Source organism: Pteronotus mesoamericanus, unplaced genomic scaffold, assembly GCF_021234165.1.
Source record: "Pteronotus mesoamericanus isolate MK-2021 breed Mesoamerican mustached bat unplaced genomic scaffold, CSHL_Meso_final scaffold_1135, whole genome shotgun sequence".
Taxonomy (NCBI): Eukaryota; Metazoa; Chordata; class Mammalia; order Chiroptera; family Mormoopidae; genus Pteronotus; species Pteronotus mesoamericanus.
Window position 1 is genome coordinate 669,237 of NW_026555300.1, and position 144,179 is coordinate 813,415.

General features: G+C 42.3%; 7 protein-coding genes and 1 pseudogene across 7 annotated transcripts; 1 reads left to right on the forward strand and 7 right to left on the reverse strand.

The window, feature by feature from the left end:
- Positions 1–9,751: 9,751 nt before the first annotated feature.
- Positions 9,752–10,617, reverse strand: LOC129081607 (zinc finger protein ZFP2-like; the record flags this gene model as incomplete). Its single annotated transcript, XM_054587274.1, is given in 2 exon segments — positions 9,752–10,401; positions 10,404–10,617. Coding segments are annotated over 2 exon segments (837 nt in total), but the record flags the coding sequence as incomplete, so codon positions are not given.
- A 384-nt stretch (positions 10,618–11,001) lies between these two features.
- On the reverse strand, positions 11,002–13,106 carry LOC129081608 (zinc finger protein 345-like). Its single transcript, XM_054587275.1, has one exon. The coding sequence runs from the start codon at positions 13,104–13,106 to the stop codon at positions 11,040–11,042; it is 2,067 nt and encodes a 688-aa protein (XP_054443250.1). The 3' UTR covers positions 11,002–11,039.
- Positions 13,107–19,723: 6,617 nt separating this feature from the next.
- LOC129081609 (KRAB domain-containing protein 5-like) lies at positions 19,724–23,307 on the reverse strand. Its single transcript, XM_054587276.1, has 3 exons — positions 23,016–23,307; positions 20,195–20,321; positions 19,724–19,845 (listed from the first exon to the last, which is right to left on the reverse strand). The coding sequence occupies exons 1-3, from the start codon at positions 23,028–23,030 to the stop codon at positions 19,724–19,726; spliced, it is 264 nt and encodes an 87-aa protein (XP_054443251.1). The 5' UTR covers positions 23,031–23,307.
- Positions 23,308–35,411: 12,104 nt separating this feature from the next.
- LOC129081610 (zinc finger protein 254-like) lies at positions 35,412–51,127 on the reverse strand. Its single transcript, XM_054587277.1, has 7 exons — positions 50,999–51,127; positions 47,617–47,837; positions 45,673–45,799; positions 45,190–45,285; positions 44,337–44,378; positions 37,694–37,767; positions 35,412–37,084 (listed from the first exon to the last, which is right to left on the reverse strand). Exons 2-7 carry the CDS (start codon positions 47,629–47,631, stop codon positions 35,681–35,683), a joined length of 1,758 nt encoding a protein of 585 aa, XP_054443252.1. The 5' UTR covers positions 47,632–47,837; positions 50,999–51,127; the 3' UTR covers positions 35,412–35,680.
- A 7,646-nt stretch (positions 51,128–58,773) lies between these two features.
- LOC129081571 (small nuclear ribonucleoprotein E-like) lies at positions 58,774–59,007 on the forward strand. Its single transcript, XM_054587235.1, has one exon. The coding sequence runs from the start codon at positions 58,774–58,776 to the stop codon at positions 59,005–59,007; it is 234 nt and encodes a 77-aa protein (XP_054443210.1).
- Positions 59,008–67,244: 8,237 nt separating this feature from the next.
- LOC129081547 (zinc finger protein 85-like) lies at positions 67,245–85,749 on the reverse strand. Its single transcript, XM_054587218.1, has 6 exons — positions 85,595–85,749; positions 75,785–75,951; positions 72,769–72,895; positions 72,229–72,321; positions 70,334–70,407; positions 67,245–69,715 (listed from the first exon to the last, which is right to left on the reverse strand). The coding sequence occupies exons 2-6, from the start codon at positions 75,797–75,799 to the stop codon at positions 68,075–68,077; spliced, it is 1,950 nt and encodes a 649-aa protein (XP_054443193.1). The 5' UTR covers positions 75,800–75,951; positions 85,595–85,749; the 3' UTR covers positions 67,245–68,074.
- Positions 85,750–97,856: 12,107 nt separating this feature from the next.
- On the reverse strand, positions 97,857–125,485 carry PPP2R1A (protein phosphatase 2 scaffold subunit Aalpha). The gene is made up of 15 exons (XM_054587222.1): positions 125,318–125,485; positions 119,730–119,820; positions 115,973–116,073; positions 111,852–112,084; positions 110,728–110,875; positions 110,459–110,614; positions 108,174–108,288; positions 107,995–108,065; positions 107,423–107,557; positions 105,176–105,349; positions 104,829–104,889; positions 103,977–104,131; positions 102,168–102,310; positions 99,810–99,901; positions 97,857–99,657 (listed from the first exon to the last, which is right to left on the reverse strand). The coding sequence occupies exons 1-15, from the start codon at positions 125,393–125,395 to the stop codon at positions 99,641–99,643; spliced, it is 1,770 nt and encodes a 589-aa protein (XP_054443197.1). The 5' UTR covers positions 125,396–125,485; the 3' UTR covers positions 97,857–99,640.
- Positions 125,486–135,147: 9,662 nt separating this feature from the next.
- LOC129081560 (vomeronasal type-1 receptor 4-like) lies at positions 135,148–136,174 on the reverse strand (annotated as a pseudogene).
- Positions 136,175–144,179: the final 8,005 nt, after the last annotated feature.

Below are 144,179 nucleotides of genomic sequence, written 5' to 3' on the forward strand. Positions count from 1 at the left end.
TTACCTACACCCACCATTTTTAGCAATACGTGTCTGGCTTTTTGGGTTCCTTCCAGGGTCCTTGTGCTTCTCAGTCTTCCCTAGAAGAACAAGGATAGTTTCTGTGCACTAATACACGGTGTGCATAAGAAGGGATTTCACCGGAGCCATGTCAGTCAACTGGACTCCTACTTCAAAGGGCCTGAGGGCCATGTCCTTCATTTAGACGGTGCCAGGGTTTTCAGTTTTAACTTCAAGTGGACCCTCAGGTTATCTCCTAATGTTACATTTTAGGACTCAGGGATGAGTCACAGGTAACACTCTTTAAGTCCTGCCTGCAAATCAGCTCCTTCACTTTCAAAGTCAGGACTGTTAAAATATGGTGTTACATGCAGAGGAAAATTTGAAGTCACCTATAGAAGAAACACAGTTATTATTTTGGGATGGGAACAAATTCTAGGTGGAGGACATAGGGTGTCAGTCGCCACGGTAACAGAACTGCAAACCTCACTTTCCCTGCTAAATGTGCTGGCTCTGAATATGAATACCAGTCAGGAAGAAATGGCCCAAGAGCCTGCAGGCATCTGGCGAGGGAGACTGTCTCCTTGTTTAAAAACACACCGTCAATCTTGGGATCTCTTTTCTTCAGCACTCTATTTACCTTTACCTTTCTGTGTGCTGCTTGACCTCCACACACTTGATTCCCGAGCACACGGCCCAAGCCAACTCACACACCAAGTGTCTTCTGTGCACACCTGTGCCACTCCAGTTCTTTTCACTGACCCAAAGGTCTACGGCAACTCTTTTACTTCGTATTCATAGAGCACTTGCTTTGTCCCTGTCTTTGTTCTATGTACATTTTCATGTCAAAAGAAGTGCTAAGAAAAATACATTAAATAAAAAAGAAATTTTGCTACACTTCTACATGAACCATGGCACACATTGCTTCCTAGCTAAATTGGAAATCAACATTTTCATATCCTTTGGACATTTGCTCATTGAGTAAAATTGTTTCTTAACGGTTCGTACATAGCAAACATGATAAAGCACTGATTTTGATTAAACTGGTGTAAAATTATCCTGTGCAATGTATACAAATAGTAGTTTACAAGCATTTTCAACAACGTTCTCCTACAAAGGGATTCATGTGGGTGTTCCCCCCCCTAAAAAGAGACTGTAATAAATAATCTGAAGGAAGAAAATCAGCCTCTGCTGGTGTGGCCTGCGAACCAAATGGTTGCTGGATCGGCACCCAGTTAGGAGGACACCCAGTTATGACGACACCCAGTTAGGACACGTGCCTCGGTTGCAGGCCAGGTTCCCCAATGAGGGGCACATGAGAGGCACCCACACATTGATGTGTTTCTCCCTCTCTTTCTTCCCCTTTCCTAAAATACATACATACATACATAAAATCATTTAAAAAAATCAACTTTCCAACCAATAAATCCACAGTTTCAAGAGGAAACATTCAGTCTTAAAAAATCTGAATCCATTTGTAAATGCTTGACCAGTCACATGGGTCAAGTCTTGCTACGTCTTCTCCCTCTTCTGCCAGTCTGGAAAAACCAGAAATGCAGCTCACAAACAGGGTTTCCCTGTTTGATACCAGCTGAAGATCCTTACCATCAGCTGGTAACCACACCCCAGGCCTGCCTTGGACACACGCTAACACCTCAAAACTCTCATCATTCTTATTCTCTGAAGTCATTTATTTGTCCATGTGGATGTCCATCCTGTTGTCCCGAGAGCGCTTTTTTACCTTTCAGGAACTGTCTGAACACTTTAGTGTATGGGCTCATCAGTTGCAATACAAAAACCAAACACTGGATAGTTTCCCATTTCTTCCACTAGGGTGAGCACAAGTACAAATTAATACTAAAATCTTTTGGGGGTGAATGTATGCAATTTCTAGTTTATCAAGCAGAAAAAAAATAGGTTCCTACCATATATATTGGTAACCACAGTAATTTTCCTCAGTGCTCCAAGCTCAAAACAAATATTTTACTATTTCTAGTATGCTAAGGGAAATAGGCCAGGCAATGACATACAAATACCATATGAGCTCACCTATAAGAGGAACCTAACGAAAAAAACAAACAAATGGGCAAACATAGAACCAGAGGCATGGATACAAGGAACAAGCTGAGAGCACTCAGAGGGAAGAGGGAGACGGATAAGGGTGGAAAGAAGGGGAAGGGACTAGTCAAGGAACATGTACGGGTGACCCAAGAACATGGAAATAGGGTGGGGAGTGATGATAAGAGTTGGGGTGGGGTGGGCAGAGGAAAGCAACGAGGGAGAAATTGGGACAACTGTAAGATAACAATTAAATATTTAGTAAAAAAAGGCAAGTGGAACAAAGAATGATGTTTCCCTTCCTCTGTCTATAAAAAAATCAATCAATAAAAATTAACAGAAGTAAAATAAAAACTGTCTTGGTAAAATAAACATGATCTATGCAGGGTTATAAATCATGGTTAAATTTTATTCATTAAAACATGACACCCAAGATATACTTCAAATAAAGAAGTGGGAAAAATTATGCCCGAACTTCAATGTGAATCATACACTTGCAAATATTATTGCAGGTTTTTCTATTATCCTCTCTGGCAACTGCTATAGCTACAATTTCCAGGAATAAGACATATCTTTCAACAATATTCAAAACATGAGTTATTGTCATTTACTTCAGAACATCACCATTTCTTCTGTGTTGTATATACCATACAATCTCTCAGTAGTAACTTGGCATTCTCTAGCCATGAACAGCCCAGTACTGCTCTCCATGGTCCCTGAGTAGAGGATACTTTCTGTAAACCTGACATGGTCTTTCTAGAGATGGGCACCCTGAATCTGCTAAGGATGAAATCTTAAAAGTTTTATGTAATTCCATGCCTTCCCTGATGCTAATGTACACAGTTGGGAATTTCATATTGAGTGTCCTTCTTTTCCAGGAGCAATGGATATGAATTGAACCATGCTTAATGAAGGAAGCCCATTTATTGTATTGATTGCTTCCCAGAGATCATCATAAAAAGCCTTTAAGGCATTTCTATGATAACTAGATATTGATCTAACTTATGAATAGTAATGCACCATGGCTTGTGTGGCTCAGTGGATTGAGTGCCGGCCTGCGAACCAGTGTCACCGGTTTGATTCCCTGGCTAGGGCACTTGCTGGGTTTGCAGGCCAGGTCCCCATACTGGGCTGACGAGAGGCAACCACACATTGATGTTTCTCGCCCTCTCTTTCTCCCTCCCTCCTTTCCCCTTTCAATAAATAAGTAAATAAATAAATAATTTAAAGCAAGAGAAAAGCAGTTGCCTACAAAAGAACTCGGTTAATTCCGTCTCCTATTTACTCTCCGGAAAGCTTGAAAGACAGAAGGGATTGGGAAGAAATATTCAAATGATGGGAAGCAAGAATTTAAAATTACGATTACTCTTCCCCAGCAAGGCTGTGAGTTAGAATCGAAAACCAGATGAAGAGCTACTTAGACAAGAAGTTAAATTCATCATAAATACATTACTACAAGAAATGCCCAGAGCTTTTCTTTCAGGAGGGAAAGCAATTACCCCACGAGGCAGCCCTGTTGCGTATGACGTTGTCCTGATACACCAAGGTGCGATGTTCCGTCCCCAGTCCGGGCACATGCAAGAATCAACCAACCCATAAATGCATAAATAAGCGAAACAGCACATAGATGTGCCTTTCCCTCTGTATCTCTGTCTATAAATCCATCTCTCTAAAATCAGTAAAAATATTATTCACATGAAAATATGAATAAAATGGCAATAAATACATGTTTGTCGAGGTTGGCTACCTCTCTCATGACATTTTGTTTGTATTTGGGATTTCCTCAGTATTTTTGGACACTGCAAAAACCAATTGTCTTTGGACCTATGAATTTACTCTGCCCTACTGAGATTCCTGACTAGTGGTGATGGCTTGAAATACACTCAAGACACAAGTGGTGACACTGGACACACCTCTGGATGCGTAGTGGACACAGAAAATGAGTTTGCTTCCACAACGTTAAAGAAAAGTTTTCAAGCCAAAATGTGCTATGGTCACCGGTACTCCTTTCGAAAAACGACCAACAGCTGGCTACATTCATATGACTGACAACAAAATGTGTTACCTGTCCTGGTTCAACTTCAGTAAAGGAGAGCGTGATCACACAACACTTGGAGAAGTTCTCCAGTGTTTTAATGAACATCGAGAACATTATTCCATGTACCTAATACACAGATGCCAATGTGTTGCTTTCCAGAAATCAGTATTCACATTGAAATGTAGACTATTCATCATCGAAACATGAGTGGGGGATACCTACTTCATAAAAATATAACGCAAAATATTCACCAAAATCTGATGTGTGTCATTGCATTAGAAAAATTCCACACTACTGATCAGAACTTGCAGGGACTTGAATGCCTAACGTGGCGGGGTGGGGGGTGAGATCAGGGAAGTGCTGACAATAGCACCTGAAGAACTCTGTAGCTGAGAATAACAATGAAAGGAGGAGAATTAAAAAAGAAATAGGAAGTGGAACAAATAGACCTGATTTGCTGAAGTTCAGTGAGTGCACACTGGCAACAGGCGTCCTCACCCCACATGCACAGTTCCTGCCAATTCTGCATCCTGGGTTATTTATCTCTTCCCTAGCACTGCACTGTCACTGTGATTGGAACATGTCTCTTAGTTATAGAGTGTCTGTTTCACACACAACACCGTTCTGTGTTTTTTATATGTAAGTGCCAGAACAAACACATTGAAATGACATCGCCAAGTTTCTAGGCGATCACATTGGTAGAGAAAATAGCTTTAGTGATATCACACACATGAAGTGAAAATAATTTTGAAATGTTGATTTAATGGTGTTTTTCTCTAACAAAAAATAAAACATATGAAACAAACCAAAACCTCATTTGCTCTCTGTAATATCAACCCCATTTTGTGATGGTCCCTGTATATCACTAAATTCTAGGAAAACCATTCTTTAAAATTTTTCATTTACTTTTTAGAGAGAAGGGCAGCGGGGAGGGAAAAACGTGGAAGAAAAATGTCCCTCAGTTGCATCTGGCAGAAGCCCCATTCAGGGATGGAATCCGCAACCGAGGCACATGCCATGACCAGGAATGGAACTGGCTAACTTTCACTCTGTGGGACGACACCAAAAAAACTGAGCCACACCAGTTGGTCTAGAAGCCGTTCAAATCCCTGAACAGGGTATATAAACATTTTGTGATCTATAAAATAAGTGACATGAGGTAAGCTTTCCAGGAAACCCAGAAAGTAAAGAAAAAATTGCAATGTGAGATTCTCAAAACGAGCGCGAGGGTCCTGAAATTTGGACAAAGTATATGTCAACAAATGTAACTTACAGTGAAGGGTTAACCTTAGAAATCTGTAAGATTTATGGTTGACTCGGAACTCACCACATGTTTAAATTATGTACTTCGTCCATTATATCTTTAACCTTCTTAAAGTATGCACGCGCACACACACACATTTCTACCTCAGTCCCCTATGGCTACATTATAAGTTACTGCACGTAAATACTGTATCCGTTGTGTAACAAACTATGTAAACCCACTGAAGCAGGCTCAGGAAAAAGATGTGCAGAAAAATATATAAGCTCAAGTGTTAGTAAGAACTCTGAAATTACACTGGTTTGCACTCTTCAAATTTAGCATTCGTTAAGCAGAGCACCCTAGTACTGAATAGTGAGCAGCAGTTCTACAAAAAGACCATGAGACAAATTGAAACAGAGAACTTGATTACCCTCAGACTCTGGGAGAAATACACAGCAGGCCTGGAGGGGCACCACGTGGAGGACAAGGCAGGATGCTGGCACACAGGAGAAGACCCCGGGACACATGATTTTATTGAGGTTCATGTGCAGAGATCTTTGGGGTTCTCAAGCTAAGCTTAGATTGTTCAAAAGAAACCAAAAACAACAAGATCTTGGTAAGGTGTGCAGAGATATCATCTCATGGCCACACATGGGGAAAGGCCTGAGGTAGGAAGAAGACCGTTGCTCAGGGCAGCTGCCAGTAGGTCATGTCAAGAGGGTACATGAACTGTGGCTCTGGAAGATGTTGTCTACTGTGTGAAATTGCAGAACATAGCAGCAGTTTGAGGCTCCTACTTGCAGAAAATAAATGCCATGACAGCTGATCTCTTAAAAGAAACGCATAGTGCCTACTGTAATTATCGTCATGTTCCAGTAGCTACAACAAAAATATATCAATAGTAGACAATTTTTTACATTATTTAATGTCACCGGGGAAGGAACTGCTAATGCTGTAATTACACTGTATTACCAAACCTGAGTAACATTAATGATGTAAACACCTTCCAGTACATTCACCTTTCTTATTAAACAAATATATATTTGCGCATCACCTACATAAAGCAGCACAATCCAATTGTGTTACCATTTGTAAAAACACACGCATTGCAGTCGTTTAGGAAGTGTCACTGCTCTTGTGATATAATGATCCCATACTGCAGTTCTTTTGCTTTTGTAAATGGAGGCTAATCTTTCAGCAAACATGGATGTACAACAATGTTATGCACTGAGGGATGAACTGTTCACATTTCCTCACGTATCGCTGGTTACTCTTTTATTCCAATCACATCAACTAGTATTCATCACTTCTACCTATGACAACTACGAAGATTCAGCAGGATTTTAATAAGCTGACATTGTCTTGAATGGGTGGTTTAGGAAAGTAGTTAAAATTTATGACATTTTTACGCCTTACTATAATGCCTAATAGGATGCTTTCCGTGGTAACATACAACAAAATTCTGAGTAACCACAAAACAGCAACTTCATTCAGATATTTTCATACGTCGTGCACTATAATGTCCTCAATCTTCCTTGGAAATGTAGTCATGACTGAGGCTCACCTAATGTCCGAGAGTGCATATACTGTTAAGGAACCAACAATCAACCCACTGATTTCACACACACCAGGAATAGAAACATAGCAGCACCAACTGATAAGAGACGAGAATCCATTTATTATTTCCTTCTTAAAATATTTCAAATGCTGAAAATACACAAGAGTTTATATTGAGTAACTATACATAGCCAGACATCCATCGCCGACATCGTGAAGCACACCAAAAAAGTAATGATTGATGTTTTTAAACCTTGGACGATTCTCTATAGTAAATTCTCTGATTTTTCAATACCTGAAAACTATTATTAACTTTCTGCTGTGAATTAGGATAGTTTGAAGCTCTTTTTCAATTACATACTTTCCTAAGTTTACATCTTTGGGAACTGTGCATTTTGACAAGTCATTCATTCTTTATGGCTGCAGAATTCCACCTGTATGTGCAGTCCCTGATATATAATGAGGCTGTAGGTCCACCTTTATGATTTTCTACGATCTCCCTTTTAATTAATGGCTTTTTTATACTGTGATTTCTCACATGTCCAATGAGGTGTGCATGTTGAAAAAAGCCCTTTAAAATGTTGAGCAGTTTTGAACATAGGTTAAAGGCTTTGCCACAACCTCTACATCTGTACAGTTTTTCTACAGATGGATGTCTCTCAGGTTGGGTAAGACAGCTCTAAAGATTAAAAGCCTTGTTATATGCCCTACTTCTACATGGTTTCTCTCCTGCATGAATGACCTGATGTCAAAAAGTTTTGCCACATAGTCCACATTTATAAGCCTTCTCCCCAGCATGAAATCTCTGTAGTAAGGGTTGGAAGTGGCTAAAGGCTTTTCCCATCGTGTACATTTATACTCTCCAGTATAAATATTTTTAGGATAAATAAGCACTGAGGACTGGTTATTTCCTTTACCACATTTGGTACATGTATAAGGCAGCCCTTCAGTATGTTATTTGATTTTGGGTAAGGTTCGATGAATGTCCAAAAGCTTTATCACCTGCTTATCATCTATAAGGCTTCTCTCCTATATGCATTTTCTGATGTCAAGAAGGGTTACAGGAGTGGCTCATTTTTACCACATTGTGTACATCATAAAGGCTTCTCTCCAGTATGAAGTGTCTTATGCTTAGGAAGGTCTGAGGAGGACATAAAGGCTTTGTCACACTGTGGACATTCATAAGGCTTCTCCCCAGTATGAACTTTTTGGTGATGAATAAGGTTTGAGGAGTGCATACAGGCTTTGCAGCATTCTGTACATTTATAGGGTTTCTCTCCAGTATGCACTTCCTGATGTCTGCAAAGGTGAGAGGACTGGGTAAAGGCTTCGGCACATTGTGTACATACATTCAGCTTTATTCCAGGATGAAATCTCTAATTAGTAACGTGTGAGGGGTAGCTAAATGCTTTGCCACAGTATTTTTCTTTTTCTATCTTCTTCCTGAAGTGGTTAGCTTTGTCTCTTACTCTGACTTAGATTCTATGTAACTGCACTCTCCCATTACCCTGCCTTCACTCTTGCTCCATTACTTTTGGTTATGGCAAATTCTGCATTCCATGGCCACAGCTGATGCCACTTTCTTTGGCTTTTCCCTAGTAACTGCTGGCTTTCTGGTTGTGAGAGGTGTGTACAAGCAGAAAGGGGAAGCTTTGTATACAGTGAATGACAGAGGTGGTGAGTCAGGGTGTGCTCAGATGTTTTACTCCAGCACATATCCATTTGCCCAACGAATGTCTAAAATTAAGTACACCCTTTGTTATTAAGTAATGACTTATTTTATGAAGTCCTTTTTTCCCTAAGAGAAGTTTTAACTTTAATTACTAATATTATTTCTTTGAAATGAATAAATTGATGAAAGAGCATTTACCTCTTCCTTCCCTCAATTATGTTACAAAATAAAACAGTAACTAAGAAATAATGGTTCAATGCTACAACTTCTTTCTAACCCCAGGTTCTCTCTGACCAGAGGGAATTTTAGATCTTCCTGTCATACCTGTTCATGTGAATCAGGGACCCTTCAGGAAAGCAAATGAAGTGGGTTAACTGAAAGGCAATAGGGAGGGATAGGAATGCATCCAAAGGAGAGTATATGTTCTGCAGACAAAAACAAAAACATAACAAATAAACAATAGTACCACCCTAAACCCTCTCCTCAACAACAAACTTTTGTGCACACCAAACTGAATTTCTCTCTCTACTATCAGTTAGTGACCAGACTTAGCACTAGAATATAAATCAGGCATGTATTTTTTTTCTCTAGTACTTACACAGTTACATGTTTTTATATTTATATATCTGCTCCATATGGACGTCTTCACAATATATTGTGTAATCCATAAATGCAATAGTTATCTTCTTGCTTGTTACAATACTGTTAAGACTTCTATTTTTTCACCAGTGATGTGAGAGGTCACATTTGTCATATATAAAATTCTGTAGGCACTTCAGTGTATAGCTCTACTTTCTACTCAGTTCCACTGGTAATTAAGACTTCATCATATATTTTATGATAAAACAAACTTTATCATATTTGTACTCTATGAAAGGGTTACCTTTCCCTCTTTCATTTCTATCCATTTTCAAGTCTTTCCCATTCACTTATTTGTCCATATAAAAATCAAAATTAATGTACCTCGTTAGGAAAACCAGTTGACATTAGACATATATAAACTTACCAAGAAATGACGTATTTTGAGGTTGAGTGTGAACCAGTGTGAGAACAGAAAGACTGGGAAATGCTGATACAGGGCAATTTCAACCTACTGACGGGCCCTACTTTACAGACCTCCACCAGGTGCTCACAAGAAAGTTGGGAGCCAGATGGGAAATAGAAGAAAGCCTGTGTTGGGGTAGAGACCTGGAGAAGAGGCTCTGGCACATTATTTACATTCATAAGGCTTCCTTCCAGTATGAATTTTCTGATGATTATAAAGGTTTGAGGACCAGCTAAAGGCTTTGCCGTATTGTTTACATTCATAAGGTTTCTCTCCAGTATGAATTCTCTGATGTTCTGTTAGGAGTGAGGAGCCGATAAAGACTTTGCCACACTGTATACATTCATACGGCTTCTCTCTGGTGTGAATTCTCTGACAGACAGTAAGGGATGAGGGGAGGTGAAATGCTTTGCCACATTGTTTACATTCATAAAGCTTCCCTCCAGTATGAATTCTCTGAAAGACAGTAAAATGTAACGGGTACCTAAAGGATTTGCTGCATTGTGTGCATTCATATGGCTTCTCTCCCCTTTGAACTCTCTGATGTCAAATAAGGTTTGAGGAGCTGGTAAATGCTTTGCCGCATTGTTTACATTCATAAGGCTTCTCTCCAGAATGAATTCTCCGGTGCAACCTAAAGGAAGTGGAGTGGGTAAATGCTTTGCCACATTGTGTATATTTATAGGGTTTTATACCAGTATGAACTCTCTGAAGTCCACTAAGGTTTGAGGAGCAGGTAAATGCTTTGCCACATTGTTTACATTCATAAGGCTTCTCTCCCGTATGATATTCTGGTGCTTCCGAAAGGAAGACGATCGGATAAATGCTTTGCCACATTGAGTACATTTATACGGTTTAACACCAGTATGAACTCTCTGATGTCCACTAAGGTTTGAGGAGCAGGTAAATGCTTTGCCACATTGTTCACATTCATAATGCTTCTCTCCGATATGAATTCTGTGATGGACAGTAAGGTGTGAGGAGCAGCGAAAAAACCTGGTGCATTATGTACATTCATTCATACGGCTTCTTTCGCGAAGAAATTCTCTGATGGACAGTAAGGGATGAGCAGAAGTTAAATGCTTTGCCACACTGCTTACATTAATAATGCTTCTCTCCACTACGAATTCTCTGATGCATCGAAAAGGAATGAGAGGGTAAATGCTTTGCTGCACTGTATACATTTATAAGGGTTCTCTCCTGTATGAATTTTCTGGTGCTTTCAAATGTGTGGGGACCACCTAAAAGCTTTGTCACACTGTGTACATTCTTAAGGCTTCTCTCCAGCATGAGTTGTCTGATGATAAGAGTTGAGGAGCATCGAAAGAATCTGCAGCATTCTGTGTACTTATAGGGCTCCTCTCCAGTGTGAATTTTCTGATGGTGAGAAAGAACTGAGAACTGGCAAAAGGTTTTGTCACATTTTTTACATATACGTCTTTTCACCAGAATGGACCCTCTGATGTTGAGTAAGGACTGAGGAGAGTGTAAATGCTTCTCCACATTGTGTGCATTTATAGGGTTTTGCATGGGTATGAACGCTCTGATGTCGAGTAAGGTGTGAGGAGCGGGTATATGCTTTGCCACATTGGTTACATTCGTAAGACTTCTCTCCAGTATGAATTCTCTTATGGACAGTAAGGCCTGAGGAGCAGCTAAAGGATTTGCTGCATTGTGTACATACGTAAGGCTTCTCTCTGGTATGAATTCTCTCATGTCGAATAAGGTTTGAGGAGCGGGTAAATGCTTTGCCACATTGTTTACATTCAAGAGACACCTCTCCAGAATGAATTCTCTGGTGCATATGAAAGTAAGAGGAGTCAGTAAATGCTTTGTTGCATTGTATACAGTTATAAAGCTCTCCTGTATGAATTTTCTGATGCTTGTTAAGGTGTGAGGACGACCGAAATGCTTTGCCACACTCTGTACATTCATAAGGCTTCTCTCCAGTATGAATTCTCTGATGGATAGAAAGGTGTGAGGGGTAGCTAAAGCATTTGCTGCATTGTCTACATTCATATGGCTTCTCTCCGGTATGAATTTTCCGATGGTTAATAAGGGACGAGGAAAGGCGAAATGCTTTGCCACATTGTTTACATTCATAAGGCTTCTCTCCAGTATGAATTCTCTGATGGACAGTAAGCCGTGAGGCTTCGCTAAAGGATTTGCAGCACTGTCTACATTCATAAGGCTTCTCTCCGGTATGAATTCTCTCATGGACAGTAAGGCGTGAGGATTGGGTAAATGCTTTGCCACACTGTTTACATTCATAAGGCTTCTCTCCAGTATGAATTCTCTGATGTACAGTAAGGTTTGAGGAGCACCTAAAGGATTTGCTGCATTGTCTACATTCATAGGGCTTCTCTCCGGTATGAATTCTCTGATGGACAGTAAGGCATGAGGAGTCACTAAAGGATTTGCAGCACTGTCTACATTCATAAGGCTTCTCTCCGGTATGAATTCTCTGATGAAGAGTAAGGTGTGAGTAGCGGGTAAACGCTTTGCCACATTGTGTACATTTATATGGTTTTACACCGGTATGAGCTCTCTGATGTTGAGTAAGGGTTGAGGACAGTGGAAATGCTTTGCTACATTGTTTACATTTACAAGGATTCTTTCTGGTATGAATTTTCTGATGGTGAGTAAGGGTTGAAGAGCGTCCAGAGGCTTGGTAGCATTCTGTACCTATATTGGGCTTCTTTCCAGCATGAATTTTCTGATGATGATAAAGGACTGAGAACTGGCAAAAGGTTTTATCACATTCCTTACATATACAAGGCTTTTCACCAGCACGGAGTCTCTGATGTCGGGTAAGGGTTGAGGAGTCTGTACATATTTTGCCACATTGTGTACATGTGGAAGGCTTCGTTCTGGTAGGAATTGTCTGATGAGTAGTAATGGTTGAGGACCGCCTAAAGGCCTTATCATATTCTCTACAAATAGAAGTCTTCTCACCAGAATGAATACACTGATGCTCAGCAAGATTATAGGACTCCGTGAAGACACTGCCACATTGTCTACACTGAAAAGGTTTCTCTCCTCTATCAGTTTTCTGATATTCTTTAATATTTGTGGGCGGACTAAAAGCTTCAGCACATTCTCTACCTTTAAAAAGCCTGTCTCCAGTGTGCGTTCTCTGATGTTTACGAAGAGGTGAGGTAATCCAAAATGCTACGCCACATTCTTTACAAATACAGGCCTTCTGTCCAGCATCATGTTTTTCATGTACAGTTACACTTGAAAACCAATTACCTGTTTTATTACCTTCTTCACATTTATGTTCTTCTCCGGTACAGATGTTGATAAGCGCATTTAGATTAAATATTTGAGTGAAGAATTCCCTGCATGGTAAATATTTGTGAGCTTCCTCCCCGAGAGGCATATTTTTTTCTTCAGTACTATTTGAAGACTGCTTCCAACATTTGACGTATTTACTTTGCTTGTCCGTCTTCTCCACAATAGGAAAAACTTGATGTGTACCGTGATTTGACATTTGGTCAAAGACTTTTCCACTTTCATAATGGCTGCCTGGAAGCTGACTCTTTTCATCGATCTTAGGATTTGACTCGTGGGCAAAATTCCTCCAATGTTCACGGCATTGATAACTTCTGTGCTCATTATACGGGCTCTGGTGATCATTGAAGATAGAAAGGCCTTTAGTGACATCCATCATTTCACTAAACATGTACACTTATTCCCAAATGACCACTCTGTGATCCCTACCGAACCATGTTGGCTGTATTACAAATTGCTCTCACGTTCATGACAATGTTATACAGTGGGAGGAAAGGAAACATTATTTCTCAAAATTATAATAATAACCTTAAAAAGGGGGCTGTCATATCAGTAACACTCAAGCTTTCTATGTACATTATAAATCATTAAATTTTACAACCTGCAAATTTGTTCTTACTCCACATTTTAAACAATTCAAATGATCATTCACAGCCCAAGTTAGGAGAGTTCCTAGATTTTCCAGAATGCCTTCAGAAGAATATATACACTTAGAAAAATGTTTTCAGTGTTCGCGTCTGGAAACACATTGACCCGCAAACCTAACTGACTTACGGTGGGTGTTTTCCCAAATTTGCACTATTTTTCACCTCTTTAGGTAACAGGGCTTTTATCAGGAATAACTATCGCAAGATAGTTCTCTGCACTTTGACATCCTGCTTTTCCTGTCACACACTGCCTTCTCAGGATCAAAGGCACACCTCTCATAGCTTACCGGTGTTGCTTTAAAGAACAGATCTTCTATTCCTGGCCTTTGCAAGAAGGCCTGGTTGTCTTCAGATGACACAGCTGAAAGATACAGAATAAAGGTTCACAGGTATGACACGCAGCTTGACGTACATTGAACTTACAAGCAATTTTTAAACACATTACACTGTTGAGTACTTCAAAAGAATTTAAATGTTTGCAGCAAGACCAAGTACAGAACAATGAGAAAAATGTCACATAGAAGAACAACAGTTGCTTACACTGGGCAACCATTGTGCTCAAAGCCCCGGCACGCAACAGCAGTATTATCAGAAAACTCCCCATTCCCAGTTTTTTCCTAGGCAGATAGAGGGTACAGCGTGTTTGGTGATGTTTTCCTGCATCTTCAAAATGCGTGTTTCTCTTACATGACGCAGAGCGTTCATACCGCAACAGCACATGGTGAATGGACTGTAGTGCACACTAGAAAGAAAGGGTAATTGTTCAAACGCCACCGAAACTACTGCACTGAAGACTGGTATCAAGCATAAAAAGATATCATGGGCTTTGGAAAAGCAACAGAAACTATATCAAACTTGAAACTTACACACAAAAACAAATACACATCCCCAACGTTTATGGAAATTAGAATTTAAACTAGGGATGATTGTTATTTTTTTCTTTTAGCCTGTAGAAACAAGTTCATAAAGCCTAGTTGTTTACAATTCTGATCCTCAATAAATCGGCGAAGACAAAGAAACAGAAAGTCAATGTCAAATCAGACAACTAAAATGTATTTACAAAAACCAACACATCAACTGAAATACATTAATTACCTCATAAGGAATTGAAAATAACCACCTTAAAATAGAAACGCAGAAAAACATGGCAAGTACTTAATATCAGCCAAGCTGTGAATGACCAAAATGAAAATGCAGAGAGAGAGAAAACAAAAAATGAGCCAAACAGAAATGGGAAACTGGAAAACACAACACTCAAATTTAAAAATACAGTGAAGGCTTCTAAAAAAGATGAGAGCAAGCTGATGAATGTAAAAATGTATGCAGAATCCATTACAAATGTCAACACAGGAAAGCCAACTAAAATGTGGAGACGTGAAGACAGCTAAAGGAACTCACGGGACCCTAACAAATGGGCCGCTTTCCACAGTAAGTGGGCCCCGGAATAACAAGACAGTGAAAATGGATACATACCTAACACCTAACATGAGGCATTCATAGTTTTAGTTTCTGACACATAAATTCTAGCCGCTCACTAAATTCCAGGTAAGGTAAATGTAAAATACTGAACAAAAAGAAATATGATAATCGAAGTATCATGAATCCCACACAGCAACTATCCTGAAAGATTAAAAGAAAATAACTTGTCACGGAAAAAGACACCTTCTCAAAGACTTCCTCTCAGTGTCTTCCTCAGCAGAAACCATAAAAAGAAGTACATGAAATAAAATACTGAACTAATCAAGCAACAAAAACTATTAACCAAGAATACTATTTCTGACAAAACAGATCAGCAACAGTGGAACAGGCAGACATTTCCAGCTCAAAAACACTGAAGACTTTCTCACCTTTAAACCTGCCCTATGAAAAAGGAATAAGAAAATCATTCCAGGTGTCATAAACAAAATTCTAAACAACAATAAAGCATATAAAGATATAAAAGTTATACATGTAAATGTATACAAATATAAAAATCCTAAGTCGTCTAATGAGCTCACAGAAATCACTTGGATTTCTCCTATAGAACTTCGACAAACACAAGCAATAAAATTTTACATATACCTTATAAGATACACAATACAAAAAATATGTGATATGAATAACAGAAGGAGGTAGACGGATAGGGATGGAAAGCAGTAGTTTTTTTCTATGTAACCGATGCTATCAGATCACAGTATACTGTCAGAACTTTAAAATGTTTTTAGTACTTGCACCAAGGCAACAACAAAGATAAAAAAAAAAAAAAGAAAGAAAAGGATACTGTCAACAGCTGACAACACTGTGCACAGCAAAATCATACAGAACACACGTTTAAAAAAAGAAGACAAATCAAATTTTTCAAAAGCAAGAATATAAAATCAACCCATGAAGTTCTTTCTGCACAGTAACAGAAATTAATACAAAAAAAAAACCCCAACAAGATAAAAAGTAATTACCTAATCAATGGCATAAAGCAAAATAAAATATTTAGGACTCCGTTCATGAAAAACGCACAGGACATTTATGATAAAAGTATAAAATATTGGTGCTTGTATTTTTAAAAATGAGTAAATGAAAAATTTAGTTTTCTTCTCTGGCTGCTCGAAGTCCTGCCAGCATCACCAATGACCCAATAACTATCCTGACCAGAAATTTATCACCAACAGATTACACTGACAGAAAAAATGGCCATTATTGTCCTTCACCCTGACAAAGCATCAGTGCACAAGTCCAAAATTTAAGAAAATCTAGCCAAAACGTGTAAGACCACACAAGATGTCAGTTTTGTATTTGAGTACAGAACCCATGTTGGTGGTAGTGAGACAACTGGCTTTGTCATGAGTTACAATGCCCTCACACACATTACACACATCACACACACACCACACCCCCACACCCCCAAACATAGACTCGCGGGACATGGCTTATATGAGAAGACCAAAAAAAACAGAGATAGAACACAAGAACACAATGAGGAAAGAATGGGGTTTCCCGATGTCAATGTTAGTGCTGCCGAACAAAAAATCAAACCAAAAAAAACTAAACAAAAAACTGGAGAAAAGAACCTTAAGTGACTTTATTATTGGTGGTGGTTATGCAGATTTTTCGCGAGAGGATTAATGAAGTAAGAACTTTCAATATCTCACCTCATGATCCTAAACTGGAATGTTAATTGTGTAAGCCATCAGTAGTACCCAAGGTGATCTAAACATTCAAAGCATCCCTATACGTCTCTGAAAAACACTTTCAGCAAATATAGAACCGTTCACTCTAAAAGAAATATGGGCCCTGTCTGGTATGCCTCAGTTGGCTGGTGATCATCAACCCAAAGCGAAAGGTTGTCAGTTCAGATACGGCTCTGCCAGGAAACAGAGAAGACGTGATCACCTGATACCACAAAGAGAAACGCTGCGCACGTGTTCTAAGTGAAGCACATAAGTCACAGAGACACATGCTATAGGATTCCACTTAGGTGAGTTCTAGTGAAGTGCACCCGAGAGAAAAAGAATGCAGCTACCTGGGCCTTGGCTTTAGGGCAAAGGAGAAAGTGGTTGTTTAACGGATACGGTGATATTTCTGCGAGATGGAAGTTTTCAGAATTCTGATGCACAATTCAGCAAGTATACTTAATATGCTTTCACTGAACAGTTACGGACAGTTCAGATGGTAGATTTTTATTCACATGGTTTTTCATCAAATGTCAAAACCAAAAATACTATCTGAAAGACACAGTTTTAAAACTTTGCAAAAATTTCATTCCATTTAGAGAAGTTTTTATCTGACATAAAGAGAATATAAATTCAGTCATGGACAGATATAAAATTGAGACTATTTCTGTAACTCACAGGACCAAACAACCGTTTACCATTAGCCCAGCACAGAAAAGAAGCAAGGTAAGTCATGAACAGTGTAGGGTAAAAAAACGGACAAAATGTGCGCTTTCGTTTAATGGCAGTTGACTTATGACTGGTTCATATTTGAATTAAGCCCCACAATGTCTTAAGTACTGATCTTAAAACTATCATTTACTTTCGTAATATATAAATAAAAACTAAAAAGTCAATCAACGAAGTTTGGAGAACCTATCATAGAAAAGGAATCACACTGGAAAATCAGTGGGAATTGTAGCTAAGACTGAGGGATGATACAAAGAAATAGTATAGCAAGCCATGAAAGAAACCTAAATTCACAGAAGAGAAAGAATTTAATCTGCCTGACCACCTGCTCGGATATAACAAGGTTGCAGGTTATATACCCCCCCAACAGTATGCCGGAGTGCAAGTCTTTCCCTTAAAGGGCCCGTACACAGACTCACTCGGACTCACCAGCTCTGGCCTCCAGCCTTGGGACAGCAGATTGAAAGGTGCTAGGGACATTCACGGAGGGACTCAACTGTCTGGCTTCAGGGCTGAGGCTGGAGGGGCCGCTTTCTCCCCCACACAAGTCTTGTCTGAGGCCAATATTCCCTTGCTGAGCCCTCCACATCATACAGCGAGAAGGCAGGTGTCACATCTGTCTCTACCGACCTGGCTAATGCTATAGCCCTGTCCTGCTGATTCGCGCACACCTGCCCCGCTCACCTTGAGAATCCGCCCAAGCCACATCCAGTGGCTTTTCCATACAAATGGCCCCTCTTGCCTCATGGTTCAGACTCTCCTCAATCTCTCAAACAAGCTGGATCTGGCCCCTGCGTGCCCCACAGGCCTCGACCCAGTGGCCCAGGCCCCGCACTCCCTGCAGATGCCCTTGGATCACATCTTGGCCTCTCCTGGGGAACGCCAGGCCCGTCACAGGTAGAAGCCACCTGCGTATCGCTCCCTTTTGGTTGCCAAGTGGCCCCGGGCAGTTCGTAGGTGGTGGCTGACCATGCATCTCCAGCCAAAGTCCAGGGCCAGTGTAGCAAGTGAACAGGTCAAGGCCGTGTCAGATTACAACCCCACCACTTCTACAAGCGACACACTCAGGCGGCGGACTCGGTGAGCACCAAAGCCCCACTGAACATTTAACTAAACAGGAAGTGTCTAATACTGCTGTAACTAAATTCTTGCTGAAGGAGAACATTCGAGCATGTCGTCTCAACACTGCTGAATCCAAAAGCAGAGGTGTGACAAAGATCTATCTGAAAGTGAAAACACACAGGACACAATCCTGGGCAGCTTTGGACGGAAGAAGAGAGAGTAACAAAATGACAGCGATGAAGTCAGGTAATAAAAGAGACTTTCCCGTGTCGTGAACAATGTTCTAAGGTCACCTCTAGCAGTGCTGTACTGAACAACTCTATGAGGGCAATAGACAAACTAAACTATTCTAAAACTAAGAAAATGGAGGATATAAAGTGGAAATTTCACCCTGGCTGGTGTGACTCAGTGCATTGAATGCCAGCCAGGGAAACGAAGGGTTGCCGGTTTGATTCTCGGTCAGGGCTCATGCCTGGCTTGCAGGCTTTGTCCTCAGTTGAGGGCACACAAGCAGCAGCCACCGCACACTGATGTTTTTCTCCCTCTCTTCCTCCCTCCCCTTCCTGCTCTCTAAAAATAAATACAAATATTAAAAAAAAAAAATTTAAACTGGAAATTTCTTATGTTACTTTGTACAAAGCACAAGGTCACTTCGAAGTGAGACAGAAAATTAAATTGTCTCATTTTGGAGGTGCCTTGTGCTGTGATAAAATCGCTGAGACTAAAAACCGTGGGGTCGTGCTTGAAGCCTCCAAAGGGTTAGAAATTATAAGCCAGAAAACATGACACCTGTCCCTAGGGTTCCTGGAACTTCTGCCACAAATTCCAGGATCTCAACCACTTTCTTCACAAATTCCGTTCATGGGACAAAAAGAAAACTTTCAAAAAAAGGGGGCGGGGACTTAATGTACAATTTCTCAGCAACACGCAGAGATTCTCCCAAGTCCCCAAAGCAACAGAAGAGGAGCCAGACAAAGGTGGTCCTCAGAGTGCAAGGGGAGGACTTTGGCCCTAACTGCTAGTAAGATGACAGCCGTCACTGGAGTAAAAACCAAGTTCTAAATGCATGTAGGAGCTGGCCCTCTATGACAAACTGCGTGAGACCAGCGGGCCCTGTATGGTAACAACAGAAATAAACCTGGGCTTTTCAAAATCCTTCCATGGAAGCACAGCTTTCCAAACCACACTTTAAGGTCTGGCTTCCTCCATGACCTTGGGGACCCTCGCCTGCATCACCTGCTTCCCAAATCCCACCTACCTGGGCGGGCGGACATTGACTTTTTTCTGTGCACATCCCCAGGCTCCTTCATTTGCTCCAGAAGGCTGATCAGGACCGGGTATGAGACAACAAGACCTGTTCATAAAATAAACTTTATTTTCGTAAGGATTCCACATTTCCAACCCACTTTTTCTGATCTGGTAAGAAGACTGGTAGAAAATTAAAATATGCAAGAAGATGATTTTCCAAAATACTGTTTTCTGATAGCGCTTTAACTAGTCTAACTACGTGTACACTTTTCAGTGAGTTCCTAATGACCATAGTTCTTGAAGCCTTTATCTTCTACGCAAGGTAACCTCCCGATTCTCCCTTGCGAGCAAGAATCTGACAGTCTCCCGTACAAAGTAGACTCCCCAAGAGATGTTAAATAAAGAAAACGAAACCCGGTGGGTGCAGCAGGAACTCTGAAGGCAGTCATCCTCACCCAGGGAGACCAGGTTCCTGTAGTTCTCCACCATCACGTCCAAGTACAATTTCCGCTGAGCTGAGTCCAGGCACTCCCACTCCTCCCCAGAGAAATCTACTGACACGTCCTTGAAGGTCAAGGATGGCTGCAGAGAGACAAGAGACACATTTACCAAGGAGACACCAGCAGAGTTCTTAGTCTGAGGTCTAACATCAAATCTGTTAGAAGTAGTTTTGACTGAAGAGGTATCCTGCATCATTCAGTCACATCATGTTCACACTGTTAACACTAATGTATCATCTAACACTGAGAAAGGAGATTAACACAGGTCCACAAATCCACTGCCCGGACATTCCTTTTCAGGAAAATAAACTTTACCTTTCAAATATCTTTTAAATTGTTGTTCAAGTATAGTTTTGTCCATTTCACCCTCTCCCATCCCTCCCATCCCCACCTCCCACCCCTTGGTCCTTCCCCCTTTGTCTGTCTATATGTCTTTTATACATGTTCCTTGATTACTCTTCCCCCTTTGCCCTCTGACATGCCCTCCCTTCTCTCTTCTGGTTACTGTCAGACATTGAAATAAAGTACAAACAGTAATCAGGAAAATAAACTTTAAAATGAAGGAACAGACAAGGCATATGGATTGTTAAGTGTTGCATTTATATCATTCAGAATCAGTTGTGTATATTTCTCAGCGGCAAAAGGCATGGGGAGTTATAAGTGTACGTAACCTCTTTAGGTTTCATGCAGACAACGAAAAATATGTACTCTTGTAAAAATGCAAGTTCTGATTCAGGAGCTGTGGGTGGGGCCTGTATTTCCACATCTTTAACAAGCTCACCTGTTTTTTTTAGTATACTTTAGTGATTATGCTATTACACTTATCCCCTATTTTTCTCCCCTTTCTCCCCCTCTGCCCCGCAACCCTCCTCCCTCCAGAATTCCCCCAATTAGCTCATGACCACGGGTTGTACAAGTTCTATGACGTCTCCATTTCCTAACTCTTCTTAACGTACCCCCGTCTATTTTGTACCTACCAATCATGCCTCTTATTCCCTGTACCTTTGTCTCTGTTCTCCGCTCACCCCCTCCCCACTGATAACACTCCACATCATCTCCATTTCTGTGATCCTGTCCCTGTTCCTGGTTTGCTCAGTTCGTTTTACTTTTCGCTTTTTTCTTTTCTTCAGTTGTTGATGGTTGTGAGTTTGTGGTCGTTTTACTGTTCATAGTCAAAGATCTTTTTCTTTTTTCTTTTAGTTAAGTCCCTTTAACATTTCATATAATAAGAGCTTGGTCATGATGAACTCCTTTAATTTGACCGTATCTGGAAAGCACTTTATCTGCCCTACCACTCTAAATGATAGCTTTTCTGGGTACAGCATTCTTAGATGTAGGTCCTTGCTTTTCATGACTTTGAATATTTCTCTCCAGCCCCTTCTTGCCTGTAAGGTGTTTTTGGAGAATCAGCTGACCTCATGGATGTTCCCTGCTGTGTTTGTAACTGAGAAGAATGAAAACATCTTAAGAGAGTAAGACGACAAAATAACTCAGCTAGCTGATAAAATGTCATGCACAGAGACGGACATACTTGTACATATGGAAACTAGGTACAAATGAAAAGTGAGAGAACACAGAATTTCCACATCAATATAATCAAGGGTACTTCGTGATTCTGTAAGTCTCCTGACTCTCCTGTGGAAGACACTCTTCATGTTTTACAAACACAATAAAGGGAAATACACACATAACAATAAAAATATTGAGATGAATTAAACATGCGTTTATAATATGATTCTTGTCAAATTTCCTGAAAATACAAAAAGTGACACTGTAGAGTATGTCTGTGACATGAGTGTGCACTATAATAAAAATTTACAGGAACAAGCCCTCACTGATTAAATCCTCCAAGTAAAAAGCCAATGCTCTCTAGGAAATAAACATAGGGCCTTCATTTTCCAAAGAAAACAGAAATGAAAAAGACAACAAAAGTTTCCAGATGCAATGTGGTAGCTTGTTCACATCTCTCAATAACGCCCTGCTAGATCCTTGTTAATGGTAAAGGAAGACTATTAACTCTACACTGAAGAGAACACTTCAGCCAACTGAATATCAGGTGGACTGGAACAACTGACACGTGGTGACTGAGGCACACAGAAGGACATGTCCTTATTGGTGTGACATTACTGGCTGATTACATAAATAAGAAAATCATTATGTGAAAATAATCATACGAGCACACATTAGTTTTTCCCAGTGTCTATCAACATGTACCTCTCATGGTGAGCACACTAATTGTGTATCTCAATAGCAACACTTTCTTACCAATTTAACAAGAAAGTCTCTTCTACTAACTATTCTTTTTCATAACATTCAGAACTATTCCCACCGGTATCATTTGCATTTTCGTACCCCTGATGAACAAGTGACATGCTGCAGCCACATGAACCGAAACCTGTATTTCACTTCTACACAGACATCTCTGAGCCCATCCAAACAGGGATGTCGGACATGGCTGCATGGGTGCATGGGTCCTGGCTGATCTGTTACAGAAGGGATGTGTTCAGTGGTCAAAGGTCAGTAATTTAAGGCAGCAATTCTTCACCCTGGGCGGCCTACGTAAAGCTAATGCGGAGAAGGCTCTGGGACAAAGGAGAAAAGTATTGTATATAAACTGCTGACCTTGACAATCAGAGAGAAAAGGAAAAGAGAAATAAGTAGATAAAAACAACCTTCCTATCCAAGAACATCAAAGAGATAAAGGTTGCTGGATCGTAATCCAATCACACTAGCAGGAAAAGCAAACACAGCCTCCTACCCAGGACACATCGTTTACCTGAGAGGCTGCCATGTCGTCCTGGTTCTGCTCCTCCTCTGGGTTCTTTTCTCAGGGGACGAGATGCTGAGGAATCAAGTCTGCATTTTGAGAAGGTGCCTTCCAAGGCCTTGGCTCAGCCCTTCTATCTAAGCCCACCACAATCGCTGGCAGAAGGACCTGGAAATGAGAAAGGCCCACCCTCTCCTTTCCCGAGTCGCAGGGAATCAGGACAATGACTTCCTACATGGAGGCCACACTGAGGTTTTGCTTTGTCTTCATGTGCTCTCTCCTCCGACAGAGGCCCACAAACTCCTACAGCAATAAGAACGTGCGCTGCTCTCCTGAACCCCAGACCCAACACAGCATTCTCTTATCTCCCCTGAACAAAGCCTGCTCCCCGCTCTCACAGATGCATTCGGGAGCCCTCCCGCTAAACACCGGGCTCACCTGAGCATCACCTGGAGCAAGTCATTAAACAACGATGCCCCACCCAGAGAAGCTGACTAACTGCAGGGGAGCACACAGCTGCTGTCCTTCTCAGATCTGCTCAAATCAGCTAGTAACACCCCGAAGCGGTCCCGTTTAGCTTTAATAAGCACGCAGAACCCTCTGGGAGCAAGGCTCCCTCGGCATTCCTAAATCGCCTTTCTGTCACTACACTCGCTTTCCCAACTCCCCTCCTCCAAACTACTCTCTCTGTGACGTGCGTCTTCACCCCAGCCAGCAGTTTGGGCTCCGTAGGCCGAGTATGGCGACGCCCGCGAACTGCGGGCTCCACCCGAGATGTGACTTTAAAGGGCGCAGGGTAGGCCTGCTGCCCAGGCAACGGCTCTCAGCAGAAAATCCACGCGGCAGGCGGTGTTCCCCAAAAGGAAGGTGGACAAACCTCGGGCCGGGCGGCCGCAGGGTTTCCGCGAAAATGGACCCTCCGCCCGGCAGCGAACCGGTCAGGGTTTGGGGGCGTCTCACCTGCCTTCCGCACTCACCGCTGCGGCAGGGGCCGCAGCGAGAATCTCAACCCCAGTAGCGACCCTCGGGCTTCACGTGCGCAGGGTTCCGAACTGAGAGGATCAGTCTGGAACCGGACTGCCCCAAAGAGATCCGCAGAACGGTCACGGCTCTGTGACTACCTCCGGCAGTCTCCCAGGCGCATGCGCACTTCATCAAAACACACGGGGGTGGGAGACGGAGCGGAGCACTTCCGGCGATGGGCGGCGCCTGAATAATAGGCCTGGTGAAGGCGGAGGCCTGGGGAGGTTCCCGGAGGAGACGACTGGAGGTTGGGGCTGGTATTCCCTTTTACGTATTTCTCACTGGTTATATTTTTTCGTCGATCATTGCGTTTGACTCAGGAACCGTTTTGTACGACTTCAACGTGATTACAAATTTTGTGAAAAATGTGTCAAAAATTCATGTTAGAATGATCGTCCTAAAATTAAATTTTCAGTGAAATCTTTGACACGTTATAGTTCTGAAACTTCTCTTACGTTTACATTTACTGGTCTTTAGTACGGTATAACTCTCAATTAAGTATCACCGAATCTATTAATACCCAGCTAGTGTCCCCAAAATTGCTTGGTTTTCTGTGCATGATGTTGAAGTTTCTCCTTGTAAAGGGATGAAGTGCAGAGTAACTCCTTCGGTTCTGAGGCTTTCTGAGGTGCTGACACCCTGGTGGAAGAGGCCAACATGCATGAGGTCATTTAGAAATATTTCGTCATCATAAACCAGTTAAAAATTTCAAAATGCTGTTAATGAGAAGATATAGTTCATGGAGGACAGTTAGGCAGTGAGATGCAATATATTTCTAAATGAATTAAAAAGAAATTCTGAATAACTAGTTGTTCTGACTAGTTATTCTGAAGCTATGATTGATTAGCTCAGCCGGGTAGAGTCCTCTTGGTACACGAAGGAAGCAGGTTTTATCCCTGGTCATGTAACGGGGTACAGCCAAGACCCCCAAAGGGCATTTGTAACGGGGTCCAGAAATTGGGGCGTCCAAGGAAAATATATTCTCCCCACCCCAAGCCAGGCCCCCATGGGGGATGGGAGATCTGGAGCAAGGCCCTTTTGAGAGTCATTCTGCATGTCAATAACAGGATAGCTTCATTCCTCATATGGAAAGAGGGTTATTTTACATTGCAACAAGGCTAACCAGGAAGGTCTGAAAAACTTATAATGCAGAATGTAACTGGGAGAGGAAGAAGGAGAGACAGGGGCCTACGGGAGGGGCAAAGGGACACAGACTCTGGGGAGCAATGGGAAGACCACGCGGGAAGAAAGAGGTGAGAAAGGACTCTTGTTAGTGGACCATGAGAAGGTGCAACATGGTTTTGATTAAGCACCGGAGATGGCAACGACACAGCGGATGGTGGGGAGCATGGCGAGAGGCCTGCCTGGCTGAGCCCCAGATTTCTGTTCTTTGTCTTCTGAACGCCGGTACCCCTGACTAGCCTGACTGGCCTGACTGGGCAAAGCGGGGAAGGCAAGACACTGCGTGTTGGTGGATGTTTTAAATGGTGGGTGTTTTAAGGGATTTTGAGATTTAAGGGCGACCTTTAGCCATTAATCGAGCCTGCATAGCTTTTGAAGAAACGGTTCCTTTCCTTTTCACCAAACTCTGCCATTGAGAGCCATAATTCCAAGGGTGGCGGGCAAAGGACCTACAACCGCGGGGGCCCCGGGGAAGGGGGGTCGTTGTTTCGGTAATAGCATCTGCGCACCCCCTTCCCCCATGGGTGTATTGTTCGGTAACAGTCGGGGCATACATAAGAATCAACCACTGAATGCATAAATGAGTGGAACGGCAAGTTGATGTTTATCTGTTTCTTAAAATCAGATACAAATCAAGCATAAATAAGTGGGACAACAGAACAATGTTTTTCCCTCTCCCTATCCGCTCTTAAAAAGTTAATAAATAAAATTAAGAAAATAAAAAATGGTATTCAAATGGATAGAAAATTTAAAAGAGAAGAAATAAATGTAATGTAATAAAGAGAGGATTCTTGAAATTGAGACTTCATAGGTGGAACAATTACTGGAGACAAAGTGCTCCCATAGGTGGCCTTGCAATTTGGGAGGTTCAGATGGGTAAGAAGAAAGAGAAAATGTTACTAAAAATGGAAACAAAAAGTACAAAAAAATTTTTCACTGAAAAATTGCCAGTGGTGGTAAAACATGTTCCCAAATTCTCATTGGCTTACCACAACAATACTTCATTTCTCCTCACACAATATATACCTTCAGCCTAAGTCAAGCTTAATATCAATGGGGAGAGATATGCGATCACACAGGACGTTGATAATGTAACCCATACTCAATATATGGTACTGCAGCTTCCATCAGAATGTGGTCCTGCTCCTGTTTACACAAAACACATTTACTCTTTCTTATTCCAATAAAATTAATTCTTTTATTTCATGCCCTACGTTAGGAAGATTCATATTAGACAGACAGGTAAATTATCAGCCACCTAATCCTCATCCTTTAGGAAAAACAGCTTCTTACAAACCGTTGAATATGCAAAAGCAGAAACTCTTCCCATGTGTTTTTTCCCCACCGCTGGGTTGGATGAGAGACCGGACAGGATAGGACTCCCGGGGAGAATGCACCTCCTGCACTCTTCCAACTCGGGAGAGCACGAAGTATTGAGCTGGGCCCTGGAAAATGCCATGTCTGGCAGTGAGGACCTTTTCCTTGTCTGTTTGAAAGAAATGTTATAACACTGTCATGTGCCCATAACAGGTGAAGGAACTAACATCAAAACCAGAGGCCAGCTTTATTCAAAACATCAGTCCACCTGCATCTGTCCCAGCTGAAGCTGTGAGAAAAAAAATACATGTACTTCTCACCCTCCAAAAAAGTTTTTCGAAAGTCCTTCCTACACATGGTGACACTCACAAATGACGATAAGCACCCGATGAGACTCCTCTGATTCAAAGCCTTACGTAGGGTCCTCCTCCCATAACTCGTTCTGGCGGAATACATCAATAACAAACACCTCTCTCCCATTTCCCACTTAGTGAAGAAAGAGTTGACACCCAGATGACTCTGGTCCACACCGAATGTGCAGTTTTGCTGGCCAGAATGTAGTTCAGGGACTCATTGCTGGGGGCCAGAGGAAGGGATGATCCTTTTCTTGACTCCAGTTGTCCTCAGAAGAAACATGTAGCCCTCCTGTTTCCTTGTTCCTGACTGTACCTAGACACATCCAACACAGTACTAGAAACTATGCCTTCCTTGTGAAATAAGCAGCTTTCCCCAGCGTCTTTCTTCCAATACGTATTTATAGTTTCAATGATTAGTGTGAGTTTATCAGGTTACAGTGAATTTTACAATGCAAGTTTGTGGAACTGTAAACAATACAACAGCGTATTACTTTGTAAAAATAGCACTCCACTCCTTTTGTTACCTACACCCACCATTTTTAGCAATACGTGTCTGGCTTTTTGGGTTCCTTCCAGGGTCCTTGTGCTTCTCAGTCCTCCCTAGAAGAACAAGGATAGTTTCTGTGCACTAATACATTGTGTGCATAAGAAGGGATTTCACCGGAGCCATGTCAGTCAACTGGACTCCTACTTCAAAGGGCCTGAGGGCCATGTCCTTCATTTAGACGGTGCCAGGGTTTTCAGTTTTAACTTCAAGTGGACCCTCAGGTTATCTCCTAATGTTACGTTTTAGGACTCAGGGATGAGTCACAGGTAACACTCTTTAAGTCCTGCCTGCAAATCAGCTCCTTCACTTTCAAAGTCAGGACTGTTAAAATATGGTGTTACATGCAGAGGAAAATTTGAAGTCACCTATAGAAGAAACACAGTTATTATTTTGGGATGGGAACAAATTCTAGGTGGAGGACATAGGGTGTCAGTCGCCACGGTAACAGAACTGCAAACCTCACTTTCCCTGCTAAATGTGCTGGCTCTGAATATGAATACCAGTCAGGAAGAAATGGCCCAAGAGCCTGCAGGCATCTGGCGAGGGAGACTGTCTCCTTGTTTAAAAACACACCGGCAATCTTGGGATCTCTTTTCTTCAGCACTCTATTTACCTTTACCTTTCTGTGTGCTGCTTGACCTCCACACACTTGATTCCCGAGCACACGGCCCAAGCCAACTCACACACCAAGTGTCTTCTGTGCACACCTGTGCCACTCCAGTTCTTTTCACTGACCCAAAGGCCTACGGCAACTCTTTTACTTCATATTCATAGAGCACTTGCTTTGTCCCTGTCTTTGTTCTATGTACATTTCATGTCAAAAGAAGTGCTAAGAAAAATACATTAAATAAAAAAGAAATTTTGCTACACTTCTACATGAACCATGGCACACATTGCTTCCTAGCTAAATTGGAAATCAACATTTTCATATCCTTTGGACATTTGCTCATTGAGTAAAATTGTTTCTTAACGGTTCGTACATAGCAAACATGATAAAGCACTGATTTTGATTAAACTGGCATAAAATTATCCTGTGCAATGTATACAAATAGTTTACAAGCATTTTCAACAATGTCCTATAGTCGACCCATGTGGACACCCTTGTGAAAAAAAAAAGAATGTACTAAAATATCTGCGGGAAGAAAATCGCGGTCTTTCTCAATCAAGAAATCAACAGTTTCAAGAGTAAACATTCAGTGTTTTTTAAAAATCTGAATGGATTGTGGATGTCTGACCATTCATGTCTTTAAAGTCTTGCTACATCTTCTCCCTATTCTGCCAATCTTGAAAATCTGGAAATGCAGCCGGATGGTTTCCTTATTTGATACCAGCTGAAAGGTCGAACTATCAGTGGGTAACTTCACTCCAGGCCCATCCTGAAAGCAACCTAATCTCTCACAACCCTCATCATTTTCTATTCTCCCAAGCCATTTATTTCACCATCTGGAAGTCCATCTTGTTCTCCCCAAAAAGCTTTCTTATGTTACAGGGAATCTCTTAAGGCTTTAGTATATGGGCTCATCAGTTTCAATATGCAAACCAAGCACTGGGTGGTGTTCCATTGGGGTGAATATATGAAATTTCTATTTTATCAAACAAAAATAGGTTTCCATCATATACTGGTAACCACAATTATTTTGCTGAGTGCTCCAAGCTGAAAAGAAATGTTTTATTTGTCTATTTGAGATTTTGCCACACTCATTACATTTGTAAGGTTTCTTTTCACTACAGGTTACCTGATGTCTAGTTAGCAGGAACAAACACTAGAGCCTTTGCCTAATTTATTATATTTGTAAGAATTTTTCCTGCATGCTGCCTTGTCTTTTGTCAGTACTGAAGGATGCTTAAAGTCATTCCCATACATATTAAAAATGCTGGCTTGGACAATAGTAGGAGCTCATTGGAGTGGTAACACTGGAAAAACATTGTTGACCATTCCAAACTGTGATCCTCTAATTTCTGTAAATACCAATGAAATCGAATGCTTAGGAATAAATACTGATCACATGCATTCAAATTGATTTTAGGGTAGCTTAGTTAAAAACACCCTATAATAAATACATTCATGTTGTGCAAACTTACCTTTAGCTTTCCTGGAAAGGGTGCTTTTCCCACCATAACCCCAAAATATACACCAATTTGCAGTAACCATACTGCTAATAAATTGAGAAAAATGATTACACATTTTTGACATATATTGAACATATATAAATGCTATCTAAACAACAGACAATATATTACTGTGGTAGATAATCGAAAACAGGATTCCCTAATAATAATCTAAATAAAAGGCAGTTTAAAATTGTACAAATAATATTAACATTGAGAACATCAAAAAGTCAGTAAAACATTTTCATAGAACAAAACACTTTTCTCAATATCTGTTTAAAAAGAAACTATCAGGCCCTGGCTGATGTGGCTCAGTGGATTGAGCACCAGCCCGTCAACCAAAGGGTCACTGGTTTGATTCCTGGTCAGGGCACATGCCTGGATTGCCAGCCCTGTCCCCAGTAGGGGGCGTGTGAGGCAACCATGCATTGATGTTTCTGTCCCCCTCTCCCTTCTTTCCCCTCTGTCTAAACATAAATAAAATCTGAAACAAAAGAAACCCCCAAACAAACCCACAAAACTATCAGTACCCACAAAGAATGGGCATTTTAGAATAGAAAGAAGTAGGGCATGGGTTATATTGCAAAATACATCCTGGAAGGACCATCATCTATATGTCAAAATGTAAGTTAAAAAAGAAAATATTCTAGGAACCCATAATAAAACTAGCAATAAATCACAAGCAACCATATTATATAAAGTTACACTGTGTCAGACTCCAATGAAAGATACTAAATATTCATAATATATGTTAAAATAAGAAATTTAACAATTTTGGTATAAACTTTTCAGACTAAAACTCCTTGTTTTGATATTCAAAATAAGTGTCCCCTTTGCTGACATTTCCAAATACTTGCAATCATGACACTGGATCTCAACACCACCTCTTCCAGAGGAAAGTCATGAGGAGTGATGTTAGCAAGAGAGCAGACAGAAAAACCTAGGCACTGATAACCCTGCAAACAGACCAAGTTCACAAGAACATAAAAACAAAGAATCCGTGGTGAAAATTCTGAAATCCAGGTAAGAAGCTGCAGCACTGAAACAAATGCCTACCCCAAAAACACTGAGCAAAAGTTATAGGAAAGTTTAAGGCAATTTGGTTGTGTTCTACCCCTTCCTTCCCAGCACACTGCAGTGAGCTAGAACAGAAGAGTGTTTCTCAATTCCACACTCTTCTCTTGGAGGAAATTCAAATGTAAACCACAGTGAGATATCACCTCCCACCCCTTAGACGGACTGTCCTCAAAGAGAGCAGAGGTAAAAAGTGTAGGCAAGATGGTTGAAAATGTCAATCCTAGCACACTGTTGTTGGGAATTTATATTGGTGAAGCCACTAGGGAAAACAAGTTAAAGGTTCCATAAAATATTTTGAAAAGGAAAACCATTTGATGAGGACATCCCAGTTCAGGAAATATATATATAAAAAATAGAATCGCTACCTCAAAAAAAAAATCCATGTTTATTGGAGAAATATTTACAAAAGCTAATAAACAAAAACAACCTAAATGTTTAACAGGTGAGTGGATAAGTAACATTTTGTATATAACAAATTATATAGGAATATTTATTACTCATACATACAAAAAACACATTGCCTTTTGTATCAACATACATGAACCATGAGGGCACTATGTTAAGTGAAATAAAGCAGAGGTAGGAAAAAATGTATAATTGCTCTCATATATCATACATGTGTAATCTAAAATAAGAAAGCCTAGGGGGTTCTGGTCAAGATAGCAGTGTAAACACTATACTCAAATCCTCCCACAAACACATCAAATTACAACTAAACTACAGAACAATCCTCATTCAGAACTGCCTGAAATCTTGCTGAACAGAAATCCTCATAACTAAGTATACAAAAAAAGCCACACTGAGACTGGTCGAAGGGGCAGAGATAAGAAAAGGGCTGGTCCCACACCCACATGTGGTGGTTAAATTAAAACCAGGAAAAATAAGTTGGCTGCAGACATCCCCACTAAGGAGTGAGAGGTCCTAGCCCCACACCAGAACCCCTTGCCCAGAATTCCAGGGCTAGGAAGACAAGTCCCCATTACTTCTGGCTGTAGGAAACAGTGAGGTTTTTTGGTTGGGTGTCAAAGTGGATGCCTGCAGTCCCATGTGTTTCTATTAAAGGGCCTGAGCATGGGCTTACATGGCCTCACTTGCTCTGAGCTCCAATACTGTGGCAGCAACCAGCCATAACAAAAAGGAACTAACTGAGTTTTCTGGCTTTGAGGCGAGACATGGAGGGGCAACTTTCTACCAAACAGAAGTGCTGTGAGAGGCCAATGTTTTTTTTTTCTGAACCCCCACAACCCCTCCTCACATATGACCAGACACAGCAGGTGGGTACCATAGCTGAGTCTCCAACACCTGGCTACAGCTGTTAGTCCTGTCTTGCTGAATCCCTGATATCTTGCCCCACCAAAATTACAGGCCCACACAAGTTCTTTCCAGTGGCTTTTCTGTACAAACTACCTGTCTTGCATCACGCTTGACATTTTCTATTCTCTCACAAAGAAAGCAGCACCTGGCTTCAGCATACCCCTTAACTCTTGCTACGTGGCCCCAGGCCTGGCACCAGCAACAACCGGCCTTTGTTCCCAGCTTGGTTTCTCCTGGGCACCTCTAAGTCCAGTGAAAGTAACAGGCAGATGCAGGTCACTTTGTAGCTCATACTGGGTCACATAGGCAGGGCTACCTATGTTGTAAATATTTAATGCAAAATATTCACCAAATTCTTATGTGTGCCACTGCATTATAAAAAATTCCAACCTACTAATCAGAACTTGCAAGGACTTGTGTGCCTGATGTGGGAGAGAGCAGTGAGATGTTGTCGTAGCACTCAAAAGGAGAATGGCTGTGATGTCTCTGTAGCTGAGAATAAAGATGAAAGAACACAGAGGAACCAGAAATAAAAAATAAAATAAATAGACTTGATTTCCTAAAGTTCAATCAGTAGTGCAGACAGGGAACAGATGTCCTCTCTCCATATGCAGAGTTCATGCCTATTCTGCATCCTGGGTGAATGCCAATTTATTCATCTCTTAGCACTGCAACATCCCTGCAATTGGAATATGTCTATTAATTCCACAGTGTCCATGCAATTGGAATATGTCTCTTAATTACACAGTGTCCGATTCCACAGACTGTTTTATAAAACTTATGTAAATGCCAGACCACCACACTGAAATGACATTACCAAGTTTTCAGCTGATCACATTTACAGGGAATAAAAGATAACTTTGATGACATCACTTGGCAAGAATTGGGTATAATTTTAAAATTTGGATATAATAGTGCTTTTCTCCAATAAAAGAAAAAATAAAATACACCAAACTAAAACTTTATCTGCTCTCTGTAAAATTACCTCCATTTTCTTTTTTTTTTTTTGGTCTTAAATCAATTGGCCTCTTATTAAATGTAAAAATTCTTTATTTTTGGAGGGGGGGAGTTACCTCCATTTTGAAGTTGATTTCTATATACCACTGAAGTCTATGAAAACCATTTTAAAAATCACTGAGCATCTTATACAAGCTATATGACATGATCTATGGAATAAGTAAAACATATGGTTTTATATGAAACACAGAAGAAACAGAAAAAAACTGCAAATTGCAATGTGAGATTCTCAAACCAAAAGTCATGAAATTTGGAAAAATGTAGACAAATGTAATGTACAGAAAATGACTGACATTAAAAAATCTTTAAGATTTCTCATTAGTTACTAACTCATTATATATGTTTATATTATTTTAGTCCATTATTTCCTTATACTTCTTAAAATATGTGTGCACATGTACACACACATTTCTTCCTCATTCCTCTGTTTTATTTTTAGATTGCTACATATATGTGCTGCATTCATGGTGTATAAAACCAAGTAAATCCACTTATGTGGGCTGAGAAAATTATACATATATTTATATATATTTATTTATATATAAATATATATTTATATATCTATGTATTTATATATAAATAAAGTAATAGAGAAGCTTAAAAGACATAAAGACTTTTTAAATTAGATTTGTTTGCACTTTTTAAAATTAACATTTGCCAAGCAGAGCACTCTGGTATTGGATGATAAGCAGGAGTTACACAGAAGAGCCCAAGACAAATTGAAACATACAAGTTTATAGCTCAAAGGCCCTGGTGGAAGTACACAGCAGGCCTGGAGGGGCTACATGTGGAGGTCAAGGCAGGACGCCAGCAGAGAATAGCCGCATTCAAGGCAGGTGCTTTATTAAGTACCTAATGAAAAGACCTTTGGTGTTCTTGAGCTAAATTTGTATTGCTCAAAATAAAACAAAAAGAGCAAGATTTTGGTAAGGTGTGCAGAAATCTTATCTAAGGACCACACATGGGGAAAGCCCTGAGGTGGACTTTCCTGAGGTAAGAGTGTTGCTTACAAGGGCTGCCAGAGGGTCATATCATGATCTTAAATGTATTTGTCACTCTGTGAGCTGTTGTCCAATTCATGCAATTTTGGGAGAGGTTAGTGTCAGCTGAAGGTCCCTAGCTACTGAAAATAACTGCCACAGCAGCAATATCATGTAGTTTAGCTGAACTGTAAAAACCCTTAGATCATCTTTATTGTATCTTTTATAATGCCCAAATAGGTACAATAAAAAGGAAAAATATGAATAATGGAGAAATTTTTTCATATTATTTAATGTTTAAGACAACTAAGGAAAGGGACTGCTGATGACATAATTGCACTGCATTACCAAACAGAATATTGTTACATACAACCTTAAATAAGGTTGGATATGTGAACACATTCAACTTCAATCAGCTTTATTAATAAAAATATTAAGTTCACACATAGTCTAAATAAAGCATGTCAAACCCACTATATAACCATTTGTGAATATATACATTATAAATATTTAAGAATTGTTGCTGTTCTTTTAATATAATAATGTGATAGCTGTATATTCCTTAGTTGTTGGAATAGAGGGTAATAATGTATTAAACATAAACGTACAATAATTTTATGTACTTAGAGATGAGTTGTCTGTAATTTCTCACATATCCCAGGCCACCTTTTTTTTAAAGTTCAACTATATAAACTGATGTTCGTCACTTCTATCTATGAATATTATAAAAATATATCAGGATTTTAGTTAACTGCCACCATATTTTCCTTAAAGAGTAATTGGGGAAGATAGTGAGAATTACTAATGTTCCCATATCTTATATTAATGCAGTAAAATATGCCCTTAATAGTGACATACAACAACATCCTAAGTCAACCACGAACAACATCTCCATTTAGATGTTCCTCATACACTGTGCATTACAATGTCCTCAATTTTCCATAGAAAAGAGGACATGAGTGAAACCCACCTAACATACAAAAACTCAATAGATCTTTAAGGCAGCAACATTAAAACTCATGATTTCACATGCACACTTGGAATAAAAACATAGTAGCATCAACTGATATTAGAGTAGAATCACATTAATATTTCCTCCTCAAAATATCTCAAATACAGTCAGTATAAAATAGAATATACATAATTTTTTTACATATAGAAACATCCATCCCTTTGATATTTTGAAGGATACTAAAAAGTAGTTTTTAAACTGGATTATACTACATAAGAAGAAATCTAATTTAGAATAACACATGAAAATATTTTTTACTAACTTTCTACTATGAATTCTGTGCTATTTAAAAATCATTTTCAATCACATACTCTTGTAAATTTTCTACATCTTAAAGTCAATGTAAGGCATAAATTCTTTAGTATTTCATGTTGTTATGAATATAAAAATTTCTCTACATTGTGTGATCCTTGATATTGAATAAAGCAGTAGGTCCAGCTATAGGATTTCCTGTATTCTTCCGATTTCAGGTTTCTCTGTAGTATGAATTCTCATGTGCCAATTAAGTTTTGAGCACAGGTTAAAAACTTTGCCACAATGTTTACATTTGTAAGGTTTCTCCCCACAATGAACTCTCTCATGTTGGGTAAGACACAAAGGGTAATTAAAGGTTTTGCCACACTTACCACATTTGTAATGCTTCTAGTGAGAATGAATTATCTGATGTTTTAATAAGATACGAATTCCAAGCAAAGGTTTTACCAAACATCTGTAAGGTTTCTCTCCAGTATGATCTGATGTCAAGTAAGTTTTGAGGAGTGATTAAAGGCTTTGCCAAATAGGCAACATTCATAATGGCTTACTCTAGCATGATTTCTCTGATGGTCAGTAAGTTTTGAGGACTGCCTAAAAGCTTTGCCACATTCTCTACATTTATAAGGCTTCTCTCCAGTGTGAATTTTCTGATGGTGAGTAAGGTGTGAGGACCGGCTAAAGGCTTTGTCACATTCTCTACACTTGTAAGGTCTCTCTCCAGTATGAATTTTCTCATGTGCAATAAGATATGAATGGCGTTTGAAGGCTTTGTCACATTTCCCACATTCATAAGGCTTCTCTGCAGTATGAATGCTGTGATGTTGAGTAAGTTTGGATTGCTCATAAAAGGCTTTACCACATTCTCTGCATTTGTACGGTTTTTCTCCAGTATGAAATCTTCTCTCATGTACAATAAGACAAGAATGCCATTTAAAGGCTTGGCCACATGTATTACATTTATAAGGCTTCTCTCCACTATGATTTCTCTCATGTTTCATAAGACACCAACGGTAATAAAAAGTTTTGCCACATTTTTCACATTTATAAGGCTTCTCTCGAGAATGAATTATTTGATGTTTAGTAAGGTACGAATGCCAAGAAAAGGCTTTTCCACATTCCTTACATCTATAAGGTTTCTCTTCACTATGAATGATCTGATGACGATTCAGCTTTGAGAAGCGAATAAAGGCCTTGCCACACTGTCCACATTTGTAAGGCTTTTCTCCAGTATGAATTCTCTGATGGTCAGTAAGAGTTGAGGACTGGCTAAAGGCTTTGCCACATTCTCTACATTTATAAGGCTTCTCCCCAGTGTGAATTCTCAAATGTAGAGTAAGTTTTGAGCCATAGCTAAAGGCTTTGCCACATTCTTCACATTTATGAGACTTCTCTATAGTATGAATTTTCTGATGTTGAGTCAGTTTTGAGTGCTGGTAAAAGGCTTTGTCACATACTTTACATTTGTAAGCCTTTGCCCCAGTATCAGTTATCTGATGCAAAGTGAGACCCGAAGGCCAATTAAATGTTTTACCACATTTGTAGGTTTTTTTCCCAGTATGGATTTCCTTATATGTATTCAGATAGAATATTGGATTACAGGTTCTCCTGCAAGGGTTACTTTTGTAAGCTTCTTCCCAGGTATAAATACCATCCTGTTCAATATGATCTGAAGATTGCTTAAAAGATTTGTCACATTTACTTTGTTTGCCTGTCTTTTCCATGATATGAATTACCCGATATATATCGTGATTTGACCTTTGGTCAAAAACTTCTCCACATTTATAATGATCTTCTGGAAACTGAGTTCTCTTATTATTAGTATTTGACTCTTGATTGAAGCTTTTCCAATGATCATTGCAGTGATAATTTCTGCCTCTATTATATGTACTCTGGTAACAATTGAAGATAGAAAGGCCTTTAGTGACAGCTATAGTTTCATTAAACATGAATACTTATTCCCAAATAACTATTCTAAAATACCTATTAAAGCAAGATGGTTATAAAAGAGAGTGCTCCCAAGTTTATGAAAATTATATACATTAAGAAAAAAATTATTTCTCAGCCTTAGAATGATATTGTTAAAATGACTGCCCGATCACATTTAAATTTTATATGTATGTTATAAATCTCTTAGTTTTAGAAAGAACTTACTGAAAGTTTAATCCCACCTTATATTTAGAAGAATTCAAATGGTTATTTACAGTGGATTATGTGAGTTCCCAGATATTCCACATTTCTTTTCCCAGAATGTGTAACATTTACAAATTATTTTCAGTCTTTACATCTAGAAATACATTGTTCTGCAAATGTAACTAAATTAAAGTCAGAGTTTTCACAAGATGTGTACTAGCTTTGACCTATGTTGATAACAAAAATTTTATTATGAATTGTCACAGTATAGTTCTGTCCTTATTGACATCCCTTTCTTATCACTCTTTATCAAATTTCAAGGCTTTTATTATGTGTACATTATGAAAACCACACTTTCCATATCTTACCAGTATTATTTTAGGGAATAAATCTTTTATTCCTGGATATTGCAAGAAGGCCTGGGTGTCTTCAGATGACATAGCTAAAAGATACAAAATAAATAACCATGGTTATGAAACGCAAGTAAATATACTTTGCATTTACCAGAAACTATTAACCTTATTATCTTTTTGGGTATTCCTAGAGTGAGCCAAGAGTTCACAGCATGCCAAAACTTCCATTCAAAATGGAGCCATAGGTAGACACACTTCGTCTCCTCATGCAATCACAGAGAGAATTACAACTATATCTCAAAACAAACAACAACCAGAACCATCAGAAAATCAAGCTATATGGAAGCCCCAAAATCAGGGATTTAAAGAAGTCATTCATCCAGACGGGTGCCTTCCTAAGACAGGGAGTCAAAGCAGCTCTACCTAATACACAGACAAAAAACAGAGAGGCTGCCAAATTGAGAAGAAAAAGAAACATGGTCCAAATGAAAGAACAGAACAAAACTCCAGAAAAAGAACTAAATGAAATGGAGATAACCGACCTATCAGATGCAGAGTTCAATACACTGGTAATCAGGATGCTCAAAGAACTCACTGAGTATGGCAAAAACATAAGAGAAGAAGTGAAGGTTACACTAAGTGAAATTAAGAAATACCTACAGGAAACAAATAGTGGAGAAGATGAAACCAAGAATCAAATCAACAATTTGGAACACAAGGAAGGAAAAAGCATTAAATCAGAACAGCAGGAAAAAAAATAATTCAAAAAAGTGAGGATATGTGTAGGACCTCTTTAAATGTACCAACATCTGAACTGAATTATAGGAGTACCAGAAAGAAAAGAGGAAGAACAATAAATTGAAAATTTATTTTAAAAAATAATGAAAGAAAACTTCCCTAATTTGGTGAAGGAAATAGATGTACAAGTCCAGGAGAGTCCCAAACAAGTTGGACACAAAGAGGACCACACCAAGACACATCATAATTAAAATGCCAAAGGTTAAAGATAAAGAGAGAAATTTAAAAGCAGCAAGAGAAAGGCAGAGAGTTACCCACAAAGGAGTTCCCATAAGACTATCAGCTGATTTCCTTAAAGAAATTTTGCTGGCAAGGAGGGACTGGTAAGAAGTGTTCAAAGTGATGAAAAGCAAGGACCTAGAACCTAGATTAGCCTATCCAGCAAAGCCATCATTTAGAATGGAAGGACAGATAGAGTGCTTCCCAGACAAGGTAAAGCAAAAGGAGTTCATTATCACGAAGTCATTATTACACAAAATGTTAAAGGGACTTATTAAGAAAAAGGAGATCAAAACTATGAACATTAAAAGGGCAACAAATTCACAACTATCAATAACTGAGTCTACAAAAACAAACTAAGCAAACAACCTGACCAGAACAGAATTACAGGTATGGAGGTCCTTTGGAGGGTGGACAGCTGGGAGAGGGAAGAAGGAAAATGGAAGAAAAGGTTGCAGAGATTAAGAAGCATGATTGGTAAGTACAAAAATAGACAGGGGGATGTCAAGAATAGTATGGGAAATGGAGAAGCCAAAGAACTTATATGCATGACCCCGACCCATGCACATGAACTACTGGCAGGGGGCAGGGTGGGCGCACGGGGGAGGGGGTGGAATTGTTGGAGGGAAGGATGGTACCAGGTGGAGGGGGATGGAGGGGGACAAAGGGGGAAAATTGGGACAACTGTAATAGCATAAGCAATAAATTATATTTAAAAAATAAAATTAAGAAAAAGAGATTTTGCAGAATGCCCAAGAAAGGTAACAGTAGGAAGAGTCACATCACAGACAAAAAGTTGCTTTTATTTGCCCACAATATATGCTCAAACTCCCTGGCACACAATGCTAATATTATAAGAAAACTCCCAATTCCCACTTTCTTCTCTGGACAGAAAGAGATGAGTGTGCAATGTGTTCAAAGATCTTGCTGTTTTGCAGATTCTTGAGGGATTACTTCTGTTTTGCATGATACAGAGTGCTAAAAACTGAATGCAGTATAGTGACTACTACAAAGAAAAACTGAGTAATTGTTTAAATATCACAGAGACTGTAGTACTGAAGACAGTTTTCAACATAGAAAAATATCATGGGCTCTCAAAAAGAAAACATTTTCTACTTTAAACTTATACACACAAAAGAACAACAAATACACATCCCCTAAACAGTTTTGACAGAAATTAAAATTTCTACCACAGGTGATTGTTATTTCTTTTCATCTATAGAAAGCAAGTTCATATTATTTGGTTGTTTACAATTCCTGCACCTCAGCAGAAGATATGAAAGCATACAGAGAAACAAAAAAAAAAAAACACCTGTTGAATCAGAAAAATGAAATAAATCTCCAGAAATCGGAACTATATAATGGAAATAAATTAATTACCTGATGTAGAATTGAAAATAACCATCTTAAAATGAAAAAACAGTCAAAATTGACAACTTTTTAGTATCAGGAAAACTCCATCACCAAGATGAAAATGCAAAGAGAAAGAAAGTATAAAAATAAACCACATAGAAACTGGAAGCTGAGAAACACAATACCAAAATTAAAAAATACAGTAGAATCATCAAAAACCATGTGACCAAGTTAAAGAATCAAAAAACTGGTACATAGTTTATTAAAAATTTCTTTAAAAAAAAGATTATTTGTTTGTTTGTTTGTTTACTTATAGAGAGAGGGCAAGGGAGGGAGAAAAAGAAGAAGAGAAACATCCACGTATGAGAGATACACTGATTAGCCATCTCTCACACATCCTCCACTGGGGACTTTTATAATTTTATGTATGCTTCAAACCTGTATGATCCTATTAACCAATGTCACCCCAATAAATTTAATTTTAAAAAGTTATAGAAAAGTTTTTATGATGTTTGATTTATAGCTTATAACATCAAAAGCACATGTAAACAAAGCAAACATAGTCAAATGGGATTACATCAAATACTAAAAACTCCTGTATATTAAAGCAAATAATTAGTAAGGTAAAAAAAACAACCTGTGGAATGCGATAAAATTTCAGGAAAACATGTATTGAATAAGTAACCCAAAATATATGAAGAACTTTTACAAAACAACAAGAAAAAAGAAGTAACACAATTTTAAAAATGGCCAAACCTATGTGATTAAGTGACCTATAAGAAAAAAAAAGGTACAGATACACAATGGGGAAAGACAGTTTCTTCAATTAATGGTGTTAGAAAAACTGAACAGATATATGCAAAAAAAAATGAAACTAGGCCAATTTCTTATGCCATGTTTCAAAGTAAACTAAGAATGGATTAAAAACTAAAATGTAAAATCTGAAACCATGAAGACACTGGAAGAAAGGATAGTCAATAAGCTCTCCCATCACTCTTAGAAATATTTTTTTGGATCTGTCTCTTAAGGCATGAGACAAACAAGAGATAACAAATGAGACTACAACAAAATAAGTTTTTGCACAGGAAAAGAAACCATCAACAAAATGAAAAGACCACCCACTAAATAAGTGAAGATATTGGCCAATGATACTATAAGGTTAAATATCCAAATTTTATAAGGAATTCACAAACAATCTGATTAAAGTAATGGACACAGGACCTAAATAGACATTTCCACAAAAAGGACATAGAACTGGCCTACAGGTTTATTTAAGAATGCTCAACATCATTCATCATCAGAGAAATGCAAATTAAAACCACAAGAAAACAACACCAAACACCAATCAGGATGGCAATCATCACTAAACGGACAAACACATGCTTGGCAATGGGGTAGACACACAGGAGTGTCCAACCCATGGCCCATGGGCCGCATGCAGCCCAGGATGGCTATGAATGTGGTCCAACACATAAATTTACTTAAAACATTATGAGATTTTTTTTTTGCTTTTGTTAGTGTTTGTGTATTTAATGTGTGATCCAAAACAGCTCTTTTAGTGTGACCCAGAGACACCAAAAGGTTGGACACCTCTGGTAGAGAAATGATCATTCAAATGCACTATATATCGATATATAGGTGTAGCCAATTTGGAGGGTCCTCAAAAATTTACAAACAATTACCATAGGATCAACAATTCAATTTCTGGGGAACTATGCAAAGAATATAAGAATATGAACTCAAATTTTGCAACACTATATCAACTGCAACATTATTTAAAATAAACAAGATATGGACTGAACAAAAAAAATGACTATCTTTAGAATGGTGTGGTACAATTTGGAATACATTTTAAAATTTAATTACAGTTCATATAATATTGTCAGAAAGTTTATATTCAAAATTTTCCCAACATGCACTCAGAAGGGGAAAACTTATATTCAAAATTTTCCTCTCCAATACGCACTCAGAACAGCATAAAAAAATGAGGACAGTGTAAGGAGACCCTGGGACAACTTCAAGCATAACATCAATCTCATCCTGTGGGTGTGAAAAGGAGAAAAGAGAAAGCAAAACATTGAAAATATGACAAAAACTTCCCTAACCTGGTGGAGGAAAGAGACATGCAGGTCCACAAGTTCAGAGAGTCCCAAACAAGATGAATACAAAGAGTCCAACAGAAAGATACATAATAATTAAAATAGCAAAGGTTAAAGACAGAGAATCTTAAAAACAGCACAAGAAAAGCTCCCACAAGACTGTCAGCTGATTTCTGAAGAGAAACTTTGCAAGCCAGAAGGGATTAGCACATAACATTCAAAAGCAAGAAACTACAATCGAGATTACTCTATCCAGCAAAGCTATCATTTAGAACAGAAAAATAAAGAGCTTCCCATTAAAAAAAAAAAAGCTGAAGGAGCTTATCATCATCAAACCAGTATTACAAGAAATGTTAGAGTCTTCTTTAAAAAGAATAAAATAAAGATAAAAAATATGAATAGTAAATGGCCATAAAAAAGAATGAAAATCTTACTATTTACAACAGCAAAAAGGCACCTAGAAGGTGGTATAAGTGAAATACGTAAGGCAAAGACAGACATAATCATATGCCCTATGATTTCACATATATATAGAATTTAAAGACAATGTATGAACAAACCAACCAGAAATAGACTGATAGATACAGAGAACAGACAGATGGCTGCTGGGTGGGGGTGGGTTGCATGACTGGGTGAAGTGATGGAGAAGTACAAATTGGTAGCTACAAAATAGTCATAGGGATGTAAAGTACAGCATAGGAAATGTATTGGGTTGGCTAAAAAGTCCATATGATTTTTTTCCATAAAATAAAGACACATTTTTCATTTTCACCAATAACTTTATTGATTTGGATATTTTCTGAGTATGACAGCTATCTCCCATGTGGTATAACACTGATTGTTCTCAGTTAAAGTCTCTATTTGATCACTATCAACTTCAACTGGTCTACCTGACCATGGAGCATCGTCCAGCAAAAAATCTTCAGCACAAAACTTTGCAAACCACTTTTGACACATTTGATCAGTCACAGCACCTTCTCCATACACTGCAGAAATCTTTTTTTTTTTTTTGGCATTTCAGCTGTGTTTTTATCTTTCTTGAAATAATAAAGCATAATATGCCAAAAATATTGCATATTTTCTTCCATCTTCAATATTAAAATGGCTATACAAAAATACACCAATTTTGATTTTTTTAAAATGCACAGTGATATGACAGCTGTCACCATGCAATTTAACAAAATTATTTCGAATGAAGTTGAAGACAACTAAGCACTACTAGAGCCATTGCACAGAAAAAAACCTAACGAACTTTTTGGCCAACCCAACGGAAAATAATATTGTAATAACTATGTATGGTGCCAGCTGGGTACTGGAAATATCAGGGGGGTTGCTATAAGACTTTGTAAATTATATGATTGTCTAACCACTACGGTGTACACCTGAAACTAATATAAAATAATATTGAATTGAAAAAAAATGCAAAACAAAAATAGAAAATTTATCCCCAGGAATCTGAATACTATATGAAAGTAGTATTGAAAAAGAATTCTTCTTTGTAACCATAAATTTTAACTGCGAGTGTGCCTGCATAAACAAACATTTTGCATCACAGCATGTGATATATGGCAGGAAAATTTCCCAAGAAATGCATTTAAATCATTTAAAAATAGCTCTAAAGTGTCATTTTAATAAAGAAGCATTTATTTATTTGTTTTCCAAATTATAAGAAAAATTTGTTAAGAAATTACAGAGGTAGTAGAAGTGAGCCAGCCTGGCTGTGTAGGATTAGGAAACAAGGTACAGAAGCAGAAGAAAGGCCTCTGGAAGGCAAAGGGCTATGAGACTGGGGAAAAAAGGGGAGGAGAGAAAAGCATGAGCATGCTCATGAGAGGGAGAGCAAAATAACGAAACATTTAAATGACATGAGATGAGAATGACATGAGAAATTTTTCAGTTATTAATACATCTCAGCTATTCTTATACAAAATGTGTCTGCTGTAATCCATCCCACAGAAAAAAAAGTTAATTTCTAAATAAATAAACCATAATAAAGTTGTAAAATATGAACAGAATGACTGATCTTTAAACTAAAAATTTCAGATTAAGTACAACATGATTAAAAGACATACTGAGGAAAACCAATGAAAAATCTAATCACTGTTTTTTGCCTAAAGTAAACTTAAACTGAGGAACAAAACATTTTCCTGAATATGAAATGTCTAAGATTTCTATAACTCACTTCTTACCAAAGGAGTACACTTGAACACGTTGTACCAGCATTTCTCCATCTAAAAGCACAAATTTGACAAAGATCTAATCAGAAAGTGAAAATACATAGGACACAACCCGGGCAGCTTTGGACTGAACAAGAGAGTATGATAAAATGATAGTGATGAAGAAGTCGGGTAACAACAGAGACTTTCCTATGTGGTGGGCAGTGTTTTAAGGTTGTCTATGGCAGTAACTTATTGAAGAATTCTATGAGGTAATAGGTAAATATAACTATTCTAACATGGAGAAACTGCAACATATAGGTTGGAAATTTCTTATTAGTTCATGCAAAGAGAAATAACCTTTTGAAGTGAAGTAGAAAATTTGATTTTCTCATTTTGGGGAGGTGCATTGTGTATGATGAAATCACTGAGACTGAGCGTTGTAGAATCTTACTTGAAGCCTCCATAGAGTTAGAAATTAAATACCAGAAAACATGACACCTGTCCCCAGGATCCCTGTGATTTCTGCAACAAATTTCAGAATCTCAACAATTTCCTTCATAAACGCCTTACATGAAAAAAATATAAAAATCAAAAGGCTTAACATACAATTCCTTAGTGACGTGCATTAATTTTCCCAGGTTCCCAAAGCGAAAGAAGAGGAGTCAGACCATGGTGGCCCCCACAGCTGTTATGATGAGAAAGGTCACTGAGGCAGGAGAGTTCTGAGAGGATATAGGAGCCTGGGACCTGCTGGATGTGAGCTGGCTCTGTATGACAGCAACAGAAATAAACCTGGGATTCTCAAAATCCTTTCCACAGCTCATCAAGCCACATTTTAAGATCTGGCTTCCTCTGTGACACCTGCTTCCACATTCCCACCTACCTGGGTGGGCAGATATTGTCTGTTTTCTATTCACATCCCAGCGCGCCTTCATTTGCTCCAAAAAGGTGACAAGTATGGGCTTAGAAAGAGAAAGTCCTGTTTATTAAAAAACAAAACAAAACAAAACAAAAAAACAGAACATGAGTTTCGGTAGAGACAATCCCATTTCCAATCCAGTCTGTACTAAGGTGAGAAGACATGGTAGAATATTACAATATTCTACAAAATGATTTTCTGAAACATCGTTTTCGGACAGCACCTTAAATATTCTAGACAGCATGTAAAGTTTTCAGACGCTGAGTTCTTATTTCAAATATATAACAAAGCTTTTCTAGTTTTACACCAGAAAATCCCCAATTTGTTCCTTGAGGGCAAGAATCTGAAAGGCTACCATACAAAACAGATGTCCACAAATGATGTTACTAATAAAGAAAATAAAACGCTGCCAGTAGAGGAGGAGGCCTGGAAAGAAGTCATCCTCACCCAGGGAGACCAGGTTCCTGTAGTTCTCCAACATCACATCCATGTACAGTTTCTGTTGAGCTGAGTCCAGACATTCCCACTCCTCCCCAGAGAAATCTACTGACACATCCCTGAAGGTCAACGATTGCTGGAAAAAACAAGAGACACATTTACCAAGGAGACACCAGTGGAGTTCATACTGTTGTCCAATATGAAAACAGTGTTTGAAGTGGTTTTGACCTAGGAGAGTATCCTGAATCATCCAGTAAGGTCATTTTGACCCCGTAACACTCTCTAACGTACTTTCTGACACTGAGCAATGAGGATGGCACATGTCCACAAATCAATTGCAGAGACTTTACTTTTCAGGAAAATAAACTTCAAACTGAAGGAACAGACACAGGCATATGGATTTGTGAGTGTTGTATTGGTATCATCCAGAATGAGCTGTGTATATTTATCAGCTGGAAAAGGCAAGGTGAGTCGTACATATAAGTACTTCTTCAAATTTAAAGTGGATAACAAAGAACTGCACTTCTGTAAAACTGCAGATCCTGACTCAGGAGTGCTGACGTGGGGCCTGTGTTTCAACATCTTTAACAAGCTCACTTTTTATTAGTGACACCGCTGTCTGTGGGCCATGTGCCATGTTCTGAATAGCACAGCAAAAGAAAACACAGGGAAAAATTCATACATGACTTTGAACTGAAGGAGTTTCATAGGATTTACAGTCTTCACACCACAGTAAGCATAGCAACTACAATTGTTTTAAAATTTACTATAAATAATCTTACAAGATTATTCTTCCTGCGTTACCAGAGCATTTTGTGAAACATACTGTAAAGAGTACACCATGGGCATTACTCCAATGTGATCTAAAATGTTTGAAAAAATAAAAAGGGAAATACACATGAAGAAATCTAATGAATGTTCACAGCAGTTTCTCTGAGAATAGCAAAAAGGAAGAAGAAAAGGTAGCTCACATAACATTAACATTTTATGCACACACAGATATACACATGGGAACTATGTGTGTGATGAAATCATTGAGACTGAACTTTGTAGGACCTTATTTGAAGCCTCCATAGAATTAGAAATTATATCACTTTAAAAGTGATAGAAAATAGAACTTTTACATCCATGAAATCAAGGTTAATTAGCAATTCTGTAAATCTCATGAATTGTCCAATGGATGATATTTTATAAACACAATAGGAAGAACATACATAATAATGAAAAAGATGTTAAAGCTCTTGTTACTTAGTCTTTAATTTCTTTGAAAATTTTCATGTGTCATTAGTGGAGAGCAATCTGCTGTGACATTACACAGGGAGAATAAAGAAAGAAATCATTACGTGAAAATGATCACAAAATAACCATTAATTTCTACAAATGTCAATGTACATATACCTCCCATGTCTGTACTCTAACAGTACATTTAAATAGTCTTTCTTACCAATCTAGTGAGCAAGTCCCTTCTATCTACTCTCCTTTGTCAGAACTTTCTGAGCTATCAAGAACAGTAAAATGAGCATTTTCTTACCCTCGTCTATAGAACTGATGCTGCAGCCACATGGACCTAAACCTACACCCCCTTCTTCACCAATACCTGAGCCTCTGAGCCCATCCCAACAGGGACAGTGGACATGGGTCCTTTCCCAGGTTAATCTGTCACAAAGGGGATGTTTTCAGTAGCTGAAAGTCATTAATTCAAGAAGGAAATTCTTCATGCCCTTTGAGAGCCTGGATAAAGAGAATGCAGAGAAGGCTCTGGGACAAAGGAGAGAAGTATATAAACTGCTGATCTTGATGACTATAAGAAGAAAAGGGAAAAAAATGAGTAGATGAAAACAATCTTGCTAGGCAAGAACATCAGAAGTAGAAAATTAAAGGTTGCAGGTTGCAAATTCAGAGATGTTAGGAAGAAAAGCTGACACAACCTCTGACCCAGGACATATCTTTTACCTGAGAAGCAGCCATGTTGTTCTTGCTCCTGCTGTGGGTTGCTTTCTCACGCGATGGCACGTTGGGGAGTTACATCTGCATTTTGAGGATGTGCCTTCGAAAGCGTCCACACAGCCCCTTCCTCTACTTCCACCACACTCACAGACAGAAGGGTGTGGAAATGCTAAATTGGCCTCCCTCTTGTGTTCTTTTTTCACAGGAGACTCAGGAACAGTGAGCTCCTACATGGAGACCACAGTGTGAGTTTTTTCTTTCTTTCTTCATGTGCTCTCTCCTCCCACAGACATCCACAAATTCCTAGAACCATGAAAACGTGTGCTCCTCTCCAGGACCCTCAAACCCAACAGGGCACCCCGTTACCTACCCTCACCAAAGCCTGATCCTCTCACAAATGCATCCCTGAGTGCATTTGTGATCAACTAAGCTCCAAGGGCTCTTCTTTTGCCTCTGTTTCTTGTTCCCAGAGCCCATTTCTTCTCCCTCTGACTTTCTAAATAAAATTTCTTACATAAAGAAAACAAAACAACAACAAAGAATGCATCTCAGAGCCTTCCTGCTAATCCCTGGGCCCACCTTAGCATCACCTGGAGCACCTCAGTAAACAATGATGCTCCACCTGGAACAGTCGTCAAACTTTGTGGAGGATGGCACAGCTGATGCCATTTTTTAAAAACTCCTCATGTGACCTAACAGGAACTCAGAGGGGAACAGCTTATCTTTGAGTTGTTTTTGTTGTTGTTTTGTTGTTTATTTGTTGTTGTCGCTGCTTTTTTTTTTTTTAAAGAGGGGAAGGGAGGGAGAAAGAGAGGGAAAGAAACATCAAAAGGCTGCCTCTCGTACACCCGCAAGTGGGGAACTAGCCCACAACCCAGGCATGCATTATGACCAGGAATCACCTTTTGCTTTTCAGGAAAATGCCCAACCCACTGATCTACACTGGTCAGAATGGAACAGTTCAGCTTTAATAAGCATGTACATCATTTGGGGATCTGGACTGCACTCTAAGTTATGGTTCTGCAGGTCTGCAGTGGGACCCATGATATAGCATCTTTAACTAGTTCCTTTCTGGTGCTTGTGTTGCTTCCCCGGAGCTGTTTTCTGTAGCACTGCAGGGGCAGATACCAGACCCATCACATCTCAGACGTCCGGGTACCGTAATGGCTTGGAGAGGGGTCTATCAAAGGACAGAATTCCTTCTTCTTTTCCAGGAAATTATAGTAAATTATTTTAAAAACATAAAATGATAACATAGGTTGTAAACCTGAAAACTTTTTTAAAAGTTGGCTATAAAAATATGCGCATCAAATTACAAAGTGAATGGATGGGCTCTGTGCAAAATCAAGATGAGGGTTAACCCAGTCCTTCCTTCAGTATTTTCAGAGAATGGACAAGAGAGACTTAAGGAGAACAGCTCCTTTGTGGCTCACAGTCACTAATTCAACAAATCACATAAAGGAAAAAGCTGCTGAAAATTAGACAAACTCATGAAACTAGGTTCTGACTGTTGAGCTCACTGACATCCTTACCAAGTGCACACTGGAATAGCCTGATATTATTGACTAAGTACCAATGGAGGTTTCCACGTATGATAAAGAGTAGAAAAGATGCAGGGCTCAGAATATAAACTAGACACAATATAAGAGGAAAACGATTTGGGATTTTTTTTTAATGTAATGACTTCTATGGTTGGTCAAAGATTTTTAAAAAATTAAGACTACTTCATATTTAGAAAAGAATGTTAAGTGCTGGTTAAGAAATAGCCCCAATGCTGATTTCAAAAGTTAATGACTACTCACAGAAAAGCAGGTATTCAACAGACTAAAATTTCTCTCAATCTTTTTTAAAAAAGAGAAATTCAATGTGAGATGTAGAAGGAGAAGTAAATCCATGGGGCAGGAAAAAGTAAGACCCAATGCTTTTAATATTCCTGCAAAAGCTTCATGTAGTGACAGATTAATTTATTTCTTCTCCCAAGTCACCTCCCTCTTCCCATCCCAAGAAATGAGAAGGGACCCATGACTGACACACAAGCCTCTGCCCTCTGATTGGAAACCAATGATTTAAAATTCTTATAAACCAGAGATCTGTAATTCTCATTCAAATCTATTTAATGGAAACAATTCAATATGTTAAATATATAAAGCCACAAGCCGCTATCTCACAACTTAGTCATCCGCATCCCATCAGCTCACCACTTCTCTTCATCCAGGTTCCCCTTCTTCCGGGCTACCACGTATTTCAGTGTATGGATCTGTGACTGTCTCTTCCCTGTCTCTCTGCACTGTTGTCCTTTTCTGTTTTCCCCCTGCCTTCTCCCCTGCTCTTTCTCCCCTTTTTTCTATTGCTGTCCCTACACCTGTTTCGTGAAACAACTGAAACCTATTTCACCTTTAGCCGCTCTTTCTCCCTGAGCTTTCTGATTGCTCTCATCTCCACGGGTCTGGGTGTTTCTCTCCCCCGCCCCGCACGCCGCCCCGCACGCCGCCCCGCCCCGCGCCCCGCCCCGCGCCCCAGTTACACTCTTCCCTGTCACCCCTGCCCCCAGCTGGCTGACTCTCAGTGCTGTTTCTCCCTCAGGTCCGTCACCCGAAACCCGCTTTCCGTCCCTGCTCTCGCTCCCCCAACTCTCCTCAGAACCACTGCCTCCGTCTGAAGCGCCTCGCCCGTTGCCGCCCCGCGTCCGCTCACAGGCCCCTCTGCCTGTCAGCTCCCCTCGTCTCTCTGGGGCTCCTCCGTCTCCTCGGCTCCCTTCCCCAGTTACCCTTTCACTCGTCCGTTGCGATCCCGTCCCTCCCACATCCCCTGCGCGGCCGTCTCTTAAGGCCCCTCGCGGACCTTTTCTCCCCCTCACGCGTCCGTCTCTCTCATTCCGGATCCGGATCCCCTCGTTCCGGCGCTTTCGCGGCTACCCCGTCGCCGTCACCACTTCCACAAAGCCCCTCCCGCGTTGGGCAGGTCACCTCTCCTGGGGACACTGTGTTCTCCCCTCCTAAGTCCCAACCCATGGAAACTGTGCTCTTCCTGGGAAAGGGAGGGAGGGGTCCTGCAGATCCCCAGGCCGGGGTGCAGTCAGGGCTTCAGGGGCCGAGAGCGGCGGGGCGGGAAGAGGGGTGCAAAAGGTTTATCCGAATCACCCGAGTCTGTCTCTCGAGACGTTGAACAAAGCGGAATGGAAGGGCTGCCCAGGAAACAGCTTTAAGCTAATAAACCACGGAGCAGGCCGTGTCCAATGGCCGGAAGGTGGAGGGGCTACGGGCAGGATGGCCCCAGAGTTTCCGCAGAAACGAACACGGAGCGTCCCCACGGCCCCCTACCCCGCACCCCCCCACCCCCACCCCTGCCTCCACCGAGGGAAGACGTCAGTGTTGGGGCCTCTACTCACCGTCGTAGGAGGCTCTGGAGTGGGGATTTCAACGTCTGCAGAGACCCCCAAGGATTCGTACTTGCGTTGGAATTTGGACAGAACCGATCCGGAAGATGCGAAGGACCTCGCCACTCCAGAGCCCCTTCTGGGACTGCAGGGAACTGCGCGTGCGCTTCTCCGCGGAAGCAGCGTGGTTTTGGCTAGTGGCTGGCCGTGAAAAGTGGCCACACCAGTGATGGGAGAGCGGAAGGAAGTGGAGGGAGTGATGTCGGGGCACAGCAAGAGCTCCCCTTCGCCTTGCTCTCATTGGATACAGCCTTTTCTTGTTGATTGCGTTTGACTCACCCACATCATTATTCTTAAAGTTTGTAAGATTTCTCTCCAAAATTAATATTACGATGACCCTCCAAGGATTCAATTTGGGATAAGATCTTTCTATTATCATACATTCTAAGATTTCTCTTAGACGTATGTTGACTGATGTTTACTAATGTCTGACCATCAGTTAAATACATTGCAAGCCTCATCATATTTTAACTTTTCTACCGGAACGAATTTCTGATGCTCAGTGAAAATTGTTCCTGCCCAAAGGCCTTCCAAAGTCATTATGTTTGTAACTTTCCTCTGAGTATAATTGTGATATGTGTTTAAGAATGATAAACCAAAACTTTCCCATTTTTATTGCAAAGGCTTCTTGTCATACTAATTAGAATTTCCAGTTGTATAGAGAAATAGCGATGGGAAAGAGAAACATGGATCCACTGTTGTCTTCTCAGCGCTGTAGACCTAGTCCACAACCCAGGCATGCGTCAGGAACCTCCACCACCACCTTTCAGTTTACAGGACAAACTCCAGCCATTTGAACTACGCTGTCCAGGACCTGAATATTTGTTGTTGTTGTTGTTGTTGTTTTAATACAATGTTGGGAATAATTTTGGTGATATTTGGAAGGTAATTATGGACATTATACATTGTTATATAATATTGCATACAGTCATGTTGGGATGAAAGAGACTTCAACATGCACACCACTGTTCATAAAAACAATTAAATACATGGTTGGAGGACTTTTCATCAAATTCAAAACCATTGGGGAATGGGTAATTATCAGTGAAAGCCAAGAAATTATTTTGTTTATAAGAAATTTTGTTGCTTGTAAAATTTACAAGGGAGTAAAATGAACATATTCATAAGAATAAAGACTATTTCCTCAATTAATGGAAAGTTTTGACATGTCTCCCTGCAATATCACTATAATACATATGAACAAAGGGGGAAACATTTTCACTATAGTTGCACGGACAGTTGTAGTCCTGTGAGAAGATCTGAGGATCACAAACATGTCACAGAGACTGACTGCCCAGCCCCACCTCTGGTGCACCACAGTGAACCTCCAGTGCAGACAGCAAGAAGAAATCCCGTGAATCTTTTTCCCATTTCAGTCACAGAGGCAGAGTTTGGAAGGAAAAGAGGTGGATGAGGAGTTGGGGTAAGTGCTCACAGCTTTAAAAGGGATTCCTGAGGGTCAGAAATTATTAGTCCAGTGGCAAAGACATAGGAGTAGGAGGCATAATTCCTGACAAACGGACTGAGTGTGTGGACATGAACTAGACATTCTGACACCACACTAATCCGCGTGCTGATGACACGCTATATTGTAACCCTCGCTATTGGTGGTGCTGGCTCATGGTTTACTTCTCTGGCAGTTAATCTCATTAAATTTACCTCCGGTTCTAACTTTGGTTTGCCTGACATCAGAGATCCTATGACATTATTTGCAGAATAATAACCGCTAATAAATCTCCATGCATATAATGATGTTTAAAAAAATGATTGGTCCAGTTATGTAGAGAAACTATATACCTTAGTGAAAATGGGTAGGATATGCGTTTTTCCTTTACTGGTAATTATATTAAATGCTTAATAAAGGCAGTAGTTGGATTAGACAGAACACACTGCTGGTGTGGTTAGTATGGTGAGAATATTTCTTGAATTTCAATAAAAAACTTAGGAGAAAATGTCATCAATGTGGGTTTCATGTCCAGAGAGAAACCAGTGGGTGGCAGGCACTTTGTTAGTTTACACCTTTCAATTATACCAAGTAATATACTTCTTTCTGGGTTAAAAACACTTCTTTTCAGGAGGGTGCTCATAGAAACGTTCAAAAACTAGACTGTGGGGATAATATCACAACTTTGTGAATAGACTAAAAATCACTGAATTCTCTATTTAAAACAAAAAATGTCTGTGGTAACGTCAAAATTTGCTTTTCAAAATTGAATTCTACTATATGAAATTAATGTGTATATTGCAAATCTTTTCGATTAAACTTAACGTCTTTTGAGTCTAATTCAATAATTATTACATTATTTTTTAAAAGACTTTATTTTTAATTTACTTTTAGAGAGAGGGGAATGGAGGGAAAGAGAGAGAGAAAAATATCAATCAGTTGCCTCTCGCATGCCGCCATATGGGGACCTGGCCCACAACCGAGGCATGTGCCCTGATTGGGAATCAAACTGGCGACCTTTTGGTTCACAGGCCAGCAATCAATCCACTGAGCCACACCAGCCAGGGCTTACATTACTTTTAAGTTTTTCTCTGTAGCCCTCCACTGGGAATGTCTTCTGTAATCAATACTAACTTAGAGACTACCCTAAAACATTTTTTGCTCACTCAAGTTCTGTCAGGTAGACATAGTATCATGCAATTATGTTAGTAGTTTATATCATTTCACCTTTGTACCTAGAAAAAGGAAAACATGTCTCCTTACCATAGGAACAGTAAACCATTCTTGCCTCAATCCAACTCCATTTTGGATAATTTTTCCTATAAGATAATACAGTAAAAGTATATCTCCATCATATTTAAATACTCATTAATTGTTAATATTCTCCAGTGAAATAAGACATGTTTATTATAACCACAACTATGTACAAGGATAACCCATTTTAAAATGACAAGAGCTATCCCTAAAATTAAGTACAGATGTTCAGTAGTTGAAAGATAAAAATAATTCACCTTGTTAGGGTAGCACCACAGTTAAGAGACTTGCCTTTGCAGCCAGACAACAAAAACTCAAATCCTGATTCAGCCACTTTCAGGGATGCAATTGAATGTTTAAACCTGATTTTGTTTTAGGTTCTTTCATCTGAGGAAAGAGAATAACATCAGTACTCATTTCAGAGATTTCAAGATTCAATCATTTATTAGAAATTGCACATTGGTAACAGTGACTCTTACTCAAAGTGTGACATAAAACATAATAAACATCAAAATAAAGATCTCTTATGAAAGACACATTTATTATTTTGGGATGAGAACAAATTCTAGGTGGAGGACATTGGGTGCCAGCTGTCATGATATAGGACCACAAATTTCACTTTCCTTGCCAGGTCCACTAGCTCTGAATAGAAATATCAATCACTAAGAAATGACAGAACAGCTCCCAGACATTTGACAATAGCGATTAACTCCTTGTCACAAAAAAAGATGGCTGCAATCTTGGGGACTGTTTTCTACATCACTCTATTCCATTTACTTTATTGGTGGACCTCCACACACTTGATTTTCAAGTACCTGGCCAGGTTGAAAAAACTTCAGTTCACAACCTCGTATCATTTCAGTTCTTTCATTGAACCAAAGACCTAAAGGAACTCTCTTCCTATTTATGGAGCACTTACTTTGTCCCTGTCATCATTTTATGTACATTTTCATGTCACAAGTGTTCCAACACAGTCCACTGATTTATGTATCTCTTAGTGTGTTTAATGGGAAAAAATGGAAATGAAATATATAATCTGGGTCACAGTGAAGGAAAAAAATGCTAAGGAAAAAGAAATTTTAATAGTTCATAAATGAACAATGTAAAGGATTGCCTACTACTCTAATTTGTAATCAACATTTTCATAACCATTAAAAATTTGCTGTTTAAGTTGTTTAGTAATATTTCTTATCTAGTAAACATGACAAAGCATTAATTTTCCTTAAACTGGTGTAAAATTTTCCTATTAAGGGTTTAGATAAAGTAGTTTACGAGCATTTTCAACAACCATGTCCTACAATGGAACCCATGTGTGCAGCAGGAAAAGGGATATAATAAAATATTAGCAGGAAGAAAATTGAGGTATTTCCCAACCAAGATATCAGAAGTTTTGAGAGTAAACATTGTCTTATTAAAGACTGATTCCATTTGTTCATGTTTTACTATTGACATCTTTTTTTCTAATGCTCACCCCAGGACATGTTTATCGATTTCAGAGGGTTGGGGTGGGGGAGAGAGAGAAACATTGATGTGAGAAACACAGATGGGTTGCTCCAACCGGGGATTGAACCTGCATCCTTTTGGTGTACAGGACGACGTTCCAACCAAAAAAGCCACCCGGCCAGGGCTCTACTGATGTCTCTTAAGCCTCATGACATCTTCTCCCTATTTTGCCCATCTGCACAAACTGCTAATACAGCCTGAGTGGTCCCTCCTTTGCTGCTACCTGAAAGTTCAAACCATCATCAGGTACCTGCACCCCAGGCCCATCCTGTAAGCATGCCACACATCAAATTCCTCACCATTCCCCATTCTTTCAAGCCATTTATTTCACCACCTGGAAAAGTCCATCCTGCTCTAAGCTTTATTTTAGAAAAAAATCTCTTAAAGCTTTACTGTATGAGCTTATCAGTTGCGATACACAAACCAAACTCTGGATGGGGTTCCATCCTTTCCACTGAATGGTTACAAATTAACAAGTTTGAGGAGTAAATGTATGAATTTCTAGCTTATCAAACAAAAAAAAAGTTCCCACTGTATATTGGTCATCCAAAGTATTTCACCGAGGGCTCCAATCTCAAATCAAAAACTTTATTATTGGTTTGGCTGGTGTGACTCAGTGGGTTGAAAGCCAGCCTGTTAAAAAAAAGGGTTGAGGTTCGATTTCTAACCCAGGCACATATCTGGGTCCCCAATTGGGGGTGAGAGGCAATGATTCAATGTTTCTCTCACATCCATGTTTCTCTCCCTTTTACCCTCCCTACCCCTCTCTCTAAAAATAAATAAAATCTTTAAAAAATTTTTGTTTCCTTAGGAATTTTTGTCTTATTTTTCCATATGCTTACCATATTTCTATTTTCATTTCATGTACATAAAGGAACAGGCCATTATTTGTATTTAAGTATAAAGAAGAATAAAGAAATATAATCTTAGGGTACATATTCATGAATAATGAACAGGTTTTAGAGGTCAAAGTTTAAAATTACAATGGTACCATACTTTTATTACAGTATCAACATGTCATGACTCAGAATGTGGAAACAATAACTAAAGTGCAAATTTTGGCACCTTTGAAAATTAAAAATGTATCAATTGTACTTAGTTTGATTTTTTCAAGATTATTACATAGAAGGTTTATAAACAAATTGTACAACCTGAAAAAAAAATAGAATACTTTAATTCCAATCTCTATAAAATACTTATTCAAAAGTATAAATACAATTTTACCCTTTTACATTCAGATATGTAAACATTAACAAAAGCCAGTTTATTCTACTCCTCTTTTAAAGTATATTTTATTATGCTATTACAGATGTCCTAGTTTTTTCTCCCCTTTATCTTCCTCTGCCCTGCACGTCCCTTCTCACCAGAAGTCCCCCTGCCTTCGTTTATGTCCATGAGTCATACATGTAAGTTCTTTGGCTTCTCCATTTCCTACACTATTCTCAACCTCCCCCTGTCTATTTTGTTCCTACAATTATGCTTCTTATCCCCTGTACCTTTTCCCCATTCTTCCCTCTCCCACTCCCTGCTGATGATACTCCATGTGACCTCCATTTCTGTGATTCTGTTCCTGATCTAGTTGTTTGCTTAGTTTCTTTTTGTTTTAGCTTCAGTTGTTGATAGTTGTGAGTTTGTTGTCATTTTACTGTTCATAGTTTTGATGTTCTTCTTTTTCTTAGATAAGTCCCTTTAACATTTCATATAATAAGGCCTTGGTGATGATGAACTCCTTCAACTTGATCTTATCTGGGAAGCACTTTATCAGCCCTCCAATTCTAAATGACAGCTTTGCTGGATAGAGTAATCTTGGATGTAGGTCCTTGCCTTTCAGGACTTTGAATACTTCTTTACCGCTTCTTCTTACCTGCAAGGTTTCTTTTGGGAAATCAGCTGATAGTCTTATGGGAATTCCTTTGTAGGTAACATTCTCCTTTTCTCTTGCTGCTTTGAAGATTATCTCCTTATCTTTAATCCTGGGTAACTTAATTATGTTGTGCCTTGGTATGTGCTTTCTTGGATCCAACTTCTTTGGGACTCTCTGAGCATCCTGGATCTCCTGGAAGTCTATTTCCTTCACCAGATTGGGGAAGTTCTCCTTCATTATTTTCTCAAGTAAGTTTTCAGTTTCTTGCTCTTCCTCTTCTCCTTCTGGCACCCCTATAAATTTGCATGTTGGAATGTTTAAAGTTGTGCCTGAGGTTCCTAAGCCTCTCCTCATTTTTTTGAATTCTTGTTTCTTCATCCTGTTCTGGTTGAATGTTTCTCTCTTCCTTTTGCCCCCAATCATTGCTTTGGCTCCCGGTTTCCTTCCCTTTACTGTTGGTTCCCTGTATGTTTTTCTTTATTTCACTTTGCATAGCCTTCACTTTTTCCTCCATTTTGTGACCATGCTCAACCATTTCTGTGAGCATCCTGATTATTAGTGTTTTAAACTGTGCATCTGATAGGTGGGCTATCTCATCGCTTAGTTCTATTTTTGGAGCTTTGGTCAGTTCTTTCATCTGGGCCATATTTCTTTGTTTTGGCCTGCCTGTTATGTTGGAAGGGGTGGAGCCTTAGGTATTCACAAGGGCAGGGCAAGCCAGCTCCCTGCATTGTGGTGCTGTATGTGCGGGAGGGGACCAAAAGGGAACAGTGCCAGTTGCTTGGCTCTCCACCAACTTTCAGTCACTTCCCCTGCTACCCACAAGTAAATTGGGCCTTCCTGATGCTGATTCCTGGGTGGGTGAGTTTGTGTATATTCTATGACCCTGTGGGTCTCTCCAGTGAATTCTCCTGTTAGGCTGGAGTTTCTCCTGCCACCAGAACCCCCATAGGTTTTTACAGCCAGAGGTTTTGAGGCTTTCTCTTCCTACACTGGAACTCTGGATTTTGGGGATCTGTCTCACTCCCCAGATGTTCCTCATGGTTTATCCGCCTGCAAATATGGGACCACCAGGCGCACCAGCCACTGCCTCGCCCACCTGGTCCTCCAGCCTCCTCCTTGCCCTGCATCCTCTCTGCCCTGGCTGTCCATCTCTACCCCTCCTATTAGTCTGGATGAATGTTTCTTCTTTAGCTCCTTGGTTGTTGGACTTCCATACCATTTGATTTTGGGGCATTTATGGTTATATTTTGTTTTTAAATTTGCCATTGTCCTTCTTTTGGTTGTGCAAGGAGGCAAAGTGTATCTACCTATGACTCCATCTTGGCCAGAAGTCAGTATGTAAAATTTCTTGTACCTTGCATGTGTTCTTGTGTTTTGTAATTATTTGTTACATAAAACTTCATGTACCATAATATGTTAAAAAATAAATGCTAAAATTCCTTTATAATACAAAAAACAAGTATCCAAATATAAATAAATTATAAATCAAATTAAAAATTATAACAAAAAGATTTTCCCTGAAAAGTGTGGACCAAAAACACGGGTGTGCATTATACACAGAAGTGCATTATACATGGCAAAATACAGTAATTAAAATGACGACGAGAATTAGCTTTCTGAGGTAGAATGCAGCTTAGTGTGGTCTTTGTCAGTTCCACCATGGCGAACTGTGGCCAGGGCCAGAAAGTGCAGAAGGTAATGGTGCAGCCCATCTCCAAATACTTGCAAAACAGATTTCGGATCCAGGTGTGGCTTTATAAGCAAGTGAATATGCAGGCAAATGGCTGTATCATTAGTTTTGATGAGTACATGAACCTCGTATTGGATGATGCAAAAGAGAATCATTCTAAAACAAAGTCAAGAAAACAACTAGGTCAGATCATGCTAAAATGAAATAATATTACCCTCCAACTAGAAGTGACTATGAAGTGAGAAGTTTTTGAGAAGCAATACAGTTTGTGTTTTTCACGTGTTCTTTGTTGGGAATATAATTCTTAAACGTTTATTCATATTGCTTTGATTACCCTTTTGTTATTACCAAATGACAATAAGTGTGATTGATTAAAAACTTTTTTTAAATGACACCAATAAAATTGGGTAAAAAACCAGTCATGAAAAAGGAACATTTCACCAAACACTTCAATTATCAAAAAGGACTGGGTGCACTTCCTATGACATTACAGTGGAGAAAGGAGACTGACCAGAGCCCCTGACTAAGCAGACACCAGTAGAATAGGGAAAAGGAGGAAAAAATAGATTGCTACAGAAAGTCAAAGAGCTTGAATTGTAAAAATTCACAATCTAAGAATAGAGGTTAGGTAAAAATTAAAAGAGGAAATCACATCCTAAAAAGAGCTGGGGTGGCTACATTCAAAGACAACACAGACTGTAAGATAAAAACTCTCACAAAAGACAAAGAACATTATTGTACAATGATAAACAGCTCCCTCCACCAGGAAATTATATGCATATAACATTAGAGCATGCAAATATATGATGTAAACATTGGGAGAAATGCAAATAGAAATAGGCACCAGCACAGTTATCGTAGTGGACTTCCTTTCAGTCTTAGTTATGGATACAAGGAAAGAAAAGATTAATAAGGAAGCAGAACACCTGAATTACACCACAGATACATGGAACCTATAAAAATATACTGAATGCCGCACAAAACACCAGCAGAAAACATTCTTCTTAAGCACACATGAAACACTCTTCATGAAAATCCACAAAACCAATATTAAAAATGTTGAACAAATTGAGTTTGTGAAAGGTATCTATCTTCTCTAACCACTGTGATATTAAACAAGAAACTAATCCAGAAACCCCCCAAAAAACCTACAAAATGTGGAAAGTAAAATATCATTTTTAAATAACCAATAGTCCAAAAAAGAAATGACAACAGAATTTTAAAAAATCTAGATGAAAATAAAAATACAACATAATAAAATTTACAGAATGCAGTGACAGCAGCACTAAGAGGTAAGTGGAAGTAGTTACATGAAAAAAAATAAAGATTTCAGCCCAAACTGGTGTGGCTCAGTGGGTTGGGTGTTGTCCAGCAAACTGAAAGGTCATCCTTTTGACTCCCTGGGCAGGGAACATGCCTGGGTTGTGGGCTTGTGAAAGGCAACGAAGATCAATGTTTCTCTCCCTCTTCCTCTCCCCTTTTCCCTCTCTCTAAAAATAAATAAATAAAAACTTTAAAAATAAATAGAGATCTCAAACTGGAAATCTTTTACACCTCAAAAAAATTTTTAGTAGGACGGAAGTAAATAAGAAATATTAGAGATCATTAAAATAGAAAAACCATTATGAAATCCACAAACTAAGAGTTGTTTTTTTGAACCAATTAACAAATTTACAAATGCTTACCTACACTCAGAAAAAAAAGACAAAAGATTCAAATAAATCAGTAATGAAAGAGGGACCATTCCAACTGATGTCACAGAAACTTCAAACTATTTTAAGATAATCATATTAACTATTATATACCAATTACATAACCTAGAAGAGTAAATTTCTAAACACAGACAAGGACCATTCATGACAAAATTAAAAATGTGAAGGAAATTATAATTAGGCAGATTCAAGAAGTAATCAAAAACATGCAACAACAACAACAAAAACCTAGAACAGATGGCTTCACTGCAAAATTCTACCAAGCACTCACAGAGGAATTAACAAAAACTGCTAAAATTCTTCCAAAAATTTCCAGAGACAACATTGTAAACTCATTCCATGGAGTTCGTATGATTCTGATAGCAAACCCAAGAAAGGCACAAGAAGAAAAAAAAAAACTACACAGGCTAATACCTTTAGTAAATATTGATACAAAAATACTTGTAAACCCAGTTCAACAGCACATGAAAGCAATTATACATCATGACCAAAAGGAATTTATTACTATAAGACAAGAATGTTTCCACATACAAGAACCAATTAATGTAACCCACCACATGAATAGGATGAATAAATGGGAAAAAATATGATCTCAAAGGATGGAGAAAAAGCACTGGACAAAATTCAACAACCTTTTAAAAAAGTATTAATAGTAGACCACCTCAACATTAATAAAAGCCATATTTGAGAAACAAACAGGGGAGCATTTGAGATCCTGCTCCCCAGTTTATGTCATTAGTTTGGCACAAATAAACTCTTATAAAAATTTACTTAAAAAAAAAAGTAACATAGCTACTGTGATACTCATTGGTGAAATTTTGAAAGCTTTAGCAGCTTGATGACAAAAAAGGCAAGGATCCATACTTTCGGCACTCGCCAAAGTACTGCCAGTAATAGCCAGGCCAATTAGACAAAAGGAAAAAAAAGTCCAATTTGAGAGGAAGTAAAATTATCTTTTATCGCAGATGAAGAAATCTCACACGCATAAAACCATAAAGATTCCACAAACAAAAAATTTTACAAATTAGAAAACTTTTATAGAAAAGTTACAATTAAGACTCCAAAAAAGAAACTTTAAAAACCTATTTACTAGAGCATCCAAAAAGTACGAACACATAGGAATAAACGTAGCCAAGAAGGTGTAAGATTTATACACTGAATACGACAAAACACTAGTAAAGCAAAGGAGATACACATAAATAGAGAGATAGTCCTCATTTATGGATCCCAATTGGTTGTAAAAATATTCATGTCCCTGAATCATGGTGAGATGGAATTTAAGCAGAGATGAGAGGCACTGAGGGAAGGCCCAGGCTGAGTGTGAACAAACAAATGTCAGGCAAGACACTTCAGAGTCAGAGATCAGCAAGTCAAAGTCCATTTCAGGGAAGACAGGCACAACTACTGAGAATATGACTTTAGTTGAGAAAGAGCCATTGCTGAACCCTTTTTCTTTCCTCTTCTGGGTCTCTTCCTCAGGAAACGAGAGCCCTTAACAGTGAATCTGGCAAGTTGAAAATATGCTGTTTATCCACATACCCCCTTTCTGTGCCACAGCCCCCGCCCCTGCCCACAGTAATGACCCCACCACGTGAAAGAGACGGTGTCTGCTGCTCACAGCTAAAGGAGAAATTCAAGGGCAGTAAACTGCTTTCAGAGACACACAAATGAGTTTTCCCACCACTTTTTACAGATCAGGCTGCCCTCCTGGTGACACATTCATTCATTCATCTCTCTCTCTCTCTCTCTCTCTCTCTCTCTCTCTCTCGCTCGCCAGCAGTGGGGACATCCGTGGAAACTACACTCCCCTTTGGGTCATAAATCAGCCCTGATCAAAACCCAAGCAAAGCAGCGACTACGAAAGGGATGCCTGAGAAGCTGAGGGACTGGGCTAGAGGAGGACAAGACGATTGGGGCGTGGAGGAGATCTTTCAGGACAGGGGTGAGGTCTCCAGAATCCCAGTACCGAAAAAAAGACCTAGCCTCTCCCAGAGCCGGGTGGGGATGTAACAGAACAGCAAGCTGGGGTCCTGCTACCTGCTGCCTCCCTCAGGCAAAATTCCAGAGGCAAAGCTTTGGTGATAAACTGATAAACGAAAGGAGTCTTTATTCAAAAGCTTCACAATTTTGGAATAACAGCCTTCCACAAGAATTAGTCCCTTAGGCCTATCGATTAAGAGTAATCTCTTTATCTTTTTAGTTGCCGCTTTAATCACTTAAACCTTTCAATTAAGGGTAATCCTAACACCTGATTTCTCCTATCATTCTGTTTTCTTATTTCCATAGGATTAGTTTACAAACTAAAACAACGTAGGATACAAAAGCTACACAATTTTGGAAGAATGATAGGCTCTGCCTCAGAGCCTGTTCCCTCCCAAGAACGCCCCCCCTCACCCCCCCCCCAAACATAACCGGCCACCCTCTGCCAGGCCAGCCCGATCCCAGGCTACGAGGAGTTCTTTCCCATCCAAAATACCGCCTGTTAGGAAATGCAGGGCAATCACGGCACGACCGTCCAGGTATCCTCGAAAAAAAGGCCTAGAGGCGAAGAGCCCCTGAGCCAGGTCTTCCTTTCCGTGCACTCGCGAGGCGTTCAGCTTCTCAGCCAATCCCGTGCTAGACTGTTTATCATTGCCTAGCAACCTCCTCCTATGGTCCCTCCCACTTCTCCCCAGTGATCTCTCACGTCTTTGTATCTGGGATGCTACCTCGAGAGGCCGGGTGAGCGAAGGTGTGGGTCGCGAATCCATCTCCCTGGGGGACTTTAATGGCACCCGAAAGCCACAGACATCAGTAAAGGGTAAGAAGGGAAATGACACTAACGCAGAAAAGTAGAAAACAATGAGGAGCTCGGCAGCCATTTTAAATCTTAAGGGAAGCGCCGGGCCTCTCAGCGCACCACCTGAGTTTACCTGGGCGGCAGGGCCGGCTGAGGGGACTCTAAAGACCATGATGGCCACCACACTCTGAATGAAAATTGGCTTGTGACGCGCTGGTGTAAGCTACAAAGGCAGAAACGCTCCGCAGTGTGATTTCCAACGTCTCTCACTTTTCGGGTTCAGACAAAATGACGACGGGAGGGAAAAAGGGGACGTGCCGTGGGCGGAGTCTGGGCCGAGCGCCCGAGTGAAGGTGGGAGCTCTAGGGAGGCTGGGCTCGGGCTCCTTTCGCGAGAAAGTGAACCGACAGTTGCTGAAGGAGCGTGGCCTGTGCGTCGGTAGTGCGAGACTGGGGCCTGCTTAGAAGCCAGGCATGCCCAGTAGCCGGGGGAATGAATACTGGAGAAAACCGGCGTAGAGCAGAGACTTCGAGATTAGCGAGGCTTGCGTTTGTTGTGCGGGAATCAAAATAAAAATCCCGGTAGGGATAAGGGGTATCAATGTCTGTGGCTTTACTGGAGCTTGCGAGGCCTGGGACGCACAGGGACCGCGAGGAACCCAAACTCAATCTGTGTGAGAACCAGGTTGGGGTGGGAAGGGGGCAGGCCCTGAGCGTCTCTGTACTGGCTCCCAAAGTGCCTTTTTCTGTTTTAAAGAATTACAAAAAAATTTTTTTTTACTTACCATTCGAGGATTTTTATTATTGATTTTTGAGAGAGGGAGACAGATGCATTGATTTCTTAAAATTTTTTATTTATCCATTTTACAGAGAGAGAGAGAGATCAAATTATTTATACATCCAATGATTGATTCTTATATGTGCCCTTACCAGGGATCAAACCCCTAGCCCTGGCATATCAGAACAATGCTCTTTGAGCTACCCAGCCAGGGCTAAAACAGTGATTTTGTTGTTCCACTTATTTATGCATTCAGTGGTTGATTGTTGTATGTATCCTATCCAGGGATTGGTCCTACACACTTTGCCTATATATCAGGGGAAGGAACACTTTATGAAGTATGATTGTTTAACTAATATGCCTGTACACCTGAAACTAATATAAAATACTATCGAATGTAAACAGTAATTTAAAAATACATTTTTAAAAAAATGCTGTGTCTTTTGTGTATGTGCCTCAATGTGGCTTCCTAATTACCGTATTTTGGCATGTATAATGTGCACTTTTTTTACCCAAAGTTTTGAGGGGAAAAATAAGGATGTACATTATACATGGGTAGTACTAATTCCATATCTATATAAATGTTTTTAATTATGCCTGTGCCTTAAAAGTGTAACTCTCAAAAAGCAATAACAATATCTGTATGCAAAATAATGCCCTGGAATATGATAATTAGTTTTGTTTCTAAATATAAATAAAAAATTGAATTAAAAAATTAAAACGAAAGATTTTTTTCCTTAAAGTTTGGGCCAACAACATGGGTGCGCATTATACATGGGAGCACATTATACAAGGCAAAATACAGTATTTTAAGTTACATTGTCCATCAGTTTTAAGATAAAAGCTTAGAGTTATGTGAGCCACTTGTGTTGGAAACTAAGTTGTTTTCCTCTTTATAGCCAAAGAGGTTTAGATAAAAAAACTCATGAGGCTGAAGCTATTCTACAGGAACTTGGATTTCAGCAAGGGATTGAGGGTGGGGAGGAGGTTGGATGCAGGAACATTTCTGCAATTAGAATTAATCTAAGCGGTTTTATTAAACAAAAACTGCAATAGTCTGTGTAAGGATTAAGAATGAGAATGTGAAATACATAGCTCTCCCTGGGTAGAATATGCAACTTCATCCTGACACCCAGCAGCATTTCCTTTCTACACCCCATTCACCAGGGAGGCCAAGAGTCAGTACAGCTCTAGAATCTTTCACAGGGACACAACCTGGGATATGAGATGTGGATAGCTAAAGCATGTGATCATTTAGGACAATAAACATTGCTTTAAAAAGAAAAGTAACTTTTTAAAAAAATTGTTATAGATTGCATTAAAATAAATGTTCTTTTGTACCACACTTGAAATAAATTATTTTGAAATACCTTTGAGATAAACTTCTTCACATTATAATATACTTATGTCAGTCATATCTGAATAAAATGTAACTTCAAATCATTATATGCTCCTTCAGGGAGTAACTACTTTAAAAAAAGGTTTATTGGTTTTAGAGGGAGGAAAGGTGAAAGAAAGAGAAACATCAAAGTGAGAGAGACACAGTGATTGTCTGCCATAGGCAACCTGACCAGGGATCAAACTTGGTGGATAGGTATGTGCCCTGACCTAGAATCAAACCCCCAACCACTTGGTGTACAGAGCCACACCAGCCAGGGCTACAACATTTACTTTTTATTTTATTTTAAGATTATATTTATTTATTTTCAGGGAAAGGGAAGGGAGGGCAAAAGAGAGGGAGAAAAACATCAATTGGACAAAGAGACATCAATTGGTTGCTTCTCCCATGTGCCCTGATAGACTAGGGGCCATCTGCAACCCAGGATCCCTGACCAGGAATGGAATCAGTGGCCTTTAGCTTTTCCAGACAATGCCCAACCAACAAAGCCACACTGGACAGGGCAGCACAGGGGTTTTTTTTGTTTGTTTGTTTTTTTAACACTGGATTTCCAAAGTTTAAAAAGAGAAAGTAAAGCAATCATCAGTGGTTCAGATAAAAGCAAAGCATCTTTACCTGAGAGTTACCCATCAGGCCTGCTCTGATCTGCCTGAGCACCTGCCAAAAGAAGTTTCAGGGTATCTAAAAACTGTTTACGTGTTGACTCCATTGAAAGTCACCACCATATGGTTCAGCTAACTAAGAGCATGGTTATTCTTTATTATGAGTACACTGTCCATGATTAGATTGCTTACTAGAGCAAAACTCTCTGGAGAGTAGGTTCTTTGGGGTCCAAAGGTAGAGGTGAACTAACTTTTTCCATGTCATTACTTTCACTCTGATCTGAGGTGGGTCTCTTGTAGACAGTATATCTATAGGTCTTGTTCTATCCCTTCAACAACCCTGTCTTTTGATTGGATCTTACGATATAATGATCTGATGTCTGTGCTTTTGTGGTTTACAGAATGGAGGCTAATTATTTAGCAAACACGAAATACAATAATTTTATGCTCTTAGAAGTCAATCGATATTCTCTCTCCTCCCCCCCCCCCCCGCTTTCCTCTGTCTCTAAAATCAATAAACTTATCCTTGGGCGAGTAGTTAAAAAAAAAAAAAAAAGAAATGAGTTGTCTATACTTTTTCCAATATCTCTGATCACTTTTTTATTTCAACCACATCATCACTTCTACCTCTGGCTACATACATCAGGATTTTAATACACTGACACCATATTTTCCTTAAGTCATTGGTAAATGAAGTTAAAATTCATAATGCTCCACAGTCTTACACTGATGCAAAAAAAAAAAAAAAAAAAGTGCCCTTCATGGTGACATATAACAACATTCTAAGTCAACCAAAAACAACATCTCTATTTAGGCTTTTTCATACATTGTGCATTATATATGTCCTCAATCTTCCCTGGAAAAGTAGATATGAGTGAAACTCACTTAATATACAAGAATTCACAGATCTTTAAAAAAGCAACATTCAAACTCATCACACAGACGCTAGGAATAAAAACAGTAATATTAACTATTATGAGTGGAATTACATAAATATTTTCTTCTCAAAATAGCTCATATAGAATACACTGTAATACATATAGAAACATCCATTCCCTTGATATTCTGAAGCAAACAAAAGTCCTTATTTGAGTTTTTAAAAATTGAATTATTCTGTATAAGAAGTATTCTGATTTATAATAATACCTAAAAACTGTTGTTGACCATCCTTTTGTGAATTCAGTGATATTTTAAAATTCATATTCAATTACAAACTTTTGCAAATTCTTTACATCTTTAAAGTCACTTTAAGGCATAAATTGGGCTTTTGTGAAGTGTATAATGTGAACAAAAGTTTTTCATCCTTTATTATGAATGTAGAGTTCTTCCCCAATGTGCAATCCCTGAATATTGAGTGAGGTTGTAGGTCCAGCCATAAGGTGTTCCACATTCTTTACTTTTAAAGTTTCTAATATAAATTTTTGTGTGTTGAATAAGCTGTGAATGCTGAATAAAGTCTTTTCATCTTCTTGATTGTATTTTTTTTGTATGAATTCTAATGTTGAGTAAGGTTTGCATCCTGGGTAAGGCCTTGACTACATTATTTTTGTTAGTCTTCAATGCAGTATTAATGATCAAATGTTGACAGAAATATGATTGAGGATAAAGACTTGGGAACACGTGTTACATTTATAAGGCTTATTTTTCTGATGCTCAACAAGGCTTGAACAAAGATTAAATATTGTGCCAAATTATTTACATTATTATTGTTACTCTCCAGCACGAATTCTGCAATGTTGAGCAAGTTTTGAGCACAGGTTAAAGGCCTTGCCACATTCTCTACATCATAAGGTTTTTCTCCAGTGTGAATTCACTCCTGTTAGTATGAAACCACTGCTGATTAAAGGCTCTGGCACATGCAGTACATTTATAAGGCTTCTCTCCTGTATAAATTCTCTGATGTTTGTGTAAGAAGCTAATGGGAGTTAGTTTTGCCCCATTCTTTATACTTACAAGACTTCTGTCAAGAATGAATTACCTACTTTTTAGTGAGATTTGTTCTCAAGCAAAGGTTTTACCACACCCCTTACAACTGTAAGGTTTCTCTCCAGTATGAACTCTCTGATGTGCAGTAAGTTTTGAACGCTGGGTAAAGGCTTTGTCACATTTTCTACATTTATAAGGCTTCTCTCCAGTATGAATTCTGTGATGTTCTGTAAGGGTTGAGGAAGCCCTAAAGTCTTTGCCACATTCTCTACACTTGTAAGGCTTCTCTCCAGTATGGATTCTCTCATGTCGGGTAAGACACCACCGCTGATTAAAGGCTTTGTCACATTTTCTACACTTATAAGGCTTCTCTCCCGTATGAATTCTCTGATGTTCAGTAAGGGTTGAGGAAGCACTAAAGGCTTTGCCACATTCTATACATTTGTAAGGTTTCTCTCCAGTATGAATTTTCTCATGTCGAATAAGACACCACTGCTGATTAAAGGCTTTGGCACATACACTACATATATAAGGCTTCTCTCCAATATGAATTTTTTGATGGTGAGTAAGTTCTGAGTGATAGATAAAGGCTCTACCACAGTCTCTACATTTGTAACGTTTCTCCCCAGTATGTACTCTTCTCTCATGTTCAGTAAGATATGAATGCCATTTGAAATCTTTCCCACATTCTCTACATTTGTAAGGCTTCTCTCGAGAATGAGTTATTTGATGTTTAGTAAGGTATGAATACCACAGAAAGGCTTTTCCACACTCCTTACATCTGTAGGGTTTCTCTTCACTATGAATAGTCTGATGATGAGTAAGTTTTAAGGAGCATTTAAAGGCTTTGCCGCATTGTCCACATTTGTAAGGCTTTTCACCAGTATGATTTCTCTGATCATCAGTAAGGGTCGAGGACCGGCTAAAGCCTTTGCCACTTTCTCTACATTTATAAGTCTTCTCTCCAGTATGAACTCCCTTACGTTGAGTAAGCGCTGAACGCTGGCTAAAAGCTTTGCTGCACTCTCTACGTTTATGAGACTTCTCTCCAGTATGAATTCTCCAATGTTCAGTAAAGTTTGGGGACTGGATAAAGGCTTTGCTACATTCTCTACATTTGTATGGTTTCTCTCCTGTGTGAGTTCTCTGATGTTTAGTAAGCTCTGAGGGGCAGATAAAGGGTTTCCCACATTCTAAACATTTATAAGACTTCGCTCCAGTATGAATTCTCTGATATTGAGTAAGTTTTGAAGACTGGCAAAAGCCTTTGCTGCATTCCCTGCATTTGCAAGGCTTCTCTCCAGTATGAATTATCTGATGTATAGTAAGACCTGAAGGCCAATTAAATGTTTTACCACATTCTTTACATTTGTAGAGTTTACCACTAGTATGGCTTTTCTTATGTCTATTCAGATTGAATATTCGACTGAAGATTCTCCCATGTTGATTACATTTGTAAGCTTCCTCCCCAGAATGAATATTCTCTTGAGTATGATTTGAAGATTCCTTAAAAGATTTTATATATTTACTTTGTTTGTTTGTCTTTTCTACTGCAATAGAAATAATCTGTTTTGTACTGTGATTTGACTTTTGGTTAAAGACTTTACAAGGGTTCTCTGGAAGCTGGGTTCTCTGATGTTTATTAGGATTTGGCTCTTCATTAAAGTGTTTCCAATGTTCATTGAATTGGTAACTTCTGTCTCCATTATATGTACTCTGGTAATTATTGAAGATAGAAAGGGCTTTAGTGACACTTATAACTTGTTTAAACATGTACACTTATTCCCAAATAACTATTCTTTGATACCTATTAAACCATGATGTTGTATTAAAAAACATTCTATGTTTATAAAAACTATAGGCATTGGAATACAAAAACATTATTTAACAATGGAAAAATAATGATTTCCTGATCAAGAGATCGCCAGTTTCATCACATTTTAATTTGGTATGTGCACTATAAATCTCTAAATTTTAGGCATGACTGACTGAGAGGTTAATCCTATCCTACATTTCAAACAATAGAAATCGTTATTCAAACCATGGATTATGTGAGTTCCAAGATTTTCCACATTTCCTTTTCAAGAACATACACCCTTAGAAAATTTGTTTTTCAGTTTTCACATAGAAACTCATTGATCTGCAAATGTAACTGACTTAATGTGAGTTTTTCCAAATGTGTAATATCTTTGACTTCTTTAGGTAACAATAATTTTATTATGAATAATTGTCCCAGGTTAGTTCTGGTCATATTAACATCCTTTCTTCTTGTTCCTCAAATTCAAAGGCTTGCATTAAGTGTACATTATCAAAGCCACACCTTCCATATCTTACCAGTGTTATTTTAGAGAATAAATCTCCTATTCCTGGCTTTCGTAACAAGGCCTGGTTGTCATCAGATGACATAGCTGAAAGATATGAAATCAGTTTTCATAGTTAGGACACTCAGGTGAACGTACTTTTAATCTCTCAGCAATTATACACAAAATTACACTTCTGAGTATTCCAAAAGCAAGTTAGGAGTTGAAAGCAAGCCCACAAAAGGTACAATAAAAAATCCAAGTAATCCAAGAAATTTTTTCAGCTATTAATATATTTCAGCTATTCTTTTTTAAAAAATTTATTGGGGTGACACTGGTTTACAAAAAACACACAGGTTTCAAACCTACAACTCAATAAATCATCTGCACACTGCTATTTCAGCTATTCTTAACAAAATGTGTAGGCTGAAATCCATCCTACAGAAAAAAAAAGAGCCTTCATTTCTAAATAAAAGAATCATAACAAAGTTGTAAAATATGCAGAGAATAACTGATATTTTAAAATACATTTGTTTCCATTTTCCCAAAATAACAGATGTTTAAAACATTTGAGATTAGTATATCATTATTAAGAGACATGCTCAATAAAAGTTAGATTTAAAAATAAATGCAAGCTAAAAAATAAAAAAAGGACACATGCTGAGGAAAACAAATGAAAACCTAATCATTCCTGTTGCCTGAACTAAACTTAAATTGAGGAATAAAACATTTTCCTAAAAAAGGGGGGGCCAGGGAAAGGGAAGGGAAGGGGAAAGTCAAGGAACATATAGCAAGGACTCATGGACAAAACCAAAGGGGAAGAGCTGAGGGAGGGAAGGTGGGAGGGGGCAAGGGAAAGAGGTGGGGGGAAGGCAGAGACAAATGTATTTAAAAAGTAAATAAATTAATTAAAAAAAAAAAACAAAAAAACATTTTCCTAAATATGAAATGTCTAAGAATTCTGTAACTCGCTTCTTACTAAAGGAGAACATTCGAGCATGTTTTATCAGCACTTCTGAATCTAAAGGCAGAAATTTGACAAAGATCTAATCACAAAGTGAAAAAACACAGGACATAGCTTGGAGCAGCTTTGGACTGAATGAGAGAATGATAACATGACAGTGATGAAGAAGTCAGGTAACAACAGAGACTTTCCTACGTGGTGGACAATGTTCTAAGGTCGCCTATGGCAGTAACTTATCGAAGAATTCTATGAGGTAAATGGACACAGTCAACTATTCGAACATGGAGAAATTGGAGAATACAGACTAGAAATTTATGTTAGTTAATACAAAGCAAAAGGGCATTTTGAAGGAAAAAAGATAATTAGATTTCCTCATTTTCAGGTTGAACATTGGGCTGTGATGAAATCAATGAGTCTAAACTTTGTAGGGTCTTATGTGAAGCCTCCATAGGATTAGAAATAATAAATCAGAAAACATGACACCTGTCCCAAATTCCTGGGATTCTGCACCAAATTCCAGAATCTCAACCACTTCCTTTTATAAACTCTCTACATGAAACAAACCCCTCCCCCCAACTTAAAACAAAAACAAAAACAGAAAAGGCTTAATGTTGGGAGCTGGCCAACAGCCTGGACCCTGGCAGCTTAATATACAATTCCTCAGCATCATGAACAGATATTTCCAGGTCCCCAAAGCAATGGAAGAGGAGTCAGACCATAGCAGCCCTCACAGTCGAAGGGGAGGACTTTGTTCCCACAGCTAATGTGATGATGGAGGTCACTAGAGCGGAAGCAGAGTCTTGAGAGGTTAAAGGACCAAGGCACATTTTGCAAATGAGCTCTCTCTGGGCTTCTCAAAATCTTTTCCACTGAAGCACAGCTTTCCAAATCACACTTTACGGTCTGGCTTCTTTTGTGACCTTTAGGCCTCTCAACTGTGTCACCTGCTTCCCATTCTCACTTACCTGGGTGGACAGATATTTTTTCCCCCTTCACATCCCAGTATTCCTTCATTTGCTCCAAAAAGGGGACCAGGACTGGCTTAGAGACAACAACACCTGTTTATCAGAAATAACATGAGTTTTGATAGAGATTCTCCCATTTCCAATTCAGTTTGTGCTCAGGTAAGAAGACATGGTATAATATTAGAATATTCCAGAATATGATTTTCCAAAATACTGTTTTCTGTTAGCACCTTGATTATTCTAGACAACATGTAAGGTCTTCAGACACTGGGTTTCTGTTTCACATATATCACAAAGCTTTTCTTTTTCTTTTTTTTAATGTTTATTGATTTTTTTAAAGAAATTGTTGTTTTATGACAGTTGTCCCAGTTTTCCCCTGGGGCTTTTCTTTTCTATACCAGAAAAATCCCCATTTCTTCCTTGAGAGCAGGGACCTAAAAGTCTACCATACAAAGCAGAAGGTACAAGGAGACATTTTTCTCATGAAGGAAACAAAACCCTGTGGGTGAAGTTGGAACTCTGAAAGGAAACCATCCTCACCCAGGGAGACCAGGTTCCTGTAGTTCTCCAACATCACATCCACGTACAATTTCCGCTGAGCTGGGTCCAGGCACTCCCACTCCTCCTGAGAGAAATCTACAGCCACATCCCTGAAGGTCAATGACCTCTGAAAGAAACGACATTTACCAAAGGGCCACCGGCAGAGTTCATAATGTAACTGAACTTGAAAACAGTGTTAGGAGAAGTGGTTTTGACCTAGGATGGTATCCTGAATCATCCAGTAAGATCATTGTGACCCAGTAATATTCTCCTATGTATTTTCCAACACTGACAAATGAGGATGACAAATGTCCACAAACCCACTGCACAGACAGTACTTTTCAGGAAAATGAGCTTTAGAATGAAGGCATCGCCTTGACCACTGTGGCTCAGTTGGTTGGGTGTTACTCTGCAAAGCAAAAGGTTGCTGGTTCAATTCTTGGTCAGGGCACATGCCTGGGTTTGGTCCCTGGTTGTGGCACATATGAGAGATAACTGATTGATGTTTCTCTCCCACATTGGTGTTTCTCTCCATTTCTCCCTCCCCTCCCGTATCTAAAAAAGTTAATAAGAAAAATGAAAAAAAATTAAATGAAGTCATCAACACAGGCACATGGATTTCTAAGAGTTGTAATTCTATCATTCAGAATCAAGTGTGTGTATTTCTGAGGTGTAGAACACATAGTGAGTTGGAAGTGTAAGGACTTCAAGTTTAACACAGACAACAAAGAACTGCAGTTTCATAAAAATGCAGATTCTGATTCAGGAGTTCTGGGATGGGACCTATGTTTCCACATATTTAAGAAGCTCACTATTTACTACTGATGCCAGTACCTCTGGTCCATGTGCCATACTTCTGAATAGCACAAAAAGGAAAACAGAAATTCATAGATCACTTTGAGCTGAAAGAGTTTCATAGAATTTATAGTTCTCATAAAACAGGAAGCATAGCAACCACAGTCCTTTTTGATAATGTAGTATATACTAGATATCATTTCAGGAGTTTTATATATATTAATGTTTAATATATATAAGTAATCTGAGGAAAAAGATTATTTTTTATCTGTTATAAGAATATTTTCCTGGTTGGTGTGGCTCAGTGGATTGAGCGCCAACATGCAAACCAAAGGGTCACAGGTTTGATTCCCAGTCAGGGCACATGCCTGGGTTGCAGTCCAGGTCCCCAGAAAGGCCTGTAATGTGCAAGAGGCAACCACACATTGATGTTTTTCTCCCTCTCTTTCTCTCTCCTTTCCCCTCTCTCTAAAAATAAATAAATAAAATATTTAAAAAAATATCTTGTGAAACTTCCAGTAAACAGTAGATCTTGAGTTTTAATTCAAACTATAGAATATTTCAAAAAACACAGACCAATACACACGAAGAAGTGTCATGAACACTTGAGGCAGTTTCTGTAAGTGAGAAGAGTAACAGAAACATCCTAAGCAAGTAAGGAGAAAGAATAGCTCAAGTAATGTTAACATTTTATGCCCACAGACATATATATGGAAACTATGAGCACATTAACAGTGACAGGGAAAAGAATTTTCACATCAATGACATCAAGATTATTTTGTGATTCTTCAAATTTCATCAATCTTTTTGTGGATGATACCCTGTGTTTTATAAACACAATAGGGTAGGAACACAAAATAAAACAGAGTAAGTTACAGCTACTGTTTCTTAGTCTTTCATTTCTTTGAAAATTTCCATGTACTGTTTTTGGTGAGCTATATCTTAGAAATTTAACTGATTTGAACATATATTAATGATATGACTCCTATAAACTTTCATGAAAATACAAAAAGGGATAAAGTGAAATATGTCTGTAACACGATTGTGGAATGTGACTAAAATTTACTTAAAATTTTTAACCTGATTGGTTAAAGTCTCCACATCAACAGCCAATAATGTCTAGGAAAGAAAAGTAGGGTCTTCAACCCTGGTCCGGTAGGTGAGCTGGTTAGTGTGTCAATCCTATATAACAAGAATCTGGGTTTGATTTCCAGTCAGGATACATACAAGACTCAACCAATGAATGCATAAATAAGTGGAATAACAAATCGGTGTTTCTCTCTCCCTTCCTTTCTCTCTAAAATCAATAAATACAATTTTTTAAAAAAGTGGGGCCTTCATTTTCCAAAGCAAACAGAAACTAGGGAGACAACAGAAGTTTCCAGATAAAATGTGACAGTTTTTTCACATCTCTCAATAATTCCCTATTAGACTCTTGTTAATGATAGAGAAACTATTAACTCTATAATGAAGTGAGCACCTCAGTCAAGTGACTATCAGGTGGACTGGAACAATGGATGTCTGGTGACTAAGGCAAAAGGACGGACGTGTCATTACTGTTGTGACATTACTGGCAAAAATACATATATAAGGAAATCATAATCTAAATATGATCACAAAAAATACATTAGTTTTTGCAAATGTAAGTCCACACATACCTTCTATGTTCTGTAACTCTATAATGCATTTAAACAGTAAGTCTTCCTGACCAGTCAAGTGAGCAAGCCTATTCTATCTACTCTTCTTCGTCAGAACTTTCTGAGCTATCCTGACCAGTAAAATGTGCATTTTCTTACCCCTCGTTTACAGAACTGATGCTGCAGCCACATAAACCTAAAACCTACATGTCCCTTCTTCATCGATACCCGAGCCTCTGAGTCCATCCCAACAGGGATGCTGGACATGGGTGCCTTCCCAGGTTGATCTGTCAGAGAGGGGATGTGTACAGTAGTTGAAGGTCATTAATTAAAGGCAGGAATTCTTCATGACCTTGGGGAGGCTGGACAAAGAGAATGTAGAGAAGGCTCTGGGACAAAGGAGAAAAGTATATAAACTGATGACCTAGACAATCACAAAAAGAAAAGAAAAAATTAAGTATCTGAAAACAACATCACAAGGAAAAAAACCATCACAACTAGAGGATTAAAGGTTGCAGGTTCTAAATCCACTGATGTTAAAAGGGAAAGCAGACATGGCCTCTGACCCAGGACATATCTTTTACCTGAGAAGCAGCCATGTTGTCCTGGTCCTGGTCCTGCTCTGGATTGTTTTCTCAGGGGACGATATGCTGATGAGTCATGTCTGCATTTTGAGGATGTGCCTTCAAAGGCGTCCACACAGCCCCTTCCTCCACTTCTACCACACTCACAGGCAGAAGGACCTGGAAAGCTGAAAAAGCCATGCTCTCCTGTCCTTTTTCATAGGAGAGTCAGGAACAATAAGCTTCTGCATGGAGACCACACTGGGAGTTTTTTCTTTCTGTTTTCAGGTGCTCATTCCTCCCACAGATGTCCACAAACTCCTACAGCAATGAGAACATGTGCTGCTCTCCTGAACCCTCAACCCCAACAGAGTACCCATTATCTCCTCTAAACAAAGCCTGCTCCCCACTCTAAAAATGCATTCGGGAACCCTCCTGCTACTCCCTGGGCTCACCTGAGCATCACTTGGAGCACTTCATTAACAAAGATGCTCCATCCAGAGCAGTTGACCAGCTCTATAAGGGAGCACACAGCTGTTTTCATTTCTTAAAACTCCTCAAGTGATCTAACAGGAACCTGGAGGGGAACCATCTAGGATAAATGAGCATGCAGATCCCTTGGAGATCGGGGCCTCACTCTAAATTATGGTTCTGCAGGTCAGCAGTGGCGCCCATGAAATGACATCTTTAACTAGTTCCTTCCTGGTGCCTGCACTGCTCCCCCAGCGTTCATTTCAGCAGCACTGGATGGCAGATATCAGACCCAAGCACACCAGAGACTTCTGGGCACTGTGAGGCCTTGAAGCAAAAACTTCTAGAATGGTAGGCTCCCTGGGCAGATTCCCAGAGACAGAACTTGTCCTGGAATGGGCATGGCCACACCTATGTCCATTGAGCAGGGGGACCAAAGGGAGAAATAGGCACAATTAACAATCTGTGCTAGGAAGGAACGGCCGCCTTTGCAAATGATGCCATAAATGCAGACTTGATGATACACAGAGGAAATCATAATATATGTTTGATAATAAAGCAGAGTATAACTGAATTCAGAATTTTTTCTTTGTTCTTTGTGTGTGTGTGTTTTATAAATTGTCAAGACCCAATTGTAGTACCCAGCTACAGATTTATGATATATATTTTCTTCTGTTTTTATAAAGATTTTATTTATTTATTTTTAGAGAGGGGAAGAGAGAGAGAAAGAAAGGGAGAGAAATATCAATGGGAGAGAGAATTATTGATCATTTGCCTCTCCCACAGCCTCATCTGGGGAACTGGCCCGCAACCCAGGCCTGTGCCCTGACTGGGAATTGAACCGTGACCTTTAGGTTTGCATGCCGATGCTCAATCCACTAAGCCACACTTGCCAGGGCTTCTCCCATTTTTAAAGTGCACTAATCAAGGTACATTTTTTTAAAGCCTAGTTTTGCAATATGTTTTCAGAGCTTTCAATCTTTTAAAATGAAAAGTGTTTCATAATCCACATACCACTGTAGTTTAATTTTGAAACATTTTTTAGAGCAGTTTTACATTCAAAGGAAAAAAGAGAGTAAAAATCTTTCCCAAAGTAAATGTTTCTAATATAGTGTGTCACTAATATGGAGCCCTGGCCAGGTCACTGAGTTGGTTAGAGTGTTGTCCCACTGCCCAAGATGGGAGTTCAATCCCTAGTCAGGGCATATAAAAGAAGCAAACAATGAATGTATAAATAAGTGCAACAACAAATCTCTTTCTCACTCCCTCCCTGCCCTTTCCTCTAGCTCCCTCTCTCTCTGTATCTTTCTAAAAATAGATAAATAAATAAACACCTAAATACATAAATAAAATATGGCAGAATCTTTTACAACAGAAATTTTACATATTCTAGTTTACTAAATTAAAGCTACAATTCCTCATACTTCTCATACTTCCTTTATCCATCTTTTGATGTCCACTGACAAAAATAAACCACTTTAGGTATTTTACTCAGAATGTTGAGGTGATACACATGAGCCCAGCTGGAGCTCAGCAGCAAGGGGCCATGATGTAGATGCCACCTGAGGCAAGGTAGGAAAGGGACAAGTCCCTGATCTCTTCTACCCTCCCCAGTCTCTGCCAACCTCCCTGGGCCTGTATCTGCCCAAACAAGAGTAGGCTGGAGGGTGGCCCTCTGTCCACTGCAGAGCAGGTGACAGGTGAACAATGGGTCAGATAAATTACAACCAAGTGAGGGGCAGAGATTCTGAGACAGAAAAACCACTGCCAAATATACCCTCCAGGTGGGCCACTTACACAAAATTAAGACCTAAACGTTCTCTCTATACTGCTGATCTGTCCCACGGGAAGTGTGACATATTCTCTTTCCTGGTAAATCCTAGGGCTACGTTATTTTCCATGACTCTGGAGTCAGGGTCTGCCTTAGGTGGCCTCTTGCCTCCTAGTTTTCTCAAGAAACATAATCCCTCAATATGCTCAGGGTCTGCTTCCTCCTGCACTGTGAAATGACAAGTGAGGGCTTCCCAAAGGTTGGACCACAGGGGTTACAATGACAAGTCACAGTAAAATAAAGTACGCTCTTTAAAAATAGCTTCCGCCCTAGCTGGTGTGCCTCAGCGAATTGAGTGTCAGCCTGTGAACCAAAGGGTCGCCAGTTTGATTCTCAGTGTAGGGAACATGCCTGGGGTTTGGGCCAGGTTCCCAGCAGAGGGAGGGGCACGAAATGCAACCACGCTTTGATGTTTCTCTCCCTTTCTTTCTCCCTCTCTTCCCCTCTCTAAAAATAAATATAATCTTTAAAAAAAGAAACTTCCTTAAAAATGAAATCACTATCCCAAAAGAGATGTGCACCGCCACATTCATTGCAGCATCAGTTACAAAAGCCAAGACAAGGATGCAACCTAAGTGTTTACCATCACACAAAGAAAGGGGTATATATGTAATTATGTATCTTTACCTATAAATATAGGTGCCAGATTTTAAATTTCCATATGTATACAGAGTGGGACAGAAGCAGGTTTGTAGTTGTTCATATTAAAAAAAATGCAGGTTATGATGATTAAAATAGCTTTATTACCTCTGTGTTTTGCTTACTTCCAACTGTTAACCTACTTTTGCTCCACCCTGAATGGAACCATACACACACACACACACACACACACACACACACTTCAATGTATATGTATATGGAATAGTATATATGGGATATTATATAAAATATCTCCATATATGAAATGTTATATGGAATACTATATACATAGTATAGAATATACTGTATACAGTATACTATTGAATACTATATATAAATATATATAATACTATTGAGGAATAAGAAGGAAATCCTGCTGTTTGTAACACCTGAAAGGACCTTGGGGGCATTATGATAAATGAAGTCAGGCAGCCCCGGCTGGTGTGGCTCAGTGGTTTGAGTACTGACCCATGAACCAGAAGGTCACTGGTTCGATTCCCAGTCAGGGCACATGCCTGGGGTGCAGGTCAGATCCCCAGGTGGGGACGTGTGAGAGGCAACTGAGCCATGTATCTTTCACATCAATGTTTCTCTCCTCTTTCCCACTCCCTTCTCCTCTCTCCAAAAATAAATAAATAAAATCTAAAATAAATAAGTGAAGACAGGCAGGGAAAGACACATACTACATGACTTCACTTATGTATAAAATCTAAAAAAAACAACCTCTGAAACAGTGATCAGATTCAAGGTTGCCTGATTGAAGAGGGGTGGGTGAGGGTACTGACAGTGGCCAAAAGGCATAAATGTCCACAAATGTCCACTTACAAGAGAAAGAGTTCCTGGGATGTAATGCACAGCATTAACATACTGTACTGAACTGTACTCCCCCCTTATCTTTGGTTTCACTGTCCCTGGTTTCAATTACACACTGTCAACCAAGGTCTGACATGTTAAATAGAAAATTTCAGAAATTAACAATTCAAAAGATATTTTGAGAGAGACAGTATTCAGAGAACTTTAGTTACAGTATGTTGTTATACTAGTTCTACTTTATTATTAGTTAATTTTGTTAATTTAGTTGTTAATTTTCCTCTGTGCCTGATTTACAAAGAAAACTTCATCATAAATGTGTATGCATAGGAAAAAATCATAGTATATAAAGGGTTCAGGACTACCTGAGGTTTCAGGCATCCATGGGAGTCTTGGAGCATATTCTCTAATGATAAAAGGAAATACTCCACTGTATCTTTAAAAATTGCTAAGAAAGTAAATCTTGAAGTTCTCAACGCTAGAGAAAAACTAACCATGTCAGATGACTTTCAATAAACTTATTGTGGGAATCATATCACAATATATATGGATATCAAGTTATTATGTTAAACAGCTTAAAATTATTCAGTGTTATATATGTCAATTAAAATGAGAAAATATTTTAAAATCTTAGTGACACTTAAAAACTTGAAAAATAAAAATAATTATTTAGTAAAATAATGACCACTCCCTTCAGATAATTTTATCGTAAATAAAGTCAAAAAGAAATTAAATTTAAAAAATTAGGAGGGTAAAGGGATAAAAATTGAGACAACTGTAATAGAATAAACATGATTTATAAATTAAAAAAAAGAAAAAAATTAAGTGGCCGTCTCATTTTCTCCACATATGATAACCATTAACCAAGGGGTGTTCCACCCTTGACAAAAGAGAGAGGAAACTGGCTGGGGTTTGGAACAGCTGGATTTTATTGAAGGACAATTTACAGGCATGTTTACCTATGAGAATAGGGGCTAGATTTTAAATTTTAATAAAAATGTAACCAATGGTGAATTAAATTATAGTAAACATATTTCATGAACGGTGCATGAATGCCTTAAGTTTTATTAAATGCTTTAAAATGTGGCTTTTTACATTTACAATTTTAAATAAAATGCATCTCTGAGCACCCTTAAAACATCTTCCAAATTGGTCAAACCTTTTCCTACTCAAAAATCACCCATTTCAAATCCCTCCATTGTGTAGGGCAGAGGCACAGTAAAACACTTTGATGCATTTTCTAGAAGCTTGTCCAGATTTGAGTGTTCATATATTATATATAATTGGTATGTCTTAAACTTTCACATCTCATAAATAATTAATCCCAGATTTAAAAGTCACACAAAACTCCTAGGTTATTGCACATTCTTTTTAATACTTAATATCACCTACTACTCCATTCTTTTTTGTTTTCCAGATGACCCACAGATAATGTTTTATTGTTGTTACTGTTTTACTATGGTAAGAATTCTTAACAGGAGATCTGCCCTTTCAATGAAATTTTAGGTGCACAATATAATAGCGTTAACTATAGGCACACTGTCATACAGCGGATCCCTAGAACTTACCTTTTGTATCTTAAACTCTGTACCCTCTGAACAGCAACTCCCCATTTCCTGTCCCCCCAGCCTCTGGCAACACCAGTCTAATCTTTGCTCCTGTGAGTTTGACTATATTACTGGATTTCTAAACCTGGATTTGTACATTAAAAATACTTATTATGGCCTTGGCCAGTGTGACTCAGTTGGTTGAGTGTTCCCCCACAAAGTGAAAGGTTGCCGGTTCGATTCCCCATCAGGCACAAGTGTGGGTTGCGCATTTAGCCCCTGGACAGGGCCCATACAAGAGGCAACTGATCAATGTTTCATTCTTACATCAATATTTCTCACCCTCTCTTTTTCCCTACCGTTTCCTCTTTCTATAAATAAATAAATAAAATCTTAAATAAAGACTTATTACCTGTAAGTCTGAAAATGTATAAAATAGTCATACTAATTAATTTACAGGGAGATGTGATTAAATTAATACAGATAAGTCCCAAAATTTGATAGCATCCAACATAATTATTATGAAAGTAATAAAAAAACCAAATTACTGGAACACTGCACATTCACTATGATAAATCCTTATGGCTGCCATGGATCTCCACGGTTAAATTTATATTTTTATTGCTTTATCATCCATCTGTTCACTTAAATATTTGAATTGTTTAAATTAAACTATTATATTATTTAATGAGCACTAAATAGTCAGCTCAGCCAATAAATTAGATGAGAGTCTTATCACCCACACTGAGCTCACAAAGAGAAATAAACAAATTGACAGATAAGCATGAGAAACATTTGTCTAATTATAAAATAAAATGTAACCTTTCCTTTGTGCCTGACACTGTCTCAAGTTCTTTCACTCATGTAATTTTTGTGACAACCTTGGGAGGTAGGCATAATGATTGTCCTCATTACAGATGAGAAGATGGAGGCACGGAGAGCCAGCAGCCTGCCCAAGGTCAACACTACAGCCAGCACCAGGAAGCGTCTCTTTTTCTTTGGCCAGGCCCCTGTCCTCAATCATCCAGCCTCCTCTCTGCCCTCAGATTCCTCCACCCTGCTGTCCTCAAAGGGTCCCAGGGCCTTGGAGGCCACAGCCCTGACAGCTGCTCTGGCCCATCAGCCGCTCCCACTGCTGCTGGCTGCTGCCTACACTGGGGGAAAAAAGATGAAAGGATGCCCTAACCGAGGGAGCAGGTGAGCCAGCAGGTGCTGGGCAGAGGGGCTTGGGAAGGCTGAGGGTGACGGCCAGAGGCCCCAGTCACCCAACTCTGGCTGACCCTAGACTTTGCTGGGGGGAGGGTCGCAAGGGGAGTCATGAAGGGTTTGAGCAGAGGAGGGGGTAGGTCAACTCTGGATGCAGGAAGACCCTTCTGGGGGTCAACAAGGGGATCAGACTGGAAGAGACTGGAGGCCCAAGAAGAGGCTGGGTGAAGGTCCAGGGGAAGATGACAAGGCTCAGCCAGCCTGGGACCATAGGGATGGAGCAGAGGAAAGGGTCAGAGTCAGGGGTCAGGGATCAGAAGGGACAGGGCTGGAGACTGACAGTCTTAGAGGATGGAAAAGAGGCCTTGTTTGTGGCCTTTTTCATAGTGGACAGTGGGGAACCTGGAGGAGGAGGGAGATTAGGGAGTGAGCTCAGTGGGGACCTGTGGGTGTGAGGGGCCCCCATGCAGATATTTGGATGCAGGAGTCTGCAAGCCTGGAGACAGTGGTCTCCTGGAGCAGAGGACGGCATGGCCTGTGAAAAGCCCTCCAGGTGTGAAAAAGCTCAGGGTGTTCCAGTACCTTCTGCTAGCCTGGGTGGATGGATGGGAGTTTCAAAATTCCACACACACCAGGCAAGGGAGCTGAAACTGTCTGACCAGAGCAGCAGCAAAAAATGGGGCACGTGTGATGGGGGAAAGAACCTGGGACCCAGAGTAGGGATAGGGGGCAGGTAGGTGGTTTGGAAGGAAGATGGGAGCTGCCACTAGATTCTGGACAGGCCCAGAGAGATCTAATCAGAAACATTTTGCAGTAATCACCTCAGTGACACAGGCCTTGTGCCCAGGCTTTCCACAAATTCACTCACTTGAGAAGCAGGTGCCATTATTATCCCCATTTCACAGGGGCTGAAATCAAGGCACAGAGAGGTAAATAAGTTTGCCAAAAAAGTCACACAGCTTGTACTCAAAAACAAAGATTTGATTCTGGGTTGGGGGGCGTGGGAAGGGTGGGCAGGGCAGGTTCCAATATCTGTGCCTTTCATTTTTGTGCTTCAGTTTCCTTATTCGTACAAAAGTTGCTGATAATAGTCCTCTCATGATAGAGTTGTTTGTTACCAGGTTATGTAAAGACACACAAACATTTCCTTCCTCTTTTCCAGGATATCATAACATTTTATTCAAAAAGTATAAAATGATGAACTGATGAAATGATAGATTTTAATGAACAATTTGGAAAAAAGTTAACTTTGGAGATATGCTGATCAAATCACTTCACCATGAATAGATGAGCTTTGTGGGAACCAGGTTCCAGGTCACTCCAGGCCATTCTTCAATATTTACAGAAAATGGATAAAAGGGGACAGCTCCTTTGTGGCTCACAGTCATTAATTCAACAAATCACTTATAAAGGGAAGGAAAAAGCTGTGCAACATTAGACAAACTCATGAAACTAGGTTCTGACTATTAAGATCATTGACATCCTTACCAAGTGCACAGCGCAACAGCCTGATGTTACTCACTAAATAGCAGTGGGTGTTGCAACATAGGATAAACAGCAGAAAGGATGCAAGGCTCAGAATCTAAATTAGATACAACATATTTAACATGGAAAACGATTTGGGATTTTTCTTTTAATGTGATGAATTCTAAAGTTTGAAAAATGTTGAGACTATATTTAAGAAAGAACAGTAAGAGCTGATTATGAGATGTCACAAAGCTTGTTTCAGAAGTGAATGACAATGTAAAAAAAAGATACTTAACAAATTAAGATTCATTTCAATATGTTTTTATAAGATAAAGTAAATGTGAGAAACAGAAAAATGTAAATTCATTGGAGAGAAAAAAGAAGACCCAAAGTTTTCAGGACTCCCTGAAAGAATCATGGGGTGACAGACTCAGTCATTTCTTGTCCCAGGTCACCTGCCTCTTGCCATCCCAGGAAATGAGAAGGGACACTCTACTGACGGACAAGTCTCTCCCCTCTGAGTGAATAATGGTTGTAAATGGAAGCCATCTGGTGATGCAAAGAATTATAAAACAAACAAATCTTACATATGAAAGTTTTGTAATTCCAATTCAAATCTGTTTAACAGGAACGATTCAGTAACAGCCGGTAGCTCACAAATTAATCATCCACATCCCATCAGCTCACCATTCTTCACATCTGGTTCGCCTTCTTCTTCTGCTACTTATATTTCTGTGTATGGATGTTTGTCTCTTCCCTGTTCCCGAACTGTTGTCCCTTCCTGTGTTTCCCCTTCCGCCTCATCTGCTTTTCCTCCTCCTTTCTCTATTTCTGTACCTACACCTGTTCCGAGAATCTCATGAAACCTATTTCACCTTCAATTGCGCTTTCTCCCTGATGTTTCTAATTGCTCCCATCTCCATAAACCTCTGCGTCTGTCTCCCTTTGCTCCCAAGCCTGTGTCCCCTCTGCGGCCTCTCTTACAAGTCTTTCCTGTCACCCCTGCCGCCAGCTGGCTGACTCTCAGTGCTGTTTGTCCCTCTCATCCGTCACCTCAAACCCCTTTCGGTTCCTGCTCTCGCTCCCCCAACTCCTCTCCTCAGAACCACTCCCTCCGTCTGAAGCGCCTCGCCCGTTGCCGCTCCCGCGTCCGTTCACAGGCCCCCCTCCCTGTCAACTCCCCTCGTCTCTCTGGGACTCCTCCGTTTCCTCAGCATTTCTTCCCTGTCTTCCTTCTCCGCCTCCTTCCCCCAGTTACCCTTTCACTCCTACATCGCGGTCCAGTCCCTCTCACATCCCCTGCGTGGCCGTCTCTTAAGGCCCCTCACGGACCTTTTTTTCCCTTCACGTGTCCGTCTCTCTCATTCCGGCTCCGGATCCCCTCACAGCCTCGTTCCACCGCTTTCCCGGCCGCCCCTTCGCCGTCACCGCTTCCTCAAAGACCCTCCCCGCGTGGGGCAGATCACCTCTCCTGGGGACACCGTGTTCTCCCGTCCTAAGTCCCACCCCATGGAAAGTGTGCTCTTCCTGGGATTCGAGGGGGAAGGTCTGCAGATCCCCAGGCCGGGGCGCAAGCAGGCTCCGAAGGCCGAGAGCTGTGACGAGTGGGGAGGTGCGCAAAAGGTTTGACTGCATCTCCCGAGACTTTAAACAAAGCGGGGTGGAAGGGCTGCCCAGGGAACACTTTTAAGCAGATAAATCAAGCGGCAGGCGGAGTCCAACGGCCCGAAGGCGGAGACACCTCGGGCGGGACTGCCTCAGAGTTTCTCTGAAACGAACGCTGACCCTCCACCCGGCAGCAAAGGGGTCAGGGCAGCGACGTGGTCACGGCTGGGGAATCTCGAGGGGACCCGGACTCACCGCTGTAGGAGGTGCACGTTCGGGTATTTCAACGCCTGTAGTGACCCTCAGGCTTTACGCGTATAGAAATGTGGACTGAGAAGCTCAGATTTCAATCAGCAGTATTGAAACTAGAAAGGCCAGCGTACCCCTCCACACTCCACAGCCACTTCCGGGTCTCTAAGAATCTGCGGGTGCGCGCTGCCTGAGAGGCGGGATCAAGGGTGTGTCCTGGGCCCTCAGATTCCAGTGAAGAGGCGTGAATGGCGGCCGGGCTAGGGCGCAGACGGCGGCAGGGTGGGGAAGGGCGATGTAGGGTGGGGGCCTGGACGTATCCTTGCTCTTAGAATGTGTCTATTTTCTGAATGTCGGAACCTGTTCTATTTCATTTCTGTCATGTGAGCTGAGCGCCTTTCTCCGTGTTTTAAGTTGATGTTCCAAATAGTTTAAGGTAAATGCTTAGAGTTGGGTGCGCCATGTTATGTTGAAAGCGGAGATGTCTAACAGGTGAAAACTATTTTTGCAAAGATGGGGCAAAGGTTGGATCCAGAAATGACTGTCACCTGCAATTTAAATTTAATTCATTGCAGCATTATGTACACTAGCCAAGATTTAGAAGCAGCCCAAGAGTCCATTAGTAAGTAGATCAGTGGATTAAAAAGCTGTGGTTGGCAGAAAAGTCTGTACAGTTTTTCCATACAATGGCTCTACTAGTGCTTAACTGTCTTTAACTTCATTTTAAACAATTTTGTTAGACTGTATTGTGACAGCTGTCATATCAACATTCACTTAAAAAACATCAAAATTGGTGAATTTTTGTGCAGCCATTTTAATATTGAAGACCGCAGGAGATGTGCAACATTTTCATTGTATTATGGCTTTATTATTTCAAGAAAGGTAAAAACGCAACTGAAACACACAGACACAAGACTTGCACGGAGTACAGAGAAGGTGCTGTGACTGACCAAACGTGTCAAAAGTGGCTTGCGAAATGTCTTGGGACTACTGACATTTTGGCCAAATAATTATTTGTTATGGGGCTTCGTGCACTGGCAGATGTTTTAGCCCTGGCCAGTGTGGCTCACTGGTTTTGATGGTTAGAGAGTTGTCCCTTAACCGAAAGATTGCAGGCTTGATTTCCACTCGCAACTCATGCTTCGCTTGCAGATTCATTCCTGATCAGGATGTGAGCTCAAGCCACACCTGGTCCAGACATGTACCATCCGCGGTCCCAGCACAGATCCTGTCTTGGTGCAGAGACAACCAATCCATGCTTCTCTCTCATTCATGTTTCTCTCTCTCAAGAAACAAATGAAAACGTCCTTGGGTGAGGATTAAAAAAAAAGTTTTAGCAGCACTCCTGGCCTCTACCCATTAGAAGCCAATAGCAGGAGATAGCCAACATACTCAAAATATCCAAATTAATAAAGTTATTAGTGAAAATGGGAAATGTGTCTTTACAGGAAAAAAACTACAGACTTTTTGGCCAACCCAATGCTACTTCACAGTAAAAAGAAGAGACGAGATGAGACAAGAGAAATCTTACCCTTTGCAGCAGCATGGATGGACCTGGACAGCATTGTGTAAGGGAAATAAGCCAATCAGAGAAAGAAAAATACCATGTGATTTCACATATATGTGGAACCTAATAAAATAAACTAACAAAATAGAAACTGACTCATAGAGAACAGACTGATAGCTTTCAGCAGGGAAGGGGTAGTAGGGCGCCTGAGTGATCAATGTGAAGGGATGAAGAAAAAAGAACAAAACACCGCCCCATAGAGAGACAACAGTATGGCGATTACCAGAGGGAGAGTGGGGTGGGGGAAGGTAAGAGAGGGTCAAGAGCGGATAATTGGTAATGGAAGGATACTCGACTTGGGGTGGTGAACACTTTACAATATACAGATGATGTGTAGAATTGTACCCCTGAAACCTGTATAATTTTATTAGCTAATTCCATCCCAATAAATTCAATTAGAAATAATTAATCAAGAGTGCAGTTGTTTGTGCAGGAGAGGCAGACTTGAATGAGGAAATCAAATTGGCTGAGGCATGTGATAATTCAGGTCAGCAACCATTCTTTAGGGGAGAAAAAGCAAGAACTTTTACTTCATTTTTTTAAAAAGACTTTATTTTGAGAGGGAAAGGGAGAAAAGAGAGGGAGAGACGCATCAATGCCCAAGAGAAACACCCATCAGGGGTGCCTGGTCTGCAATGCAGGCATGTGCCCTGACCAGGAATTGAACCGGTGACCTTTTGGTTTATGGGATGACACCCAACCAACTGAGCCACACCAGTGATGGCTGACTCAGTTTATTTCTTGGCTCCATATATCAACAATGCTGCAGCTCATTTGTATAATGATTAGTAAAGAACTGACTTTGGATAGAGCTTCCCAATGAAACAGAACATCCAGTGAGACTAGCAGACTCACCTGTGTCCCTCAGGGATCACAGTACTTCCTGCTGTTCTCAGACCTCAATACTTCCTGCTGTTCTCAGTGGGAGACCCTGTCTTCCTCCAGGGACCATGGACAAAAAAGGATCCTCTCACAAACACTGTAATAGTATTCTAGTGCCCAAGAGGGTGATGTCAGCATTATTGCAGAATATGAAGCCCAGAATCCTTCCCCCAATAGATGCACTGATTCAACAACAATAAACAGATGAATTCCTTTGGTGATATATCCAGAAACTAGATGAGGGGATTTTGCACTCTCGGTGACTATAAAACCAGCCACAATGAGGCCAGTGGAAAAGTTTTGGACTCCTTCTTGCATTAATCCCTATCTCTGGCACTGCTCCATGATTGGAAGGAAACCTTCAGCTTCCGGCTTCCCCCTGAGCAAAGAAAGGGTAGGACCACACATCTAAAATTCCATCTTTTCTGGGGGGTTCTCAGAGAATTGGTTTGTCTTGCCTGTCTCAGAGTGCTGATGGAACTTTGCTTACTCTAGAGGCACAGAGGCTAGTGGGAACAGAGAGGTTTAAATGAGCATACAAGCAGCCACCATAACCCCAATGATTTTTTTTGTAGAAATGGAAAAGCCCATCATAAACTTCATATGGAATCCAAATAACCAAGACGATCTTTTTTAAAAAATTGATTTTAGAGAGAGAGGAAGGGAGGGAATGGGGGGAAAGGAGAAAGACAGAAGCATCATTTTGTTGTTCCACTTATTTATGTATTCATTGGCTGTTTCTTGTATGTGCCCTGGCCGGATATCAAACCTGCAACCTTGGCATATCTGGATGAAGCTCTAACCAACCTGGCCAGGGCCCAAAACTATCTTGAAAAAGAACAAATTGGAAGGACTCATACTTCTTGATTTCAAAACTTAACTACAAAGCTACAGTAATCAAAGCACTGTGGTATTGGCATAAAGACAGACATACATCCAATGAAATTAAAAAAGAAAAAAGAATTCAGCAATAAATCCTCACACATATTGTCAAGTGATTTTGGCAAAAATGCCAAGTCTACTCATTGGGGAAAGGACAGTCCTTTCAACAAATGGTTCTGTGTAAACTGGATAGCCACATGCAAAATAAAGATTCTTTTATTTAAAATAGAGCCCTGGCTGATGTGACTCAGTGGGCTGAGCATTGGTCTGCGAACGCCAGGTCACCAGTTTGATTTCCAGTCGGAGCACATGCCTGTGTTGCAGGCCAGCTCCCCAGTTGGGGATGTGAGAGAGGTAACCGATCAATGTATCTCTCCCTCTCTTCCCCTTCTTTAAAAAATAAATAAAATCTTTTTATTTTTAAAAAGGAATTAAGTTGGACCCTTATCTTACCCTATATACTTAAATTAACTCCAAATGGATTAAAGACCTAAATGTAAAACCCGGAGCAGTAAAACTTTTCATAGAAAACAGAACGAAAGATTCATGACATTAGATTTGACAGTCATTTCTTGTACATGACACCAGAGGCACAGGCAACAAAAGGAAAAGTAGACAAATTGGACTTCATAAAATTTAAAAGCTTTAGTGCATCATAAGACACCCACATACTGGGATAAAATATCTGCAAATCATATACCTGTATATAGAGATTTCCTAAAACTGAATTATCAATTAAAACTAAAACAAAAACAGAAACAAACCAATTCAAAAATTGGCGAAGGACTTGAACAGTAATTTCTCCAAAGAAGATATATAAATGGTGAATAAGCACATACAAAGATGCTCAAGATCACTAATTGTTAGGGCAATGCAAATCAAAACCACAATGAGATTCTACCTCACACCTGTCAGGATGGCTACTATCAAAAAACAGAAAACAAGTATTGACAAGGATGCAGGGAAATTGAAACCCTTGTGCACTGTTGGTAGAAATGTAAGATGGTGTAACCACTGGAAAACAGGATGGTGGTTCCTCAGAAATTTAAAAATAGAATCACTATCTGATTCAGCAGTTACATTTTTTAGTATACAAGTATATACGAAAGAACTGAAAGCAGGATCTCAAAGAACGTTTATACAGCCATAGAAGCATCATTCACAATAGCTAAAGCATGGAAGCAACCCAAATGCCCACTGACGGATAACTGAAGTGAAATGTGACACATATATACAATGGAGTATTATTCAGCCTTGAAAGAAAGGATATTCTACAATATAATGCAGCATGAATGAACATTATACTAGGTGAAATAAGTCAGCCACAGACTGACAAGTATGATTCCACTGATATGAAATACTTAGTCAAAATCATAGAGACAGAAAATACAGTGGTGGTTTCCAGGGGCTGGAGGGAGAAAAAGGAAGTTACTGAGTTTTGTTTAATGGGTACAGTTTGTTTTACAAGATGAAATGACTGAAGGAGCTGGATGGTCGTGATAGTTGCATATTATGGAGATTATTTCATACGACTGATTTGTACACTTCAAAATGGTTAAGATAGTAAATTTTATGTGTATTTTACTTAAAAAAGAATTTTCAGGGGACTTGTGAAAATGAGAAAATCTAATAAAGACCCAACTCCAGAACCTGGCTCATGGGCTTTCCTCTCAATATTTAAGGCTCCCTCAATGCCTTAAACAGTACATGTGTGTGCGAGAGCGGGGTTACAGGCCTTGAAGAGCTGAGGTTTCCCCATTCAGCCTCCAGGAAAGGAAAAAGACTAGTAGCTCCCCATGTCACACTATTAGGAACTAGCAGTTTAGGTAGGCTAGTCTCTGACTTCAGAGACGGAACTAGAAACCTGACCCTGAAAGTCTTTGAGAAATAGCTGCCCCCTGGCCCCCAAGAACACCTTACTTTTCTAATGGAGCCTGAGGAGCTGGAATCTGCTCCCCACCCTGTAGCTTCACCTTAACTAAAATGTACAGCAGCTCCATCCTGTGCATACTGTGCTGTACTCAGGATGGATCTTCCAGCTCTGAGCATGGGGAGCAGGGGCACTGTTAGTAAGGAACCCTGTTGTGGGCCTTGTTCAACTCTCTGCCCCAAATCAGAAGTGTTCAGAGGTGACTTTCCCTTCCCTTCCTACCTGCATCTAGAGTACAGGCAAGCAGTTCTGTGAGAAGGGTAACCTTCTCTGCGGTACCTTTGGCTGCTTGACAGTTGGATACTGGCCAAGGGAAGGAGAAACAGAGGGAAGACCTCACATAGCTGGCATGCTATTTGCAGGCTTGGGCAAGAACTCGTCACATTTTTAAGCAGCATTCAGGTCTCTGTCCAGCCACTGGATGGAGATGGCTTCCAAGCTAGGGACATGAAAATCAAGCCTTGGTTGGGGGAGGTTCTACCCACTCCCTGCTTTTACAAGGAAGCACCGCTCCAGAGAGGTTCAGGAAAGGGACAGGAACATTTTCCTGGAAACTGTAGCTTTTCTGTTGCAGCAGTTCAGAAAAGATGATAACTTCCAGGGTGTTGGTGAAGATATATATGTGGAATTAAGAAAAAGGGGGACACAGCCCTAGATGGGTGGGCTCAGTTGTTTGGAGCATTGTCCTGTACACCAAAAGCTTGCAAGTTCACTCCCTGGTCAGGGCACATATCTAGGTTGTGGGTTTGATTCCTGGTGGGGGTGTGTACAGGAAGCAACCAGTCAATGGACCTCTCACACATTGATGTTTTTCTATCTCCCTTCCTCTCTTTCTAAAAATCAGGAAACATATCCTCAGGTGAGGATTAAAAGAAAAAAAAAATTGGATAAAGGGAAGAACAAGGCCTAGAAATATGTCAGGATCTGACCTATCTAACTCTTGTCAGTAAGTAAAGCGAACTGACAGTGCTATCTCTTCACCAGGTGGGTGCTATGGGAAGAAGGAGCAATGGGAACTCTATGGGATGGTGCCTGGCTTGATGACCTCATTGCAGTACAAAGGAATCTTCTAGTTAGAAGAGGGATGTTCATTAGGAAAAATGAGGTAGAGTGAGAAAGGTTGGCGTAGATCAAGTAGAAAATGAATGAAGGGGAAACAACAGCCAGCCTGGTGGGAAGGAATATAAATACTTCCTTCACCTTCTCCATGAACTGCACCCCAACCTCCCTCCCCTCAAAACTGCTCCAACCCCAGGACCCTGTGGCTCAGCAGGGAACTCTAGACCACATTGTTGCATTCTGGCAGAAGTGTGCAGGGAACTCGCCTTTGAGTGTAAAAACAATGACTGAGTGATGTTTTCAGGCCTTGTTTGGGGAGATGAACCTGGTGCTTTCCTTCCATCCACAGTAGACAATATGCAGGAGCTTGGCCTCAGTGTGAATAGTTTGCTCATCAGGAATAAGGTCCCACCTCGTGATGCTCACCTACTTGGGGAGCAGTGGTAATTCTTGTGTTGAGGACACAGCGATCCTAGGGTTCTGCATGAACCTGTGCTTATATCATTGAAGTTAAAGCAGCCAAAGGCAACAAAATGGTCGCTCAAACTCATCCGCCTAAGAGTTGTCTAGGTGTAAGCAGTTGAAGGGCTAAGTGAAGAAGCCACAGGTGAAAAAACAAACAAACAAACAAAACCAAATTCAGTCAAAGTGGGTGATGGAAGCCTGAAGAAGAGCAATCAGGGCAGTGTGGCTCATTCTGACTCCACCCACCTCGTCACCTCGACCAAGCTCCAGGAACAAGGGACTAACTAGTACAGCCAACTTCAGCTTTCACAGAGGCTCAGGTTTGCAGAGCAAGCATAGCCTGCAGCGGGGGATGATCAGTGACTGTTCCTCACAAAATAGAGCAGTTGCATTTGATTTTCCCTATTGCAAGTCCGGAGAAGCAGAGTCACCCTTTAGGTAGAGAAGTGAGGACTTAATGGGATCACAAGGCCAATGGTCCTTTCCGTGAAACCCATGGTTGAAGCAATTCTCAAATGAGAACTGGCAGGCTAAAAGGGCTGTGTGACCTCAGGCCACATAAATAGGAAATTTCTTCAAAAACAAAATACAAGCCATAAAGAAACATTAGGCTATGCGCAGTAGACTGATTAGTAAATCTGTTAGTTGTTTTGAAACTATTATATTTTCCTAATAGAATGTGTAATTATATAACACATATTCTATTTATGTGATACAAGAATGTAAGTATTACATACTTATCCTAAAATATCAATACCACTAAAAATTAAGATTTTCAGCATAAAAGACAAATGTAAAAATGTAAAACTGAACAGTGTGGTTTGGGATAAGGCATTCTGCATTTCTAACAAGTACCCAAAGGATGCTAAAGCTGTTGGGTCCAAAGACTACACACGAGTGTCAAGATTCTGAGGTTCTTATAATAAGCATGGGAAAAACATTTTGATTAATCCTAGATTTAGATATGTTGGTTATACATGTCATTTCTAGGGCAGTGGTTCTCGGCTGGGCGAAGTTTTGCCTCCTAGTGCATATATGTGATTTCTAGGGACATTTCTACTTATGGAGAAGGTGAGGGGGTGTTACTGTTATTGAGTAGAAGTCAGGGATGTTAATGAGCCCCTTCAAGGATTTTCCAACTAAAAATATCAATAGTACTGAATTTGAGAAACACTGTTCTGGGGAACCATTAAAAGAAGAAAAAACAGAGTTTCTGGATTCCAAACTAGGAAAAAGGGAGAAATGGATTGATAAATCCTAAGTTAGTCCACAAAGAGGTAAGACAACGACGACAAAAACCAACATCCGTGCCCCACCCGACCCCACCTCCAAAACACAGGAGGGTAGAATAGCATAAAGTGGCAGATTTAAGTTCCAAGTATATCAATTAGTAAGCCCATTAGATATAACTACAAAAAAACCCCAGTTAAAAACAAAAATGGTCAGACTGAATTTTCTAAACTATGCCACTTACAATTTATATATATATACACAAAACCTAAGGATGTGGAGAGTTTGAATGTAAAAGGATAGGAAAAGCATACTGTGCAATCAATAATCAAGAGAGACCTGGTGTGTCTATACAGATATCACATAAGTAAGCCCTGAAAAAAAAAGGTAACCTAATTCATAATGATAGATGATTGAATTCACCAACATATAAACTCATTTTATGCACCTATAAACATGACTTCAAAGCATATAAAGCAAAAATTTAGAGAAAAGAGAAAGCAGTCAATTCTACAATGAAAGTGGCAGTTTAGCACAATTTCATTAGTACTGAGTTTTAAAAAGCAGAATTAATTTAGACACAAATAGCAGGTCTGCCTACCAACAAATATTAAGCTTGATCTTTGGCCTCAATGTAGAATGTTGTAGAACGTTGCTACCAGCATCTCCACGGTACATACTCTATTCAATGTCACAAAGAAATTTAAAAATTTGACTAGATACTCCGTCTGTAAGTCTCAGCAGTTATAAAATTTTTTTAAATATCAAATAGTCTCTGATTATAATTTAATGATGCTAAGAATCAATAGCAAATATTTTAGAAAATCCTCTCCTAAACAGCACTTGAAACAAATAGTATATTTAACTTTGTGAAGAGAAGAAAATTACATTTTATACTTGAAAACCCACTTACCTGGACCAAGGGCTGGCTAACTACAGTACGTGGGCCAAATTTGGCCTGCTGCCTGTTTTGGAGGTGGGATGGAGCTTGGGGTGGTTGTTTCTTGTTGAGATGTAATTCACATACCATAAATTTTGTAGTGTACAATTGATTGGCTTTTAGTATATTTACAAAGTTGTGAAAACATCTCCAATCGGGATATTTGAAACTCCATACCCATTGAACAGTCACCATTGCCCCGTCCCTCCTCAGCCACTAATTATTTTGTCTCTAGAGATTTGCCAGTTTTGGACATTCCACATAAATGGAATTCTATTAATACGTGGCCTTTTGTGTTTGGTTTCTGAAGCCTGTTTTCCAAGTTCATCCATGTTGTAGCATGTAACAATACTTCACTCATTTTCATGGGTAATGTCCATTAAACAGACCCTTACAGTATGTGTTACTTGTCCATTCATCATTTGATAGATATTTGGCTATTATGAACAGTGTTGCTATGAATATTTACACGCAAGTTGTTCTGTGACTCTATGTTTTCAATTCTCTTGGGTATATACCTAGGCATGGAATCGCTGGGCAAAATGTTAACTCAGTGGGACTTCAAGACTGTTTTCCAAAGTGGGTATACCATTTTACATTCCCATCAATAGTGTATGAATGATCCAGTTATCTCCACATCCTCATCAACACTTATTATGTGCAGTAATACAAATAATTTTTGTATTTTGGTCTTGTATCCTGCAATCTTGCTGAATTTACTGGTTCAATTTCTTTAAAGTGGATTTCCTACATACAAGATCGTATCTTCTGCAAATAGTTTTATTTCCTCCTTTCCAATCTGCATTCATTTTTTTTCTTGCCTATTTCTCTGGCTCTAACTTCCAGTACAATATTGAGTAGAACTGGCAGGAGCGAACATCTTTGTATTCCTTGTCTTCAGTGGAAAGCACCCAATCTTTCACCATTAGGTATGGTATTAGCTGTTGGGTTTTTTGGGAAGATGTGTTTTTATCAGGTTAAAGAAGTTCCTTTCTTTTCCTAGTTTGTTGAGTGTATTTATCACAATCAGGTGTTGGGTTTTGTCAAATGCTTTTTCTGCTCTAGCTGAGACTGTCATGTGGGTTTTTTTTTTTTTTTTTTTAATTCTATGGGTATGGTGTACTACATTGATTTTTCTGATGTTAAACTAACCTTGAATACTTGGGATAAATTCCACTTGGTCGTGATGTGTTCATAAAAGATAATGATTTGTAGACTTCATTTGGTCTTTGTTCTCAGTGTCAGAGTAATGCTGGCCTCAGAATGAATTGAGAAGTATATCTTCCCCTTCTACTTCTTGGAAGAGTTTGTGAAGAATTAGTATTCTTTGGGTATCCAACCTTTTGGGGTCTCTGTGCCACAATGGAAGAATTGTCTTGGGCCACACATTGTGACACACAATCACACACACAAAAAATCTCATAATGTTTTAAGTAAATTTACTACTTTGTGTTGGGCTGCATTCACAGCCATCCTAGGTTGCATGTAGCCCATGGGCCTCAGGTTGGGTCCCCCTGTTTTGATAGAATTCAGTGAAGTCATCTGAGCCTGGAACTTTTGCTGTGGATATATTTTTTTTAAATTACTAATTCAATATATTCCTAACACATGAATATTTCTGCTGTGATTTCTATTCCAAGTAAGAGGATAAAGCTCAACAGCAATCTAAGTCAGGTTTTGTCACTATAGCAGCTTAGGTGAGTTCAGGTTTTACCTCCAATGGCTCACTAAAAAGCCTACCAGGATTTCCACATTTTGCATCATGGCTAAGAGACCAGGATCCGGGTTTCCCATAGTGCTTTTCCTCATCTAGCTTGTAGGGCTAGCTTCCCTCCTTTGCTGGGTCCTTAGGAGGATCTTAAGCTATCAAAGTACTTTTGTCTGTCTTTTCATGTCAGTCTTAAGACCCGGTCAGTCTGTAAGACCCCTAACACATGCCCAACACTGGGTCTGCTTCCCCATCCAGAAAATATAGCTGCACAGGGGACTACAGGGAGTGCTTGTGGTGGAGACTTCCTCCAGACAGGAGGGCTAACAGGGCATGCGCTGAGCCTGCAGATGTTTTGATTAGATGTGAGGACTGGAGGGACAGGGCCTTCCTTCCGGACTCTCCTTGTGTAACTTCTTGTGGGTTTGAAAAGGAGAAGTAGTATTAAGTCCACCACCTCAATCCGCCTGTCCTTTCCTTGGCCACAGCTCGAGCTGAGGCCCTGACCTCACTCTCCAGGATCATCACCCTTGCTACCTCCCTGGTTCCCGGGCCTTGTTTGACCTCAGGAGGATCTTCCCAAGTGTCACTGGATCCTGTTCCTTGGGGTCAGGTCAAGATCTTCACCCCGATATCCTGGTATTTGGAGGCTCTTTGGGATCTGGGCCCCACATCCTTTGTGCTCACCTGTACATGCCCTTTCTTACTTACTCCAATCTCTGTACTGAATAACTTATTTCCCTAAAGAGTGAAGAGAAGAAGGCTTTGCAGGCAGAGGTTCATGTTATGACCAAAAGTTTGGAGATGCCAAGGCAGGTGGTTTTACAGGAACCAAGGTGAGTGCATCGTTCTCTTTAGTCCCTAAATCCAGGTGTCACTGAGTTCCAATCTGTCTTCTTGGGAATCTTTTTGTTGTTTCCCTTTTTACCCAATACCTCCCTCACACCATGGTACCTGCTCCAGCTCAAAACTCCTCTCACTTAAACCAGAATCCTTCTGGGCCTCCTGTCCTCATGTTTCCCCCTTCAATTCTGATGGTGTCACTCCTTTGCCAAAACACCCTGTAGCTGCTTCTGTTTTCCAGGATAAAACTTAAATCCTCACCTTGCTCCAAAATGCTTTATGCACTCTGAAATCGGCCTCCGCTCTTTGTGCTGTTGATCCCTGTGTAGGTCAGTAGCAGAGCTAAGATGGAATTGAAGTTTGTCTCTGCACCGCGTGTGGCAGACTGTTCCACTGGCAGGCCTGCTGAGCCCTGCCTGCAGGTTTTCACATCTGGGCGGGGACCAACCACACTGACTCTGGGCTTGAAACCTTGTGGCTGGTTTTGGCTTGTGGTGCAAAAGCACTTGTCAACTGGGATTTGTTCCCTTGGAAACTGCTTTGGAGGCATATGCTATCAGATAAAGAGGTCCGGGCACCCTGGGCAGGCTACATAGGAGAGGCGCTGTACCAGGCCTCAGCTCAGGTGCCAGCCACCTGAGATGAGAAAGTCATCGCAAACATTTCAGCCCCAGGAGATGCCACAAGGAGAACTAGGACCTTCTGACTGAGCTGAGCCCAGACTACAGAATTATGAAGAAGAACGCGTCTTTATTGTTTGAAGTCACTAAGCTTTGGGCATGGGTTGCCATGCATTAAAATACAACTGAACACCACGGATCATGCATTTGAATATTCCTTCAACAGTTACTGCTAGGCTGCCTACTAAGCGAGATTATTCAACATCATGCTGAAAGTGATTATACTGCCCATCCACCACTTCCCATTCTCATAAACACTTCACTCACTCAAGTCTTTCAAATATTTACATCCTAGGAAAGGTACATCTGTGTCAGGCTAGGGGGATGGCCAAATGAGCTTAAACCATAGGCTTTGCCCTTATGAAACTAACATAAAATAAGTTAATAATAGTAAAAATGAGGTTTCTGTCACCTTCATTCCTCCAAGACCCAATTGGGTCTAAACTAACAAACAGTACGGACTCAGTAACCTAAGGACTGAGCTGGTGAAATCACCTTGCCATCCAATATACCAATTTCCCCTCCACCCCACTGAGTCAAATTTCACTCAAGTATCACGTCCTCACGTCCTCTGTGAAACCTTACATGCACCGCCATCCACTAAGTCTCTTGCTCCTCTCTCCAGGACTCTTTGGCCCCTGCATCAGTTAGAATTCAGGTGACCTGCAAGTGATGAAACCCCAAATGAAGAGTCACTCTAACAGTTTAGCTCTGCCAGGTAACTGATACCAATGTGGGTTGTCGCAACATCAGGACCAATGCTCTTCCAATCCTGCTCTGTTCACACTGGCCAGAATTTAGTTACCTCACATACCAAGTTCCAAGAGACCTGGGAAACAGCCTTAAATCCAGACAGCCACCTCTCCTGCTCCTTTACGGTCCTGGTTATCCTGATTATCTCAGGGGCAGGGCCTGTCCCAAAGGAGGTTCTCTGCCAAGTCAGAGCTACCCTGACTGACTGCTTCTCTGTGCCAGGCACCATTACCCACCTGACATACACGAACTCATTTCGTCTTCACAACCGGCCTTGCGGTCTAGATGCGGTCTGTAGCATCTAGACCACAGATGTAAAATGGCGGGGGGTTACCCCCATTTTACAGAGTGAAAACTAAGTTCGGAGAGATACTGGGTAACCTACCCATGGCTGCACAGATCTTAATGGAAAGAACTGGGATTTGGACCTAGGCAGTCTGGTTCCAAGGCACCTGCTCTTCACTACTGCTTACTTGGCCAACGTTTGCGAAACTGAACTGAGCACAGGACTCTGCTGGCCAGCGGCACCTCCGGGACCCTCTATTCTGTAGGCCGGCTACACTCCCCATAGGAAACCCACACCAGTAATTAGGGCTTCCCCAGAGAGAGGGCAGAGACCATGGCCCTGATATGGAGCCCTCTCCTCCATGCTAGTGACAGACCAGAGGACCAGCTAGCTACTTCTAGACCTTTATTTCTCTGTGAAAAGGGGGGGGAAAAAGAATAAAATAAAAACGGCACAGTTGACACAAAAAAAACCACTGAGGGGGAGGAAGGAAGGTGGAAAAGTAGATGGGGGAGGGGTCCCCATTACAGCAGCAGGAACCAGTGACCCGGGATGCTCACCTCTCTCCCCCCTCAGGTGGGAGTGGCTGCCCCTTCCTCCCAGGGTCGCTGCCCTGTCCCACCTTGTGCACCCCCAGCCCCTTGGAAGGTAGACAGTGAGAAGTCAGATTCCCAGGCTGGGGAGAAGAAGAACCGTGCTGGGGTAGGGGCCTGGGGTCAGACCATGCACAGGGAGTGACAGCCAAAGGCCCCCCGCTGTCTCCCAAAGGAGGGAACTTAGGGGCTGGGGGTGGACACCAGAGGCCGGCGTTGGCTCCTCTTCCAGCATCAGGCGAGAGACAGAACTGGGGGAATAGGAACAGGCGGGAGTCAGAACCGCAGCTAGCACCGCCCACATCTGCTCCTGCATCTCCCCTGCCAGGAGCTGCTGCTCCCAGGCTCAGCCCCTCCTTGCACACCACCTTCCCACTGGGTCTCCAAGTTCTCAGAACCTTACCAGTCAGGGCCTCCTGGGCAAAGTACTTGACGTCCACATCCTGGTCCTGGGTCAGCTTCTCTAGGATGGGCTTGACTTCACTCTGCAGTGTGCTGGAAGAAGGGGAAGGCAAAGGAAAGGGTGAGCAGGGCAGGGCTAGGGCATGAAGCAGGCAGAGGCCTAGGCAAGAGGTGCAGACACAAGCTCGCATGGGAATCAGAGGTCTCTGGGGCCCAGAACAGGCACAGGGAGGTCAGACAGTCTGGGCAAGTGGGGGAGAGAATCACAGACCCCCTAAGTCTCTGAGGTCGGCAGATGGATGTCTTTCATTTGTTTAACCTATTTACGGAGGCCTACTGGGGATGAGAAGTGAATACAGAGGAAAATCCAATACGCTTCATTCTTGCGCCCGAGGAGCTTGGGCTAGGAATGAGACAGAGCCTACTGATGATAAGAAACAGAGGAGGGACAAGTGCTAAAAGGGAAGTTCTTGACCCTTCGGGAGCCCAGGGGAAGCATCTGCTCTCCTGGAACGGGGCCCAGGGAAATCTGTCTGTACTGAAAGTCCATCATGTTGGAAAATGAAGGTGGGCTCCAAAGAGTCACTAAAGGTGTGAGGTGGTGTCCTGGAACAGATGCAGAGAAAGACATCAGAGAGGCAGGCATCGTGGGTCCCCTTCCAGGTGACAGACAGCTCCTCTCCTTCCCCGTATATTCATTCTCACTTCTGTCATCTAGATCTGTTGTATCTATTTTTGAACTTGATATAAATGGAATCACAGGAAACACTTTCTTGGGTTTGGCTTCTCATTCAACAAAATGGTGTGAGTCGTGAGAGTCAGCTTCATTCTCAAGTAGAGCAGTTTCTTTTTACTGTTGAGTAGTCTTCCTTTAATGAATAAACCACATTTTACCCACTGTACTGTTGCTGGGCTCTTGGGTTGTTTCCATTTCAGGGACAATATGAGTAAAGCTACCACAAACATTCTTCTGTTACAAATGAAACACTCACTTCACTAGGATACATACCCAGGAGTGGATGTGCCGGCTCATGGCACATACCTTCACTAGATTCCACCAGTTTTCAAAGAGACTGTACCCATCTACAGCCCTGCCTGCAATGTACCAATACCAAATGACTGAGCTTTTTACAGTTTAGCCATCCTGGGGTGTGTTTTCACTTGCATTTTCCTGATAACTAGTGATGTTGGACATCTGATCATATGCTCATGGGCTATGTGGGGATCTCCTTTGTAAGCAGCTGCTCAAGTCTTTTTTTTGCCCATCTCTTTCTTGGGTTTTCTTTGTTGTGGCAACTTGCAGGACAGTATTCTGCATAAGGTGTCCTGTCAGAAATGTGTACTGCAAGTGCCTCCTCCTGGTCAGTGGCTTGCCACTTTACTCTCACAATGTTCTCTCGATGAAGTTCTTCATTTTACTGAACGCCACCTCATTAATCTTTTCCTCTGGTCATCTATCTAACAAATCTGTGCTGTAAGTCTTGCGGATATTTTCTGATGCTTTCTTCTCAGATCTTTCTTCTCTTAAATCTTTCTGATTCTGGTCTGTTATCTCTAATATTATGCACTCAGGTGGGAGCTTTTCCTCCCACACACATCAAACTGACCCAGCCATCTATGGAAAATACCTACTTTCCCCCACTGAACTGTAGTGGCACAAACTGAATACACACAGGTCTGTTTCTGTGCCCTTAATCCTGTCCCACTGGTCATTCGAATGCTGTGCTAACACCTCACTTTTTAGTTATAGCAGCATCAGAGTCGGCCTTGGTATCTGGTAGTATAAGTGTTCCAACTTTGTTCTTCTAAAAGCTTGCCTTGTCTTTTCAAACCTTTGCGTTTCCATGTAAATTCCAGAACCAACTTGTCAATTTCTCACTAAAGAGCTTGCTGATACTGAGATTACACTGAACCTATACACGAATTTGGGGAACCATCCCATCCAAAAATATTATGTAGATCTTTTAAGTTCTCAAAGCAATGGTTTTTATAGTTTTCACTAGAGGTGCTACACATCTTCATGAACTCTACTCCTGGTCATTTAATGGTTTTGGTGCCATTATACAGCACACACACACACAAATATATTTATATTTGTTAATTTCATTTTCTAATGATTTGTTGCTAGCATACAGACCTGCCACCTTTTCATCCCCTCCAACTAGGTGAGGTAGGCCATATGAATTCTCATTCTACACCTGAGGAAATTAACACCTTGGGAAGAAGAAGAGAACAGCCACAATCACTCAGAAAGGGAAGTCCAGTGCCAGGTCTCAAAGTCTAGGCTGTCTTTAAAATTCAAAAATTAAAATGACCAAAACTCACTCTGCCAGCATGTAAGGATCGGTTCAGGCCTCACCTGTTGTCCAGGATGGGCCCTATCTTCTGCAGGGACTTGGCCACGTTGAAGCGGACATTGGCGACCGGGTCCCCAGCCATACGCAAGACTGTGGGAAGCATGTGCTTGGTGGTGATGTCCTGCCCACAGACCTCAGACAGCACCTGGGGGTGAGTGGCAGAGGGGTGATCATCCAAAGTTCATGGCTGACTCCCATTTCCCCCTTCCCCTGACCAGGCCACCTTGGTGATCACCAGGCCTGAGGGTAAAGCGGAGCAATTTGAGGACTCTGAGCCCAGAGTTACCTTCCCCGGGGACAATTCATCTTCCTGAAGCTCCTTCCTCCCCTAACACCCTCCTAATACCACTATTTCCTGGCGCTGGTAAACCCCCAGCCCAGGTGGCCCCAGACCCATCCTCAGACTTCCCTTCATCCTCTCGGGATGGGCCTTGATTCCTAAACCCTGGGATCCCTTCCTTAGTTCAGTGGTCTCCAAGGTGAGGCATAGGCATAAATTACTTGAACACTTAGTTATAACTGTTTTTAAATGTTATCCTTTCGCCCTGGCTGGTGTGGCTCAGCGGACTGAGCACCGGCCTGTGAACAAAAAGGTCGCTGGTTCAATTCCCTGTCAGGACGCATGCCTAGGTTGTGAGCCAGGTCCCCAGCTGGGTGTGTGTGAGAGGTAACCAACTGATGCTTCCCCTTGCACATTGGTATTTCTCTCTCTCTTTCTCCCTTCCCCTCCCCCTGAAAATAAGTAAATAAAGTCTTTTAAAAAAACCCCACAAAACACATAAAAAGATGTCATCTTGTTATTTCTAACCACATGTATGGTTTACTGAAATGACTACAAAAGAGCACTTGCTCTTATCACTTAACTGTTCTAAGCCCTTTGCATGTACAACCAGGTTATCGTCACGACCTGATGAATGAAGTACTGTGACTGCCGGCACGAATCCTTTCCCGATGAGAAGACTCAAGTACTTAGCAGTGAGGTCTGTTTCCCAAGGTCCATAGTTAATACATGCAAGAGCTAGAATTAAAAACCAGGTCTGTGCCCTGGCTGGTGTGGCCCAGTTGGTTGGAGCATCAACATGTAAACTGAAAGGCTGAGGGTTCAATCCCTGGTTAGGGCACGAACGAGAGGCAATCGATCGATGTTTCTCTCCCTCCCATCCCCCCCCTAAAATCAATAAGCATATCCTCGGGTAAAGATTAAAAAACAAACAAACAAACAAAAAAAACAAAACAGAAAGTAGAAACTAGGTCTAAGCCTTGCCGGGTGGCTCAGTTGGTTAAGGTTTTATCCTGATACACCAAGGTTGCAGGTTTGGTCACTGGTCAGGGCACATACACCAATCAACCAATGAGTACACGAATAAGTGGAGCAATAAACTGATGTTTCTCTGTTTCTCTCTCTCACTCACTTCTTTTCTCTCTAAAATCAGTAAAAAAAAGAAACCAACTAGGTCTGATTCTAGAGCCTGCACATTTTCACATTGTATCATAAATAAACACACACGCCCTGTTCATGGGAAAGGAGAGGGTGCTCAGAAAGGTTTGGCTATCACTGCTTCAACAGTCCAAGTGCCTTTCCCTTGTCCTCGGTTTCCCACCAGGCAGGAACCCATGCCCAGAGGACATGCGACTCTGGGGGAGCCCCAACCTCTGGCCTGCAGTTCCCCAGTGTCACATCCCTGCCACCCCAGGTCCCCACCACCTCCCCACCCCTAAGCTAACCGTCTCCCCTGAGGACTCCCTGCCCTCGCTCTCCCAGTCACGCCCAGTTCCTAGGGACAGGCCAGTGGGCAGGAGGGGGTGCTCACATTGATGCAGAAGAGTGTAGTCATGCGGTGCAGGTAGTTGGGGTCCCCAGACATGGCCAAGACCTTAGGGATGATAGTGGCATGGGCCCACTCCTTCCCAAACTTCTCCACCAGCTTCTTCAGGTTGCTGGTGGCCGCCTCGCGGATGGCATAGACTGCAGGAGGGCAAAGGAGACAGGGCAGGCCTTCAGGAGGGGGAGGGCTGATGTGGGCGAGAACTAACAGCCCCGCTCTCTACTGCCTCTTGAGCAGCCCCTAGGTCTCAGGCCACTGGTGACCCAATGGCTCCAAGAGGACAAAAGGGCTCACTATGTGCTAAATGTGGACTTTTCTTTTCATGCAGTATCCTCTCAACAGCCCCAAGACACAGGTTCCATTACTGGCCTCATTCTACAGACGGGCCAATGGGCTTTAAGAAGTGGTATGCCAACGCAAAGGATTTAGTACTTAGTACTCGGAATGGTACCTGTCACAGACAAATGTTAATTTCTACTTTTTTACCAGTCTTAGTGAAAACAGTGAGCAATGCTCACAATGGCCCTAAAACGCTGGGATGAGAAGTCCCATGTTTCACAGAAGGTGTGTGGTAATGACTTGCTTATAAGCTTCAATAGCCCGGGGGTGCAATTCAAACCCAGGCCTGTCTGCTCGGTGGCCCTCGGACTCTCCACTCCACCAGGCAGCCCCTGGGTGGCCTGTTATGTCCGACCCTACACTTCTCCAGGATTCTAAAAAGCAAGGGAATTGGTCCGCATCTGACGCACAGGAGAGTGAGCGGCTCCAGCCTGCCCAGTCCCCGCACTGGCCTCGGCCAACTTGCCGCCCATCTCCCTAGTGCCCCATCTTACTCACCGTGATCCACGAGCCAAGCCATGCACAAGGAGTTGAGTTTCTCATCAAAAAACTCCACCCCCTGCAGGACAAAATGAAGTAAGGGATGGAGGGACACTCGGTGTTTTCCCGCAACCCCCCAACAGACAGACCCTTCTCAGCTCTCCAGAGGGGCTCCTTTCCCTTCTTTTCCTAATTGAATTCTATTCATCTTCTAGGGCCCTATTTCCTGTGCCCCTTCCTCCCACTCCCCAGGCAGTCCTTAGCTTGCAGTACTGGTCACAGCTCCCTCGTCACACTGCACCGTCACTAGACCCTGGCAGTTCCTCTCCCTGGCAGTAGGCCTGGCCTCCAGCCTCCTCACTCACCAGCTGTCCAGCCAGCAGGGGCATGTACTCGATGATGGCCAGCCGCACCCGCCACTTGGCGTCCTCAGCCAGTTCCACGATGGCAGGGAGCAGGGACTGGGACAGCTGCCGGATGCCGATCACCTCGTTTACACAGTCCAGGTTGGAGATGATGTTCAGCCGCACCTCCGGGCACTGAGGAGAGGACGGGAGGGTTCTGAGAGCATGCGCTGTACATGGCGACCCAGGACAGGGTGAGAAGAGCTCAACCGCACCAACTCTGTGTGACAAACATCTCCTGAGGACCTACAACTGCCCAGGCCCAGCTCCCAGCCCTAGGGACATAGTAAAGGCACACAAAAAGCAAACAACGTGGAATAAGGGAAGCAGCTTTTCAAATCTTGTAAAAGCAGCACAAGAAATGTTCAGCTATTTTGAAAGTCTTGTAGGACTCACTGCAAAAATATGGAACCCTGGAAAAAACAGACGTTAATAATCCCACTCTGCTGTTTGCTTGCTGGGAGCCCTTCTGGATATCAATCTGTGACAAGGAAACATCCATCCAGCCTCAAAGGGTGGGTGAAGCTAATCAAGTGCTTGCCACAGTGTCTGATCCACAAAGAGCTTAACACTGCGGGAGCGTATCATGATCATTTCTATTACTTTTATTCTCTCTGCTGGTCCTTGAGCTCCGTTAGGAGCACATCTCACTCATCCCTCTGTCTCTAGTACTCAGCAGAGTCTGTGGCCCAGAGCAGGTGCTCGGTACATTGCTGCTGAAAGAATGAACAATGAAAGAAATATTTTCACACTGCCTGTTGACTACCAATATTATAAGCACTGATTTACAATTCACATATACAGACCCCACCTACCTTCCATAACGTATGTGAAGTAACTTAAAAGACAAGGCACATGAACACAATTAGTTCTTGTTAATCAAAACAGGAGACCTACCAGATCCTTGTCCTGCACTGCATATTCTGGAGAGTAGACTCACTGGCTAGCCCCTTCTAATGTGAATCAAGTAAGAAATGAATCAATGAAGCAAGTGAGCGAGCACACAGTGCAGTAAAGGGTTACCCAGCAGGCTGGAACATTCCAAAGGACTGGCCCTTGCCTGGCTCCTGGGAGGTGGTCTCTGAGCCCTGGACTATCCTTCCTGGTTAGTGTCTCTGTTTACCTCGATGCCTGGGGCCAAGCCAGTCAGTCTGTGCTAACCACCTGACTTATGGTAGGGGACTGAGGACATGCAGTATCAGCTTCAGCTCTGAGGGGGTTGGGACACAGTAACTAAGGTCAGCCAGGCCGGTGGCCCCATCCCAGGCCAAGGTAAACTTCCCTAGCAGGAGCACTTCGTCTTGTCACACATCATGGGTGGGAGATGCGAGTGCTTTCCACGTGATTCCAGTGGCAGAGGACAACTGGAAACTGGTGGCCCTGTACCTCCCTGGCTGCAGGACTTCACTCTTTTCGACAATAGCCTCAGGGTCCCTTCCTAACACCCATGTCCATTCACCAGACTTCAGTCCACACTCCTCAGGCTGGGACCCATGAGTTCTCCAGCCATTGCCCAGCGCTTTCTATCACCTTCTGTAGCCCAGACCAATTAAGCCAGGGGTGCTCACGTGACTGGCTCTGGTCAATGGGGTGCATGGGGTGCAAGCAGGCTGATGGGTGCTCACACCTCTCTCCTCTTTTGGGCACTGCTCTTAAAGGCCTACGCCTGCTGTTGTCCAGTGCCTTCTCCCTTCGTGCAGGCTGGGATGTGGTAAAAATCAGAGCAGCTGATTCAGACCCGGAGGGCGCTGAGGAAGACAGAGCTGAATGTCCACATAGGCTCACCCACCTCTGGACTGCTGTGAGAGAAACAGTTCTCCATCTTATTTAGGCCACTGTATAAAGGGGCTTAGCCTGTACTGCAATAAACATGAACATGTCAGAACACCTGTACTGTCATGGAATCATGGGATCACCCATATGTCTCTCTCCACCACCAACCTCTGCGGGTCTCTGAGAATCAAAATCATCTTGTCTTATTCTGGCATCTCTGACACTCAGGAAAAGGCCTAGCACAGAGTAAGGGCATGCAAGACCACCACCCAACAAACGAACAAGTGACTGCACAACCGTGTCCACATTCACTCATCAGAGACCTGGGCGTCTGCTGAGACCATAAGAGATAACTGGCTAATCTGGGAAAACAGCTGACCCACCACTGGTCACCTCTGCAAACCCAAGAGTTCAGAGGCTGCCTGGTGCCCTTACCTCATCCTTCAGCTGAGCCAGAAAGAGGGGCAGGAGGTGCTCGATGGTGTTGTCTTTGCCCAGGATGGGAGAGAGGCCCATGATGACAGAGGCCAGGGCCGATTTGACGTGCTGGTTGGCATCGGACACCAGCTCCTGGGCGCAAGAAGAAAGGGGCGGCCACGGGGTTAGTGGCCAAGTATACTCCAGTGCCTATGAAGCCCGAGTCATAGTCTGCTTTTGCCCTTGTCACTCACGGAGCAGGGACAGCTTAGGCTACAAGGGGAATTACAGTTCCTTATATGTCCACCTGCTTTGAGTTCAATATCCCTGCTCTGGCAGTGCCCATCTGATCACAAAGCTTTCTGGACATGGGGACTCAGTGGCCTTTGAGGGGAAACACTCCTATGTTGCAGCTTAGCTCCCAGCCTCAGATTTTGCCTTCCATCAGGGTCCCCAACTACCTCAAACTCAGGGTGGCCTGGTCCTAGAAGGCTGGGAACTCAGTTTGCATCTGGCTGTCCCTCAAGCCCAATCTCCACCTTCTTTTCGGAAGGCTCCGGTCTGCTCTGTTCCTCCCAACTCCCCTTTACCTTGATGCAGGGCAAGATCTGGGTCATGATCACATTCTCCCGACAGTCAGCTGAGAGATTTTCACAGAATTCTGTGGACGGGGGAAGGGAGGAGGGGAAGTTGAGACCTGATGCCCTGGTTCCATCCCCACCACCTCCGACACCCAACCACTTCAGGTGTTCTGGTCGCCAGCACCAACCTTTGACCTTGTGGGAGGCTGCGGCCCTCACCTCGGCCTCACAGTCTTTCATCAGGTTCTGGAAGGCGGGGACCAGGTCTGTCTTGGTGATCTCTGGCCCCACGGCTTTCTGGAGCTGCAGAAAGGGCGAGAAGTGAGGGAAAGCGAGAGGGTTTGGTAAGTACTCTGTGCAAATGAGACCAAAATCAAAGTTAGAGGTACCTGAATTAGAGGCAAGAGTATGACCCTTAAAATCACTGCCAAGATCTAATCCTGGCCCAGGGCGTGACCCCAGGCAAGTCTCCGGGCCTCCGAGCTGAGGGTTTCCTCACTATGCGGGGGAGCTGGGCTGGGTAAGGTAGTGGTAACGAGTGTGGCTCTGCAGTCCAGTTGCCTGGCTCAATTTACTTATCAACTGTGTGCACTTGAGCGGGTCACTTTGTATCTCTGATCTTGTTTCCTCCAAAGCAAAATGCAAAACAAGGTACTTACTGCATGGTGGTGGTGTCTAATGAAAAATATGAGACCTCCATATGGCTCAGGCTACTTGGGTTGGATTTTCTGCTACCTGATCCACAAATATTCTGATACTATAGTGGTTCTTGCTGTTTGACTTATGTACTTCTCTTTTTTTTCTTTTTTAAAGACTGGTTTCCAAGAGCACTTTTGTAACTAATGGGGAAGAAGGTATGCTGGGCCCTGCCTGTCCCAACATCAGGGTCCTACTGCAAAGGTGGGTCTTGAAGACCTGGTAGGGAAGCAGCATGGCTCGAGCTAAGAAGGAGATAAAGACCTTGAAGGGGCTAATACTATGCTCGGCAAATGTCGCCTTATATGCACATAACAAATGTACTATTTAGCACCTAAGATCCCTGCTCTCACAGAGCTGAGCTTTTATTTAACCGCAGTGGGAACCAGGTCATGTTGTCCAGGGCCCAAGGACAGGAAGGAGCCTCTATAGGCTCCTGCCACAGCCATGGCAGCAGAGCCACGCTGTGCTAACATTCTCACAGAGGACAATGGGTGGTCCTGGGAAATGTCATCCTCAGGCTCCACGTTCTTCCAGCAAACAACAGGGGGATACTCGGACAGAAACAGGGAGCCACAGGGCAGGCTGGCTCCAAGGCCTCTCCGGATGGGCCCTGCCCGCCTCTCCACTCCAGCTTCCACTCTGAAGGACCCCCAGGAGCCAGCCCTGAACGTGCCTGTCTGTGCCTGCCCTCCCCTCCACGGTTCCTCTGCATGTGCTGCTCTTTCGCTACGTGAGTTCCCACACTAGCTCTCACCCACTCATGTTCTAGAACCAGCTGTTACACCACCTCCTCTCCTTAGCGCGTCCACACCCATGTGTGTGTAGGCCCTGGCACCCGGGACACATGACTGTGACATTTATCTCACTGGACATTCCCCTTTAGGCCTTCTGCTGCGCGAGAGACAGGAATATGCAGAACTCACAGCCTTCCAGTGCCCAGCAAAGAACTGGAGCTCGACCCACATGCCAGTGGGATCAAAGCACATCTGAGTCCCGTTGACAGAGCACTGTCCAGGGAGTCAGAGATGTGGGATCTTGTCCCTGTTCTGTCTGCCTGTGGTGTCATTCTGACTCACGAGGCTTTTGGGCAGCGTGATGGGCGAGCCTGTGCTCCCCCCACCAAGATTCACATGCTGAAGTATTAACTCCCCAGTATCTCAGAATGTGACTGTGTCTGAAGGCAGGGTGAAGCGCCCTGAGGTCACTAGGGTGGCCCTGATGCAAAATGACTGCGGGTGTTACAAGGGGAGATTAGGACGAACATGTGCACAGAGGGACGACCACATGAGGACAGAGGGAGAAGAGAGCCATCTGCAAGCCAAGGAGAGAAATCTCAGAAAAACCACCCGACTGACACCTTCAGACCTGTAGCCTCCAGAACTGTGAGGAAATGGAGTACACCCAGTGTGTGGTACTTTGTGGCAGGAGCCCCAGCAAACTCATACAGGCTATGCCATCCCTTTTGTCCAAGGACAGAAAGTTTGATCAGGTCAGGAAGGCACACGTGCTACCCATCTCTGCTCCTGGGTGTCCTCTCCCACAGAACCTGGCCCTCAGAGCCTTCTCAACATGGTGCTTCGAGCTGCCACTGTCAAGAGACCAGGCTGGCATGTGAAGAGCTCCGATGGGATGATCAGAGGTCCCGCTGCTCACACACCCGACGATGCCACCGCAATGAACTGAAACCCGGCTGCTACTCGTGCCATCCCTTGCCGCCTGACAGCCTCACTCACTTCGCTTACATATGAGACACTGTCAACGGCCCCTCACTTACCTCTGTGAACTTATCAGCCACCATGTATCGGACACGCCAGGACTTGTCCTCAGCAGCCTGGCGCAGGGTGGGCATCACCAGGGCCTCCAGATCCTCCTGGGGCAGGAGCTGGGCGATGTTCACGCACGCCTCCACCGCCAGCAGCCGCACTGAGTCCTGGGGGGAGGATGGGGGCAGGAAGAGGGCAGCGGAGGCCCCGTTAGCCCTGGGATTCCCTTTCTGACGCAGGGCTCGCCAGAGGGAGGGGCTGGGAAGGGCTGAGAACCTACCTGCTCGTCGGAGGCTAGGTTGGAGAACATGGGGATGATCTCACTCTTGACGTTGTCCAGCTCCAGCACCTTGGCAAACTCCCCTAGCTTGGAGGCTGCGGCCCGCCGCACCATGGGGGTGTCATCTGAGCACAGGTTCCGGAAGTACCTGGGGGTTGGGATGGGGCTTAGGAGGAGGAATCCTGGGACATCATGGCAGAGGAGCAAACACACTGTACTCACAGGGGTCCTGGCTTTGCCTGGTGACCCTGGGCACCTCTGCATCTTCCCTGCCCTATATAATGAGCGGATAGGGAGAGCACCTATTCCACAGGTCATTGTGAGGCTTCAATGAGTTCACATGTGTGAGCACGCAGCAGCCTATCGGCACATGAATCTGTAGAGAACGGCAGGCGCTGACTGTATTCTAACAACCACACATAAAACTACGTAGCTCAGATGCTGCCCTGGGGTAACTCAAAGGTTTTACTTTTCAGCAATGACTTCTCCTGCCAGAGATGCAGCGGGCGGAAGGAAGCTGTCCACCTGTACTCTGGGTGAGTAAGGGCTCAGGGCCTGGGCTTGCTACTCAAACGTCTGTGGGGTTGGTGGGTGCGCAGACGTCCAGAGGGAGAAGGAAAAAACACACATTAATGGAAACTTCCATCCAATGAAAATCATTTTCATTCATTCTTCAGGAAGGCAAGTCTTGCACACAAGGAATTCCCTGAGCTATCAGGCCAGGGGGAGGAGTGTGGAGGAGGCAGAACTAAGAGACAGTGTCTCTGCCAAGGGTTCTGCACCTGAGGCAGGCCTAAGACAGTGCCACACGTCACCTGTCATGTGGTTTTACGTGCCAGGTTCTGTTCTAAGCACTTTATACGTAATAATATTTTTAAATCCTCACAAGAACCAACGGGAGAAAGAACTGTCATTTCTATGTCCTAACTGAACTAGAGGCCGCATCTGGGTTGGAGACCAGGCCCTTGGTGACAGCTTCTCTGACGGGTGGGAAGGGAGTCTGGGGCTGAGAGAGCTCAAGGGTGTTTGGGACCTGGGGAGGTCTAAGTGGTCTGGGGCTTGAGATAAGCAGACCAGGCTGGGGGAAGAGGCTGAGCTCCTCAGGCCCCATGGCCAGGACTCACTGTCGAAGTTCTGCCTTGACGGCACTGGACACGCGAGGATAGCAGACGGAGAAGAGGCCGCAGGCTGAGGTACGAGAGGTGAACCAGTCGCCGCCCGCCAGCCGCTTCACCAGCGGCACGAAGTGGGCCTCCAGGTCAGAGGGCGAGTGCTCGTGTGAGATGGCCCGCAAGGACTCCACAGCCTTATCCCGTACCACTGTCTCCTCCACGGTGGCCAGCGACTCCAGGGGCGGCTGTGGCATAGAGTGTAAGGTCACAAGATGGCTCCTTCCCCACCACCCCTGGCCCTGGAGCCGCCGCTCTCCACGGGTTCATTTTCTCCAGAAACCTGTGATCGTCCCTTCCCAGCCTTCACCCTGCATGCCTTCCCTGAAGAACCAAGACACGGCTCATTTAGAGGTCCTTAGAGGAGCGTCGGTGGGTGGGTCCAGGAACCTCAAAATGATAACATCATTTAAAAAAAAACAAAACACCTTTGGAATTTCAAAGCAACTTCCCCTCCCTCTTTTTTAGATTTTATTTAACGCCTACTTACTATGTGATCTAGCACAGCTGGTTCTAACTATGAAGCAGGTCCTGTTTCTGTCTTCATTTTAAAGAAGAGGGACCTGATGCACAGACAGGCTAGAAAGAGCCACACTCCGGGCTCTAAACCAGGCCGCCTGACTCCAGGGCCTCCAAGGGCTGAAAAGCACGGCTGTGGTTTTGGACAGGCGCCTCTATCAGGAGTTCACATTAGCAGGGGACCCCAGGGCTCGGGACTGCTCAATGGTTTGTTAGTGTGAGGCCTGGAGGGACACTTGATTGGCTCACCTCTGTGTCCCCAGAGCCCAGCAGAGCTCCTAGCACAGGGCAGGACCTCAGGAAGCACTGACCTAAGGAAGGGAGAGGCAATCATTCTATGCTGTTCAAGTAAAGGTGTGGAGGTCTGAAGTCCAGTGTGGCCTGACAGATACAAGACAACAGGAAGAAATCGCAAAGGAAAATGCTGCCAGGCAGGTAGCCAAAGGAAGTGCTGAGCAAAGGTGACAGGTGGGGACAACAGAGAGAGGCAGAGACCGTGGCATGTGGCCTGGGCAGGAAAGCTGCTTCCCAGCTCATCAACCATCACTGGGGTGGGGGGCACGGACACAGCTGGTAAAAGCCAATCTGGTTTTCCAAGAGGGGCCAAAAGGACCAGGTTTTAAGTGTAATAAAATCTCATTTAACATGGGCTACATCATGGGTGGACCTTCAAGTCATTATGCTAAATGGAATCAGCCAGCCCTGACTCCCGCAGATGCGGAAGGTGGAACGGTGGTTTCTGAGGGCGGGGGTGTCACTGGTCAGTGAGCGCAGCGTTGCTTTGGGAGGATGAGAAAGATACGGAGACGGACGGTGGGGACGGCTGCTCCACCACGTGAATATACACAGCGCTGCGCGCTTAGAAATTGTCAGAATGGGAAAAACACATGTATATTTTATCACAAAAAGACATTTTAAAACAAATCAAATAAAGAAGTTTTTAAAAATCTCATTTACAAAAGGTTGGCAATGATTCAAGAGGCAAATGTAACGCTGTCCCGGCGTGGGGCCCCCGGCGCGAGGCCTCCATCGTGGGCCCTGCTAGCTCTCACGGGGTTTGGGGTTTGGGGTTTTGGGTTCAGGGACGGCTCACGGGGGTGCGGTGGGAAGGTGATGTCCCTGGGCTACTGCAGGGACCGGCACAAAGGAGGCACTCAGTGTTTACCAAGTGACTGGAACTGGAACTCACAGTAACCTGTTATTGTCACAGAGGCCTGGGGACCCAGGCTGAGCCGTAGTTAGTCATGGGTCCGTGCCTCCGCGGCTTACTGCAGGGACAGGTTCTTGCAGGGCGGAGCCGGGACAGCTCACCCCGAGGTCACCCAGGAGGCCCTCCCCAGCACACCGTGAAGAATCAGAGTCTAGGGTGGGGCCCAGGAAGGTGCACAGTCAGGAAGGGCCAGGTGAAGACTCCTGTAATGGAGCCAGTCTGTGAACGACCGAGGGCAGCGTTCTCAAACTGAGACCAGGTTGCGAGGGATGGGGAGAGGTGTGAACGTCCTAAAATCATCTGTTCTCCCGACAAGAGAAGGTCCAGATTCTCAAAAGGATCCACCACTCCAAAAAGGTTAGGCGCTGTGGATACAGAAATAATCTGGGCACTGCAGCTTCATGGGTCCCCAGGAAATTAATTCCACTTTACCACCATTGAGACCGAGGGCTGGGTCGTGGCTGGCACCCTTCTGGGTTCCCACAGCTCACAGTCCTTGGTCATGTGTGTGGAATAAACAACTTCACAATAGCCGTTTTCCATTTCTCATATCTTGTCAAAATCCAGGTTAACTGCCTCCTCCTCCAGTAAGCCTTCCATGCCCCTCACCCCGATCTCATCTAAACTGGGTTGGGTGCCTCCTCGGGGTTCTAAGGGCCCTGACTCCCCTCTTTCCTGGCTCTGAGCAGCCTTTGAAGCATCCAGGAGCCCTTTGAGGATGGTACAGCGGGGAGATAGTGGTTAAGAGGCAGCAACCTGGGTTCAAATCCTGCCTCTGCCTCTTTCCAGCTCAAGTAATTCCCTTAAACCAGTCAGTGCCTCGGCCTCCCACCTGTGATCTGGGGGATTTCTCACAGGGGCGCTGTGGGACATGACGGGTTACTGCGCCTCAGGTGCTCGGCACATACGCCACACTGAGCACTTGCGTGAGTGTCAGCCACTCTGCCTGACTCCTGCCTGGGTCCCAGCGGGCCTCAGGATGTCCGCACTGGCCATTCCCAGAGGTCACGTGTCACTGCTCCCCAGAAGGAAGTGTGGGAAGACCCTGCCCCAACTGCGGAAGGACCCCTGGGTGCCAGGGCCGGCTCCCAGCGAGCCTGAGCCCTACCCCACCTGTGAGCCCTGGGGTTCTCAGCAGTGTTTTCTGCTCAAGTCCCTTGAAAAGTTGCTGAAAGCTTTGAATTCTCTCAGAAAAGATGACCAAGGCCAGTGGCTGCAGAGGGTTCCATGGAGTTCAAAGGCCCCTTTCAGGCTGATTGCCGGACCTCCCATTCCTCTTGTTACACAGCCCTGTTCTACGAGAAATGGAAATGAACTCATTCACGCATAACTTTCTGTGTACGTATGCACGTTATACATGTACACACGGATGAAAGCTCAGATACCACCGCTGAATGGCAATTACCAAATTCTCTTAGACTTAATGCTGTTTGAGAGAAACAAAATGATCACATTTGCTGAAATCCAAGGTATTTTATATACTGCTAAAAGGAACAATGGCGGCTGATGGTAACTGTAGGAACCATCAAGTGCAGAAGCCGAAGTAGGAAATGTGTCTTTAGAAACAATGAACTACAGAACGACGAGGGGGACGTGGGGACCCGGGTCTGAGGAACAGAGGAAACCACAGCCTGGGGCATCTCTTTCTTCCCAGGTTACAGGACTGGGGCTCTTCCCTGAGGACCATGGGAGTCCTCCCTCCTCTCCCAAAACCGCAGTTACTGTTGGCATCTGACCCATGTCTGCGTCCCTGGCCATCACACGTGCAGGGCCACACAGGCAGGTAGCAGACGGGGGCCTGGGGGAGAGTCAAACAGACACACCCAGAATCCCGGCTCTGCCACTTATTAGCCATGCGACCTTGGACAAAGTGCTCAACCTCTCAGTGCTCTGGTGGCTCATCTTTAGAAAGGGAACCCTCCCTAGCCCAATGGTGGACATGACCGCATACCATATGGCATCATGACAACACAGCTGACGCTTGTTAGTAGTTACTCTGTGCCAAGTACTGTACTAAGGGCTTCTTCCTCTTTGTTTTTTTTTTATTTAGGATTTTATTTATTAAGGGCTTCTTAAATTAATTATAAAGACAGGTATTAACAAAATCCATTTAGAGATAAACAAAGGATAGAATAGAGAGGTCAAATAATTTTTACACGTCACATAGTAAATCAGTGGCAGAAGCCAGCCTGACTTCGACGCAAAGCCCTGACTTACTGGATTAAAGTGAATGTCCAAGGCCCATCTGTTCTGAGGAGATTGCCCCCCTACCCAAGTGCCTTCTACATTGTCCCCTCCCTGACTCCCAAGGGGAGGGCAAGAGTAGTTCCCGGCCTTCCAGACTCACCAGCAGGCAGTGCACGTACTCCGGGCCTCCCACCAGCGTGGTGAAGGTTCCCAGCTGCTCCGCCAGGGCCAAGAGGACCTCATCCTCATCGTAGATGGTGTCTGTGGGACCAAGACAGATTGTTTCAGTCCCACCTGAAGTCTAACCCCAGGCCCTCAGTGACCCAAGCTGGAACAACCAGCCTCACTGTTCCCTCAGACTGTGGGCACTCACAGTCCCCCACCCCCTGGGGCTGGCACAGGGATCAAGGCACAGGCCTGGGTCGTATGACAGAGCACTCAAGTATCACTTCTGCCCCTGCTGAGGCGTGGGACGCAGGGTGAGTGAGACCACCTCTCTGAGCCTGTTCTGCGCCTGTAAAATGATGCTCCTTGCCCGCACCTCTCGGTGAGGGTTAGTGAGGAGCACACGGTTCGTGTGAGTAAGAGCAGAGCCAGTGCATGGAGCTTTTTGCTCGGTCCAGCTTCCACCCTCAGCACGGTCTCTCTGCCAGGAACTTCTCTCCCTGTGGCCTCAGAATTTCTTCTCCACCCTTTGAGACTTGGTTCAGCTACTGCTTCTTGCCAAGAGTTCCTGAGCAGAACAAGTGGGTCCCTCCTCTGGGCTCCCATCCCCCCATGCCACCTTTATCAGAGTCTTTGTCGTCAGAGTCCAGGCTGGCTCCTCTGTGTGTCCCAGTTCCTGCCAGATACCCTCAGAGTGGGAGCCCATTGGGTTTGCTGAAATAACTACCTAACTGTGTGAGGAGAGAACGCCTCTGTCCTGATGCTGAACCCAAAGGCTTGTCCCTCCAGCTCCATTCGGTCTTCCCCAAGGTGGCGGAGCTGCTGACCTCCTTCACAGAAGATGCTAACATCCCTAGTGTCTATGCTAGCATCGCAACTTCCTGAGTTTAAGCCAGGTCCAAAGCAATCCAGCCGGGCTGTATTTCCCAGGCTCCCCTACAGCTGACATGGACACGTGACTATGCTCTGGCCACTAGGGTGGGAGTGGAAGTGGCAGGTTTGAGCTCCAGGTCACCTCCTTACCACAGCCCTCTCATGATGTCATCACCATGGCCCCCATCTTGTGGGGCTACTCCTCTTTTCTGACCTTGAAATATCAGGGCCTAAAGGCAGATATCGAGCTACTTCCGCTGTCTCAGGGAACCTATACTCGAAGGTTTTTGCAACAAAAGCACGAGGTGTGTTCAGGGCAAACCTGGGTTTTATAAGTATACTTTTCATTAATGTCTACTTGAGTCCAAGTCTTTAAATGGCAGGTTACTATGCAGCTCAATGACAGACACACAGGTGACTTGACTGACCTTGGAACTCACCCACATCTCACAAATTATGGCCAAAAATTACCGGCACTGGTCTCTTTAACACAGTGGGGACATTATGTGTTGATTTCCCCTCATAATGCTGATTCTGAACCTTCTGTAGGCGGAAGCTCAGAGAGGGCTTTTAGCCTGTTCTGTTTGAACAGTTTCAGCTTTTCTGAAAGACAGGATGTATCTGCCATTTGCCCTTTTGAACACTTTGTAATTTCTTGAAGCCCAAAGTAAAGAAAATCTGATGTCACTTGGGATCATAGCAACTCAAAGAAGCCTTTCTCTTAAATGAGTGGCTCCTCTTCAAGCTTATGGTTCCCACGCTACTGTCTCCCACAGTCCCTTTACCTGGACTATTAATGTTATATGGGACTCGACAATATAATAAAGATAACATATATATTAAACCCCCTGAATCTTCACAGTGGCCCTAATTTTTTTGTCTGACACAAGCATTCCCATTTTGCAGGTGAGGGAATGAAGCCTGTCGAGGCGGGGACAGAACCCAGCAGTCTAGCCCTGGGGTCTCTGCTCCTGGCTCCTATCTCCCAAGTTGACGTCCCACCCCTCAGTACAATTCTGCCTTGCCCGCAGGTTTACTTCTCTACGTCTCATGCTCCCACCCTCCGCCATCTATCTACAATGGCTGCCCTGCCTTCCTCTACTGGGTTAAACCCAGGCTGCCACCTGGTAACCCATGGCCCACACTATCCAACCCACCATCACCCCCCTGCCCCGGCGCCTCTCCCTGGTGTATCGCCCGGTTCCAGCCTGCCTCTGTCTGCGGTTTCTTCTGCTTTTCCTGCCCAGGCTGCCTCCCCACCATCTCACTACAGAAATTTCCACCAGCACGCACTGAGCGTTTCCTCCGGACCAGGCTCTGTGTGAAGCACTTTCTCCTCCCACTGACCCTATGAGTTAGGTCTGACTCTTACAGATGAGGGAACTGAGGCAGGCAGGCAGGTGGAGTGGTTCACCCAGGTTTGCCAAGCAGGTTGCAGGCAGAGCCCCTCTGGGTCTCAACCCCAGGTCCCTCCCACTTTTCCTCTCTCTGCAACTTTTTAATTACTGTGTTACACTCTGTGCCACACCCCTGTTCCCTCGCTGCCTCAGAAGTTATCCCTGTCTCAGCATTTGAAAGCTTTCAAGTCTCTCCAACAGTTCTCCAGTGGAAGCCACCTGGTTTGGGGCCATCTGCTCAGTGTCACGTGTACAGACGCCAACTCCTCACGTGGCATTCAGAGGGAGATAAACCTCTGCTCCTGAGTCAGAGCTGGGTCGTTGTGGGCAAGTCCCTGTACCTCTGTAGCCCTCACTTTCTCATGAGTCAAATGAAGGACAATAAACTCCATCCCCTTCTTCTCCAGAATTGTCACTAGGTCCCAGAGAGACAATCAGATGCAAGAAAGCTCATGAGCGACAAAGCTCTGTGTCAGTCTGAGGCTTTAGTTGCAATTTTAATTAGTATAAAGTTGTAATGAGAATATTGGGAAGAGAGGGTTTACTAGTAATTGATGTCAGACAGTGCCCTGAGCGCTGTGCCTACATTTTCACAGACAGGGGTGCTTAGAACAGGCTCCTCGTTCACAGTTAAGCAGCACTCACCACATGCTGGGCGCAGTTACAGCACTTTACACGTTACCTCATTTAGTCTTCCTGTCAAGTTATATCATTATGCCCAAGTTATACTTCGCACATGAAGATATCAAAGCAGGCAGATATGAAATACCACGTCTGAGGTCACATAGCTAGAAAGTGGTAGAGCTTGGCTTTGAACCCAGGTAGTCGGGACCTGAAGGCATTAATCACGGCTGTGAGTTTGGAGCCAGCATGACTAGATAATATCCTCTCTGAGTCACTTCGTTACTGTGACCTTGAGGGCAATAAATTATTTCAAGTCTTCATGCCTCAGTTTCCTCATCCAAAAAATGGGAGCGGTCTTACCTACCTTAGGAATTGCTGTGGGATTAACTGATATGATGATGGTGACTTACATTTACTGAGCCCAAGCACCAGTCTGGGGACTGTAGGTGAATGAATGAACTCCTCCCAAGAAAGGGTTTGGCACGGTGCCTGGCATGTGGCAGGCACACAGTAGGCATTGGCGATTATTATTAGGTGCTCATCTCCATTTTATACATAAAATTATATGGAGAGTGAAGTGAATAGTCTAAGTCACCAGCTTCTAACGGCTGGAGCTGCAATTCACACCTGCCTCCACCTGCCTCCAGGCCCCTGTCCCCAGCCCCTGCTCCTAACTTCCCAGGTCATTTCCGCAGAGGAGGACTGCACTAGTCCCCAGAGTCCCTGCCCACCCGCGATGCCTAACACAGGGCAGACACTTACAAACGACCTGTTAAATCCACGGTGAGGTCCCTTACGCAGCACACACCACCCCGACAGCGCCCATTCCACCTGGGTCCCAGGAGTGCACCTCGTTACCTGTCAGGAAGGGTAGAAGCTCACTGCGCGTCCTTTCCACCCCTAGGGCCAAGGCGATGGTGGACAGCTTCTTGATGCTGTTGAGGCGAAGCTAACGAGAATAATAAAAGGAAGGGAGAATGTGAGCAAGCCCAGGCTTCAGGGCGTCTGAGTCTGACAGCACCCAGAACGAAGTATGTGTGAAGATGCCAAATAACTTGGTGAACACCAACCAAGCGACCGTGACCTTGAGTCATTAAGTCACCACGGGCAACAGCCTCAGTAAGGCATCTTTGGGGTGTTACTGAGTCGACACCCTGGCAGCGGTGCTCTCCAAGTCCATTCTGCGGGAAACCGCGCCCACCACTCCCCGACTCCCCGACTCCCCACCTGCGCTCTCACCCCCTCCTGCACCATGGGACACACTACACATCACGCTCTAACAGCAGCAGCCACGTCACAAAGCACGTCCTCTCTGCTGGCCCCTGTAACAGTCCTCCAGTGTTCTGTATGTCTGAAGTCTTCTACAATAAAACATCAGGGGAAGCAGTGACTTAGTTGCCTAACTCTTTCCTTTTTGTCACCTTCAGGCTGGGTCTCTGGGTTCGTCTGACAGCCAGGCTGTGGGGAAATGTACACATGGGCCAGGGCCGTAACGGGTGAGCAGCAGCCGAGGACAGTGAGATGCGGCAGAGGGTATCGTTGCCATGATGCCGGGAACGATTAGCAGCTCACGTTTAGCGGATGCTTTCCGTGTGCTTGGCAATGTTCAAGGGCTCAACGTGGATAATGAGCATATTTGATGCTTAGAACTCTGCTCTGAGGTAGGTACTGTTACTAGAATCTTCCCTTTACAGGCAAGGACACTGAAGCACAGAGAAGCTGTCACTTGCTGGAAAGCAGCAGAGCCAGGACCAGAAGCCAGGTGCCCTGACCCTTAATCTGAACATCACACTGTCACTTAGGGAAGATGCCCAAGAGGTGGGCCATGAGAATCAGGCTGTCTCTGCCATGGTGGAGCACCCCCATCCTCCCACTGGTGTCCTTGGAGATTCTGGTTTGCGTACTGTTAAGAGTATCTCCTGGTTTCTTCAGCAGACAGCACCACAAGGGCTTATGAAAGGCAGCATGAGCTTTGGAGCCTCACTGCCTGCGCTAAAGGCTAAGATGTTTTACGTATTAGCTGGGGGATCCGGGGCCACTGCTTTGCACCTTTCCGAGCCTCAATTATCTCATCTGTGAAATGGGATCATAGTATCTACCCTCAGAAGGTTACTGAGTATAAAGTGAGGCAATACTGGGAATACCCTTAGCATCAGAGGTAGATCAATAATGGCAACACGACCACCTCACCCTGTTGACAGCATCCTGGTTTTGTCTGAATACCAAAAAGGGCACGAATGGCAGCTGGCTAGCTGTCCACCAAGGTCTCTTTCCCCCTTTCCCCTCGAGAGAGAATAAAGACAGCAAATATATCTATGGTACTTACTATGTGCCAGGCACTGTTCTTGGTGTGTTCATGTTTTAACTCATTTGATCCTTACAACAACCTCATGAGGTAAATACAGGATCACCTCATGGCAGAGAAAGCAAAGGCCCCGGGAGGTGAAGAAACCTCATGTGCTTGGAGGTGGCAGATGCGGGATCTGAATCCTAGCCATCTGGCTCTTAACCTGTAACCACTAACGACCTGTATTTGGGTTGTTTTTTTTAATTGGTGGGGGGAAGGGGGACCCGTGGACCCCTTTAGCAGGTCTAATAATGACCATGATTTTGAAACAGAGATGAGCATAAACACTAGAAGTAACTGCAATGGCCAAAATGAGAAAGGAACACTGTCATAATTTCCATTGGTGACAGAGTCATAGGTTTTGCTAGTGCTACTTATAATATGCTCTTGTCATACTAGAGTTCATAATAAAAGGGGAAGTTAAATTTGAGTTAGAGCTTAGGGAAAATAAAGATGTTATTCTTCCCATACAAATTCATGGACCTGCCCTGGAAATATATAGGTTAAGAGCTGCACTGGCTATACTATTGCTCCTTAACCCGTGGTTTTCAGCTGTGCACATGACCCCTACCCCACCCTCAAGAAGAGACATTTCCTAATCATATCTGCTTCTGGATTTTACCATGAGACTAAAGTCTGGCCAATGAAATCCAAGTGGGAATGGTGCGTGAGACTTCTAAAGAGTGTCCTTATGGGAAGATCGGGTTGGGTCACAGCTTTTTCCCATCCTGTCTGGAATGGGGCTATGATGGCTGGGGCTTTAGCAGCCACCTTGGGACCTTGAGGTAACCTGTGGGATAAGGAGGGCAGAACGGATGACAGGCAAGCCTGGGACCGTAACACCACCGAGTGCCACACCAGCTTGTACTGCCACCAGACTCTGATCGTGAGAAAGAAAGAAACTTCACTCTTTTAAGCCTCATTTATGTAGTTTTCTTATTACTTACAGCTAAACCGAATCCCAACTAACTCAGCACATGACCTAGTTTTGGAGAAAGAAACACAAGAGCAAGTCAGCTGAAGAGCTCTCCAAAAAGATTTTCTTCCTGACAAAAGAAGGACAAGAAGAACCTCTGTCCTAGGATAGCCCCTGCTTTTAGCAAGGACTTAATGAGAGCAGATGCTGCAGCAAGCTTGTGACCACAGGAAGAAGGTGAAAAGGGCACACTCTGACCCAATTCTGTAATATTCTTGTTAGTAATAGAGGGAAAAATTAACCCTTTACTTATTTAAACGACTACTCGTTGAGTTCTCTGTAACATTTCTGATAGAGCTGCTATTAGTATCAATAAGTAATCTTCTCATTTAAGGAGTGCTTACTCTGTATAAAGCTTATGTTCTATCTTGTGATTTTTTTTAAAAAATTGTATTTATTTAGAGAGGGGAAGGGATAGAGAATCATTGATGTGTGAGAGATATATTGATCAGTTGCCTCTCACATGCCTCCAACTGGGGACCTGGCCCACAACCTAGGCATGTGTCCTGACTGGGAATCGATTGGCAAACCTTGGGTTCACAGGCCGGCGCTCAATCCACTGAGCCACACCAGCCAGGGGCTCTTGTAATTCTTGTAACAAACCCATGAGGCAGATATCACCTTTGCTTTTATAGACAAGGAAACTAAAGCACTGAGAGGAAAATGCAGGTCACCCAGTGAATTCGTGACAGGGCATGGAACCTGAACCCACATTCTTCATCACCATCATACCAACTTCTTTTTTAGTTTAACTCTCAGAGGCAACCTTATTTCTAAGTTCTACTTCATGAAGTCCCCAGGCGCTCTATAAAAAGGGGTTGGAGGCTGTCACGTCCTGTTTCTAAGATCTGGATATAGCCAAGCTGCTGTAAGGTCTTAGTACCCTGGCTGAGTGTGTCTTTCACTTTTTTTTCCACTTCACAATAAAACGAAGGCCCAGAAGGGTTGAGTAACTCATAGCACGGACAGACCCTGGTCAGCCTTCTCCCACAGCACTGCCTCCAGTGCACTGACCCCAGGCCTAGAGTTTCCTATTGAGCAAGGGGCCATAAGCCAAGAAATACAAGCATCGTCTGAAAGCTGGGAAAGGCAAGGAAACAGATTCTCCACTGGAGCCTACAGGAAGGAAGCAGCCCGGCCAACACCTCGGTTTTAGCCCAGTGAGACCCCTGGCAGACTTGTGACCCTCAGTTGCATCACTGTGGACATTTTGGGCAGATAATTCATTGCTGTGGGCACTGTCCTGTGAATTGTAGGTTTTGCAGCTTTTCTGATCTCTATTCACTATCACTAACATTTCTCCCGCTGTGACAACCCACAATGTCTCCAGGCTTTACTCAAAGTTCCCTGGTAGGTAAAATTACCTGCCTGCTCTTTCTTCCTGTGAGGCGCTTCCCTAGCTTCTTCCAGGGGCTGGGTCCTTCTTCTGGTCCCATCTTAAACTCTGCATCCTCAGGGGAGCCTTCCCTGCCTGGCCGGCCTCATGCCTGCTACGTGCTCTGCCCAGACAGCCTCAGGGCTCCTTCCCTTGCTGCCTCCTTTACATCTTTGTTCAAACATCATCTTCTGGGCAAGGCTTTCCTTGACCACTCTTGACAACTTCACTCCCTGCTCCTCTTCATTCTTCTCCTTAGCACTTATCTGCATCTAACAGACAACACATTTTACTGTGTTGCTTATCATGTTTCTTTCCCCTCACTACCAGGTAAGCTTGTGAGGCCAGGAGGTTTTGTCTGGTTCCCTGCTACATATCTGTACCCCAAACAGAGCAGAGGTCCCCAAAATATTTACTGGGTCACTATCACAACATCCTGCTGTTTCCTTCCCATGACATCTCACACATGTTACTCATGTATTCGGCTCTTGTTTCACATGTCTCTTGTGTAACAACCGGTGTCACCACTATATCCTCAGCAACATACCTGACAAGTGGCAGGTGTTCAGTGAACAAATGAGTTCATACAGCAGCCCTATGAACTAGATAATGACCTCCACTGGAGACACGAGGAAACCAAGGTTCAATGAGCTGAACTAACCTGCCCGTCTAAATCAGCAAGTGGAAGAGCCGGCCATACAGCCGCAGCCTGTGTGACTCCAGAACCTGCGATGCACCCGGAACCTCAGTGGCTGGGCCCAAGGCGACCGGCTCTCTTTTATACAGAGGGAAAGGGAGGCCCAAAGGGCGGATGGGACCTCTTCAGCTACCACTCCCGATAATTAGAGCTAACATTTATTGGGTTCTTACAAGAGGCCAGACACCGTTCTATGATACTCGTACCATAAACCCGTTTAGTTCCTCACCACCCCCCCAAAGAGGCCGGGGCTATTATTAAACTACATTTTATGGAAAGCAGGGGTCCAGAGCAGTGAAGTAATCTGCCCAAGGTCACGCAGCGGGTGGCAGGTGGAGCTGGGTGGGCAAACCGTAGAGTCCTAACTGTTCTCAGCCCCTCGCCAACACCAGAATGCGCCTGCCCTTTTAGTCAAATGCCCACAACTGGGACAATGGGAGGGTCCCAAGAGCTGGGCGGGGCTCCACCTCAACTCGTTCCTAAATTTAGCAGGATCCCCCTACCAGGTGGAGCGTCTTCGACCCCGATCCCCAAATTAAACCGGAAGGGAGGGCAGGAATTGGGAAGGCAGCCTTCACTTTTCAGTCCCCATCTGGGGAGTTGACTCCGGAACTCTGACGCCCAGGAGCCGAAACCCAGAAGAGAAAACAAACCGACCCGGGTCCGACCAATCAGGCGGCCCCTCCCCCACTCGGATCCAACCCCAAGGGCCCATTGGGCGGCTGCTGCCAATCGCAGAGTCCTCCCCTCTCCCCAACCCCGGCGGCCAACTTCCCGGCGGGCTGCGGCCTCCCAGGCCCATAGCCGTCGCGCGCACTTGGCAGGCCCGGGACCCTCGAGGTTCACCCTCGCTCCCGCCCTCCGCTGGGCCGACGCCCAATCCCGGGCGCCGTCTCGTCGAGTCCGGGGACCGGAGAGAAAAAAGCTGGGCGCTGATTGGCCGCCACCCCCTTCCGCCACTCCCAGCGAACACTGAACCTTTTCCGCGAGGGCCGCCCGCGCTCCCCCGTCACCTAGCCCTTCTTCCCAAAGACCCCTGTGGCCTCCGGACCTGAACATCCTCGTTGCGGAGCTCATCTATGAGCACCGCGATGGGGTACAGGGAGTCGTCGCCGTCGGCCGCCGCCATCTTGGCTCCGTCCCGTTCCTGTCAGACTGCGGCCCGCGGCGTGCCGATTTCGGGCTGGGGAGGGGCAGAGCCGGGAGGAGGAGGAAAGGCGAGCGTGGGGACACCCAAGCCGCTTCACAGGGGCTGCCCCTCGGTCATTGGCTGCCCTACCCCAGGCCGAGCCCGCATCTCTTTGGTCGGGACTAATAAAGTCCCGCCCACTGCCCTTTGCTATTGGCCGGAGGAACACTGTGAGGCCTGCCGCCGCCAAGGTCGGCGGGGAGTAGGGAATGGAACTACGTGGTATCTCAGCGACCAACATTGTATCCGCCTACGTCGCTAATAGCAACGGCCGAGCTGAGCAGTTGTTCCTAGCCCAGGACGAGCAGAATTGGGAGGAGTCGAAGCCTGCCCTTCGGCGAGCCCTGCAGAAAGCTTCTGCGCTTGCGTCCTAGGGCTGTATGACGTCCTATGGGGAGCCCAGACAATCTGCAGGTTTTGGCTTGTGAGGCCGGGGCTACGTTGGTTTACCTTTATGCCAGAGGAGGAGAGTGAGTTTTTAATTTAGTATGCCGTATCTGATGCCGAGGCCCTGGGGAGGGTGGTGATTTGCTTTGATGTCTGGATTAAAAACCAAGCCCCTCCGGGGCCCTGGCTGCTGTGGCTCAGTTGCTGGAGCGTAGTTCAGTACCGGCAAGGTTGCAGGTTAGATTCCCCCACCGGGCGTGGCTCCCAGCTCTTTCCCCCCCTCTAAAAAATAACCAAAAATACTCTGGTTTCTCTTCAGAGGGTATGAATCTTTCTCCTTTTACTAAAAAACAACGAAAAAATGTTCTTGGATGAGGATTAAAAACAAACAAAAAAAAACAAGCCCCTTGGGCTGGTCTTCAAGACCCTGGTGCCTCTAATTTCTGAACGCTCTCTAGGGACATCTCCCTCCCACTTGAGCGCTCCTGGAAAATTGGGGCCTTCGGAACAGCAAGCGCATCGCTTTGCATGCCCAAACCGTACCTCCTACTTGGAGAGCTTTTCCTAGGCAATTCTCAGATCTTTACTAAGTGTCTACCCTAACCCTGCCTCACTTCAGGCTCAGCCCTCAAGCCCGCAGAGCCAAATAATCCCTCTTCTGTCTCAAAATTTCCATCCCTGGGACTGCGCTGTGACTGTGCTTTGGAGCCTGCCTCCTCTCACAAACAGAGCTGGGATGGGCAGGCATCACTCTTCTCCTACCTCACTCAACACAGCCCCTGCACCTGCGATCTTAAGCACACTCAGAGAGCTGAGGGATGGGGTGGTGTGAAATGCTCCTTTCCCCTTTATTCTGCCATTTGAAGGGTAATCCTGGGTAGGATTTCGGGATAGGTCTGAATAACCCAAGCATCTTTCCCAAAGAATCTCTACCCAATCTAGCTAGGAAACCCAATAATGGGTTGGGGGTGGGGGGCGCTTGCATAATTCAAACCTTGACCTCCATATTCTTAGGGTTACCCCCCACCACACCAGCTCACTGAGACTGGTTCTTAGCCAAGGGTGCGCTTTCTATATCTTACAATTATACTTGTCAATGATAGCACAAGAAAGCTGAACGAAAAAGTCACAAGTGTGCCATGCAGAGGTAGCCTGCACATCAGAAACAGGCGTAATCAGCAGCTTGATTCTGGTCAGAATCTCCAAGAACAGACCCTTACCAGGGGCGTCTAAATTTAGCACTACAATTAGTTTCCACAGTTCAAGGCCCAAAAGTGGGGTGTCATCAATCTGCCAGCCTGCAGTTTTCCAAGTGGCACACTAAACAGCTAGTCCGCTGGCAGCAGTCCAGGTACCTGAGAGCTGACCAGCGAAGGGAGCCTCCATATCTGATTTCAGTTCTGCGCAGCTGGCACTGAGACAAAACAGCCACAGGGCCCAAGGGACACTGTTCAGTTCCAGCTTAAATCACCAGTGAACCAGGGCCCTGCAATTAGGGGAATTTCAGAGGATGGGGGTTCCCAGTGCCAGGGGCGTTGGTTGCAGCGTGAAACTTAAAATTTCCTACATATTTATTCCTTTAAGCCAAGATGTTGCTGGGGCCAGACTAGCTTCATTCTTGAATATGCACTTGGCAGGAAATGCAGGAATTTTTGGACCCTTCCTAGTTTGTGACTAATTCCAAAATTGTAATATCAGGCCTGTTAAAAATGAGACAGCAGGTCCAAAGTGAAGTCACTTTCAGGAAACCCCACTTCAGCAAAACAATACATAATACCTAACCTTATGGCAGTTTCAAGGGCTCTTAGAATTTAACCTTTGACCACTCCACCTGGAATTACCTGGGCAGCACCAGCGAGGTAAAATTTGTCACCTTTTATTCCTCTTACAAGGCAATCTTGCCGAAAACAATACATTTTCTGCTAAGAATTTCCTTTTTCTGCTTCCTCTTTTTCCACTTTTCCACTTTAAAAATCTTCCCTTTTCTGTTGTCCTTTGGAGCTCCTTTCTATTTGCTAGATGAGATGTTGCTAGATTAATGAATCACTGAATAAAGTCAATTTGATCTTGAAATACTTATTTGGATTTTTGTTATTTATCAAGCCGGAGTTTCACATGTTCCTAAAAGTCACAAACAAGTTTTTTCTTTTTTTAAACACATTTTTCTTTTTAAAGACTTTATTTACTTATTTATCTTTAGAGAGAGGAGAAGGGAAGGAGAAAGAGAGGGAGAGAAACATCAATGTGTGGTTGCCTAGCCGGCAACCCAGGCATGTGCCCTGACTAGGCATCAAACCGGTGACCCTTGGGTTTGCAGACCAGCACTCAATCCACTGAGGCACACTAGCCAGGGCCACATTTAGGTTTTGAAGAGACCCAACTAGTAAGCTAATTACTGCTTTCAAAAGTGTACCTATTAGTTGTGTCAGGGTGGCCCTGAGTTCATACACCAAATGGGTTCGGGGGGGCTGCTGCCTTTGCTAGAGGCTCTAAACCATCACTCACAGAGACATGTGCCATCTCTCATCTCCCAGAAACCTAGGAAGGACTGGGCCTCCTGTAGATGATGGGGAGCCAGAACGACAACAGATGTTTCTTCACTGCAGGGAGGATATTCCCAGTCAACTGTCACTGGAAATGTCATTGGGACTCTGAATATGGTCAGAGGATCCTTTCCCACTGGCAGAGAGGTGACGGCCTCTTAGGGCTGTGGAGACTGAGGCCTCCAACCTGCCAACAAGGAGAATATCATTCATATAATAAAAACTATATCCGAGCTTAGTGGCACTTAATCCAAAAACTCAAGCCACCCTCTGGTGACAAGTGACAGGAATTTTGTCTCACTAATACTTCTCTACCTGACCTTACTGACTAGGATAATCCCCTCTGGCACTAAGGGGGTGCGGAAGCATAGGCATGTCACATGTAATTCCTATTCTGATGTAGAAACAAAAGAATGTTACCTTTTCCCAAGTGGTCCTGCTATGATCTGTGTGTGTCCCACAAAATTCACATATTGAAATCTGAACCCCAAGGTCATGGTATTAGCAGGTGGAGCCTTTGGGAGGTGATTAGGTCATGAGAGCGGAGTCCTCATAGAATAGGCTGCCTGAGAGTCCTGGACTGTGTGGCTTGTTTGGAGTGTTGTGCTGTAGCCAAAAGGTTTCAGGTTCGACCCCCAATCCAGACGCATACAATTCCCAGCCCAGGTGCATAGGGGAAACAACCAGTCAATGCTTCTCTCCCGCATTGATGTTTCTCTTCCTCTCCCTCTAAAAGCAATGAAAAAATGTCTTTGGTGACGATTCAAAAAAAATTATTTTAAAAAGAAGAAAAAAAAAGGCCTGAAGGAGCTCCCTTAATCCCCTCTGCCTTGTGGAAAATAAGGACAAGTTTTCTACCCCAGAGAAATCCCTCACCCAATCGTGCTGCACCCTGACCTCAGACTTCCAGCTTCCATAAGTATGAGAGAGAAGTTGTTTATGAGGCACTCTGTGGAACTGTGTCACAGCAGCCTGAGCAGACTGACATGGGTGCCATCTATCTCACTGAGTCCTCTTCACTTTGCTTCAAGATGGTGCACAACGGCCTGTTCATACAGGGCTCAATCCCCATCCATCCTCATGGACAAGACTGTCAGAAATGGGAAGAGGTTAATATTTTACCTCATTTGCAAACCAAAAAGGTAACCGGCCTGTTTCAGGGATGCTGAACAAGACATGAAACTCCCGGAACTGAGACAAAGACATTATTACTCACGGCACAACAGGAGGCAAGAGGTCTATGTTCACATCATTCCCATGGCTTCCCCAGCCCCAGAGAGGGAGTGTAAAGAAGTCCGGGTGGATGCTGCACACATAGCAGGCTTGTGTCACAGCTGGAAAACATAAAGCCTAAGAAACCCCAATCCTTTCATACGGGTTCCAAGTACACCTTCCCAACCTTTGTTTAACAGGTACTCACTATCTTTATTATACTGGTCAGGAAATTCATCCACTCTTGTCCAAGACAGACACTATTGCATATTCCAAGGCCATTCATATAAAAATTCTTGTCCGATCGTCTACAACAGAAGGTGATACAAGAAGTAAAACAAAAAAATAATTGAGAGATTCACGAAATGTGTCTCAATGGGATGCACCTTTCCCTTTATTATTTGAAATAATTGAGTAGAAAGATCCATTGAAGATTTTTGATACCAACACTGATGTTGGTTGTGTGGTGCTGGGGGATTGTTAAAGACCGAAGGAAGCAATAAGGGTGCAGATTTATCAGGGTACTTCACAGGAAAGACTGATCCAAGGGGAGGGAACACTAAGTAAACAATGAGGGAGAGAGCACAAGAAAAGAGAGAACATACCAGATGAAGAGGTTGATGAAATTATCAGGGAAGCAGATACTGATGTTGATGGTAAAGTAAACTATGAAAAGATTATAGAAATGATGAGAGCAAAGGGAAGACACTGTCCAGAATGTGTTGGTTTTTGTACAAAATTGTTTATTTACCTTTTCTTTGTAAGTTATCTGAATAAGGTTTCCCCCATTGTCAAAAAAATATGCATATATAATAATTAGAACTTCTTCCTCAATGTTATCTTACTGTCATTGTTCTGAAATCTTATTTCACAAAATTGGTCAAGTAACATGTTGCATGGGACTTACTCTGGCTATATCTAAGCCCTTATGCACATCTAAACTGAGATAGCATTGGTCAAATGAGGGAACATTCGGATAAGCCTTTTTAAGTGTTTTTTTTTTCCTAGGATTGTATTTATTTTTAGTGAGAGTGGAAGGGAGGGAGAAAGAGAGGGAGAGAAACATCAATCAGCTGCTTCTCAACCAGGGACCTGGCCCACAGCCCAGGGATGTACCCTGACGAGGAATGGAACCAGTGACCTTTCGGTTTGCAGCCCGACACTTAATCCACTAAGCCACACCAGCCAGGGCCAGTTACACATTTTCTTTTAAAAAAAAATTGTTTTAATTGTCATTCTATTACAGATGTCCCAATTTTTCCCCTTTTGTCCTAACTCTGCCCAGCCCACCCGATACTCCCACGGTCAATCCCCACACCATTGTCCATGTCCATGGGTCATTCATACCTGTTTTTGACTACTCCCTTCCCCTTCTTTCCATCATTCTCCTCTTCCCCCACCCCTCTGGCCATTGTCTGTTCCATATTTCTATGTCTATGGTTCTATTTTGCCTGTTAGTTTATTTTGTTACTTAGATTCTTCTTCTAAGTGAGATCATATGGTATTTGTCTTTCGCCAACTCACTTATTGACTTAGCATAATATTCTGCAGTTCCATCCACGCTGTTACAAAAGGTGGGAGTTCTCTCTTTCTGCTGCATAGTGTTCCATTGTGTAAATGTACGACAGTTTTTTGATCCACTCATCTACTGATGTGCACTTAGGCTGTCTCTAGCACTTGGCTATTATAAATAGCACTGCTTTGAACATGGGGTGCATATATTCTTTTGAACTGGTATTTTGGGATTCTTAGGGTATAGCCCCAGCAGTGGAATCTCTGGGTCAAAAGGTAGTTCCATTTTTAATTTTTTTGAGGAAATTCCATACTGTTTTCCACAGTGGCTGCACCTGTCTGCATTCCTGCCAACAGTGCCAACAGTGCACTAGGGTTCCCTTTAGTTATGCATTTCTTACATAGTTTTCTTTAGGAGGTGTCAGACTGTTGTTGAAGTGTGGAGTTGTGACTCTGCATGGACTATGGACAGTTGACAATATGTACTTAAAAATTGCTCTATTGCAAAATGGCAAACTATTCAGGTACTCGTACACTATTTTTTGTACTGCTGTTCCTATACCAGAAACATTTTCTTTTATTGTTACTTGCTTTTTAAACTTTGTTGAGCCACTAAAAGAAAATCTGCTTATGGCACAATTTGCCTCAAATCCATTCTAAGTTGTATATTTGTTTTCTGCCAAAAAAATTTCTCCCCCCACCAAAAAGGGAGAGAATATATTGCATATTGTTCATGCATTGCAATTTGATAGCTTATCAGAAAAAAACCCCAGAATTTTCTATCCACATATACAACAAATCAATTCTGGATGGATTGTTGATCTCAATTTTAAAGCTCTGCAATTTTTTTCCAAAAGGGGAATATTTCTGTAGTCTTAGAGCAAGAAAATAATTCTTTTTTAAAAAAGATTTTGTGTGTTTATTTTTAGAGAGAGGGGAAGGGAGGGGGAGAGAGAGGTAGAGAAATATCAATGTTTGAGAGAAGCATCTATCAGTTGCCTCCTCTGTGCCCCAACTGGGGACCTGGCCAGCAACCAGTTTGTGGGACGATGCCTAACTCACTGAGCCACACGAGTCAGAGCAGAAAATAATTCTTAAACAGAATAATAGTTATTATTTTGAAAAGTATGTATCAAGTTATGTTAAAATTAAGACGTTTTCATCAACACACAAAGATACATATACAAATACAGACACATGCATGCAAAGAAAAAGCATGAGAGCACCAAGAAAAAATCATGTCAGCAGATATATAGAACAACTATAAATCAAAGAGAAAAAAGACAAAACAATAAAAGGGCAAAATAAATTAACAGACACTTCAAAAAGATGCTGCCTAATGTCTAGTAAATCTGTGAAAATAAGTTCAAATTTTATAATAAAAAATGCAATTAAAAGCATACGTGGTACCATCACAGACAAATCAGAAGTCTAAAATGAAAATGAAGTGAATAATCAAAAATATCTTACACTGCTGTTTGATGCAGAAACTGGTACATTTTCCAAGTCTCTCTGACATTATCTCATAGAGCTGAGAGATAAAACTCTGTCACCCAACAATGCCACAATCACATATATTGCCTATAGAATTGTGTTGTGACACCAAAACAAAAGAAGTCCTTAGTTTATATACCGGCATTATTCCTAATAGCCCTAAACTGAAAACCACCCATAAGCCAATGAATAGGAAAATGGTTAAGTGTTTTATATTTAAACAATAGAATCCTATAGAAAAATGCAACTGAATGATCAATACCAACATACAACAATCAATACAGCCACAATATAAGGAATGACAGGCACCAAACATAAAAGAGGTGACTGCCTTTCCATGACTGCCTTTCTGTGAAGTGCAATACAGGAAGTGACCTATGCCCTGGCACTGTTTATCCTGAGGAGGAGTGACAGGGGGCACAGAGGACACTCAGGGGTCCAACAATATTCTATATATTTTTTAGATGTTGTTATTTATTTTTAGAGAGAGTGGGAGAGAAATATCAATGTGAAAGAGAGAGATCGATCGACAGATTGCCTCTCTCCTCTCATGCGCCCCCGATTAAGGACCAAAACTGCACCCAGGCATGACCTTATGCTTTGCGAAGGATGCCCAGGTACTCAGTGCTAGGATGTGTTCACCCTGTGAACTGTTGTTCACCTCTACACTTATGACTTGTGCGTGATTCTTTAAACTTTTAAAATATGTGTCACAAATATTAGGGATGGAATTTGGTAAATAGGTTAGTGGTGTAATGTCCTCATATTGTAAAGCTGGCATTTAACAGGATTAAAGGAAATGACACTGTAATTAACTTTTTATTTTTTTAACTTGATCTTTATTGTATTTATTCCATTACTTTTAGTCCCCTGAAAACCCCTCCCAACAGCAATCACCACACTGTTGTCCATGCCCATGAGTCCATTCTCCTTTTTTTCAATCCCTCTACTGGTTAGAGACTAACAAATAATCAATAAACTTTCAAAGAAAAGTTATTCATTATAATTCAGAATTATAATGTAGAATTTATATATAATTATACTTCCAAATTAATAAAAAGGAATTTAAGATATAAGAAAATAATCTATTAATGCCAAAATGTATAAAATATTATATTTAATTTAAATACACAAATTACTCCTTTAAAAAATATTTTTTTACAATGGTCATATATATATTTTCAAGGGATATGGCCAACTAATAGAATTAAATATGTTTTCTGTAATTTCAAAAATTAAACAGCTAGAATGGCAATATACACATAAGGCTACAAATGCTTTAAGAACGGTCATTATTGTAATTAAAACAATTTTAACTTTTTATTGCTGTACAAATTTCCAATATATTGAGTGACTTTACATGTATATGTGCATACACATACATACACACAGGCATACACAGGCACATATACATAGGTACATACACACAACTATAGGTATGTGTATATCTCTAAATAACATTTTCTTCTTCTTCGATGATATATATTGCAGTGTTTCACATAAGCTAAAAATACAGGATTTTTAAAATGGTGATACAAATTTCAAGTGTATGTATTAGGTCAAAATAATTTCTTTCTTTTTCAGTATGTTGAATTCCAAAACTTTCTATTGGCTTCAAAATGCACAGATGGAGAATACTACCTAAAAACCTCTTCTAAGATTGAGGAAATACCCACTTTGTTTCTCCAAAATAAAGGCCCACACACTGCACATACATAGAATGGATTCCTGTCTTTCCTCCCAATTTAATGGAAATCTTCACCATGGGCTACTGTCATCACTTTAGAGACAAGAGCGCGCACCTTATCTCTAAAGCGCAGACCAGCCTTCTGACCATCATGCCCATATCCTCTTCACACACACACAAAACACCTGCCTTCTGCCGGTCCCACTCCCCGCACTACACATCTTTTGAAATTGTCACACTCACCTCATGTAGTTTACACATCAACTAAAATGTAATCTTATGCCTTCCTTTGACCCTCTCCAGTTAAACCTGGCCGTATCTACTGGAATGCGTGTGAGCAAGCCATCCCTTCATAGTATCGTGTATCAAATAAAGGCCCACCGGCTCTCCAGGGCTGTCATGCACAAAGCACAACTGGCTCCCACAAGCTTCCCGCACGGACTGAATTTTGCTTCAGTACCAGTGGCTTCAGCTTCAGCAGGGACCTGTCACCTGCTGTCCGAACTTCATGTACCGTTTCTTACAATTTCTTGCCTTGCTCTTGAAAATTTAGTTCGATAGACTCAAGTTATACACTCGAAGACTTCTCCATAATATCCAGGTTGTTACAGGCCATGATGTCTCTATTGCATCAATTCTGAAATCCTCCACGGTAAACATGAGGAAACTTCAATCACGTAAGTATTTACAGAACCGTTATATGATATTTCATTACACTTGCCATTATACCATTGGTGACTTTGAGGATGCTCACCATGTTCTGTGTACCAGTTCCTTAAAAGGCACTCTGGGTGGTACTCAGGACACTGAGGAGGATGAGTGAATTACCAAATGAACAGGGTGGACATACATACAACTTACATATTTCTCATAGGATTAGTGGATTTTATATTCCTTATACAGGCAAAGCTGAGTCTGGAGACAGCAGAGTCACGGCTCAAGAGCAGAAAGGGACTGACAATTGGGAAACTCAGAGAGAACACTGAATTGGTATTCACGACGAACTGGTTGGGATTTTTAATAATACTTAAGATAATATGAAAGATGGAGGAAAGGGTGTTAAAAAAGAGAAAGGTGCTCACCAGGAGGAGGATGGTTTTGGTAGCTCTGGACTCAGGGGAGGTCTGGAAGGTGACGAGAGTCCTGTGAATATGTTGGACCCTCTGCTTGTGTCTGTACAGGATGAAGACCATGGAACTGCTGGCCCAGAGCATGAGCACAAAACATACAACGTCAGGGAACGCTATCAACACTGCATATAATGAGTCCATTATTTTACCATGACGAACGGATGAACAGTATCCAAAACTTTTTGTATTTGTGATGTTTTCGTTGCTCAAATTTCTAAACATAAAAATAGGATAAATAACTTTTACCAACATTTGCAGGATCCAATACAGAAAAATTGTAGGGACAACGTACCTTGGAGCTTTGCGTTTAAGGTCTGCCCACCTGGAGTTCATGGGGCTGATGGTGATGGCCTGGAAGACGCTCAGGAGGCAGGTGGTGCCAACGGACACACCACGGCTCACTGCCCGTAAATAAGGGGAAAATTTGCATCCAAAGTCACCTAAATGGTGATACCACCCAAAATGTGTTATGGCAAAAAGGATTCCGCTAGAGAACAGAACCAAGGAATTGACCACAGTCAGGTTGTTGACAATCAAATCTGTGGGCTTCAGCCTGTACCCAGTGAAGTAAAGGAAGAGATAATGGTACAGCAGAGAGAAATTCCCCAGGACTCCGATTATAGTCTGTAGTAAGTAGACAATTCCTACCGCCAAATTCATGATGGACATGCTATCTGTTCTCAGTGTCTGCTATTTTCTTCTGACCTAGGGACTACCCTGCATGGAAAAATTAGGTGTAAGCCACATGTATCATGTTAGTTGCATTCCAACATTTTCCACTTCCCAACAGTGTTCCCTCAATGCTGGCCGAAAAGTTTTTCTGCCATCTAGGGACTTCCAAGGGATGAATGCGTAGCCATTAAAGAACACTTCCAAAATATGAATCATTGCTATCGAGGCCACACGTGAAATCACTGCTTCATCCCTCACAAGCTCAGGAGGCCAGCTAAATATTAGGACGGCCACAGAAACATTCGCTAGCCTATATTCCAGGAAAAAAAGTACAATGACATGAGCAACAAACACTATGAGATAGAAAAACCTGATGCCTAATAAACAGTGTATGGTACAATAAAATTATTAGTAACCTTAGACCATATACATGTTTATTAAGATGTGGGTTAAATTAAATAATTAGCAGTAAAGTTACATTTGTGTTAAAATGTTAAAATATAAGACAGGCAAAATGAATGGTAGTACATAACCCTGTATATTATAAAAACGACATACTTTTTCTGGATTGGTATTGTATTTCAAAAAGTAGAAATATCACAAGATACATGTGAGCCCGGAGGTGATGACTAAATTTTATAAAGTTATATTTTTCTTAAATGCTGCTTCCCTAACTATAAGAGGGAATCGTCTCTTCCTACTCCATAGAGGCACTATGATTAAACCTATTAAGCCCAACACACACCCCGAGTTAAAGAAAACATTTGTGCTTCAGCAAATGCTCTCAGACACACTTTCTGCACAGACTCAGATTATTCCCATACATGGAAAGTCATGCAGCTATTACAGTGCCCCTCTGGAAATGTGCAGATTATTTCTGCGGTGCCTATAAATTCCGCTGGCCCTAAATCGATTTTACACCTGCGGCCCTTAAGCACATTAAAAAGTAGGATTCCTGATCGCTGGATAAAACGGAACTATGACCGTGAGTGAGGACCACACGACATCACATCAGGAGCCACTGGAAACTGGAGCAGGTCTAGGACCCAGGTCTCCTTACCAGCTCAGCTCAAGCCTCAGTATTTCTCCTCCTTTCCTGGGGCTTTGGTGCTGGACCAGGCTGATGCTCAGAAAGTCCCCTTTGCCCACTATGTTCACGTACCCACACTTCTATTGTAACGCCTTCCCTTCCAGTCCCTACCTCTCAGGCTGATAAAGAGAAAAGCCGCCAGCTTCTGCTGCGGCCTGGACTCTGGGCTCATCGTGAAGTCAGGACTGTTAAGAAGTGGGCGAGGTAGCCCGACCCTGAGATAATGAGCTGTGATTTGGTGACCTCACCTCCCCTCTGAACTGCAATTATCACTTCACCTGTAGCAGCCTTGGCACTAACAGGCTTGGGAGCTGAGAGCATTTCTCAAAACTTTCTTTCCAGCTGCTAATTACCAAGAACAACTCCAAGTGCCCAGCCAGCACTAAATCCCTTAGGAGACTACTGAGGTGTTTGTGACAGGGTCTTTCTCTCCATGATCCCTGGAGCAGACGGGGTCTCCCACGGAGGACAGAGAGCAGGGGTCTCTGCTGAGGTCTCACCCCGAGGGACGGGGATGAGTCTGCATGTCTCACTGGACATTCTGCTCCATTATGAAGTTCTATCCAAAGTGAGTCCTTTCCTAATCTTACATGAGCTGCACCATCGTTGATGTATGGAGCAAAGAAAGAAACTGAGTCAAAATATCTGAGGAAGATTCAGAAAGAAATCTTTAGAAAGATTTAGATAACAGGAAAAACACAGTGTGAATAATATATATTGCTGTCCTGAGTGGCTCAAAGGCAATGTCAACTTACAGAAATTTTTTGAGACAAAATACACATTACCCCTATGGACCCCTAATAGTGACCAAAAGCAGAGGCAGAACAATATCCACAGAAGAAGGACAGAACATTCTGATAATCCCTCTCATACAAAGCACCAGGATCACACAGTTGTTAACAGTCAGATTCCTCGATTCTTCTAAGTATCTTTGAAGCCAATGCCACTCATTAATCCGACACCATTGAATGGTAAACACCTTCCGCTAAACTTACCTTTTTGCAAACTTTCCAGTAAGAAACTGTGATTGCTTTTTAAATTAAGAACTATATTTCTCACGGGCCAAAAGAAAAATATAAAAATTACAAGTTGAACTTAATTCTCTCGGTTATTCTATGCACAAATCAATTTTTTGATCCAAGGTCACTATCGATACCCTCATTGTCAAGTCACTTGTTAGAGCCATTACGGTGGACAGCCCATCCTGCACACACTCACACGCAGCCATTTACACGCAGATGCAAACACACACGCATGCACATTCCCTGTAATACAGTCACACATTTAATTACTTATACAGATACACAGACACGTGCTGACAGAATTTCAACTGCACACTCACAAACCTTAATGCACACACTGAACACACAAAAGTGTACGCTCATATATAAACACTCATAAATACACACACTCATTTAAATTCACTATTACTCTTGCATGAAATCACAGTCATGCATGTGTATATCTCAATAGCATGATGTTACAGAAAACTTGTTATAACTTCAGACTACTGAGTGCGTAAAAAAGGATGGAAATCTCCCTATTCTTTACAGGCCTTTGAACCCTGCAACAATCAATGCACAGCACTTAAAATGTGCTGTGAGCATTGTCACCTTATGTCAAGATGCATGCTGGGAAACTGGGAGTTCTGGAGAGTTTCAGTGTGTGGGTATGTGATGGGTTGGAGTAAGAATAGGCCACAAGTGAAAGGAGACACAACATAAAATCGTGGTACAATGAGTCGGGGCCATGGGGTTACAGAGGGTGTAGGAGAGAGGGAAGAGAGATAAAAGGCAAAGGGTTTTTATTGCTGGTTCAGTACTAAAGAGCCCTGTCGGAGGTGAGAATGCAAGTGGGCAGAGTGCGCAGGGAGTTAAGGTAGGAAAGACAGTCAGATCAGGGGAGATCATGGCACAGACAGTTGTGTAAACAAAGGTTCTAATGAGGATAAAAAGTTAATGGATAAAAAGTTAATGGTCAAAAGTAAGGAAATGTCTTGTTTTTCTAAAACCTGTATAATTTTGTTAACTGGTATCACCCCAATAAATTTGTTTTAAAAAGTGAGGAAAAGTCCATTGTGCGCTGTGTTTAAAAACCATGGTGTGAAGAGAGTGAATTCAGGTGGGGTAGACAGATTTTTTTAAAGTATATTTTATTGATTATGCTATTACAGTTGTCACAATTTTTTCCTCTTTGCCCCCTTCCACCTAGTATCCCCATTCCCTCCAGCAACCCTCCCCCTTCGTTTCTGTTCATGGATCGTTTAAGTTCTTAGGCTTCTCCATTTCGTATGCTATTCTTAATTTCCCTCTATTTTCTTCCAGCCATTCTGCTTCTTTTATTTTATTTTATTGATTGCCATTACAGTTGTTCCATTTTTTCCCCTCCCCTTTATTCCCCTCTGCCCTGCACCCTGTCTCCCTCAGGAATTCCTTCCCTTAGTTCATGTCCATGGGTTGTACACATAAGTTCTTTGGCTTTTCCATTTCCTACACTATTATTAACCGCCCCCTGCCTATTTTCTACCTACTGTTTATGCTGCTTATTCCCTGTACCTTTCCCCCATTCTCCCCCTCCCCCACCCCTTCCTCATTATCTCCATTTCTGTGATTCTGTTCCTGTTGTAGTTGTTTGCTTAGTTTGTTTTTGGTTTTGTTTTCCTTAGTTTCAGTTGTTGATAGTTGTGAGTTTGCTGTTACTTTACTGTCCATAGTTTTTGATCTTTTTCAGTAAGTCCCTTTAGCATTTCATATAATAAGGACTTGGTGATGATAACTCATTTAACTTGACCTTATCTGGGAAGCACTTTACCTGCCCTTGCATTCTAAGTGATAATTTCACTGGTTAGAGTAATCTTGGATAAGGGTCCTTGCCTTTCATGACTTTGGATAATTCTTGTTAGCCCCTTCTTGCCTGCAAGGTTTCTTTAGAGAAATCAGCGGATAGTCTTATGGGAATTCCTTTGTAGAGAACTGTCTCCTTTTCTCCTGCTGCTTTTAAGATCTCTCCTTATATTTAATATTGGGTAATGTAATTATGATGTGCCTTGGTGTGTGCTTCTTTGGGACTCTCTGAGCTTCCTGGGTCTCCTCGAAGTCTATTTCCATTGCCAGATTGGGGACATTCTCCATTATTTTTTCAAATAAGTTTTCGATTTTTTTGCTCTCCCTCTTCTCCTGGAACTCCTATGATTTGATATTAGAACAATTAGTGCCAGATGTTCCTAAGCCTCTCTTCAGTTTTTTGAATTCGTTTCTTTATTTTGTTGTAGTTGAATGTTTATCTCTTCTTTCTGTTCCAAATCGTTGCCTTGAGTCCTGCTTTCCTTCCCTTTACTGTTGGTTCCCTGTATATTTTTCTTTATTTCGCTTTGCATAGCCTTCACTTTTTCCTCCATTTTGTGATCATAATCAACCATTTCTGTGAGCATCCAAATTACCAGTGTTTTGAACTGTGCATCTGATTGGTTGGCTATCTGTTCATTGCTTAGTTCTATTTTTGGAGCTTTGATCTGTTGTTTCACTTGGGCCATGTTTCTTTGTTTCAGCATGCCTGTTACATTGGAAGGGGTAGAGCCTTAGGTGTTCGCCAGGATGGGGCAAACCAGGTTGTTGCATTGTTATGCTGTGTGTGTGGAGGGGCCCAAGAGGGAACAATGCCCCTTGTTCAGCTCTTGGGAGGCTTTCAGTCACTTCCCCTGCTATCCACAAGCAAACTGAGCCCCTCTAGTGCGGATTCCCTGGTGGGTGGGTTTGTGTATGTTCTAGGACCCTGTGGGTCTCTCCAATGAACTCTCCTGTGAAGCTAGGAGATTCTCCTGCTGCCGCATCCCCGACAGGTTTCTAGAGCCAGAGGTTTTAAGGCTTTCTTTTCCTGCACTGGAACCGTGGGTTGCACGGTCTGCCTCACTCCCCACCTGTTCCTTCTGATTTATCCTCATGCAAATGTGGGAACACCTGGTCTGTCAGGCATCCCCTCGTCCGCCGGGTCCTCCAGCCACTGCCTTACTGTACATCCTTTCTGCCCTGGCTGCCCATCTCTGCACCTTCCACTGGTCTGGGTGAATGTTTCTTCTTTAACTCCTTGATTGTTGGACTTCTATACAGTATAATTTTCTGGCAGTTCTGGTTATTTTTTGGTTTTAAATTTGTTGTTGACCTCACTTTGGTCGTGTGAGGAGGCAAAACGTATCTACCTATGCCTCCATTTTGGCCACCCATTATGCTTCTTATTCCCTGCACCATTTCCCCCATTCTCTCCATTCCCTCTCCCAGGTGATAACCCTCCAAATAATGTCCCTATATATTTTTATGTTCCCCTTCTAGTTGTTTGCTTTGTTGGTTTCCTTTCTTTTTTTTAGATTCAGTTGTTGATAGTTGTGAATTTATTGCTTTTTAAATGTTCATTGTTTTTATCTTCTTTTGCTTAAATAAGTCCCTTTAAAGGTTCAGGTAATAAGGGCTTGGTAGTGATGAACTCCTTTAGCTTTATCTTGTCTGAGAAGCACTTTATGTGCCCTTCCTTTCTAAATGATAGCTTTGCTGGATAGAGTAATCTTGGATGCAGGTCCTTGCTTTTCATCACTTTGAATACTTCTTGCAAGTCCCTTCTTGCCTGTAAGGTTTCTTTTGAGAAATCACTGATAGTCTTATGGGAATTCATTTGTAGGTAATGGTATGCCTTTCTCTTGCTGCTTTTAAGTTTCTTTATCTTTAACCTTTGGCACTTTAGTTACGATGTGTCTTGGTATGGTCCTCTTTGGGTCCAACTTGTGTGGGACACTCTCTGCTTCCTGGACTTGTATGTCTATTTCCTTCACCAAATTGGGGAAGTTTTCCTTTATTATTTTTTGAAATAAGTTTTCAATGTCTTTCTCTTCCTCTTCTCCTCCTGAAAATCCTATGATTCAGATGCTGGTATGTTTGGAGATGTCCTAGAGGTTCCTAAGCATACTCTCATTTTTTAAAATTCCTGTTTCTTCCTTTTGTTGTGGCTGTATGTTTATCTCTTCCTTATGTTCCCAATCACCTGTTGAATCCCAGCTTCCCTCCCTTCTCAGTTGGTTTTCTGTGGATTATTGTTTATTCACTTAGTGTAACCTTTATTTCTTATTTTATTTTATTTTATTGCTACACTCAAGTGGTTCTCTGAGCATCCTGATAACCAGTGTTTTGAACTATGCATCTGATAGGTTGGCTATCTCAGTTTTGCTTAGTTCATTTCCTGGGGTGTTGTTCTGTTCTTTTATTTGGGCCATATTTCTTCGTCTCCTCAGTTTGTCAGCCTCCCTGTGTTTGTTTCTGTGTATTAGGTAGATCTGCTTTTACCTAATAGTAAATAGTAATAGTCTTAGTAGTCTATGTAGAAAAGGCACCTGTAATTGTATGCGACAAAGCCTTAGGTAATTGCCAGGGCGGGGAGCCCCTTTCACTGCATTGTGGCTATTTGGGGAGGGCTCTGAGAGGGGCCAATGCTGCTTCCTTGCCTCTGGCCAGTGCTTGTCTCACTTCTAGTCACTTCACCCCCTTCCCATGTGCGACTGGCGCCCTTCCAGCTCCTGCCTCAGTGGTGAATCCAGAAGTAGGTGGCCTTGTGTACTTTCTATCACCATGCTGGCCCTTTAAGCAGTGAAGATCTGATCGTTTCTTTCAGGACCCCAACCCCACAGCTTTTTACACTGAAAGGTAATAATGCTCTGTCTTCCCGATGATGGAACACTGGGTTGTGTAGTATGGCCTGGGGCTGGTATTGCTCCTCCCAGGATATCCCTCCCATTCATTCCACCACCTGTGCCATTGACTTTCCCTGCCACACCGAATATACACCCATCTCCTTGACTCTGCCCCTCCAATCTGCCTGGATGAATGTGCCTTCTTTAAATCCTTGGTTGTCAGACTTCCTAACAGCTTGAATTTCTGACACTTCTGGGTGTCACTAGTTTTGAGATTTGGTTGTAATTATTTCTATGGTTGCATGAGGAGAAGAAGTATGTCTACCTACCACTGCATTTTGACAGGAAGGCAGATCTTGGTAGAATGTAATGTTCCAAGTCGAGTAAACTGCAGGAAATCAAGATGGAACTATGAGATATAAAAGACATGAGCAAGAAGGTAAAATGGCACAGGACAATTAGAGAGCTGAACAGGACAGTGGGCATGAGTGAGGCCAGGAGCTCAGGAGAAAGGATATAAAATTATGTAACTAAGTGTAATGAGTGCAGCATGTGGTTCGGGTTCCTGAGGTGTTGATGATTCCACAGAAGAAACGTGGAATGGGGTGAGATACTGGAATGGGGCATAGTGAGGCAAAAGGAAGAAGGCCATGGACAATGGACTTTGCCGAGTATAGAAGATGGATGCATGTAGCCAAGGGAGTTGCCTGCATGGAGAAGCTTATTGTCTGCATATCCTTGCTTGACCAGCAAACTGGCCAGTGGGGGAGGTGGAACGCCATCAAGAGACAATGAGTGTATGAGTTTATGTATGGTACTTCCTTGAGGGTTCTTAAGAACTGGTTTTAGTTTTAGTGACTAGATTAATGTAAGGAATGTTTGTCCCTGAAGTCTTGATAAATATCAGGTCAGGTGGTTCACAAATCAGCTTACATTCTTTGTATTGTTTAAGCCTGCTAATAAAATAGATGCTTTCCCTCGGCTCGGGGCTTAGTTGGTCATGTTCGCTAAGTCTCCTACTATTCATCGCATTCACTCTCCTGCCTCTTTAATTTGTTGCTGCATCAGTAATGCAACAGCAGAGGGGTAATGAGAGCTGAAGAGGGTGAGACTGAGGTTCCTAGAATACTGGTCATGGAGGGTTGGGTGTCAAAAAGGTCAAAAGGCAGAGGTGGAGAGCACAATGTTGAAGTCTAAAGGGGTTGGACAGAGGTCAGAGAATGGTGGAGTATTGCTGGATCTCTGAAGGTAACACTGTGAATAAATGACGGAAGCCCTGAAGCTTGAACCTTCCAACAGATGATTGACAGGGAGGTCTCAAAGCTT

Coding starts and splice junctions, on each gene's coding strand:
- LOC129081571 (XM_054587235.1), top strand. CDS start 58,774: ATGGCGAACTGTGGCCAGGGCCAGAAAGTGCAGAAGGTAATGGTGCAG.
- LOC129081610 (XM_054587277.1), bottom strand. Junction 45,286..45,672: donor CAGGAACCTGGTCTCCCTGG/GTGAGGATGACT, acceptor TTTAATAAACAG/GACTTTCTCTTTCTAAGCCC. Junction 37,768..44,336: donor TGTTCAAGTGTACTCCTTTG/GTAAGAAGTGAG, acceptor TGTATCTTTTAG/CTATGTCATCTGAAGACACC.
- PPP2R1A (XM_054587222.1), bottom strand. CDS start 125,395: ATGGCGGCGGCCGACGGCGACGACTCCCTGTACCCCATCGCGGTGCTC. Junction 110,615..110,727: donor ACCTAGCCTCCGACGAGCAG/GTAGGTTCTCAG, acceptor TCCTCCCCCCAG/GACTCAGTGCGGCTGCTGGC. Junction 107,558..107,994: donor AGATCTTGCCCTGCATCAAG/GTAAAGGGGAGT, acceptor TCTTGCGCCCAG/GAGCTGGTGTCCGATGCCAA.
- LOC129081608 (XM_054587275.1), bottom strand. CDS start 13,106: ATGTCAAATCACGGTACACATCAAGTTTTTCCTATTGTGGAGAAGACG.
- LOC129081609 (XM_054587276.1), bottom strand. Junction 19,846..20,194: donor CAGGAACCTGGTCTCCCTGG/GTGAGGATGACT, acceptor TTTTATGAACAG/GTCTTGTTGTCTCATACCCG.
- LOC129081547 (XM_054587218.1), bottom strand. Junction 70,408..72,228: donor AAAAATATCTGTCCACCCAG/GTAAGTGAGAAT, acceptor CATATCTTTCAG/CTATGTCATCTGATGACAAC. Junction 69,716..70,333: donor TATTCTCTAAAATAACACTG/GTAAGATATGGA, acceptor AATAATTACCAG/AGTACATATAATGGAGACAG.